At 54.2% G+C, this 125,218-nt stretch overlaps 1 protein-coding gene across 7 annotated transcripts; it reads right to left on the reverse strand.

Moving 5' to 3' along the window:
* Positions 1–15,632: 15,632 nt before the first annotated feature.
* Positions 15,633–112,970, reverse strand: LINGO1 (leucine rich repeat and Ig domain containing 1). 7 transcript variants are annotated; one of them, XM_072345337.1, is made up of 5 exons: positions 112,812–112,856; positions 101,219–101,341; positions 79,019–79,060; positions 54,677–54,818; positions 15,633–18,004 (listed from the first exon to the last, which is right to left on the reverse strand). In XM_072345337.1, exon 5 carries the CDS (start codon positions 17,990–17,992, stop codon positions 16,151–16,153), a length of 1,842 nt encoding a protein of 613 aa, XP_072201438.1. In that variant the 5' UTR covers positions 17,993–18,004; positions 54,677–54,818; positions 79,019–79,060; positions 101,219–101,341; positions 112,812–112,856; the 3' UTR covers positions 15,633–16,150. The 7 variants fall into 7 exon arrangements, with proteins under 7 accessions (XP_072201438.1, XP_072201439.1, XP_072201437.1 ...); XM_072345338.1 differs by lacking the exon at positions 54,677–54,818 and having other exon boundaries at positions 112,812–112,970; XM_072345336.1 differs by lacking the exons at positions 101,219–101,341; positions 112,812–112,856 and adding an exon at positions 91,434–91,579.
* Between the last annotated feature and the right edge of the window lie 12,248 nt (positions 112,971–125,218).

Below are 125,218 nucleotides of genomic sequence, written 5' to 3' on the forward strand. Positions count from 1 at the left end.
GCTGCCTGTCCACTCAGGGCATCAGCATTGCCTGGAGCCCAGCACCAAATGACACAGGCACCCATGGCCAACCTGAAGCGGGGGTCCTTGGGGGGCATGTGGGCCCTACGGGATGGATGTCAGCCCTGCCTGGCTGTGGCTGCTGGATCTCAGCCTCGTGCTGCTGCCTGCAGGCTGGGCCTGGCCGTGTCCAGCTGAACTGAGCTCCCCGTGATAGATGGTGGGGGGGGACTGAGCGCCCGAACAGGGAATAAATCTCACAGGCTGGGTGATATAACACAGCACTTGACCTTTGCCCTGGTGGTTTATTTTGTAATCAGTGCCCGGCCATTGATTTATGGGATAATCAATCTCTCCCTTTCTCCCTTCCTCTGGCCTCGGCTCTCCCTGCACTGTGGTCCCTATTTCTGAGTGATGGCTCCGGGTTACAAATGGCACTGTGGACGCCTGCCGGCTCTGCCCCTTCCCTCCATCACAACCAGGAGGGGCCGTTGCCTCCTCTGCCCACAGACCCCTCTCTCAGCTCTCCTCCTCGCCAGTCCTGCCTGCCGCTTGGCTCACAAGCACCTCGGGTTATAAGTCCTGCAGCAAATTGCCCTGGATGAAAGGCTTTCATGCCTCGTGATGGATTTCCCTTCCATAAATTGAGGCTGTGAGCACGTCGCTCCCAGGGCTGCTCTGTGGTGGGAAGCTGCAGCTGTGCTGGGCTACAGCTCACACACAGGGACACAGACGTGGTCGGTTCTGGGGGTCCTTCCCAGGGAGAGCGCTTCAGATCCCTTTCTTCCTTATGAGAAGGCTTTCCTTATATCTATTCCAAACTTGCCCTTCTCTTAAGGCCGTTCCCTCTTGTAATACATCATCCTCGGTCAGCCTTAAAGGTTGGCGAACCCTCAGGGAAGGAAGGAAAGACTTATAACGTCTGAGGGACTAAAGGTTTGATTTGGATGCAACCACATTTATTCAGCAGCAAATTACATCTTCAATCAAACTAATGCAAATCAGGCTCCCACTCCAGTCTATTTGTTTGGACTTAGTGAGTGCAGGGGGATTCATTATTTCTTGTTCTTCTTTCAACCCCGCACCGTTTCTTGTGCACGCGTGTGGAGTTGCTCACATCTGTAACAACCCTTTCCCCGAGGAGCTGTGCTGTAGGGAATCAGTCTGGGATGGTCTCTGGGCGTGGGCAACCCCCCTTAAGAAAGCAATAGGAAAACAGCAATTCTAACCCAGGATGGCACCACGCGAGGGAAGGAAGGGGTACCTCAGAGCTGCAATTAGGGCTTGGTTGGAATTGAGTTTTTCAGTGGGGTGTATGAAGTAGAACAGCTTAAAAGTATCTCTAGGAGGCTGACAGTGATCCCTTTCCCCTCACACACACCCTGAGGAAGAAACAAACCGTGAAAATCTATTTCATTTGGTTGGGGTCAATTCATTTTGCTTCTTGTTTGTGCATGCCTTCCTGCTTCCTGAGTGAAAAGAAGGGGGAAGAAAAAAACACACGGGTCAGAAATACTCATTTTCACTTTTATTTCCCCCTGAAATTCATCTTGACTTTGACCTGCGTGTCTCTGAGTTGATATGAAACCTGCACTGGGTTGGAAGTCTCTTGTATGAGCAATTTCTCTCACCTTAGTCCTGTTCTACCCTGGACATCTGGCTGCCTGGAGCTGCTGGGATGCCCTGAGGGCCCTTCAGCACATCCCAGCCCTGCAGCATGCGGGTAGCATGCAGCCCAAACACACAGCAGCAGCCTGATGTTTGGAGACAGACAGAGGCTTCTTCCCTTGTCCTCAACCTCTGATTCAGGCATGGCCATGATGGTCCCTGCGAGGAGAACCTGCTTGTGGGGTTTTGCATCATGCTGGTTCCTTTCCAATGGGGCAAAGCGTTGGGAAGGTGATTGGGTGCACACTGTGTCCTGTGGTGCTCTCGTGCTGCCCTTTGCACCGAGCCCGCATCCTGCAGCTCCAGGCAGCCAGACAGAAGGGGTCTTTAGGCTGCATGTGTTGTGTGCGGTTGGTTCCTGCTTGCAGTCTTGTATGGATTCAGAGCTGTGCACTGTGTTATTTGCTAGGAGCACACGGCACACAGTGCATCTGTAAGCATCTCAGCTTACCCAGCTCCCTGGTCCCATCCCTCTTTGAATCATAGAATCTTGAAGGTTGAAAAAGCCCTCTAAGATCATCCAGTGCAACCCATCCCTCTGTGCCCACCAACCACGTCCCTCAGTGCCTCATCTCCACAGCTCTTCAGCACCTCCAGGATGCAGATTGCAGCCCCTCTCTGGGCAGCTGTGCCACTGCATCACCACTCTGTCTGAAAAGAAAGGCTTCCTAACATCCCACGTGAAACTCTCCCAGCACAGCTTGAGGCCGCTACCTCTCATCTCAGGCTTTGCTCACTTCAGGCTCAGATTTATCCCTGCTCCAAACAGCTGTTTCCCTTCACTTATAAATCCACTGCCCCATAAACATTTGGGCTCCATCACACGCGGGCTGTGCGTGGCTGCTGCCGTCCCCATGTGCCAGGTTGCTAAGGGACTGCTCAGACTCCTCCGGAGTGTCATCGTCTCACGGCTCAGTTCCTGTAACATCCTTTTCTTTGGCCTTGACAAATGCAATCTTCTCCCACTTCTGCTTGTTCAGAGCTCTGCTGCGAGGCTCATTTTCCTTACCTGTCATTTCTCCAGTGTCACCCGTGCTTTCCTCGCCGCTGCTGGTTCCTGCTGGCAAACAGCAGTTACCTGTCTCAGCTCTCAGACCCTTCACAGCTTCCCCTCCTGTTAACCTCGCCGTCCCTCCATGCGTGGTTCCTCACTGTCAGTCACCCACTGGAGCGTGCAGCTCTGCTTCTGCCCCAGGGCCTCATGTCAGGGGAGGAGCTCCTAGAAACACCCTGTGAGAAGTTCTGTCCTCCTTCACACCTTGCTAGCAGTGTCTGTCCTATTCACACCCTGCCCTCCTCCTTCACTGCCGGCACCTGTTGAGTTGGTGCTGATGGTTAAAATGCAGCTGTGTGAATCGCCTGTCTGCCGGGCATCCCTGCTTCCTCCTGCTGCTCCTTCCCAGCTTCTGCTGAGCCTCAAGTTCTTCATAGAATCATAGAACAGCCTGGGTTGAAAAGGATCACAGTGCTCATCTCATTTCAACCCCCTGCTGTGTGCAGGGTTGCCAACCACCAGACCAAGCTGCCCAGAGCCACATCCAGCCTGGCCTTGAATGCCTGCAGGGATGGGGCATCCACAGCCTCCTTGGGGCAGGGCTTTCTAGCAGTAGTTGCCTAATGCTGGTGAGACCCTCGTGGCTCTGGGCATGCGTGGCCATCCCGCAGTCCTGCTTCATGGGAGCAGGTGTGAATTGGAGCTGAATTTGGCGCTCAGTGTGTGGATGTGTCTGGGTACCAGAGAGCATCCTTCCCACACAGCTGTGCACAGGCTTTGTACAACGTGGTGCCAGTGAGCACCTCTGCCCATGCACGTGTGCTCCATCATACTTGGAACTGAGGGCGCAGGCAGCCTTCCCACCTGGGCCTGTTTTGCACAGGCAGCCCTAAGCCTTGCTGGAGTCTGAGGGACGTTCTAGGACATCTCTTGCCATTGCAGACCTGCTGTGCCACCTGGGCTAAGCTGGAGAATGGCCAGGGCCATGGAGCCCTGGGGAAGCACGTGGACCCTGGACCCCACCGCAAGTGCAAGAAGGGAGATAAAAACGCATCAGTGCCTTCATCTGCCCTTATGGATTTTTCCACCATATTTTATCAGCATTCATTTTTATTTATGTGAGGTTAAAGTCAGTCCAATTTGGAAATCAGCTTGTCTAAGGAGCTCCCCTCAGATCTTATTAGCCTCATGCAGTATTTCTATTCATTTTTGCTAATACCATTCACCAGGCTGGCTGGGAGATGGTAACCCTCTCTCTGCCGGCCCGTGGTGGCTGGGAGCCTGCTGGGGCTTTCCCATTGCTGCCAGCATCACAGAGTACTCACTGTGCTCCCAGCTCTGCCTGCAGGCACTGAGGGCATTGGTACTGCCATGCAGGAAGGCAGGGCAGAGAACAGTTAAGAGGTGATTGGGCTATCCTTGTAATTAGAGAAATTCCTGGAAGAACAACAAGAACAGCAACAAAAATCCATAGAGGGCTTTTAGACGATAGATAGGATGCCTGAATCAGGAAGTCCTTCAGCCACAGATTGCAGAGCTCTCTGTGCACGACTGGCCTGCCTTGCCACAGGGCTCAGGCACTTGCTGCTGCTTCTGCCACTGGGCATCTCACAGCCCACAACATCCAAAGGAGCTGAGAGGGAAACAAGTGGATGTGCATGCTGGGTGTCAGCCTGGTGCCTTTGAACCACCAGTGTGACCTGCAGCAGCACAGCCAGCCCTGTGCCCTCACCATTGGGTGTTATGGAAGTGTTTGGTGCCGGGTGACCGTAATTAAAAGAAGACAAATACACAGAATGAAATGATTTCTAAAATGGCAATGCGCTGGATGCAGTGAAGCAAGGAATGTATTAAATATTCATTGCCACTGGTCTGCTGGGGGGGAAAAAAGGATTGGAATTATTTAGAAGGGGGAAAAAAAAAAACATTTTAATTATTTAATTTGAGAGGAAACCTCCCCCACAGCTCTCCTTAGAGCTGAGCCCCATGGCAGCACAAGGCAAGGTTGGATAACATCTTCATGGGACCGAGGCCTGGAGATGGGAACGGGAAGCTGCTGGTGTGCCCAGCTCCTGCACAGCCCGTCTAGCAGACCCACGTGGGGTCTGCTGTGCATGGGTAGGTCTGAGCACCAGCAGCTCGCAGCACGCACACCCTGCAGGCATCAGCCTTCCCCTGGGAGCCTCTGTGCTCTGCAGAAGAGGTGCTGGGGCAGACATCCTGCTGGCACGTCCGCACGAGATGGAGCTGAGGACCTCCCAGCCGCACAGCAGAGATTGAGACGGACGAAGCGTGGGGTCTGGCAGCAGCTGATTGTTTGCCACGAGAGGAGGTGCTGCGATTTTTTCCCTTGTGTCTCCAGATTGACAGTCTCTCATTATTAGCCCCCTGGAAACAGACGCTTTGACTGAAAGAGCCATCCCAGCCTTCGCTGTAACAATCAAAGCGGCTCAAGAATAAACATGGCTTGGCAAAAATAAACACAAATTGCAATGCTTGCTGTGAACAGCAATATCCAAGGGAGCCAACATCAAATGAAGGATTATCCCTGTTTGCAAGGAAGCTCTTCTAGCAAGAGATTGAATAAGGACCATCTGCAGCCCAGAGCAAAGGAGCTGTGAGGAGAACCTGCTCGTGCCATCAGGAGCTCTCCTCTTTGAAGCCCACATGTAGGCACCGTCTGCTTTGCTTTATGTGCTCTGCTGGCTGCTCTAGCCCCTCAGCTCTTCACGGCTCCCTCCAGCTTGCAGACAGCAAATACAAGAAGGGGTGCGAGGAGGGCTTGGTGAGCGTGGGGAGAGCCTTCCCTGAGGCCGGGGTGGCTGGAGGAAGGCAGGATGAGCAGCACAGTGCTGCTGGAAGGCTGAGGGCACAGCCCTAAGGCAGCTCCTAGCCGGCAGCTGTCCCTGCACCCGTGGGAGTGAGCAGGAGCGAGCCCTCCTCCCAAACCCTCACAGAGAGCCCGTGCAGCATAAATCAGGTTTGGAGGCACGGAGGTTCCATAAACAAGCTTATTTTCTGAAGCCAGCTCCCATTATGTTATCTGTCACTTTATTGGGGTTTCTGAGCCATTTATTTTTATGTATATACATCGGAGCTGGTGAGCCGGCGTTGGCCTGAGCGTATAAAGCTGACAAGACACGGTAGCGGCGTGCGAAACCTGTCAGCAGAGCAGCCGCCTGTGAAATGAACACAAGAGGCGGCTGCGAGGCTTTTATTTATGGGATGTGGTGCTGGGGGGGGGCTGGCAGCCCTGCGACCTGACACAGGCAGCTGGAAGCACCCCTCCTTCCTAAGGAGCACCGGAGATCACTTCTGGCCAACAGGATCCTTGTGGAAGGGCGCATCTTCCTGGGCTGGATGCAGCACTTTGTTTCCCAGCCTGGACCTTCTTGGTAGATGCTCCCTTCCTTCTTTAGTTCTGTTTGTGTTTACGGCATAAGAATTCATTCTGACATGGGAAAATCAGCGTTTCCCTATCTGAAAACTGCAGGGCTTTCAAATGGTTTGGAAACTTTCCCTCCCCCCCCCCCTTCCCCACCCCGGTTATTTTACCCCTGAAACAACATTTTGCCAAACTCGATAGTCTTTACAAAAGCCGAAATGAAAAATAGTTCCTGTCATACTCCAGGAGAAAAGTATTTCCATCAGCATTTTTTCCTCTTAGTTGCAGCAAACATTTAGGATGCTAGATAGTTTCATGGGTCATTGAAAACCCTAATGAACATTGTTACCGGAGTGACAGAACAAACACAGACCCTATTTTTACCCTGTTTTGCTTTCTGTTTTCACACCCTGTGGATGTTGTGCCCCTGGTCTGGTCCTTCAGCAGGAGAAATGGACCTGTGGTGCTTTGGGAGGCAGCAGGTGGCCATGCTATGTGCACAGCTTGGTGCTCCCTGAACGCTTGTGGCAAATTTTGGTCTGATATTCGGTTGGTTTCGATGGCCCTTCTGAGTCCCTTCTAACTAACTCAGGGTTTTCCATGCCTTTATGAAGTGCTGAGCCCATACGAATGCATCTGGATGCTCTGTATGCATCCTCTCCCTTTCATTCACACCCTGGCCGAACTTGGCCCGCACTGCTTTCATGGTAGACAGCAGCGTGGCTGTGTGCCACCCAACTCAGGCTGTGTTTCAACAACCGGAGATGAATGTTGTGCCTTGTACTTGGCAGTGGAGGGGGTCAGCAGAAAGCGCCGTGCTGCGTGCCAGCTCCTCTGCTGTGAGCAAAGCGGGGCCATCGGGGCTGCTCCTGCACGAGGATGTCTCTGATGCACAAACTTCTGCACAGAGTGGCCCCGGAGCTGCTTTCCCCTGGTGTCACAACACCCTTTCTGCTGAGCTTGCTGCCAAAGCACTGTTCTGCCCAGTTCCAAAGTCATGCAGCCTTGTGCCTTTTGGTTACACTTGGGAAGAGCGCAGGAGATAGAGAGCAAGCTGGAAGCAGCTATTCTGGGCCGTGTCTGTGTGTGTAGGGGGGTGTTCTGTTTGACAGGAGTAATAACCTGCAGTTGAATCTAGACTCCCACCATGCCTTCGTGCTTCCCAAGCCGTAGCAATGTGTCGTCATCCCATTCAGCCAAACACACCTGGAGCAGCTGCGTGTCTCCAGGGTTTCCCTTGGAGAGCTGGAGGCTGTGGATGAGATGGTGCCATTTGTCCTCCTCACAGCAGCAAGCCCTGACCCATCTGTAGGAAGCATTCCGGTGCTGCTTGAAAGTGAGAGGCATTATTTTAATCCAGAGCTTGCTTTCTGCTGGGTGAGGAGCACATTTCCTTCCCTGGATTGTCTCTCTCCTCAGCACACCCCATATACACCCGCTGCACGAAGGGCCTCATCGCCTGCTCTCCCTGGAGAGTGAGCTGGCAGCTCTGCCTGGTTATCTGCTGCCTTCAGCCTGGATCATCCCTCTGCAGCTCTGTCTCTCACCTGCCTGGGCAACTGCTAAATCTTCCCTGAAAGGAACAGCAATTTGTCAAGGAAAACAGGAAGGTCTGAGCCTCACGCGCCCCAAGGCCACTTAGCAGGGCTCTGGCTGTCTCTGGACACCTGCTTTCTACAGCAGAGTGACAAGCAAGGCTGCAAAGCTTTTCTGGAAAGAGCTTCCTTCATCCTGCTCAGTGTTGGTGCCGCTGCTGTGAGCCCTAAATGCGTTTTGCCCCCCCCTTGTCCTAGAAGGATGTAATGTGCCCCATGTGGAGTGATGTCTGCTCCATGTGCTGTCACCGCCTTCCTTTGTACTTCTCTGCACCAAGCCACTTATTGACTGGGAGTGTAATTGTGCTGCATCATGTCTAATTGGTTTGCTCTGTCGCTCTCCATTTGCTTTCTTGCTGCACTCCCCCCCCCCTTCCCATTTCCCTGCTCAAATGCAGTGAGCAGTGAGCGTGACTGGGGCACAAGGCCACCATCCTGATTGCCGGGGAAAAAAAAAGGCACCCACCTTCCTCCTTTCTTCTCCTAAATTCAAATGACAAGAAACAGAGGAAAACAATTTTGCAAACCCTTGGCGAAGGGCCAGCTCTGATAAAGAGCCGTAATTAATCTCCCCAGCTTTATTAGAATATCATTACAATTAACTCGGCAATCTTCTGTTGATCAAAGCCATTGTTCCCCACAGAGCAGAGGAAGGCAGCGTGTGTTTGCGAGCCTGGATCGTGCAGGGGATGAAGGCAAAGCCAAAGCTCTCCTGCTGGCTGAGCAGCCAACCTTTGGGTCCAGCCTATTCAGCAATGGGTTTATTCCTTTGTGTGTGCTGATACAGCTCTTTGCCTGCCCGCTTCCCACTCCGGGCTGGAGATACAGCGACTGCTGCAGTAATACAGCCAACAGAAGCACAACGGGGAAAGGAACCGGGGAAACACTGGTGGAAGCCACATTGTGAAGGAAGGAGAGTTGTCAAAATGAAGCTTTGTGAGCTCTACAGTTCAATAGCCCAAGACGTGTGCTATAGAAAAGCAAGGAAAACGAGCACGGTTAAACTACCCCTCTCCTCCTTCTCAGGCTGTTCTCCTAGTATCGGGTAGTTATCTGTAATTTAAGCCTGTGATTAGTTTTATCAAAAAGATAGTTCTGAGGCAGAGATCTTCCCAATGATTAGGTGTGTGTTTGAAGAAAAGAAAGCCGTGCTTGTGCTGCAGGATAAAGCTGTATCTGCTTGCTTCCTGGAGCATCCATCTGTGAGGGCCTGGTGCCAGGAGGAATCTCCTGGTTGTGCACAGATCTACACCCCCTCTGTTCTTTCAGAACAGCCATCTGTCCCCTTCGAAGGCACCAGAGCCGGATCCTCCAGGCTGCAGGTCACCGGGCAGGGCAATGTGTTCACCTGAGGTGATCTCATGTGTCTCTTCTTCCTCATCACACTTCTGCTCCCTGGGAGATGCTGTGGTGGCCATTGCTGGGGTTCCAGCAGTGTGGACTCACCGGCAGCTCTGGGTGCATGGACTGGCAGCACCCTGCTCTTAGCTCTCTATGTAGCACCAAGAAGGGAAACGGTTCCACTGCTGGAGAAGGTGTGGGGCTGAGCTGCTCACAGAGCCCTCCATGGGGTACCAGTGCAGCCATGCAGGGTTGGATTTGAGAAGTGGGGCTGGGCGGCTGATATAAAGCAAACTCTGTGCAGACATTGAGGGTGGCACGCGCTGCTGCTGCTGCTGCTGCTGCAGGCCAGGGGCATAAGTAGATTAAAAAATGCAATCAAATGACTTCAAGGAAGAAAGGTTTGTTAAGGACTAATCAGAAAATGCCGCAGAGACAGCGTGGCTTAGAAAGTCTCTCACCTCGGTTTGCCTGAGGCTGGTTGGGTGGTGCAGGAGGGCTATTAGAGTTATGTTATTAGAGTACTTGCCTGGGCCTTCCCTCTGCCATGGCCATGCCTGAGTGACTCAGCGTGGCCCTTCCAGGGTGCAGACCTTCCCCAGCCCTGATCCAAGGAAGGATGGAGTTCTTCATCTTCCCCGAGCCTATGTCCTTGGATAAGGTAAGGGAACCTCCTGTGGGTGATGGGCACCTGATCTCTCACTGCTTTGGGCCAGTGAGAAGGAGCTGAGTCTGGATTTGGACTTGTTAGTGCCACACTGGGAAAAAACCCAGACCTATAAGGGCATAAAGCCTCTGAGGGCAGGGGTTACGGTGACAAGTGCAGTCTCCCTGAGGGCCTTTGCTGTCTGTCCCCATGTTGAGAGCACGTCCTTCCATATTTTGTCTGCCAGTGCTCTCAGCACAGCAATGCCAGCAGGGGTGGGCTGAGGGCAGGAGGGTGCTCTGCTTCCATGCTGGGCTCAGGAAGAAACCAGTGCTGGTGCAAGTCAGGCCAGGCTTGGAGGATGCAGGAGCTGCAGAGACTTTTCTGCAGGGCTCCTCCACAAATGGCTGGGGACATCAGGCGCTGTCACAGGGCTGAGTGAGATGCAGGGCTGAGTGTCAGGTTGTTATTAAATAGCATTAATAAGTGTCAAAACTTCAGGAGCAGACAATGGCTGGAGGAGGATTGTTGCAGCAGCAGGGAGATGGAGCACAGGGAATGTCAGAGGCATCTGCTCTGTGCTCCTTCTCCTGCAAGAGGAGATGAGATGGGGTGGGATGGGATGGGATGGGGTGGGGTGGGGTGGGGTGGGATGGGGTGGGATGGGAGGTTGTGGGGTGTGGAGGGATGGGATGGGATAGGATGGGATGGGGTGGGGTGGGATGGGATGGGGTGGGGTGGGGTGGGGTGGGATGGGGTGGGGTGGGGTGGGGTGGGATGGGATGGGATGGGATGGGGTGGGGTGGGGTGGCGTGGGATAGGATAAGATGAAATGGGAGGTGGTGGGGTGTAGTGGTATGTGATGGGATTGGATAAAATGGGATGGAGTGGAGTGGGATGGGATGGGAGGGGAGGTGGTGGAGTGTGGTGGGATGTGATGGAATAGGATGTGATGTGATGGAATGCAATGGGATGTGATGGAATAGGATGTGGTGTGATGGAATGCAATGGGATGTGATGGAATAGGATGTGGTGTGATGGGATGCAATGGGATGGGATGATGTGGGATGCTATGGGATGCTATAGGGTGGAGTGGGATAGGGTGGAATGGGATGAGATGGGATGGGTGCAGTAGTGCTGCACGGGGAGACAACTGCTGTAATATCCTGGAGGCAAGTGGATAAGAAAAGATGCAGGGAACTGTTTTTCTTGCAAAATATTTATTGTGCTCAGTGCTTGCTTTCCCCTGCTGCTCCCTCATTGAGAACCAGAGCTGGAGGTCCTCTGGATGGTAGTGCCCAAACCAGCAGTGCCCACATCTGCACTGGGGTTTCCTGCCTGCTACAGTGCCTGGGAGCAGCAAAGCACATGCACCTGTGGGAGGGATGAGCTGGAGGCCAAGACACCTCCAGTGGTTATGGCTGGCCTGGGAGCTGAGGGACAGCAAGCAGGCTGATCAGCTGCTTGAGGCAATTGCAGGGTATCGTCAGTGCAGTGAGACACTTCCTGGCAGTTATTTAAGGCGAGATGCCCTAGTTTTGTGCTTTCGGTGGAGTCCCTAATTATTTCTCAGCCTTTGTAGTGAGCTAATTGGTTTTGCAGCTCTCAGGGCTGGGGAGCACTGATAGGCTCAGGAAGCACAAGCTGGAGGGATGAGGAGGGGAGGGGAAACCATTGGGGGACGTCAGCATGGCTGGGTATGGGGAGTGGTGGTACAGCAGTGTGGGGTTCATGGGGGGATGGTGAGGTGGGAAGACAGGGGGAAGGACAATGTCTTGTCTGCTCTGAGCTGCTGCTTTTGAACGTCACTGGGATGTGTGGCCACCACATGCAGTGTGTGACAGCTCCAAAGTGCCCAGGTGGCACTGGATTTATAAGGGCATTATCCTGCTAGTGCTGCAAATGGTGTCATCTGTCTTCTAAACTTTGCACTTTATTTCGGGGAGAGAATTTAGAATATCCAGGCTCTACGCTGCAGCTTTAGCATATGAAAAAGCCCTGCTGGGAAGTGTAGTTTTATTGATTTTGTTATTAAAGTACCACTGGAATAAATTAGCTCATTTGACCAAAATGTCTCATTACCTGGATTGTAACAGGCACATGATGAAGTCTCCAGAGCTGCTTGCTGATGGGACCCATGGCCACCATCCTGTACCCAGAGACCCCCAGCACTGCCTAAGTCCACCAGGAAACAGTCTGCAAACCTCATGTGCAACGGGGGGGAACGCTGTACTTTGTTGAGGTTCACACTGCTCCTCTGGTCCTTGGCTCAGCTGAGTGCATTGTTTGAAAGGGGAAGAGGAAAAATCCCCTTCACAGGGCAATATTTCTTTAGTACCTCGGTAATGAAGGTGGATTGGGAAATGAACCGTTCCCCATTACAGTGGGACCTAACTGCACAGCCCATGCTTTCCGGTTAAAATTTGATTGCCTTGAATCCTGAAGATTATGGAAAATAAGAAAAAGGCCCAGTAAAATTTATGGCTTTTAATCATAAAGCAGTAGAATTGCAGTAAATCTGTCATAAGCAAGCAGATAGGGACCCAGAAAAAAGAGAGGGAAGCCATAGGCCTGGTGCTGGGGTCTGGAGGAGCTGGACTTCAGGGTGGAACAGGGCTGCAGCCCCCACCTCCTCCAGGCTGCTCATCCCACATGTGTGGGACACTAATGTGCCATCCTGCAGTCGGGTGCCACCGGGCACAAGGCACGGCCTGGCAGAGAGCTGGGCAGGGCTGGGGGGCATGTAGATAGTGAGGAATGGTGAGGTGGGAGCAGGGGATGGGGCAGGATGGGGGAGCCCATCACTCCCATTTTTAAGAAGGGGAGACCTGAATAACTACAGACTGGGAAGATCATGGAGAAGATCATCCTGAAAGAGATGTTAAGGCACGTGAGGGATGAGGAGGTGACCCGAGGCATCTAGTGTGGCTTAACCAAGGGCAGATTGTGCCTGACCCATCTGATGGCTTTCTATGATGGAATGATGGCACTGGCGTACAAAAACTGAAGGTGATCTAGCAGTGTGCTCCTGCAGCCTGGAAGGCCAACAGCATCCTGGGCTGCATCAACAGAGCAGTGGCAGCGGAGAGGGAGGGGATTGTCCCCCTGTTTTGCCCTTGTGAGGCCCCATTTGGAGTACTGCATCCAGGCCTGGGGCCCCCAGCACAAGAAGGATGTGGAGCATCCCCTGCATGCACAGGGAGCAGGATGGGACCCACTGGAGGGAGTGCTGGGGCAGGTGTGTGATGAGAGGAGACCATGGAGAGTGAGGAGAGCACAGGCAGAGGAATGGCAGCAGGGAGAGAGTGATAAGGAGGAAAAGGGGAGAAAGTCTACGATTGACTGAAGGAGAGATAAGAGAGGAGGGCAGTTATTGGGAACAGAGCAGAAAAATGGAGTGGTGATAAAGCCTGATAGAAATGGGAAGGCCATGAGGAGCTGGGCAGCTCCTGACGAGCAGCCTCCCCTCCGTGCCCTAAGCACATCTCTTCCTGGTTTTATACACTGTTTTACAAAGCTTTGTATTTATCCTTATTAAAAAGTGAGAAGCATCTATCTGTGACACAGCCCGTGGTCACCTGATGAGCAGTGCTGGCAGTCAGCCCCTGCTCTCACCTGGTTAAACTGCAATAGAACCACGCTGTAAATTTCAGCGAAGGAGAGAGAGAAGTTTATTCTATTCGTTTTTATTTTTTTTTCTTCCTCCCCATCTTTATGGCCAAGAAAATTGCTGATCTGAGATGCTGGCCCTTCTCGAAACGCTTTTCTTCTGCTCCATCCATCTGCTTTAATCACCCGCTAACTGAGAGAAAGAAATGATCCAGCTCACAGAGCAGCAAAGATAAAGAAGAGTGGCTGGTGCCCTGCCAGGTGGGTAGCTAATGAGCACCGGGGGTGGCTATCCTGGGGGCCCCCAGCTGTGTGCTCAGGGTGCTCAGGTGCCCGGGAAGGGGTGGAGGGCTTCAGTGCTTTGCACAGAGCAGAAGTAATAATCTCTCTTCTTTTCTAAAGCTCCCTTTTAAGACCTGATTCCTCCCTTTGATTGCTAGGGTACTGCTGTGCACTGCAAATACCTTGCTGGACTTGCTTGTTAGTATTATTATTTTTTTTAAATCTCTGTGTGTTGAATTAGCTCTTTTAATTACGGCATTAAAAAAGGATAACTGGAGTCAATTAAAAAGCTCTTTCAGACCGGCAGCGTTAATAGCTGCCCAGGAACATGGAAACCCCTCCACCCCTCTGCTGTCTGCTGAACTGCTGGTTGAGTTGTCACCATCATCCTGGCAGAGCTTGTGCAGAGGTACGTGCACACCCCGTGTGGGGCAGAGCACGGCCCACAGTGATGCTGGGCACAGCTCCTCCCAAGGGCTGAGCTCTAGGGAGCACCACTGGGTCCATCCATTGGCCACCGTGACACATGGACCTGCAGGCACTTCTGGTTTGTTCCTGTGGGTTCACTCCTGGATCACTGCAAACGGTGGCTAAGCACTGCTGGGAGGGAGAGCCTGCAATAAGCCATTGTGCTTTGGCTCTTTTAAAAAAGCAAAACACGAAGCAAACGGCTTTAAAAATGGTTTGGTTTCAAAACTGAAAGGGAAGGACGGGTTAGAGATGATGAGAAGGTAAAACATGAGGCTCCTGAAACCTGCTGTGGAGAAAGAAATGCAAAATGTTTTGTTTCAAGGTGAATGGAAAAGCTGAAACCAGCAAAAAAAAAAATCCCTCTTCCCATGAGCACGGATGTTTCAGGTTGTTTTTCCTAGATTAGCACATCGCTGGAAGAAAAGAAAATCCATTCTTTTCTCTGCTGGCACTCCAGGTTCCTGTTGCTTATTTTTTATCATGTTGTAGTGACTTTGATCCCCGAAGACTCCTTAAGTGCTTTACAAGCCAAGCATGCAAATCTGGGCTCATCCCCCGAGGCGCCACTGACACTATAGAAGAATCATAGAATCATTATGGTTGGAAAAGACCTCTACGATCCCCCAGTCCAATCCCAACCCACTCTACCATGCCCTCTGACTGCATCCCGCAGTGTCACATCTCCATGGTTCTGGAGCACCTCCAGGGTGACCCCACCACCTCAGCCTGCTTCAGTTCACCACCACTCTTTCTGAGAAGAAATGTTACCTAACATGCATGCACCATGGCAATAGGTGACCCCATAGCAGCATCAGGGCAGCCTGCCCCACCACCGTGCTGCGGTCCCAGGCCTGTTCCACTCTGGCTTAGGCAGCCTGTCTGTGTCTGTGTGTATTTATATATGTGTGTAATTTCAGATTCCCAGACGGGCCTGGAAGCCAGATTCCCTTGGATGTGCCTGAGGGTGCTTGCAAGTCTGAGCGCCAGCTGCCGTGTGCCCAAATACTCCATGAGAGTCACTGCAGGTGGGAAACCTCAGTGGACCCCATCACTGCTTGTACTGCAGGGTGCTGCAGGGCTGGGTTCCAGCAGGGCACTGCCTGCCTGTGCTACAGCACTGCAGCATCCCTGCCTGCAGGGAACGATGTCCATTGGAGAGGACAGACAACTGTGCTGCTGGCAACTGCGGGCAGACAGTCCTCTCCCAAGTCGTCTCCCACAGACCCCCAGGCAGCCCCAGTCCCAGCACCATCTGCAGTGGGGCTGGCGGTCTTTGCACACAGAGGGCAGGCAGACAGCGCTGCTGTGTGCTGCTTACGCACATCAGAGACTGGGCCCTGCTCCCCTGGGCTTTGAGGGCTGAGCTCACCACTCAGATGGGCATTTGGGAATTGGCTGTAAAAATACAACCGGTCTTTGGCAAAGAAGCTGAATTCCTCTGGGTGCGCTGTGCAGGGCCTAGGGCGGCATGGGAAGTGTCTGTTCTGGGCAGCAAGAGCCCTTGGTGTCAGCAGGAGAGTCACTGCCTGGGGCTGTTCTGAGGGAGAGGGCTGGAAAGTGCCTCCAAGTCCACAGCTCCAGTGGGGAGAGACCGAGCAGTCGCCAGAGATAGAGAAGTCAAGATTTTGCATTCCGACTATCTATAGGAAATAGGGTTTTTTATTATTTCAAGTTTTCATAAAAATTCATAATTACTGAAATCAAAGTTACAGAAGAAAGTTTGTAACTTTTTATTGATTTTATTTCTGTTTTTTTTTCTTTTTTTTTCTTTTTTTTTTCTTTTTTTTTTTAGTTTATTTCCCCCCCACCCTCCCCCCTTTTGTTGTTTTTCCCTCTCAGAATTATATCTGACACCAGAGTCCATCAGACAAAGTCCTTACAAACACAGGAGTCCTGAAGACATCGGCTGAATGTTTTCCTGGTATAAAGAAGAAGAGGAGGAGAAAGAGGTGGTGACGGTGCAGGTGCAGAGAGCTTGGACTGGGGCAGAGGGCGTGGTGGAAGGAGAGAGGTCGGTATGTTTGTACCAATGTTTTTTAAATTAGTTTTTGTATTTGTTCATATGTTCTCTTTAAAAAACAAAAACAAAACAAAAAATGAAACAAAAAAAACAAAAAACAAAAACAAAAACCCAAAACTATTTGCAAATTGTTGCCTGGTTAAATCATTTTCATATTGAATTTGCGCGGTGCGTCGGCAGAGCTGATGCCTGCGTCAGACTTGCGTGGCACGTACTCGATTTCAATGTTGTGCTTGGTGTTGCCTTTCCCCCGGCTCCACAGGAAGAGGAGCACCAGACAGAAGAGCACGACGCCCAGGAAAGAAATGAAGCCCATGGTGGTGGCGATGATGAGAGTCTTGATGTCAAAGGGAAAAGGCACGGTGGCACGTGTGCTGTTGGCATCGCTCTCGTTGGGCTGGTTGGAGATGAACGCGAAGGTCTTGTTGGGCTGGTGGGGCCAGTCTGGGGAGTAGCTGCGCACGTGCAGGTGGGCCAGCATGGTGTCGTTGCCACCCGCGTTGCTGGCAATGCATAGGTAGGTGCCGTTGTCCTGGATCTGGGCGTAGCGCACCTCCAGCGTGCCGTCAGGGAAGACAGTGAGCCGCCCGTTGGTTTTGGTGGAGATGAGGTGCTTGCGGGGGGAAAGCCACATGATGGCGGGTGGCGGATCCCCGTCTGCCCGACAGACAAAATGCACCGTGTGGCCTTCGTCCACAAAGATCTGCTGAGGTTTGCGGTCCCGTATCCGAGCTCGGCGGCAGGTGAAGTAGTTGGGCAGGAGGACGTCAGGGAAGTCTTTGAACTCCTTGCCCTGGACGAACTCAGGGGTAGAGCAGGTGGGCTGCTGCTTATTGAAGTTCAACCTCCATCGCCGTCGGAAAACCCACAGCAGCCGACAGTCGCAGGCTAAGGGGTTGTTGTCGAGGATGAGCGTCTCCAGGTTGCCCACCGAGTGGAAGGCCGACTCTTCCAGAGTGGTCAGCAAGTTTCCTGACACGTTCAGGATGCGCAGGTAATTGAGGCCACGGAAGGCAAAGGGCTCGACCGTGGTGAGCTGCCCTCCCACCAGCTGGATCTCCTGCAGCCTGAGCAGGTCATGGAGCATGGAGCCCTCGATGGTGACAATGGGGTTGTAGGACAGGTTCAGGAACCGGAGGTAAACCAGGTGCCTCACTGACACGTACGGGATGGACGTCAGGTTGCAGTGGGTGATGGACAAGGAGGTCAGGTTCAACCCATAGAGGCAGTTGGATGTCATGGTATCCAAGTAGGGCCAGTGTGAGATCTCAAGGACCTTGAGCCTGTACAGCCTCTTGAATGAGTAATCCCGGATGGCGTTGATGTTCAGGTGGCGCAGCCGCAGCACAATCAAGCCGTGCAGGTGAGACAGGGCCTCCGTGGGGATGGAGGTCAGGTTGCATTTCTCCAGGGTCAGCTGCTCCAGGCTGTTGAGGCCGCTGAAGGCCCGATGGGAAATGTAGACAAGGTCGTTGTCCCCTACCTCCAAAGACTTCAGGTTGTACAAGTCCTGGAACATGTAGTCTAGGAGGATCACAATTTTGTTCTCACTAATGTCTAGCTTGGTAAGGTTGCTGAGTCCAGTAAACACCCCCAAGGGGATCAGCTTGAGTCTGTTACTCCTGAGCCCCAGCGTCCTGAGGTTGAAGAGGTTGTTGAAAGCCCCAGGTTCAATGGCACTGATAATGTTCTCGTTTAGCTCCAGCTCTTCAAGGTGAGGGTAGTTGGCAAATTCATCCTGGTTGAGCGTCTTGATGCGGTTCTTACCCAAGTCCAGCTGCCTGGTCTCCGTTGGGATCCCCTCTGGGACGACCATGAATCGCTTCCGATGGCACAGCACGGCGCGCTCCTGGGCAGAGCACTCGCAGCGCGGAGGGCAGCCCGTGGCAGAGCCGGACAGGATGGATCCCAGCATCAGGAGGAGAATTGGCTGCCAGCAGGCCAGGATTGGGCTGCGCATACTCGCCTCCCCAGCTAACATCCTATCTCTCACCTGCAAAACACAGGGCAGAGGAAGAGAAAAGGTGGAGGTGAGCAAACACTGCGCAGAAATGAGGAAGAAGGTTTACCGTCCTGGTAGAGGTGACACTATCTACCACCTAACAAGGTGAGGACTCTGCTGACACTTTGCTCTGAGCTCAGAATCCTCAAAAGAATACCCAATGAGACACTGGTCAGTGGCCAGTGTGAGGCTGGGACACTGCAGGGAGAGGGATCACCACACACTGAGTGGGAAGGCTTCTCTCACACACGGGCAGCAGATGGGACACCATATCAGGGAGCTGCTGTGAGCACACCCTGTGTCAGAGGTGTATATAGATATGCTCCTATATAGAGGTGCATGCCCCTACACAGAAGTGCCATTGTGTGTGCACCTCTAAGACATCAGGTGCACTTTGCAAGCCCTTTTACAGCAGCTGTTACACACGTGCCTTTGACTCTGGGTGTGCTTTGTATGCCCCTATATAGGGTCTGCTCTGTGTGTGTCTCTGAGATACTGGGCACACTCAGTGCCACTGTAAGAGACCATAGAGCTCTTGCTTCTAAGACACTGGGTGTGTTTTGTGTGCAGTTATATAGGGGCCATCACACGTGCACCTCCAAGACACTGGGTGTGCTTTGAGAGGCCCTATACAGGGGTCACTGTGCATGCCTTGAACACACTGGGTGTACTTTGCACACCCCCAGACAAGGACCCCTCTGAGACACTGGTTACCCTTTGTGCAGCCTGATAGAGGGGCTCCTACACACACCTCTAAGACACTGGGTGTGTTTTGTGTGCCCCTGTATAGGGGCTGTCGAGCTCTTGTCTCTAAGATACTGAGCACATTTTGCATGCAGCTACACAAGGGCCAACATGTGTATCTCTAAGACAGAAGGTACACTTTGAGCATTCCTACATGGGGGCTGTTGTGCAAGTGCATCTAAGACACTGGGGGTCCTTGTAAGAGGCCAGCTCCCTTTATGCACTGGGAGTCTGGGGATTGCAGCTGCATAAGAGATCTGTGCTTCATCGGGTACAGCATCCCATCATCTCAAAACACAGCTCATGGTCAGACAGCTTCAAGGCTCCACACCACTCTGCTGCCTGTCCTGGGAGCACCGATGGCCTTCCCTGGGCACTGTATGGGCAGCTCCTGTCCAGGATTAGGACAGAAAGCAGAAGTTCTCCCTCACTCTGTCCCCGTGGCGTTCCTTCCCTTATTGTGTAAGCTGCTATAAGGAATCAAATCATATTAATGTTACAAATGAGATGAGCAGCTACTCCGGACTTTGTTTATATCTATTGTTATGTGTAGGCTCTGCATCGCTTCTACCAACGCTATTTATGGCTATCGCTGCATTGCTTTATATCCCTCATTACATACACTGTCCATTACTTTCCCTGCTGCAGCACTATTTATGGGCCTGGTATACATTCTGTGCGTTACTTTAATTGTGTCTGTTTATATGCATCATTTCATAGAGCTAGATGGCATAAGTGTAACTTTTGATGCAGGAAACTAAATTCAGCATTTCTTTGCAAGGTTAAGGTTCTGGGATGAGCAATCCTGGACAGGCATAAAACCATCCACCAGCACCATCTTGGAGCCCAGCAGATCTTGGCATGCCAGGCTGTGCTCTGGCTGGGCTGCATGCTGTGGAATCCTTCATGGCTCCATTGGGCCATGCAGTAGGTGAAGCCCTTCCAGGCATCCCACAAGGCACATCCTGAACCCTGTCTGACCTCGCAGCACCTGAGCTCCTACCCCAGGTGCCCGGCTGGGATCGGGGCTGATGGTTGTGATGCACAAGGTGGTACCAGCTGGGGAGCACTGCAGCCCCCTGGCACCAACACAGGAAACGAATTGATAAGAAGGGAGCAGCTGCTGGAATCACTAACGTCAGGCAAATATCAAATCAGGGCAAACCAAAGGAAAAATTGTGCCCAGAGACATCCAGCGCCCGGCCTCGCCACCCGCTGCCCGGGGATGGGGGCTCGGAGGCACAGCCCCATCTGGGGGAGAGCTGCCGAGGGGCACAGATGGCCCACAGGAGCGGTGCTAAATGCGGCAGTACCCGCTGAGCTGGGAGGAAAGATGCTATTCTGGGGCTGGGCTGCTGACGTGCACGGGGCGCACTGCTGTGACGGACATGGGAGGAACATCCCTGGAGAAACCAACCCCGGGATGTCACCGAGGAGCCCCGCCGTGTGCCCAGGCTCACCCTGTGGTGCTGCTGCTTCTGGCTGTGCTGTGCTGTGCTTGCTGTCTGCAGGGTGCTCAGCACTGGGGCTGGAGCTGCACTGCACCGTGAGATCTGCTGCACCGACAGCAAGTGAGCAGCAAAAGCCCCGCGTCAGCGCTAAGCCCACCTGGCATTCATAAATTACAGCGTGTGAGACATTCACCCTTGAACCAGATGCTTTCGAGAGCATCAAGCGACGCAGGCAATCGAGGACGGAGCGAGCCAAATCCCTGGGGCCCCACAGTGCGCGGGGGCAAAGCAGGGCTGGGGGGCACAGCTATGGGAGGGGCTGTGGCTATAGGTGTGGGCAGGGGGTCAGCCGCCAGCTCAACCCCACCTCTGTACCACCGCCTTTGCATGGAGCCTCTGGCACGCAGCTCTCGGAGTCGGTGCTCTCCTTGAAGCTGCTCCAGCTAAATCAAGTTTTATTGAACTTGACTACATTTTAGAGATAAAGACTCCAGGTTTACAAATAAATATTTAACAACCTTTCCTGCTGCTAAAAGAGTTGCTTTATCCAGACCCCGGGCTTTGCGCTAAGTGTTCCTGTAGCTATCTGCAAAGCAGCAAAACAAAGGGAGAAGCTTTAATTCGCCAAACACGTTCGTTCCCATTTCCGCCTCTCTCCATCACTCCCTCTGCGTCCAGTTCACGGTCACGGCCTCTTCCCTCCATCTCCCCGCTCCCACCCCAGGTGGGATGGCACCATCTCCCTGCTTGGGAATGCACAGCGCTCTGGGGGGTTGGACAGAAGGATCTCTGAGCTGCAGGATCTGCTTTCAGCTGCTCCGAGATGGAGCCTGGAATAGGTGCACCGCAACCTGATCTGCCATGGCAGTTGCTCCGGGGCTGTAAAAGAGCATGAAGAAGTATCCAAGATGCAAATCCCCTTCCGGCACCGACACGGCCTGGCTGGCACCAGGTGCCCACAGCTCCCGACCCATGGGACTGCTGCGCAAAGGGCTTCCCCATGGCTATGGCTCTTCCTCCCAGATTGCAGCAGCCCCATTGCCCCAGGGCAGTAAGTCAGCAGGGTGCTGGCAAGGAAATCCCATCAGTTCTGTGGTTCTGCTGAAGCCCTCTTGCTGAGATCACAGCTGTGCAGAGCTGCTCACCCTCCTCACACCTTTGCTCCCTCATTTTTCAAGGTTTTTTTCTCTCTTTGGCTGCACATGCTTCAGTGACCCATCAGCAAAGAAAACATCCTGACAAGTGATCAATAAGTAATTGCAAAGGCAGCTGTGGATGCCTCGGGTGCAGAGCCCTGAGCTAGCAGGAGATAAATGAGCACGGGAAGGTGCAGCACACCGTGGAGCTCTGGCTGAGAGTCTGTCTTGCTCCATGCACACCAAACTGCTGCAGTCAGGTCAAGGGCTGCCTGCAGCTGAGCAGTGCCTGAAGGGCTGTGTCTGTTGGGGAACATCCCCTGAGGGTCTGCCCTGGGAGCAGTGCCCTGGAGATGTTTCAGGCTTGGTCAGCAGGAGAGCGGGAAGTGTGCTGCAAAGGATCACAGAACCATTAGGGTTGGCAAAGGCCTTCAAGATCATCTTGCCCAATGCCAATCCATCCCACCATGCACACTGTCCACATCCCTGAGCAGCTCCTTTGAGCCTCTTCTCCACACTGACCCATCCCAGCTCCCTCAGCAGCTCCCCATAACAGCTGTGCTTCAGACCCCTCACAGCTCTGTTCCCCTCTCTGGACACGCTGCAGGGCCCCAATGCCTTTCTAAAGGCCCAACACTGCACTCAACGTGCAGCCTCACCAGAGCCCAGTACAGAAGGACAATCACCTCCTCAGTCCAAGGACATGCACCAGCTGTCCAAATGGGGCTTCTCATTTTATTTATGGCAGCGAGCCTCCCCTCTGAGAGACCCACCTTTGGGGTCATGGGCTGCTGCAGGCGCTCAGCACGAGGCACCCAGCTCAGTGAGCAGTCAGTGCTGAGCAGAAGTGGGACTGAGGGGGCTGCAGTGAAGCACAAGTGGCTCTGGTAGAGCTTTGTGCTTCCCTGCATGTAGCGATGGAAAGGAGATGGAAAAAACCTTGGACTATGGAAACATTTGCACCGGAGCAACCAAGGAGCATCTTCTGGGAGAGGTGCCAGGGTCACGCTGACATTAGGAAGGCAGCACTCACCTCACCGTGCCCTTATGGGACAGAGGCAGCTGCTGGAGCCCATCCACCACCCCGCTCAGTGCTGTGGGGTCAGTGCAGCATGCCCTCCCGTGCAGCCCAGAGCATGCCTTGCTGTGCAGAGTCTGGGTCCCCCACCCCTGCATCCCAGTCCCGCTCTGAGGTGAAGCCCCAGATGGAGGCACTGATGCTGCACAGCCACAGCAGATGGGGACCAGGCTCATCGCAGCCCCACGGAGCAATGCTGCTGCTGCCGGAGACCGTGGGCACATCCATTACGTTACATTTAAGGTCAGCCCGTACTCACAGCACCACTTCTGTTCCCACGCCTCATCCTAAAATACACCCACAACCAGCGTAATGCCCTAAAAAAAGGCTGATCCGGAGCACCGCGTCGTTCCCCGGAAACCTTTAGGATAACAGCAAAAGGATTTCAGAGGACAACAGCCCCACAGCTCCAGGGAAGCTGCTGGTTTAACTCTGGTTGGGACAGGCCCTGGTATGATCACATTGCTGCCCCAAATGAGCGGCCCCACAGCCCTCTGGGAGGGGCTGACCGCAGAGCAGGGGAGCATCGCTGTGCCCCCTCCTCCACCTCCTGCCCGAAGCCATCCTGTGAGCCACATCTCCACCTGTCCCAGTCATTGCTTCCTTCATGCAATAATGAACACAGCGCTGCAGGAATGTCCAGAAAGAGGGAAATGGAGGAAAAAAGGCAGCAAAGGAAAGCACGAGTGATGGTGAACGCAGAGAAGATTCCTCTTCCCAGCCTGGCTTTTGTGATGATTTCACACGTAAAATTCCTTTTTCTTCTTTCCCCTTTCTTGCTTGTTTGATTTCTGCATTATTTATGGCTTGTCTTCAGGGCCTCTATTTGTTGTTATTGTTTCATCCGACAATAAAACACATTAGATACAAACAACCAGCGCAGAGCCGCGGCGGAGCCCTGTCCTACACCATTGGATGGGGCCAGTCTGTGCACCCCCAGCCTGACCCCATGGCTGCAGGGTGCGATGGGATGGCATGGCAGGAGCAGGGCCGTCCTCAGGGCAGGAGCAGGGCTGTTCCCACAGCACAGAGCTGCCTTCGGCGCGGTGCTGCGCAGCGCTTTGGTTTTGTTCCGCCTGAGCTGAAAGCGATGCTTTCCACCCCTTCCTCCTCCTCCCCAGCGGTGGTGATAATAACACAGAGGCTGCACTCCGGGCTGTATGTGAGAACAAAAGTAATCACGTGGAAACGCAGCGCATGGAAATTAAATCGGAAATGCAAGGCCAGGGTTTCCATTTCGGTTCGGCTTCCGTATCGTTTCCCATTGAAAAGGATAAACAGAGTGAGTGCCAATCAGCCTAATGGCAGCACCTAATGGCAGCACAATTCCATGTTTCCCAGAGCAAATCACAGCTCCGGCCCAGGGCTCAGAGCCAGCTCCGTGGGACGGCCATGGCACAGCACAGCCCGTGGGCAGGGAGGGGTTCTTGCTGCATCCAACATGCCCATGTGAGAGGAGGGAGCACCCAGCAGCGCCTGTGCACGTGCCCAGGCTCTGCCCCTCACCCCCTGGGTGCCTCCGGGTCTGCACTGGCTGTTTCCCATTTCACACTCGACATCTCCAATCTCAACAATGAGCTGGAAGAATGGATTGCACCAAAATATTTCTGCTTCTCTCTCCGGTGAGAATTCCCCATCGGAGACCAATCCAATTAAGGTGCTGGTTATGAAATTACCCGTAATTACAAGAGCGATATTTAACGGTTTGCATTCTGATGAAGAAACGGGACGGAAATGATAAAAAAAAATCATAACACCAGAAAACAACCCATAATAATTGTGGGTCCAAGCGAGATAAGTCAGAGCAGCGTGGGGTGGCGGGATGGCTGGGGCTGGGCTGCACCTGCCTGTCCCCAAAGCGTGGCACCAACCCCACTGGACAGCTTGGGGGGCACCGCCATGTGGGCATCACCTGGACCCCATCAGGCTGCTGGAAATGTGGGCAGAGAGAGGAGGGAGGCCTCAAGGCAGGCTGAGGGTGCAGCCCCAGCAGCATGCAGAGCGGGGGCACGTGGCAATGGCACGGAACGCTCTGCGTGTGGCCGTTCCCCTCTGCAGCTCCAATTTCTCCTCCCCCAGGTGGAGAGAGAGAGAGAGAGAGGGGGAAAAAATGGGCTTGGAAGAAAATTGAGGCCACGGCCTTTGGTTGGTTTCTCCCTTTATTTTCTTTGGGTTGTTTGATTTGAGTTAAACATCACTGCTCTCCCCTCGCAGGAGCCACGCTATCCTTCTGCCCACCCAAAGCTGTTCCTGCTCTGCCAGGACAGACCCCACCAGCCTGCACCCTGTGCCACCAGGAGGGCTGCCATACAAGCCAGCAGCACACCCTGCTCAGCTCCGGTGTCCGGGGCCAGCACCCCACGCATCCATCAGTCCTCGCTGAGCCACGATGGGCTCCGTTTGCTTTAGGATCCAGCGACTGTAATTATGCTGCAATTACGCTGTGATTGTGGCGATATTATAAAGTGATTTATCAACCCCTGAAATGAAAGCTCACGTCAAAGGGTTTTACACTTGTTACGTGCAGCGAGCAGTGCAAACTTTGGCATCCTTACGGCGACAGTCTCAAGCGGGAAAGCAAAGGAGCAATAAGTCATTCCATCGTGCCGTTTCACCTTCCGGTGATACGAAGCAGTGGTAATTAGTGGTATCGCGGAGTAATTGCGTTACAGGTGTGGAATAACGGCAGCGTGGTGCTCTATTATGGAGGTATAACTGCCTGCTTTGTAACGAATCCCCCCAGCCAAGTGCCCGGGTTGCTCACCCCTTCCCAGCCCTGCGCACGGGACTCCTGCAGCACCGCCCCCCTGAGCCCCACCGGAGCCCCCGAGCGGCACCACAGCTCCGGCACCGCACCGGGACGGGAACCCCTCGGGGTACCCGGTGTTCTGCACGGGGCCACTGCGGCTGCCGGGGGAGCTGCAGGGAGGGCCGTTTGGTGGGGAAGGGCTGCCTGGGCACCGCCGGGCACCGCTGGGTTGGGGGCGCGCCGGGGGTGCAGCTGAGCCCACAGAGAGGAAAGCCGCTCGCATGGAGCCCGCAGGCGTTGGCCGCACATCCCTCCCTCCCGGCAGAAACCCTTCAGCGGCATCAGCGCTCCCACCTCAGCCCGGAGGTGGCACCTCCAGCCGTGCGGCTGCCTCGCGATCCGGGCTGTCTGCACCCGGCGAGGAGCAAGGTGACAAATCCGATCACCCACGGACAGCAGCGGAGCAACAAGCGGCGGCCGGGGAGCGGTGGGGGCAGCCCTCGTGCCCTCCTGCCCCGAGAGCCCCTTCACCATTAACCCCTTCTCCTCCTGCCGGGCGCAAACCGAGGGCGAAGCGCTGTCAGCGTACCGCCCCGCCGCTCTCCCTCCAATTCGGAGCCCGGGCGGAGGGACCCTTCAGCGCCCCGGATTCCCCCTCAGCCCTCAGCCCTCCCACCTGCCGGCACCTCCCCGCGGCCCCAGCGGCCGTCTCTGAGCTCGATGGCGACGGAGGGCACAGCGATACCCCCCGGGGCCGGGCGGCGTGTCCCCCTGCCTGCCTCCGCACGGGGCCGGGCGCAGCCGTGGGGCGCGTTTCCCCGGCCCCGGATGGCAACGCTGGGGCAGCCGGCGCTCTCCGGCTCCGCAGCCCTCCCTGGCGGGGAGCGCTGCCCCGGCCGTACCCCACCTGCATGTGTAATCCGCTGCCGGGCGGCTCGGCTCCTCCATCCGGGGAGCGGGAGGGCTGCCCCTCGGGATGCGGCTGCGGGCAGGGCGGGGCGGGGGCCGGGGGAGCGGCGAGGAGGGCTGCCGGCAGGAGAGGGGCGGCGGGGGCGGCCACCGGCGGGGCCCGGGGTACGCGTCCCCTCCTCCCCAACCCCCCCCCCCGGGCCGGCAGCCCGGCTCCCCGCTCGCCCCGCGCCCCCTCCCTCTCGGCATCGCCTCCCCGCTCACCTGCATCTCATCCTCGCCGGCGATCTCCTTCGGTCAGAAATGGCATCTCCCCCGGCCCCCACCCCCTCCGCCAAAATCTCCACCTGCAGTAACGCAGCTCCCCCTCTCCGCAGCGGCCGCACGGGAAGGCGGCGGCTTTCCCGGCTCGTGGGTCCGCCCGGCTCCGGCCGCCCCCGGCTCCGCTCCGGCACGGGGAGCTGCGGGGCCGCCCTCAGGGACGTACCGCGGCCGGCGGCCTCCCCTCCGCGCCCGGCGCCGTGCTGCGGGGCGGCGGCATGGCCCCGCCGGAGGCTGGCACGGGCCCGTGCTCCGGCTCTGCTTCGGCGCGGCCGGGCTGGGGCTGGGGCTGCAGCCGGAGCCGGAGCAGCCGCCGCCGCCGCGCCGGCCCCCGCCTCCCCTCCGGGAGGAGTCGCCGGCGGGCGCGGGGCGGTGCGCGGAGCCGAGCGGGTCGGTGCGGAGCCGCCGTCAGTCCCCTCCTCCCGCCGCCTCCCCCGCGCCGAGGGGCGGTGGGTTCGGGGCTGCGGGAGCGCCGTGCGGGGAGCGGCGCCCCCAGGGGTCGGGGCCGCGCGTCGCTTCTGCCCCCCGCTCCGCTCCTCTCTCCTCGCCGCAGCCTGGCTCCGGAGCGGGAGGACGGGGCGATGGGCCGGGGGAGCTCTGCGGGCGCGGGGCTGAGCGCTGCCGATCCCCAGGGGCCGGCGCAGGGCAGCACCCGGCCCTCCGCGCTGTGCCCGCCGCGTCACCCCTGCCCCGGTGGGTACTGATTTATCGAGCGGCATCGGCCCCTCCTCTATCGAAGGCCGGTATGGCTGGTGATAGCGAACACCGACTTTGCTCCCCATGTGTTCTTTCCCTCCCGCCTCCTCTCAGCAGGGCTCTCCTGGGGGAGCAGCCCGGTCGGTCCCGCATGGCCAAGCGGGGTGCGAGGCGGCTGCTCCAGGAGCCCACAGCCGGACCATCGGCGTGGGGCTGGGCATCCCGCGCTGAGCCCCGGGATCCTTCCCTCGGGCGGCCCTAAAACCCGTGGGAGCTTTTGAGGAAGAGGATGGCTTGGCCTTCCTCCACGAGCCATTAACTGCGCGCAGGGGTGGGGATTCCCACGCAGACAGGCTCCCTCCGTGGGCTGTGTGCCCGGCAGCCATCCAGCCCCTGGGGAGGGAGTTGGGGCAAACCCCGTGCTGCTGCTCCCCCGGGGCCTGCAGAGCAGCAGCGATCCTCCAGCTCCGAGCAGCACGGGAACAAACAAGAGGTGGGCAACGCCAGCTCGCCCGCTGCAGCTGAGTCAGCCGGCAGTGCCGCTGCCCACCCTCCGGCTGCCCGTTCCTGGCACACGCGGGGAGCGCAGCGCAGCGCAGCCCCTTTCGGAGCAGCTCAGGCCTTTCCTCGTGCGGATCGATGCCTCCTATTATGACGGCTATTTCAGCGATGCCATCGATGTTAATAGCACTTCACCAACACAGACAAAGCCGGCGAGCTGAATGCATCCAGGAAGAAAAAGCAGAGGACAAAAGACGGGCTAAGAGCACTGAATGCTGTTTTCAGTTCTTTTCCCCCTCCTCCCCACACACACCGTTAAAGCCCCACTAAAGCGCCGGGCACTGCGCGTTCGGTAACAGCACTCCAGAATAATTCCTGGCATTGTCTGCTGCACGAGAGGGGGACTTTGCCTTGGCCGTGCCGCACAGCCGCGGTGCTATGCGCTGCCGGGAAGCAGGGGGCCTCCCAACACCGCCTTTGCAACAGCCATCCCCGCCCCGTGGCACACAAGGGACGAGGATGGAGCTTAGCAAGGGGGCACTGATAGCCGAAGGCCCCGGAGCGCGCCGTGCCCCCCCAGCGTGGCACCGGGGCCGAGCTGGCAGAAGGGGGACGGGTTTTCATCCCTCCCGTTATTATTATAGTTCCTTCTCTTTTCAGTTTTTCACACTTTTGCCGTAACGAGCTGAGCTGAGAAAATCCATGCAAATGCCAGGCACAGATAAGATGCACCGCATCTTGAAGCACTGCCAGCATCGGCTCCGGGAGCACCACATCCACCGCCCGCCCCTCTGCATCGCTCCCACGGGGTGGGGGCTGCAATCCTCAGCTGCACGGCGTGCCCAGCACCGTGCACACCGTGGGGCTGCTTGGGCAGCCTTGCAGGCTGGTGCTCTCTTCCACGGAGGTGGTGGCATTTTGGGATGTGTGTGGGGAGCGGGATGAGGGGCAAGGCGGGATATTCCTCTCCCCCGTCCCCGCGGCCATCTGGCCGTGTGCTGGTGCCTCCTCGCAGCAGGCTGAGTCAGTCCAGTGGCTTCTCATTACCAGCTGGAGGGAGTCCAAATTCCGCATGGTACGCCCGCTTCTGAGCAAAACTGAGGCTGGTTATCAAGTATTATCATAATGGTTTCTCTCTGTACTGCCTCGTGCCTTGCCCTGGCCTGCATGGAGCAGGAGGTGCCCCAATCCCACGCACCCCAAATCTTCCAACCTTCAGCCAGAGCTGGAGCTCGACCCAAAGTCCAGCAGTGCTGCTGTACGACAGGCTGTGGAAGGGCTCCATTCAGCCCTGGAGCTCATTGACACATATGCAAGAAGGTATTAATAATATCGAGCATCTCCGCGCCTATTGTAGCCCACATCCAGGAGATGAAAGATAATTTCTGGGACAAGGAAGTTATGACAGTGACAGCTTTTTAACAGACTGGCACAAGAATAGGAGCGGCACAATGGGACAAAGCGATGATTAAAGCTCTCAGCACAAAGCAGAGAGGGCCAGGAGAGAGCAGTGAGCGCTGGGGGGGTGAAGGGGGGACACAGTCGAGTCGTGTCAAGAGCCGGCTCTGAAAGAAAGCTGAGGGGGGGGTGGTGCAAGGGAAGGGACAAAGCTGGGGTCAGGGAGGTGGGGGGAGGAGCCCCTCAGCCCATGCTGTGATGGGGCCGGGCCCTGTGGCTGTGCCAGGTGCATGGTGGCATTCCTGACACCCGGAGAGCCGCGGCGGTGTCATCATTACCAATATTTGGTGTTTCTTTGCACACGCACGCACTCCCCTCATGTACACGGCGCATGTAAACAGCCGCCTAGTGACATTTGCACGCCCAATTACACCTGTGTATCATTGATTTACATGCACAGTTGGAGAGCAATTAAAACACTGGAGCCTGTTTCGCACTTTCCCATGGCTGCCACGGGGCAAGTTTTGGCCCCATCCCTCGGGCTCACACCTCCACTGCTCCCCATGGTTGAGCACAGAGCCCAGCACTGCCCTGTGCTCACAGTGTGCCAGGTGGTGCCGAGCTGTGCCCGTGCTCAGCACACCAGGCCCTTCCACCACCCTCACAGCACATGGATGCTCAGCCCCGGGCAGCATTGCCTGGCACCTTCCCAAAAGGGATTAAAGGCAGGGAGTGAGAAACATAAACGCTCGTGTAATTATGTGCAAAAAGCCCCTTAATAATTTATAGAGGGAGAGGGTAAATATCTCCATGCGTTATCCGAGTGTGGCTTGTTGTCCCGTTGGCTAATACCCAGCGTGCACGCATGGCAGCCTTTATCCGGGAGGCTGCTCTGCCCTTAATACCTGCTATAAATTATTGAATTTATAAAGAGGAAAGCAGGTGTCATGTCATTCCTACACACCGCTCATTCGTTACAGCTAACGAAGGTGGGGAGCAATGCTTTCCTCTCTCTTGTGGCTGCCGGCAGAGATGTGACACAGCACAAGAGGGTACAGGCATGGAAGCACCCCTGCCCTGTGCAGAGGGATGGATGGATGGATGGATGGATGGATGGATGGATGGATGGATGGATGGATGGATGGATGGATGGATGGATGGATGGATGGACAGATGGCACTGCAAACACAGGGGGTGGGGACATGGAGCACCTTCCCGCGGGCGCACAGCTGAGTCAGGCAGCACGTGGCTGGGTGCAGGAAGGCAGTGAGCACCCAGCAGCCCCCACACAGCCCCCATGCAGCCCTGCCCCAGCCCCATGCTGTGGGCCGGGTGCTGTGCTGCAAGCAGCTGGCTCGGGGGCTCTGGGGGACGAGGTGCTTTGGAGCTGGGTCCCCACGCGCACCTCTCCAAATATAGCATGTGTGCATTGGAAAACAGACACGGCACCGGGGGAATGCGGGGAGATACCCACAGTGCCGGGCTGCCGGCTGCAGGGAGCTGTGTGATGGATGGGGGATCCCAAAGAAAGGCCTCGCAGGTATGGGAAGAGGGAGCTGAAACTATTGATAATCAATTAACTCCTTCAATTACAGGAGCCTAATGAGGTAGCGCAAAGTCAGCCCTCATGAACATCGGTTTAATAGAGGCGCTTCCTCGGGGCGCTTCGTTTTGACTCAATCTTTACAGGGTAGGAAACACAGTGAAGGTAGCAAGCAATTAGTGCCACATAACGAGCACCCGCTGCCGGCTCTGGGAGCAGTGTGAGGCATCTCCATTAGGGACAGCAGTGTGGGGGGATGCGGTGCAGGGACTGGGGGCTGGCAGCAGCTACAGTGGTGGCAGAGTGGAGCTCTGAGCTCACAGTGCCAGGATGCTGCTGGATGCACTGCTTGCTGTGAGATGAAGTGAATGTCACAGGGCCCAGCTCTCCCCACAGGCAGCTGTTTTTTCCTTTTTTGGTGATGGCAGCACAAGTGACAAAATGAATGTCACTGCCTGCCGGCCCTGGTGCCTCATTGGAAACCTGCTGGGGCACTGGGAAAGGAGAGGTGCTGGCGGGGTGCTCCTCCTCATGCTTAGCTCCATCCCCAGTAACCCTACAGTGCCCAGCATGGAGACAAAACCCACTCTGTGCCCTGAGCTACTCCTCCAGCAGCCTGGCCGGGGGTACATGATGGGGAAGGGCAGTGAAGGAGCATGGTGGTTTCCCTGTTGGGTTGCATGCTGCTGAGCACCCTGAACCAGGATATCAGCGGTGCCGTCCCTCTGCAGACACAGCTCTGCACTGGCCTTGCTTGGGAGGGATTTGCATACTAAGGAGCCTCCAGCAGAGCAGAGGCAACCTAACATCTATTTCGGGTCTCAAAGCCAAAGACCATATTTCAAATCCGCTAATCAGGTGAGAACATGGTAAAATAACACAGCAAGGAGCTGGGGCTCATGGCAGCACTCCCTGCTCCACGGCCACATCCCCACAGGGACTCACAGCCCAGCAGCCATCGGCACTCACCAGGATTCAGCTGCCAGGGGACCCCACAACTCTCGTGGGGGTCAAGCCCCACATTTCTGCCCTGGGTCCATCTGCAGAGGTCCTCCCAGCAGTCACCCCCTGTGCTGCTCCCCAGAGGGGATGGGCAGAGGCAGAGGCTCTCTTCCTGAGCCCTTGGTGACAGCACAGAGTCATAGAGTCATAGAATCATAGAATGACTTGGATTGGAAGGGACCCCAAAGATCATCAAGTTCCAACCCCCCGCCACAGGCAGGGCCACCAACCTCCAGATCTGGTACTACACCAGGCTGCCCAGGGCCCCATATAACTTGGCCTTGAACACCTCCAGGGATGGTGGCATCCACAGCCCCTCTGGGCAGCTGTTCCAGCACTTCACCACTCTCTCGGTAAAGAAATTCCCCAATATCCAATCTATACCTTCCTTCCTTCCTTGAGCTTGATTCCTCTCCTGTTCATACAAGCCAGCAGGCATGTGCAAGGCAGTGGGTGAGAGCAAGGAGACATGGGTGGCTGTAGAGTGGGAAACCAGTATGAGATGCCCAGGGAGGTGGGTGTAGGCTGTGCTGCATGGGGATGTTCAAAGAGCTGCTGCCATTAGCAGCCACACAGCTCTGGGCACTGAGATGATTCTGCCCATTTCCTTGTTCGGTGGGTTTATTATAAGACTATTAGTGGATTAACTGAAACTCTTATGGTCCTGGAGCAGCACCTTCGTGGTGGCTCTGGGGCTGCAGAAGGGTTTGTTCCGTGTTCCCAGAGCATGCCTGCAGCTGGGCAGACTGTGTGGGGCACACAGGAGGTGCAGAGCCCAGGCAGCAGCTGCTCCCATCTGCCAAACTGGGGACACAGGTGATCAAACCTGGCAGTGTGGCTGTCCCTCCCCAGCTGGGGGTGCTGCTCCAGTGAGCCCTGCCCTCCCTGCAGCCCCCAGCCCCACAGCAGCCCGTACTGCAGGGCTGCTCTGCTGCATTCAGCAGATCCTTCTCACCCTGCATCCTCTGGCAGAGCCCTGGTGGGTTCCCCTGAGAGCATGTGGTGAGACCCAGCGTGAAACAACAGCAGATAATTAAGGGATTTGAGCGGGGTATGGAGGAGAACAGGGAGCTTGCAACATCCATAAATAGCTCGCCTTGCCGAGCTGCTTAACTCCTTGCTTGTTCTTGCCAAAGAGCGGACCCCAAAGGGATGGTGCCTGTGCGTGAGCAGGGGTGGAAAGTTCACCAGCGTATTTTTAAACCATTCAAGCTTTACTCAGGGCTGGGTGATACGTTATTGTGTGCGTGTCACTTGAAGGCTCCAACGAATGTTAAAAAAAAAAGAAAGAAACAAGAAAGCACCATTTTGTCTCTCTAAACTCCCACCCCTCTGCTCCTACCCAAATAGCGTCAGGCTGGATCTGACAGGCGAACGGAACGCACCACGCTCATTCAAAGCCAAGTGAAATGCTCTCAGCTGCAGGGCAGAGCCCAACGGCAGCAGGGTGTCAGCAGTGCTGCTCCCAGGGAGGCCAGGCAGGGCAGTGCAGGTGTGTGTGCCACGTGGAGATGGGGGCCTTCACATCATGGCATCCTGTGTGTTGGAAGAGGCCATCTGGTCCACTTCTCAGGGACACCCACAGCACATCAGGTGCTCAGAGCCCCCCAGCCTGACCTTGGCATCTGCAGCCATGGGGTTCTACCGCCTCTCTGGGCACCCTGTGCCAGTGCTCAGCTGCCTCATGTGGTGTTGAACCCCACAAGGTTCTCCCAGGCTCATCCTGTCCGGGTCCCTCTGGATGGCATCTCATCCTCAAGCATGTCACCACACCACACAGCCTGGTGGCACCTGCAACCTGCTGAGGGTGCCCTCCATGCCCCTGTCAGTGTCACTGATGAAGAAATTAAAGAGCACTGGTGCCAGGGCTGACCCCTGAGGGACACCATTCATTGCTGATCTCCACCCAGACACTGAGCCATTGACCACTGCTCTCTGGGTACAATCTCACACCCAGTTCCTCATCCATTGAACAGTCTGCCCATCAAACCCAGCTTCCCAGTTCTGAGAGAGGGATGCTGTGGGGGTCTGTGTCAAAAGCCTTACTGAAGTCCAGGTAGATGATACCAGTGGCTCTTCCCTTGCCCGCTGATGTGGTTACACCATTGCAGAAGGCCATATCACAGTGACACATCTTCCCCAGACTATGGGAATGATGGAAATGGATTTTGTGGCCCCAGGCATCATTTCTGGCTCCAGCAGACTCACACAGCAGGCCTAAATGCCCGCACAACACAGAGCCTGCAAGTCACCATCACCCATGGGCCAGGCAAGAGTGGCCACAGCACAGTGCTCCCTCCCAGCCTAGGGGGTCCCCTCACCATGAAACCTGGGCACAGGGAGGTGGTGTGTTTCACACCTGATCCCCTGCCCTGGCACCCCCAGCAGGTCTGGGTGATGCTCACATTGGTACAGTTGGGTTTCTTTGCTTGAAGACCAATCGTCCAGGCTGGGGCCACTCCAGCCATGAATGCTCACCATGAAGGATTAGAGAGGCCCGAACGAGAACGAAGGGCTTTGTGCTAGAAATTGAAAGTTGATGGAGTGTGTCATAGGAAAATGACAACAACCTACTGTACCTCGAAAGACAATTATTTTTCCCTCATTGGAAGTGATTGAATTTCTCCATCAGTGACACTACTGATGTCAACTCCAACAGCTCTCTTAAGGAAAGGCTCTTCCCCAGCTGCACACCTGGGTGCTCCTGACACCTGCCCTTCCTCTCTGCTCTGTTCCTTGCTCTGTGCACCAGGAGAACTGCCTATGGGCACCGGCTTACCCCACAAACACATGCTCCTCCCTGCCCCATAGCTCCTGCAAGCTCAAGTCTCTATCCCATCTGCTCCTCCATACCACTCCTGAATACACCCTGACTAGAGATTACAGATTGGAATCATATGGCTCAAAGCGCCCCTGGGTCCATCAGGGTTCCTGTGGTCCCTGCAGACCCCACCAGCCCTGTGCTGCCATACCTGTGCCCGTGCTGTGCTGCAGGCAGGTGTGTCCCAGCACTGCCCCAGTGGGGAAATGCACATGCGCCGGCGCTTTTCTGCCGCATATGTTGTGGGGGCTGAGAGCACATATGTCAGCCACACACACATCGACGCGTGTGTGCGTATATATATACACAGACATACATGAGGGGGACAATTATAGATACAGATTTACATATATAATCAACACCAGAAATTACTGCAGGGCTTGAAGGCAGCAGAACCAGCACAGGCAGCAGGAGATGGCTGCCTTCATCCCTGCCCTTCCAGCTTGGTCCCTTGGCCATGCCTGCAAGCCCAGCCCAGCTGGGAGGTGTTGGCTGCCCATCCCTGCACCCAGGGACCAAGGAGCCATCTGCCTGCACACAGCCCATGTGCTGCATGGTGATGGAAGCAAGGGCTGCTCCGGGCAGCATTAATCTCTTCTGAAGGTGGCTGCCTGTGAAAGGTCAGATGAGTTGTGCCTGGCCTTGTCTTTTCCCTTCTGCTGACTGCAAATGTCATCCAGACAGCAGGCATGGGGCAGGCACCCACAGCAGGGATGCATGCAGCAGGTTGTGGCGGCACAGAGGCATGGGGTGGTGAGGTCTAGGAGGCACCTCTGGGGGTCATCCAGCCCAGCAACCTCTAAAGCAGGTTCAGATGGAACTTTCTATCAAGTCACAGGTTCACAGGATGGCTTGAGTTGGAAGGGACTTCACAGCTCACCCAGTTTCAGCCCCCTGCCATGGGCTGGCTGCCACCCACCAGATCGGGCTGCCTAGGGCCCACCCGTGGCCTTGAGCACCTGCAGGGATGGGGCACCTTCTCAGGGAGATGCTCCAGGTCCCCAGGCAGCTTTGTGGCCCCTGCTGGACTCTCTCCGGCAGTTCCCTGTCTTCCTTCAGCTGGGGAGCCCAGAACTGGTCACAGTGCTCCAGATGAGGCCTCACAGGGAGAGAGTAAAGGGAAGGATCACCTCCCTTGACCTGCTGGCCGTGTTCTTTTTAATGCACCCCAGGATACCACTGGCCTTTTTGGCTGCGAAGGCAAACTGCTGGCTTATGGCCCGTCTGTTGGCCAACCGGGACACCGTTGGCCACCACTGATTCATGGCCAACCTGGTGTCCCCCAGAACACTCAGGTCATACTCTGAAGATCTCCTTTCCAGCAGGTCAGCCCCTAACCTGTACTGATGCATTCAGTCATTCCTCCCCTGGTGCAGAACCCTACACTTGCCCTTGTTGAACCTCACCGGGTTCCTCTCTGCCTGACTCTACAGCCTGCCCGGGTCTCACTGAACAGCAGCACGGCCTTCTGTGTGTCAGCTCAGTACCAGGTGGGTGAGCCCACTGCTGCCTGCAGGCTCACCCTGGTGCCAGGCATACCCACAGCAGGCAGCATCCTGAGGCTGCAGGCACACACACTGGTTCAGGGCTCAAAAGCATGGGGGTGCCGGTTCCAGCCACACACAGGAACAAAATCTCCTCTCTTGGGCTGAATTTTGGACTGGATAAAAACAGAAAGTGCTTACCCAACAGCGTGCAGCATTAGCTAACTGGAAACGAGCCGGCGGGTCTGTGCCAGAGTGGGATCGAACCTGAGCCTTCACAGCACAGGACAGAACTCTATGGCTGCAGGCCAAGGCCAGGGCCACCCTGCTGGTGCCAGGCTGCACCGTGTCCATCAGCACCCAGCCCTGTGCTGGGCTTCCCACAGAGCCACAGCCAGGTCTGGTGTGAGGGCACACAGCTCGGGCGCTGGGAGTCAGCAACGCTCTGGCTGGGTAAGGGGAAACTTTCATTCATTATATCAGATAGCCCCGAGCAGCAGCAGCGAGCTGTAAAGCACTTCAGAGTTGACTCAATGTCACATTTAAGTGCTGGCTGCATCAGAATTCAGGATGCTTCAGAAAGGTTATGTAAACCATTACATCAAATCCTGGGAGAGTTATTAAGGTGAGCGGCAGAGCATGGGAGAATGGGTGATTATCTCGCAGCAGCAATGTGGAGCCATGCGAGCAGTGTCCAGCTTAAGGATGTAACTCATTCTCCTTACAAGCCTAATTTTGTTTCTCCTTAGTGCTTCTTAACAAAAAAAAAGTAACAAAAATTATCTATTCTGGAAAAAGACACAAAAAATGAAATGATTACAGAGAGCCTCCAACTAATCAGGTGAAGAGCTGGGGAGATAAGGCTGAGAAAGAGAAGGATTCTCACTTTTGGAAGTCTTCATCCCTGCCCCTTTTTGGAAGGTCATATTTAAAGCTCCATGTGGTCTATTAACTCCCAGTTAGTTTTATCCATCTCAACTCGTGCCTTCCGAGACCTAAAGGGAGGGTTTGTTTTGAAGCTATCTGCTATGGATTCTTGAACCTCTCCAAAAGGCATAGCACCCCCACAGAGCTCCAAGGACAGGGGGTACCCACAGGGCACCCACAGGGCCAGCTGTGTTTTAGAGCCTGGAAGCGCCCCATCTGAGCGGGCTAAAGGACAAAGCCAGCAGCGAGCAGAACACAGCGCAGGGTTCGGCCGTACAGCAGCGCTGCTGTCACCCCCTCTGGTGGGTTATGGATGCAGTACACACTGCTGGCATTTCCGTGCTGATTGTCACATCGCTGCTCATCCCGCGGTGCGCAGTTACACCGGTGTTGAACAACGGGGGCACTGACTCGTGCGGGTTCCAGCAGTGCCCGGTCACCGTCTGCATGACAGCCCTGGGGAGATGGAGGATGCTGCTCCATCAATTCAACCAGCCCTACGCGAGGCCAGAACCCCAGCGTGGCCGTGCCCCTGTGAGCTCACTGTGGGGGCAGAGGAGTCCCAGCCCCATGGCACTGGCGATGGGACAGCCCGCAGGGGATCTCTGCGTGGGACGGGCATACAGGGACACCGGTCTGACCCCTTTGACCGACGGTAACGTTCCTTAAAGAAAAACTACAAAACAACCCCAACACGGGCTAATTAGCTAATGACATTATTTTGGCCTGATGCGCCATATAATTAAACAACTAATAAACGGCAAGAGCCCTGTGCTGCTGAGGCTCCTGAGTCAATACCGTGCTATTACCGCGGTGTAATTGAGTTTACAGAGAACCTCAGCGCAGGCGTCCCAGAGCCCATGCGAGGAGCGGCATTGAAATAGCCACCAGAGACCCACCTGCTGGATCAAGGAGAAAGACAGATCTTTTAATCTACGGTACCGCCTGAAGTCACACGCGGGGAAGAGAACTTTGTGCTTTGCGCTGCGGTAAACGCGTTTGCTGGAGGAGGCTACACGCGGCCCTGGGGAAGCTACGCGTGCCAGAGCTTCTCCTCCGGCAGAAACGGGGTTAGGGAGGAGGGGACGGGATGGGATGTGGCCGCCCTCGCTGCTGCAGCAGCGCTTCCAGAAGGCAGAGCTGCGGGATTGCGCTCATTCCTCCGCCTGAACTGCGCCTTTGGGGCCACCGAACCTAAAGGGTTCAGACTTTGTAGGGTGTTGCACTGAAGCTGGCTGCATCCCGGTGCTGGCACGGAGGGACCCCAGCCCTGCGCAGTGCAAGTAGGGGGCAACCAGGGTCAGCGAGCAGCAGGGCTGCATTGAAACAGCAGCAAATCCACATGGAGAGGGCAGAGCACGGTGCGGGCGGACACGTGAGCGGAGCGGCAGCAGAGGTTGGGGAGGAGGAGGAGGCTGTGTGTGAAGGCTGCGTAGCGGCGGAGCTGCGCTGACAGTGAGAGGCAGCGCCGGTCGTGAGCGTGAGCCAGGCTCTGCCAACCCAAATAGCGAGCTGGCTGAAAACAAGATGTGCGGCCGTGCGTCTCTGCTGTCAATCAGCGGTGTAGAGGGAGCGTGCCGTCGCTGCTCCATCTCCATCTGAGACCTGCCGTGGTGCGCCTTGCTGGCACGGGGCACATTGCTCCGTGGTGGACAGACCATGGATGGGAGGAAAGGGACGTGTTCCATCCTAACAGCCAACCGGGAAAGTTCTCCCTCTGCCTCACCTCAGCTCACCCACAGTCCTCTGTGCCAGGGCCGAGGAGCACCATCTGACATCCGCTGCCACTGTGTGAGCTTTGGAGAGGTGCTTGTGTGGAGAGCAATTGCTGCACTCGAGAGTTACTCACTGCACACTCCAGAGCCCTGCGGAGAGCACTGGGGTGCACAGTGTGAGCCTGAGTCTCAGGGCTTGGCCCCAGTGTGCCACAGCCCACGGGAGCTGCAGCCATAGAGGGACAGTGCCAAGGGGCTCCCACACCCCATAACGCAATATGGGCACCCCACAACACCAGCACCCACCCCAAGCACCCAGCCCCATGTGAGCCACGGGTCCTGCCCTCCCGGCTGAGTTTTGCCACATGTGTGGGGTTTAAGCAGCCCCGTGTCTCCCCTTTTATCTCTCATTTCTACGCTGACATTTTAAAGGAAATTTGCTCTCCTCCTTGAAGTAGGGAAATCTGCGTTCAGTGAGTGCTCGGGCCCCAAACGCCAGGAAGATAAACATATTTGGACGTGTGATTTCACAGTTGCTATGCTGATAGCTTTCAGAGGCCGGGTCCTGTCCATCAATTACCCACAATGTGCATTCAGACGTGAGATGGGAGAACAACACCCGGCTCATTAGAAGGGAGGAGGTGAGCGCAGCAGGGCTGCTTCAGTACAGCAGCTTGGGCTCTGGGGGCAGCAGGAAGGTGTTCCCCCCTCCCCATCCCAGCCCATAGCACCCAGAGGTGCCCCACAAGTGGTGCTTGGCTATGCTGGCAGTGACTGATGCTTGGGCACAGGGACAGCCCTTAGAGCAGGCTTTGCTTTGGAGACATTTAGAAGGGGATTTTTAAAGATACTCGGCCCCCTCTCTCCCCTCTGGCCTGCAGGTACTCGCGAGTGCTTTGCACACACACAAAAAAGTATTTGTCTAATAGATCATGTTGGAATGTGAGCTGACATATCCAGGACAGACTTTTGTATAAAGCAGAGTTTTAAAAGCAGAATTTTAACAGTCCTGGGGGGGGGACTGGAGCATGTGGAAGTTGCAGTGGAGGCAGTGATGGTTTGTGTTCAGCCTGGCCAAGTGGTTTTGCCCCAGTTCCCTGTCCCTAAGAAAGGCAATCACCATTTGCTGGGCTGCCTCTTGCACTGCTCAGCTTGACTGGGGCAGTGCTCCAGACCCCTCACAGCTCCATTGCCCATCTCTGGACATGCTGCAGGGCCCCAATGTCTTTCTGGCAGTGAGGGACCCAATACTGAACACAGAACTTGAGATGCAGCCTCCCCAGAGCTGAGCACAGAGCGATGATCACTTCCCTGCTCCTGCTGGCTGCACTATTGCTGACATAAGCCAGGATACCTTTGGCCTCCCTGGCCACTTGGGCACACTGCTGGCTCGTGTTCAGCCAAGCATCAACCAATATTCCCAGGTCCATTTCCCCCACAAAGCTTTCCAGCCACTCTGCCCTAAGTCTTTAGTGCTGTGCTGTTGTGGCCAAAGTGCAGGACCTGGCATTTGGTCTTGTTCAGCTTCATCCCATTGGCTTCAACCCAGTGATCCAGCCTCTCTAGGGCCTCCATACCCTTTGTAGGGCCTTGCTACCCCCAGGCAGATGGACACTCTCTCCTAATTTGGTGTCAAACTTACCGAGGGTGCATTCAATCCCCTCACCCAGATCACCAATAAAGATATTAAACACGACAGGCCCCAGTACTGATCCCTGTGGATCACCACTCACGGCTGGTTGCCAGCTGGATGTAACTCCATTCAACACCACCCTCTGGGCCTGGCCATCCATCCAGACCCTTATCCAGTAAAGAGCACACCTATCCAAGCCATGGACCGCCAGCTCCGTGGTGGCAGAGCATACAGGCAGGCATCTGCGCAGCTCTGCAGGTGATGGCTTAAGGTATTGAGCCACTCAGGTAGAGGATCACATTACTCTGGAAATGGAGGATCAAAATATTCCATTATTCCCCAGGGAGGGGATTAAATTACCCTGGAAATAGAGGATTAAATTACTCACCAAGGGAGAGGATTGAATTACTTTGTGAGATGTGGGATTAAAACGCTTTGCAGGTGGCGGGCTCAAAATAGACCTTCACACAGAAGGCAGGATTAAATTATTCTATGGCTGACCAGAAGGAGAGAAAAAAACCAACCCCAAACAACAAACCCAAACCGCTGTACTCTGGAGGAAGCCATATTAAATTATTTCTGGAGATTAAATTGCTCCACAGGCTTGTTGGATCCCGGTGCTCAGAGCAGACCATCTGCTTGGTGCAAGGTGTGCAGACACTCCATGTGCTGGTACCCAACCTGATGCCTGCATATACTGCTGGGTTCTGCTCCCCTGCAAAGGGGATTCCTGTAGGGGTTGGGGTAGACCAGGCAACCCATGGACCCCAGAACATCCCCATGTCACTGAGCTGGGTTGTAATTCACTCTCTCTAGGGAGGTTTTGCCTTATTTTCATGCTTGCATAGATGCCTACAGCACCGCTGGGGCTCCATTGGGAGGTGGAACTGTTGCCCTCCTGCTGTCCCTGCTCTCTACCACAGGGACAAATTGCTATTTGCAACATGCCTTGGTATTTTTTTATGCTGATTTCTTTTGGAGGCGCCACTGCTGAGATATTGAGAGAGAGAAAAAGAGGGAGCGTTTTTAGGATAATCTTAAAAGCAGAAAAAATTATTACATGTCAACACCGAAAGGGGAGTTTAAAAGGCTCCCAGGTGGGCTGCAGAATTAAATGTTTGGAGGCTTTTTTTTTCCCCTGGCGAGGCAAGGAATGGCAACATCACCATAGCAACGACGGGGCAGATGCGGGGATGGCGAGGGGCATGATGCTGTAGGCAGGGATCCCACGTCAGAATGGGGCTGGAATGGGAACTTCCTCAGGGGGGTGGGGAGGCTCAGTGCTGGGGATGCTACATGGCACCTGGCCTTGATGAGTGCCAAGTGCTGAGGGCTGCTGGAAGCTGGGAATCAGCACAGGCATCCAGGGGTTAATGGGGCATTAGATGTGAGAGGGGATCCTGCCCCTCTGCTCTGCCCTGTGAGACATCACCTGGAGCACTGCATCCAGATGTGAAGTCCTCAGCACAGGAGAGACATGGAGCTGTTGGAGCATGTCCAAAGGAGGGCCACGAAAATGCTCCACGGGATGGAACACCACTCTGTAAGGGCAGGCTGAGTGCTGGGGCTGTGCAGTCCAAGGAGGAGAAGGCTCTGGGGAGAGCTGAGAGCCACTTTCAGTATCTATAGGGGCTGTGAGGGTGGATGGATGGAAGGGTGGAAGGATGGATGGATGGAAGGATGGAAGGATGGATGGAAGGATGGATGGATGGATGGATGGATGGATGGATGGATGGATGGATGGATGGATGGATGGATGGATAGATGGAAGAAGGATGGATAGATGGAAGAAGGAAGGGTGGAAGGGTGGAAGGGTGGAAGGGTGGAAGGAAGGGTGGAAGGAAGGAAGGGTGGAAGGAAGGAAGGGTGGAAGGAAGGAAGGGTGGAAGGAAGGGTGGAAGGAAGGGTGGAAGGAAGGAAGGGTGGAAGGAAGGAAGGGTGGAAGGAAGGGTGGAAGGAAGGGTGGAAGGAAGGGTGGAAGGAAGGAAGGGTGGAAGGAAGGGTGGAAGGAAGGGTGGAAGGAAGGGTGGAAGGGTGGAAGGAAGGAAGGAAGGAAGGAAGGAAGGAAGGAAGGAAGGAAGGAAGGAAGGAAGGAAGGAAGGAAGGAAGGAAGGAAGGAAGGAAGGAAGGAAGGAAGGAAGGAAGGAAGGAAGGAAGGAAGGAAGGGAGGAAGGAAGGAAGGGAGGAAGGGAGGAAGGGAGGAAGGGAGGAAGGGAGGAAGGAAAGAAGGGAGGAAGGAAGGAAGGAAGGAAGGAAGGAAGGAAGGAAGGAAGGAAGGAAGGAAGGAAGGAAGGAAGGAAGGAAGGAAGGAAGGAAGGAAGGAAGGAAGGAAGGAAGGAAGGAAGGAAGGAAGGAAGGAAGGAAGGAAGGAAGGAAGGAAGGAAGGAAGGAAGGAAGGAAGGAAGGAAGGAAGGAAGGAAGGAAGGAAGGAAGGGTGGAAGGAAGGGTGGAAGGAAGGAAGGAAGGAAGGAAGGGATGGGGGATAGAAGGATGGATGCAAGGATGGAAGGATGTAAGTATGCAAGAATCAAGGAAAAATGCAAGGAGGGATGGATGGAAGGGAGGAAGGAAGGATGCTACTGTTGCGAGGCAGCAGGAAGGCTCCCCTTAGCCCAGGATTTACAGCAAAGCTGCAGAGCAATTGCCAGCAGCCACCACCCTTGAACAAGGTAGTGCAGAGGACTCTGGAGCAACACCAACCCAGTGCCACAAAGTGCTGGCAGCATCTCACTGGCAAGTTTGACAGCACCGTGGGAGCAGAAGATTGGAGGGGCTAGCAGGGACACCCCAGCACGCAAAGAGGGAGGGGACTTGCTGCCCTGCTGCCCACTCAGCCACTTGCCCACGTCAGGGCCTCAACTCAGAGGGCTGATTTTTTTTTTTTATCGTTGGGCAAACAAAGTGGAAAATGAATTCCTTTAGATAGCAAATGAGTTTAACAGAAATGGTGATGGAGTGACACTGTGCTGGGAATGTTAATCTGGCACCGATGCAGCCGGACTCTCAAGCAGGGCAGAGTGGGAGGGGAAAGGGTGCACATGTGAGTAGGGATATCAGGTCAGTGCTGGGCAGGGCACACCTTAATAGGGGGCACTGAGAGGGATGGGGCCCTCCTTTGTGGCCCTGGGCACTGAGCAGGGACTCGGACTGAGATGAGCAAAGCATGGTGGGCAGGGACAGGGCTGGAGCAGGCTGTGTCTGGGTGCTGGCATGCAGTAGGGCAGCACGCAGCACAAGCCACTGCTGCTCCTGCTGCTTTCCTCTCTGCTCAGAGTCACCAGGAGAAGCCCACGCTTCTGCTGCCAGAGCATATTTGATTCTTCTGCTAACCTGACCTTATTTAGTTCATTATAAGCCCCCAGGACATCACAACTGTAACTTAAAAGGAGAAAGGGAAAAAAAAGAATCCTAACAGAAACACAAACCTTTTCTCTGATCAATAGTGCAGGGAACTGGAAAAGGTATAATTCAATTTGTCAGCACGGAGTTATTAGTTACTGTGATGGAGCCCTTCCTCCCAGCCACGCTGCCCTCACCATCCTGGTGCTGTGTCCCTGCAGTGGGGCAATAGCTGTGCTGGGACACAGCCACCAAGTGCCAGTCAACAGGGTGGCTGTGGGAGAGGGCAGAGCAAGGAGAGAGGCAGGGGAGGGTGTTTCATGGAGGTTCTTGCAGTGGAGCTGTGGTGATATTTCCCCTTCCACCCACTGGCTTTGCAAGTACCATCCCCGGAACAAACATGGCACTGAGGGGTTGATGCACCATGCCCTCTCCTTGAAATGCCAGTGCCACTGCTCTGCCCAAGCATGCCAGTCCTGTGCCACTCACTGCTTTGGGATGCTGGTAAAGCCACATCTGTCCACTGGTCACTGTCTCTGGGCCTGCAGACAGAGCTGCCCTCCACCCATCCACAGGGGACACCCCAGGGCTCTGCCTGTAGCAGCTTGTGGCCTGCAGGGATGGCAATGCGCTGGGCCACGCACAGCCTCCAGCCTTGGAGAAAATCAATTACCATGCCAAACAAGGGGCCGGGAGGCTTTGGGGAGCCTTATCACATGCCTTTGACTGTAACCTAGCCTGAAATTACCTCCCAGTGCTCCTGAGGCTCCAGGAAAGCAGCGGGGGGAGAGGTATGATGATGTGCAGCCATGAATATCAAGTGGCTCCTGCATGCACCCATCCCTGGGCAAGAGCACCTGCTGTCCAGCCTCAGAGCCCTCTGAGGGGCACAGAACCCCACACTGCATTGCAACCTGCTGAGCTGTGCAGTGCTGCCTGGAGCCGCACAATAGGAGGCACTCCCTGCTCCTTCCCTGCTCTCCTCCCCCAACTTCCTCACAGGGGAAGCCTCCAGATCGGCACCCAGAGATGTCTCTTTCCATTTGTTGATGTCGACAGGCGTATCACGCACGCACACACACACATTCATTATTTAATCTACCTTTGAATCAGGCTAAATAGTTCTAACGATAATTACAGAGCGCTCGTATTTATAGCAAACCGTCGTGCACAATCTGCATCCACACGGGTAGTGCTGCCACCATCTATAAATACGGCCGGGGACGGTGTGGGAAGGCAGGCAACGCTCTGCTGGCATGCAGTGCTATGCAGGGATGTCACTGGCAGCACGGAGGCCTCCATCCCAAGCAGCACAGGGTGCTGGTGAGGCTGGGTGGGCACAGGGAAGGAGTGCAGAGTGCATCCCCACTGTGTGCTGGGGAGGGCAGGGCTGCGTGCAGTGCTGCTCCGGGCACTGCCTGTCCCACACATGCACACACGCAAATTAGGAGTGTTTCTATTGCATTACTGCCTGGAAATCTCATTCCAGTCATATCCCATTCAGCGAGATGCTGCACAGATACAGGACAAGAAACATTATTTTCTCTGTTGTTTTTTTTTTCCTAGAGAGAAAAGCAGTGTTTCTCTGCATATTGGTTTAATGCAAACACAGCCAGCGGCGGAGCACGCTTGAGTAATGGCCCGTGACTGTGCCACTGAGCAGGGAGAGCTGGCAGCACCGTGCCCGTGCTCATTGCTTTTGAGGTCTCCTTGTGCCGCTGCGCTAATGGGTTTGCCCAGCACTGCTCTGCAGAGACCGACTGCAGGAGGAAGAGTCCAATCCCGGCCCTGCTTTTCTGCCATTTAGGGCTGCACATCTCACGTTTCCCATTGCTAATTTACAAGCAAATATTTGGCCATCTGGCAGCCCCGTCCATAGGGTGAGGTGCTGGTTGTGCTGCTGTGAGGGCAGCGCTCGCTCCCATCCCCACACACCGGGCAGCCCTTCTCAGCAGCACGGCATCCTCCTCCCGGCACGCTGCTCCCCACCATCTGCAAGGAGAGCTCTGCGAAGGGCACAGGGCTGCTAAATATAGCAGGGCAGCTCACAGACACGTAGCCAGGCTGGGAAGTCTTCTCCCAAAGCTACAGCTTTTGGGGCCACCTCCCTGCACGTGACGTCTCCCACATCCTCCACCACACCTGTGTTTTTCAGCCTCATTTCCTCCCCCTTTCCCTCTGTTCCCCATTCCTTTCTCACCGCCACTCTTCACCTCTCCTTTTATACGCGATAGAGAAAGGCTCTGGCTGGTGCCAGTGCTCACCCCATAGCCCACAGTTGCAAACAGGAACATCACACCAGCTGAGTTTGGGATGGCCAGCACGGCCTCCCCTTTGTGCTCTGCCTTAAGCAGCATTTGGCTGAACCACTCTTTTGCCTGGTTGATCCCAACATACCTCTGCTCTCTGCAGGAGAAAGAGCCATCCAGTTGTGTCCTACCGCAGCGAACAAACTAAGCAACGGGGAAGGAAAACAAGCACCCAGACATCTGGCCATGGACAGGCCTGGCATGGAGACAGCCCTGCTGCTGCCCGGGTGTGAATTGTTAATAGAGCTGCTCCTGCAGCCTCCTCGTTGGGAGAGCACAGAAAGGGAAAACGCAACAACACAAAACACCTTTAACAATGAACTCTCGTGTGCAGCCAGACGTGAAAGACAGGAGAAGGGGGGAGAAACAGAGAGAGGAAACGAAGAGGGACAATAGAAGACAGAGTACTATTTCCTCTTCAAATATTTATTTTCAGGTCTGCCTTAGAGCACTGCTTATTGAGATATACAGCCTCGCTGCATGGCAGCTCAGAAGCTGCACTGCACGTGGGTATAGCCCTGCCTTGTCCTGCAGGCATCAGAATGGCTGGGAGCTGCCAGCAGCCCAGGGCCAGGCCTGTGGGGCAGCCCCACTTCCCTCCGTGGGCTATCACCTCCATCCGTGCCCAGCACTGGGCATCTGAGGTGCCCATCTCCTCATGGTGCTATGTGGGAGCCCAAAGCACGTGGCCCATCTCTATCCCTCCAAACAAGGAACAACATCCCATTGGAATGGGATCCTGGAGCTCAGCATCCCAAACACCTTTGGGATTGTGATGATTCCCCTGGGCAGCAGCAACTGCCCTGGAGGTGAGAGCTGCCCCGGGCAGCAGGGCTGAACGCAGCATCCAAGCAAGGTGGCGGAGAGCCCAGGGCTGCTAGAAGTGACACGGCTTGGAGGAGAGCCAGGGCTGCCATCCTGATCGCAGACAGCAATTAAGAAATTAAGCTATCAGAGAGGCTTTTTGGGAGGAGTGAGTGTCCGCGGCTTGGGCGGGTGCCAGACTGGGTCAATAACATTTGTCCTTCCCCTCTCCGCTGCAGATGGAGATCTTTGTTCATGCTCCCAGGGCGGGTGCGCTGCTCCTTCCTCCCAGCACCACGGAGGGCATGGAGAGGGGAGTGCCAGGACTGCAGGGCCGTGACGGAGGGGCAGAAATCCCCTGGAGAGGTCAGACCCAGCTAAACAGCTTCACCTCCCCAGCCTTGTGCCGGGTCAGGAACCACACACCCCACTCAGTGGGCATACACCCATCTCTCTCCTGCTGCAGCTCCTGGCCTTGTATGTGTGTGCATGCTCCTGCACTGATGCCTGCACATCTGCACCTGCACCATGCCTGTGGCTGCGTGCGTGGCTCCCTCCCTGCTCTGGGCCTGAGAAATATTGATTTCCTTCCCCCCTGCAATATTTCGCTTGGTTGAGCAGATTTAGAATTGAAGAGTCAGGCTCTGCCTAGAGACCAGAACCATATTTAATTCCACGCTTTAAGAAGCCCTGGAGCAGGTTATTCTTATTTTAAACCACCAGTGCACTTAAAAGCCAGTGACATTCGGGGGGATGGGTCGGGAGTGGATGCTGGGTCCTAACTGGGGCCGGAGCCGTTCTGCAGCCCCATTGCATCCCTGCAGGCCCTGCAGCTGCGGTTTGCAGCCCAGAGCTGGGCAGGAGCCATGAATCACAGCGGGGCAGTGCGGGCACCGGGTAGGGGGAAACAGCCCCAGCGGCTGCGGTGAGGCTGAGGACAGCTGCGGTACAGGGAGATGGAGCACATACCACAGCAGCCCGTGCATTAGCCGGTGTGGTCGAGCTGACACACGGCACCACCGGCAGCGGAGCAGTATTTTGACTGAAGCAGACAGGCAGGAGAATGAAAATGGATCCCTTTATCTCAGCCCGCTCACATGCCGTAACTGCTCTTGACATCTCTTCCCCAGCTCCACTCCTCAGCTCGCAGTGAGCCTGGATGGCAGTGGGCAGGGATGGGAGGGATGAAGGCTGACTCTGCCCAAAGCCACACTCACCCACCTGGCTAACCCCCACCTGGCAGCACCAGCAGTGCTCAGCCAGCCGTGCCACAGCAGGACCCCCTGTTCCCAGCATGAGGCTGAGTGTGGAGCAGGGAGAGGAGCTCTACAGCACAATTAGCGGTGGTAAAAGCCACGGCCAGGAACATCCCTGTTAGTCTAATTGTTATGATTGCCCTTATTTTTTTCTTTAGATCTGACAATTCGGTACAAATTAACTAAAATGCCTTCTGCTCAGTGCCATTGAATCTGAGAGGCAGAGGACGCACCCATTTCCCTAAGGTAATGGTCACAGAGCTTTCCAACCAAAACTGCTCTTTCTGAGGGAAAACAGCAGTTACATCCTCAAGCAACCAGCTGAGTGATGCCCTGGGACATGTTCCAGCTTTCCATTTTTTGGCCCCAAACAGCTGCCACCAACATGACACCCCATCCCACCTCCCTGAGACCACCGGGCATCCCCTGCCAGCCCCATGGGTCCCCGTGCCATGCTTATAGCTGAGGATGTTATGAACATCGCAAGGTCACGATGGGAGACGGCTCCTGGTGGGGATGGCAGCACGCACAGGCGCACACATACATGCGTGTCTCTTGTGCTTTGTATATTCATAGCCCAGGAGCTTAACCAGCACGCTACCAACAACGCATCAAATGAAGCAATTTGTCTCAGACAATTGCCGGAGCTGCCTCTGATGTCGCTGTCTCGCCACCGACGATAAGAGGCTCTTAAGTGTCCTGAAATTGTACTGCGAGTTCCCATCGCGCTCACCCCCGCCTCTGCCGCCTCTCCCCCGAGCTCCTGCCCATGTTTCTCCAGCAAAACACCCTCTTACGCAAATAAACATGCGGGGAAGCACAAAAGGCATTTTGTCTGGGCTTTCAATAGAGCCGTGCATTTCTCATTCAAATATGCAGCTATACCCTTCAGAGATCAAAGCGTACTGCCAGCAGCCCGAGCATCCATCGCTCCCCATTCCCCTTGGGTTGGAACTGTCCCCCCCCCCCCCCCCTCAAACACAGCAGCCGCGGACCCGTGGTGCCCACATCTCTGCTATGCAAGGTGCCCGGTTGGAGCCACGGGTTTGCTGTGTTTTCCATGTGATGTACGAACCCGTGCAGGTTTTGTAAGCCCCTCCTGGCTCCAATCGAATTGTAATTCTAACCAGCCCTAAACTCATTTAAATCCTAATAAAAACACTGCCCCGCATTTGCATTCGTCGCTCGCCGGGCCCTGCGGCTGCTGTGGCAGTGGTTCTGCAGAATGGATAAGGCTCGGGATGCTGCACAACGGAGAGCATCGCTCAGGGCACGAGTGCTGAGGGAAACAGCCCTGCAGGGAGAGCAGCGCAGGGAGCAGCCAGAGCCAGGGCTGCCACTGTGCTGTGGGGGAGCCTGACCTCGGGGTCTCACCAGCCTGCATTTGTCCCATAGCAGAGAGGGCTACAAAACCACGAGGTACCCACAGGAAGGCTGGGAAAGGAGGGTGGGAAGGACTGCTGAGGCAGTGGGAGGGCTGTGGCCGGATGGCACCCACCGTGGGGTGGGCAAGGACAGACGCAAATTCACACCCTGGTTCCCACCGTGCCTGGGATCTGCTGACAGAAGGCTGCTGTCACCACTCGGAGCTGCGTCACGCACCAGGAAGGTGCTGTGATGGCATTCCCTGTCCCCAGGCTGTGCCCAGCAGCCCCCCCCGCCCAGCCCTGCCCAGCGCTTTGTGCCTGGCTGCTCTCGGTGATGCCATGGACACGCTCCCTTGAAAACAGGGAAATGATGAGCCATACTCTCACAGCAATAGAATTACTAATTATTACGGAGATAAATGGGAATATCAATGATGAAAGTCGATATTATTGCCTCGTTTGTTCCCGTTAGTTTTATCTGCAGATGAGGAGCCGCTCGGCCCAGGATGCGGCTGGAGCAGGAGCCACGCTAAGGACTCACAGTGCACACCCGCCTGCAAAGGGCTTTCCGAATCAGCTGCTCTCAGAGCTCGCATCGGCTTTGATTAATTCACAAAACCGGAGCTGCCTCCGCTCCCCGCTCCAGCACCAGGCGAGGAGGGGCTCAGAGAGGGGAAGGTGAGCCGTGGGTGGAGGCGATGAGCGGTGCAGCACGGCTGGTTGGGCTGAGCGCATTGCTTACAGCCTCCCCAGCTGCACCACGGCACGAAGCCATGGGAGCTGTAACCCCACAATGGGGCTGCCATCGGGGAGACCCATCCAGGCGAGCTCCACGGCAGTAGGGCTGCCTCACTCAGCACGTCTGCTCCCCTGCATGCTCTGAGTCAGAGCTGCTGATCTCAGTGGCAAGAGACTCTTTTTAAAGCGCTGTTAGCCTCACCAAGCTCACACAGCAAGGAGTGGTGAATGGGATTCTAATTCTGGAGCATGCTGGCAGTGCTGGGAGCACCTCCCGCAGCAGGAGACTCCTGCTGACATGGGGGGGTGCAGGGGGTGCACCCTGGAGCAGACGCAGAGCACAAGGGATGTGCTTCTCGCTCCTGATAATGCCACTAAAACACCTCTGCTTCCCTTCCAAGCCCCAGTTCATTCCATCATGGCAAATGCTCATGGATCAAGCCAAACACAGAGCCCAACCCCCCCATCCCCAAACACCTGAATGTGGCCATAACCTCTCCACGATGCGGCAGCCAGCCCAGCCTCAATCCATGCTGCTGCCTCCCTCCACATGCAATGACACTGACCAGCCGGGCTCCATCCCCAGCTTACTTGAACAAATAAATAGTGGTGCAAGATGCTAACATGTTACTAAAAGAAAACCAATTAAGCAGTGAAAATGTGAATGGCTTTATCAGCCTCCAGGGCAAGATGCTTGGAGAGAGATCTGGCTGAATTTGAGAGCCAGGTGTTGGAAAAGAAATTCAGGTGGGGGTTTTCTCATCCCTGCTGGGTGAAGGGGCAGAGGCGACTGGTGGGGTTGGAGGCAGGAGGTGTTCACACCTATAGGCTTTTCCCATAACCCCAATGCTGGAAATTTGCTTTAAAAATGCAAATCTGTGACACGGTGGCTTAATGGAAAACCTGAGCTATTGCAAGTTTGTTCCTGTATCGCCAGAGCAGGAGGAGAGGGAAGGGTTTTTTTGAAGCATTTACAGCACACATTCAAGAGAGGAAGAGAAACATCCCTCTGAAACCACACAGGTTCAAAGATTTGTTCCATTTAAACACTAAAAATTCATGCATTAAAAATCCACTCAGGTTCAGCCCTGCCTCAGAGCTGAGTAAAACCTGTGACCGCACCATCCGGCCCCATGGCATCAACCAACCCCATGGCATCATCTGGCCCCATGGCACCATCCAGCCCTGCAGATGGTTGGTCCACAAGATGCTTAGTGGGGAGCCCCAGCACCAGGGGCCCTATGCTGGCTCTGGGATGGGGCTGGATGAGGGGCTGTGCCCACCCCACTTTTGTCAGTAAGAATCTGCAGAGCCAGGAATAGCCATCTTCAGGCCCCTCTTGCATGGGAACACGAGTCAAGGTGAGGACGTGGAAACCTTTTTGCATGCACCAGGTTGATCCTATGCAGCCCACTCTCTGCTTTGAGCAAAGAACATGATGCAGAGGGGAAATCACACATTGGCGGGCATGTGTTTGAGTAGGGCAGCCAGATCTGCCTCTCTGCTTTGATCCCCTTCTCTCCAAACCTGATGTGGATGTAGCCCCAGGTGACCCCATACTGTGTCCCAGGCAGGGGACTGTGGTGGCCCCTATGGAACGGAGAGCAGAGCACACTCCACTCTCACGTTGTTTGGACAAAACCCATTGCGAACGCCACCCCCTCCCCAGCTCCGCCGTATAAAAGCTGCTTGAATCATCCTAATTTTCTCTTGTTTGTTTCATTAGGAAGCCGAGTTCTGCTCTTCACTGCTCTCTCTTTGTTCTCTCCCGAGGACTGACATCCTGGGAAATTGCCCGCGCCCAGCCAGCTCTGATGTTTGCCGTCTCACGCGGCGCTCGCATCAAGCTGACAGCTCACAGATTTCAGCCCAGGATGGGGATGTACTGTACCAGCTGAAACCTGCTCCCATCCCTCCTGACCGTCCCAGTGAGAAAGCTGGGAGGAGGCCAGACTCTGTGGTCCCGTTGGAGACGCACCAGGGCTGTATTGCAGCGCACCCACGGGCTACCTACCCTGCTCAGGTGAAGGCAGGGTGTTGAGGAATGGCTGTCAGGGCCACTCCTCAGCTTTGCACTCATGCACTGTGGGGAAACGGTGCTGCAATTAGGGCTGTAAGCTGGCATTTAGAGGAGGCAAGCGGGAGGGAAATTAAAAAGCTGCGAACGCTTCGCCCCTCTCCCTCCCAAAACGGAGCTTAATCTTCGTCTGAGATGATATTTAAAAAGCTATAAATCAGGCTGCAAGGGAGAGGAAAACAAGGCTGCCCAAATTTAGGGACCTGCTGCTGGAAGAGCCAGGATAAACCGCTCGGGAGAAGCCATTTTCCCGTGGAAATGGAGCAGACCTGTGCTTAGCAGCGCATCGATCTGCTGACAGCTACCAGGACAGATTTGGGCCAGAGCACTGGGGAATCATTTGCAGCCATCTCGCAAGAAACACATGCATGCAAAAAGCCCTCTCATTAGCCCTGTTGTCATGCTGACCGAGATTGCGCTGCACCCTGCAGCCTCCCACCCCTCAGCCTCACTGGGTGCCCTGGGAACTCACTGCCTGCACACAACCCTTGGCTGATGCTCTCCACGGCACCATCCCTATGAGGGCAGTAGGTGAGCTGGGAGCCCCACATGCCCCCCCCCCCAGCAGTGAAGTCTATCCCGCATCCATCTGTTGAGGAATCAGTAGTTCATTGCTTGCTGCCCTTATGCTCTACACCTCCTTATGAATACTCATAGAGAAGATCTTACTCCAAAAGCTGCTTCGGTGGAAGAAAAGCAGGAGCCAACCAATGGGAATGTCACCTGCCCAGCACCCCAATGAACAGAGCTCCCCATGCCAGTAAAGAGCTGCAGGAAGAGCTGATATCTGGGAAACAACCAATGTTCCACGTTCCCCCTCCTCCCCCACCCCCCACTTCTGCTATCATAGAATCATAGAATCACACACGACTTGCTTAAAAAAAAAAAAAAACAGAGAAAAAAAAAAAAAAGTAAAAACATGCTTATGAATTTAATGTTTAAATAGCTCAAAATCTGTTTCGCTAGGAAGGAAAACAGCTCTCCCACCCCAACCTTCCCGTGGGCTGGGACACGCTCCTCAAGCTCACACCCACAGGCAGCACTCAGCCCCTCCGCAGCTGAAAGGGGGGGTGGGAGAAGGGGGAGAGGGGCTGTTGGGTCCCCCCAGCACAGCCCTGAGTGACCTGGGGGTCAGCTGGGGGAGAGAGCTGTGGGGAGAGCATTGGGGGAAGGCTTGGAAGGGAGGATGGGGAGAAGTGGGAAAAGTCTTCCTCCTCCTCCTCCTCCTCCTCCTCCTCCTCTTCCTCCTCTTCCTCCCCATCCATGGGCAGCTTTCCACGAGGAGGATCAATGCAGCCCCACTGTAACCGTGCCTCTGTTCCATTTTTAATTAATGAAAGAAAAAAAAAAAAACTAATCATTGAATTAAACTTCTCATTACTCCAGCTGAATACTCGCTAAGTAAATTTAATTACTGTACGAATTGGGTTTCTCCCTGCCTGTTTCATTAGCTACTGATAAAGATGAAGGGGTGGGGGGGGCTGGGGAAGAGAAGAAGGAAAAAGAATGGGAGATGGGAACAACAAACAGCAAAGCAGAAGAGCCGGGCAGGGAAAGGCACTGGAGCAGCAGCATGAAGCTCTTGCTGAGAAAACCCAAAGCACTGCACGGTACCCCATGCAACAGTGCAGGAACCCCACTGCAAACCTCCTCCTCCAACCTCCTTCCAGCAGCAATGCCTTCTCAAGGAAAACAGAGCATTTTTTGTTGTTGCTTTGTTCACTTCCCCCAGTCCCCCCTCCAAATCGGTTTTGGTGGCCCAAAGATGAGGAAAGAAAGAATTCCAGGTGAAGGAAACCATTTCTTTTCCCTTTGGATGAACTTCCAAACCCCAGCAATGAGCTGGGGCTGAAGGGAAGGTGTTGTTTAGTCTGAAATGAAGCTCTCGTTTTGTTTTGTAGGTGGATCCAACCCCCCCCAAATTCCCATCTCCTCCTACCCCCCATCTAAACCACGCTGGGGTTGGGGAAAAAAAGGGGGAAGAAAAAAAAAAAGAAAAGGAAAAAAAAAACCCTAGCAAAATTTCCAAATGAAATGTCATCTCCAAGCAGATGGCTGAAAGGTTTCGTTTGGAAAATGTCAAAATGAAACTTTTCAGCATTTCGCTACTTCTTTTTTTTTTTTTTTTCCCCTCCTCCTCCCCAGCCAAAACCGTCTTGCTAAATACAACCTGGATTCGTGAGTGGTTGCTGTTGACTGCAACCTGAATGATGAGGAGTGCAAGCTCTGTGCTCTTGGCGGGACCTCCCACGAGCACCAGCACTTTGCTTGCTGCAGCGGGGATGCACGTGGAGCAACCTGGAGAGGGAAACCTATGGCACGGGGCAGTATAGGGCAACACAGGACAGTATGGGACGGTGTAGAGACATAGAACCATAGAGTCACCAGAGGTTGGAAAAGAGCTCCAAGATCATCCAGTCCAACCATCCCTCTACCAGCAATATCTCCCCACTATAGGGCAGTACAGGGCAGTGTAGGGCTGTATAGGGCAGCACAGGGCGGTATAGAATCATAGATTCATAGAGTCACCAAGGATGGAAAGGAGCTCCGATATCATTCAGTACAACCACCCACCTACCATCAAGATCTCCCCACTGCAGGGCAGTATAGGACAGTATAGGACAGCAGTACAGGGTGGTGTAGGACAGGCAGCCCGGGCACCTACCGTGGCAGCAGAGTGCAGCAGCTTTGTGTTGGGTGCTGGAGGGGGATCCTGAGGAGCTCAGCAAGGGTGGGGAGCCACAGCCCCGGGTGCAAAGGGCAGTGCAAGCCTTCCTGGCTCATGGGACCAGCCCTGGAACAGAACCCTGTGGGACAGGAGGAGAGGGAGGTTGGCAGAAGGGCATAGCAGGGAGGTGTTGTGCAGAGCAAGGTGAGCACAGTATTTTTCCTCCCCTCCCCATCTGCCCATGCTGACACAAGGCCCCACGCTCCCCTGCACAGCACAGGGACCCTTAACACTCCCTGGGGAGCCATGGGGCTCCTGAATGCATCATCAAGGAGCAAGGAGATGAGACTCAGAAGACCTAGAGCCTTCAATCCAACCCAACGTCATGGCCATAAAGTCTGGCTGATGTTCCACAAGAGGCCAAGTGAGGAAATTGCATGCTGTAAAACCTTGCAGAAACAAGAGCTGGCACCTCAGCTGCTGGCCAGCAGCCACACATAGGGCTTATTCCCTCTGCCCTGTCCTAGGATCAGCACTCAGCTGCCCAAGGCAGCATCACCCTCCAGCACTCACGGCACAGGGCTGTGCCACCGAGCTGCTCTGGTGGGATCGTTGCCCCAAGTGCCGGAGGAAAGAGGATTAGCTGGAGCTTAGCCTAAGCATCTCAGCAGCATCAGCCGTGCAATGCTCAGCCATTGCTCAGCCCAGGTGACACAGAGACAGCTTGATCCGAGTGGCAGCCTGGCTTCAGAGCCCCCGGCACAAAGAGGGCTGTGTGGGGTCCTGCCTTGGGGCTGGGCAGGAGCCCGAGGCTGTCACGTGGAATAGGAGCAGACGTGCTCCAAGCTCGAGCCTCCTGCAAAGCGCAGGGGCGGCAGGCGGAAATTAAGCCCATCTGTTCCCGGAGCTGTGTGCGGAGAGGTGAGCAGGCTGGGAAAGAAGAGCTGGAGAGCAGGAGTGCTGCCCACAGGGAGGGATGCGGCACCTCGAGCTGCCAGATATCAGTTAAACCTCCCTATCCCAGGAGCTGCGGCATGTGGGTGCTGGTGTAACCCACCCAGCTGAGATGGGACAAGGCAGGAGGTCCCAGCTGGGGGGTGCAGGCCAGAAGGAGATACTGAGTTGAGGACACAAGGGGCTGGGGAGCAGGTTGGGGAGCTGCCTGAACCATGAAGTGATGCCCATCCTGCCGAACGTGCCCCATTGCACAGAGTGGTGCTCCAGGAAAGAATATCATGTCATTCATCAGCAGCATTAAAACTGGCTGGCTTTGACATGTTTAAAAGAAACCGTCTCCTTCTTTCCCTCCCCCTGAGCCCACCTTTCAACACAAGAATCTCCTTTTTTAACCCCAGCTCCACACGCTGCCGTCAAGCCTTAGAACTCGCTTTGCATTTCTGATGCACTCATTCCAATGAATCACTCCCATCCCAAAGTGAGCCTTCGCATTCCCCTCCTCCCTCGCAGGAACAGTGCTGAGTTCCCAGCCGACCTGGAAGAGCACCCTGCTCATCTCCTGCCCAAAGCAGGCAGCGGGCGCTGGGCTGAGCGTGGGAGGCAGCAGCCGGGTGGGATGGGACATGCTGCCCACAGAGCATCTCCGGTGCCAAGGACATGGACAAAAGCAATTTGTGCACAGCCTTCATCCCCAGGAGGAGGAAATGGTGAGGGAGCAGAGCTGGGCCAGGCAGGGAGGTATGGTGCGTGGGCATGGGGCCACAGCCCTGTGCCGTCCTGCCTGCCGGAACGGAGTCATACTTAGCGCAGAGTATTTATGAGTATGGAAAGAAATGCTGTGCCACAGGGAATAGAGCAGCTTTCTTGTGGCTGGCAGTTGAATGAAATAAATCCATCCACTGGGCATAAATTGTTTAAGCAGAAATCCCTCTCAACTTGAATATTTTGTGAGGAAAATGGCAACAAGAAAAAGGGAAACAACTCGGAGCCCTCATCATTTCTCTCCTCAAGGTCAGGGCTGTTATTCTCTCCCGTGTAGCAAAAAAATACCACCTTTTGCTACAGCATTTGGCCAGAAGAAATGTTTGGGAAGCAAGCACGTTGCTGCTGGGCCCTGCCTACCCACTGGACTCAGCATCACTGCTAGAACAGGACTTGCTTCCCAAAAGCAAACCCTGGGTGGCTCAGCACTGGGACAGCATGGCAGCCTCACCAGCCCCTCCTGTCACCCATGATGTCACCGGGTTATGGCATCCACTGGGATGGGGCGAGGGTCATGTGGAGCTGCCCTGTGCCACTAAAGCATCCCCAACCTCTGTGGTTGTTATGCAGAGGCTGTGCTAAGGTTGCTGCTTTAGTGCAGTGCAGGCACTAAATTAAGGGGACGTTTACAGCCTGGAATGCAGAGAAGCAGCTGCTAGGGGTGGCCACGGTGAATGCGTTCCCCTCTGGGTGCAATGTTCCGTGAACCCCATCTGGGAGGGATGGGTGGGAGATCAGCTCTGCCTTTCTTCTGCTGCCCTATAAGCAGTACAGGGGGGTCCTGTCCTGGGATCTGCCATGTAGGGGGACAGGGGACAGCTCTGGCATAGCAGCAGTCACCTCCTGGAGGTGGTGAAGGAGAAGCAGGGAGCAGGAGGAAGCAGGGATGAGCAGTTGCATGAGTGAGAGCAGTCAGAAGGGATTAGCTCAGCTCCAGGCAGCACAAGGCAGAGGTGCACCCAGAGGGGAGCCCAAGGTTGCAGCTGACCAGAGCATGCATGGCTTTCATCAATAATTCAGCACAGCCAGGCATGTGGTACAGAGGAGCTGGGTGCCAAGAACGGGTGGCCAGCCACCAACCCACTATGCCATGGCCTGAAAAGGCTGTCCCCAAAACACCTAGCAGAGCAGAGATCCCTGTGGCAAAGGGAGGCCAGGGGTAAGGACTGTGATAGCTGGCAGGGAAGTGGCTGCAGTTCCTCAGCTGCAGGAAAGCCACAAGCTGCATGATCATGAGCCCAGAGACACCTGTAAGCCCACAGCACAGGCCAGCAGCAAGTCCTCAAGTGCAGCCCCAGGGACAGCCTCCCTAACGGGGGCTTGGGCCGCCATGCTCCTCCCCTGCATGGCACTACTGCAGCTGGGCAGCTGAGAATGCACCCATGCCCAGCGGAGAGTCCCAGACAGGGTACCAACCACATCTAATTCCTATTACCCAAACATCTCCCCATCTGTCCGCCTCCCTCACGCTGCGGTGTGCCAGGGCTGCCTGATATCAATGGTACTTTAATTTCATCATTCCCAACTTATTTAGAGCAATTAGGAGGCAATGAGCGCACGCCGGGGGCCACGATGCACTTGAACAGCATCCAAGGGTTACCGCAGCGTCGTGGGAGACCTTCCGATGGAATTACCAGCCTGCAGAACCAACCTAAACAAGGAGCAAGGTAACCCCCGAAGGGAGGATGAGGTTCTTCCTGATCCTACAGGTCCCTTTTTAATTTGAATCAGCCGTCAGATTTAAAGAGATGATATTACTCATTGAATTAAGCGAAAAGGCGGCATCTCCGGCTGGAAGACACCAACAGATCTCAGCCTACAGTGAGGTTTTACTACTGGGTGTAGAGGTAAAACTGAGCAGCTTTGGAAACCCTACACGAGATGGCAAGCAAAAAGGAGAGCCACACTTGCAGCCCTAGCATCCCCATTGATGCTGAGGAGTGCAGAAGAGATGTCCTCACTGCTCACCCTGCCATGCGCCCGCATTCCTCGCGCAGCCTCCCTAAGTGCTGCCTGCATGAGAAAAGCAGTGGCCTATTTTTCCCAAGCACAGCCTCCAGCCCAAAGCATAGTGTGCATGCAGGTCTGATGCAGGATGCTTCCGACACATCCGGAGGGACTGCGGGAACCAGCTGGGGAAGAGCAGACTGAGTGGGCAACCTGAGTCACTTCACTGCTTACGGAAGTGTGCATAAGCATCTTCCATTTGAGCACAGCTCAGCACCGCTCCCGATGACTCTGGGGACCTGGGGAAAGTGCATCTTCTCCAGCGCACTCCACTGATGCAGAACAGCTGTGCACCACCGTTCCTGGCTGGGCTGACTGTCTTTTCCACCAGATAAGAGCCACAAAGCGTGGTCGACGCGGTCTCATAGATGCCATCAATACCACGTGCACAGCTGCTCCCAGATAGCAGGGAGTGGGCAACGGTAATGTATGGAAAGCACCAAAATATGAACTGCTAACAAGATGTATTTTCTAACGCCATCCAGTTATGATCTATTGATCCCTCACCAGAGGCTTGACTTTTCCTCTGCAATACCAATCTATGTCACTCACACGTTCCGGGAACTGCAGAGCAAATGAGTGCCATTATGCTAAAATTAGATATTACAATTAAGTGCAACAGGCCTGACCCTGCAAGGTGCTCATGAGCCAGTGCAGGAAAACTGTGATTTACAGCACAGGGAACACACGAGCTCAAGCACTGGGGCTGCACCTTGCAGCGGTGTGCCATGGGTACCAGGTCCTGTCCTGCAGATAACAGCCCTGCCAAGCATGAAGCTCACTTGGGTCCATCTGGGATCATGAGTGAAGTCCTACCCACAACCAGGAAATCCCAAAGAGGACGATGTTCCAACTCCACCCAGTGCAGCATGAAGGCAGCAGCCTGCTCACCCCACCAGCTGCTGGGGGCTTCCCCTGACGTTCCCCCAGCTCCTGCAGTGCACCCAGATGAGGTGCTCCTCCCGCAGACCCACAGTTCCCCCTGCCCCACAGCAGCCAGGCAGGGACACAGGCATGGCAGGGCACTGCTGGCCCCTCCTGCACTGCATGCCCACGCTGAGGTTAGCACAAACCTCAGAGCACGGCTCTGGTAAGGGCTCAGTGTACAGGGCAGCCAAGCTGTCTAGCAGAAGGTTTTCCAATAGCTGAAAATGCTCCAGCAGGGTTTTGGCCAAATATTTTTGATCCCTTTTGAAAACAAGGCCAATCCATAGTTACTTCTAACGATCCAATTGACTGTTCCGCACTGAGTGCTAATAGAGACAAGTTGTCTCCTTTAGACCACTATATCACAGCTGAGAGCATCAGGAGGGGAAGATGATGGGCGCGGAGAGGAAGAGCATCCTTCCTCTGCTCCTCTCCAGCTGCTAATAGGAGTGCCAGAGCTCCCCGCATGCCATTACATCAGTGCTGCACAACAGCAATAAAGCCCTGAAACAACACATTATGCATTCGCTGAACTACACGCCACACAAAACACAGCCCCCAGGACACACATGAGCACTCAGAACAGCAAAGCTGAGGGCTGGACAAAGCCCCAGGCTGGGCTGGCATGCACAGTGCCCTCAGTTGGGCTGGGTGCATGAGAGCTGGCACACAGGGAGCTGGCAGGTGACCTGGAGATGGCATCCTCGCCCTCTCTGCCAGCACACAGCCAAGCTCCAGCCACAGCAAGGCCAGCACAGCAGCCAGCATCATGGGGAACACCATGACCAGAGAGAGCTACCCTGAGCCGTGTGCCCCCCCATGCCTTGGCGTTCACTTCCATAACTTACACCTTTGCACTCTACATGCTTTTATGGCTTGTCATTTTCAAATGCCTCCTGCTCACAGGAAGGAGAATTGCACAACATGCTGCTCAATGCTTTCAATACCTGTCCCTGCAGCACTAGGCTGACGTGGAGCCTTCAGTGGGAAACTGTCATGATGGCTTTGATGGGATAGAATAAGCGGGCTTTAAACAGACCTTTTCCTTGCTTGCTGCACACAGCTGTCTGCTTCTTCATCCTGTTCTCCAGGCTCTGGTGGACCCACAGCCATGTTCCCATAGCCAGGCAGGTGGCGAGGTCACTGGGCACCAGGTGCATCCAGGTGAGAAGGGCCCCACTGCCCAATGGTGCCAGGCAGAGGGCAAGCAGACACCTCTCAGGCAACCACACCACAGCACTGGGATGCACTGCAGCCTCCATGCCTGGGCACCACCCAGGGACATCAGCGAGCAGAACCACAACGCCTCACAAGTCTGGTTCCTTATTGTGTCACACTGAACAGCTCTGACCTTTTCAACGTTCTGTGCGTTCATTGGCTGCTGCTTCCCCTCAGTCCCCACAGGCTCATTAGGCAGAGAGTGGAGCCAAGAGCTGCTCCAGCAGCCAACGTCACCATGCTGCACTGAAAGGTCAGGCAGGGGCTGAGCAATGCTGCTCTGCAGCTGAACAGGATGGGGAGCTGCAGCCCAGGGGTGCCCAGCTCCACAAGTGTCATGGCACAGAGCCACAGTGCTCCCATGGTACTACCAGCAGGGAGAGAGCCAAGGACATCCCTTAGAGCTGCTGGGGCACAGCACCAGCTGCTGGCTGCTCCCTGTGCCCAGCAGTTGTAAGGGTGGCAGGCAAGCACCAAGCACAGCGACAGCAAAGTTCTGAGAATGGGAAAATATCGCAGCTCTGGCAACAAGTACTCAGATTTTTCTGAAATAATGCTAGATTTTAGAGGTGTATTTTTTTAGGGGGGGAGGGGGCTGTTTTGGGGGGAGGGGGGTGTTTTTGTTTTTGTTTTCTTTTAATTTGGATCTGGGCAAAGAAGTGCATTGACATTAGTGACAGATGGGATGGAAAAATTTGGGTTGGAAAAAATATATCATCTTTTGAGTCACATGCATGCGGAGAGGAAAACAACTTAACCCCTCTGTGATGAGCTGTGGCACAGCAGCAGAGCCAAGTCCTGGCGGTGCAGAGCCAGGCCCACACCTGTTGAGTCAGCAGTAACCAAGGTGGAAAAAGCAGAGGAAGGTGGAAATGCCTACAAAGAACTGCTTCTTCCATCCCTAGAGCTGGGTAGAAGCATGCTGGTGTTCAGCCCATCAGGTCCCAAGGGCTAATGGGTTTTGCCCCAAACCAATGGGTTTTACCATCCTACAGTGATGGGACTGTGCCATGCCAAGCCCTGTGAACGACACCATCCTTCCTTGAAACACACCACTTGGCCAAGCCCATCCACAGAGCAAGGACCGCGTGATCCATCACCTGCACAGTGCCTTGGAGCAGGGATGAGCTCAGTGAGAGCTTAGTGGAGATGAAGAGCGTTCGGGAGAGCAGACCTGCAAGCAGCAGGTTTTCTCCTAGGAAGCAGAGGCCAAGCAAGGAGCTGTGTTTGCCCACAGAAGGCGGGCAGAGGGGAGGGAGCTACAAAGCGTTTGCCCTTGCGGTGCCACCAACTGGAGACGAACTCCCACCGCCGCTGTTCTGACAGCCCGAACGCGCTCGCTCGCACAATATCTCTGTCTTGTTAAAGGTAATTACAGTTCTTCCTGTGTAATGAGATGGTTTTTAAAGGCCATTCAAAAGAAATTTTCTATAATGAGGTTAAGGGTTTTATGGTGTTATACATCAAGGGAGCTGGTAATTGGTGGGATCCAGGCAGCATCCTGAAGCAGGGAGATAGGAGGTTTTGTGAATAATAGGCTAGCACAGAGTGCAGAGTCTCCAAAATGTTTTGGTTCTGTAGGAGAGGGAGCATAAAAGTGGAGGGAGAAGAAGAAAGGAGCAGGCAGAGAGCTGGAAGCCGACAGCTTCCGCAGGACCGAGGTGGCACCTTGCATGCTGCCTTGGATGGTGGGCACTCAGGGCAGCTCCGTGCACTGTTGCAGGCCTGCAGCCTGTCTCCATATTTAGGCAGAGCTGGTGGTGGTTCAGACACTGCTGCGGGCGAGCGCCAGGGAGCTGAGCGCAGGCGGCGGCTGTTTCCTTGCCACCAGCAGCTCCCTCGCACAGCGCGTTCTCTCGGGATCTCCAGCCCACTTGTTTGTGCTGAAGAGGCAGGCGTAGCATGGAGAGACAAGTGTCTGAACTCTGGGAGCTTCAAGTGCTCGTCTGATTGAGAAATCAGCCTGGAGGTGCAGGAAGGCTCACCCGGCGCTTGTGCGGCGGTGCTGAAGGAGCAGACGAGTGCACAGGGGATGGAAGCAAAGATGCTCGTTGCCTTACTCCCACCTGCACTGTGAGGATTGCTGGTGAGTGAGTGGTGGGGGAGAGGCTGTCCTGCTGAAAAGCCTAGATGTTCCCTCAACACCTCAGCTGAACCTTCTGTAAACTTCAGAAGATATATTAATAGGGGGCTTCTCCTTGGTTTGCTTCAGTCTTCCCTGTGTTATCCCTCCACCCATAGCACAAACCAGCCCCAAGCATTGGCTTACAGCATCACAAAATCATAGAACCCTTAACACTGGAAAAGACCTCTAAGATCATCTAGTCCAACCCAACTCCACCATGCCCACTGACCATGTCCCTCAGTGCCACATCTCCTCAGTTCTTGAACACCTCCAAGCATGGTGACCTCACCACTTCTCTGGGCAAACGGTGCCAGTGCATTGCTGATCTTTTGGAGAAGAAAGGTTTCCTAATGTCCAATCTGAATGTCCCCCAGTGCAGCTTGAGGCCATTCCCTCTCATCCTTTCACTATTACATGGGAGGAGGTTGTTGTAGAGGGTAATAAGGTCTCCCTTGTGCCTCTTCTTCTCCAGATGCCTGTGTCTCATTGGGGTGGTGGAGCTGGCTGCCCGAGGGATGGATGTAAGCAAGGACATGCAGTGCAGCACCTCTCCATCACCACAAAGCGGGACACGGTGTGGGCTGGAAGGAAGCGGGTTGCTCAGGGTGCTCCCAGCTTCCTGCTCCCACCAGCATACCAAGGAAAAAGAAATATATCTCCAGCCCTTAATTCCAAACCACGCTAAGTGCATCGTGCAAGATGCTGCCGGTTGCTGTGTACCACACTCATCTCACTCTGCCTCGAGGAGTCGCATTTAATAGCCTGCCTATTTATGTTTTTTAAAGAGCAATTAAATATTAAAGGCATTTATCAAGGTTTAACACTGCCAATGGCCACCCACCGTGGCGGTGATCGTGGTCGTGGTAGAGCTGCAAGGGGAGAGGGGCATCCAGGGGTACCCGGTGCTCTCACCCAGGCAACACAGCCCTGAAATCACAACCATTCCTGCACAGAACCTGCAGGGGAATTTGTTGCCTGAATGTGTTCTTATCGGTAAATATCAGTCTGGAGCAATTCAAAGCCTTCCAGAAAAGAAAAAAAAAAAGGGATCAATTGTGACAAATTACTCACTTCACAAAAATTCCGGAGAAAGGCTCGGAGGGGTCAGAATGTCCCATTTGTGACACATTCAAAATGAAAGAAAATCTTTTTTCTTTTTCTTTTTCTTTTTTATTATTATTATTATTATTTTTTTACGGTTAATAAATCCGAGGTAATATATAGTTTGGCAGAAAGAACTGGAAATGAAAAGCGACTATCAAAATGTTTTGAAATTATTTAAAGAACCCTATTCAGTGAAATCAAGAGGGTTTTTTTCTTTCAAGACAATTTTTTACTATATATATATTTTTTGCTTTTGAATTTTACATCTCTATTGCTATCAGTGATGGGAATTCCTCCCTTTTACATCTCCAGAGCTGTAGGGTTGGAGAGAACCATCCTCAGTGGGCTCTGGCTGTGCTTGCATGACCTCACGTTGATTATCATGGCTGCAGACATCACAACAGGAGTCAGAGGGCTCCGCTAGGCTCTGCTTGCTGGGGGAGACCAGGGGGCATCATCCCGACCCCTGTGGCCCCAGTGCTTTGGGTACTGGGACAGGACATGGTGGCTGGCACACGGCTGAGCAGCACTTGGCAATGGGCATCTGTGCGAAGATAAAGGCGATGGAAGGGGGGAAATACGCTGATGGAAATAAACGAGGCTGAGATAATGAAGCAACATCCAGCACAGAGGAGCAGGCAGATCAAACAGCAGCTGGGCAGGGCAGCAGCCATGGGAGAGCTTCTCCTCGCCTTCCCCACATTTCTCCCCCTCCTCTCGTGCCCTGCTCCCCCTGCATGAATCTTTCATCCCGACTAACGTCTCTCTTCATAAGGAGTGAAAGAATTAAATATTTCACGAGACTGCAGTCAATCTTGCAGGGCCTTTCTGTTGACATTTCCAACCTATCTTTGACATTGCTTTCTCATTCCCTCCTGGTGGAGCAGGGAGCTCTGCACAAAGCCCATTACACTCTGCACAGAGGAGATGCCAGGGCCTATTCCAGCTGACCTAATGGGAAGCGAGATGGAGGCAGCAGCCCTTCACCTCCTTCCATTCCTATCCTTTTCTCCCCAGCTCCCACACACAGACAATGCTGTCCCTTCACTTCGGCTTTCCTCGCAATGCAGGAAACACCGATGGGCATTTCTTCCCCAGCATCAAGTTACCCAAGGGCCTCTCAAACACGTTAAGCCATCTTCGATGACTCCCCAGGTGCTCTCCAAGGTGCAGCCAAAGCCACAGCATCCCTTTTGCATCCCTGTAGGCCATAATCCACAGCACATGGAACATCTGCAGCAGGGCTGGGTAGTGGGGTTGTGCATCTACCACCACCATGTGCCCTGGCTGCAGTGTGTACAGGCCTCTCTTCCCATGGCCTATAGATCATAGGATCATGGGTTCGTAGGTTCATTGAACCATAGAATCATGGAACAGTTGGGTTGGAAGGGCACTCAAAGCCCACCCAGCCCCATGCCTTGCTTTGGGCTGGTTGCCCCCAACCAGATCAGGCTTCCCAGAGAGCCTGCAATCCTTGCCCCAAGAAAGCATCATTCTAGGAGGTGGTGGGAAGGCCCCAACCCATCCTTGCAGCCCCCCAGGCCTGCAAGCAGTGCAGACTGGAGCAAGAAGTGGGCTCAGAGCTCCTCACCAAGGCTGAAAAGCTTTGTAGAACCATATCCTTTTTAATGAGGCTCTACAAATTGTTCCACAGTTCCTCTGGTGTGTTGGTTGAACAAATCCCATCCTTCTTTTTTTAAGTTCTGTATTTAAAGATACATTTAATCCCCCTGTTAAAACTTTTCCCAATTCCTAATAAAATTACGGAACCACATTTCTATTTAGTTCTACCTATCTGACCCAAATTCTTATTGCAACCTTTGGGTCTTGATTGATGTTTGTAGATCAAAAGGAAAGATTAATGATCACCAGTGTTTCCCCTGGAAACACCCACAGCCCACGCGAGCTCAGATGGATCCAAGTAAAACCAAGTAAAGCCACTGGAAAGGATTTGCCCCTGTGTATGGGCAAAAGAAAGGGAACGGCAGAGCTGTGTGCCCAAGCGCGTGTTGTTCTGCCTGATGGCATCACACAGCACAGAGCAGAGCTTCCCAAGGCAGAATTGTGCCCCAGAGATGCCCATTGCACAGCACAGGGATCCCCTGCCCACTGCATCTGTTCCTTAGCCACAGTGGGTACCAAAGGGGACAGCACTGGGACCATCCCTGTGCCCTTGCTGGGAGCCACAAGGTAGGGAGTTTGCTGGAAGGTTGGGTGAGATGATCCCATTGGTTTCCTTGGGTGTTAAATCTCCAGGAATAGAAAAACGGCTTGCCTTGCAAGGAAGTATTTTGCAGTTTATGTGGCAGTTCTCTACCCTGCTAATTTTTGCTTTGTCAAAGATACTGGGAAGTATTTCTTCTGACTGACAAAGCGGTGGGATTTATGAATAGGGAAATTAAGAATAAAGAGGGAAGAAATAAGTCTGTTGATAAAAAAGCTGAATAATTCAGCCAAGGATCAGCTCCTTTCGTCGATTCCCCCAGAATTTGAATGAAATCATTTTTACTTAAAGTAAGTTTGTCTTTTGGGTTGGAAACCTGCGAGCCGGAAAGCAACATATTTGCATTTTCCTTTCCAATACATAAAACCGAGACTTCATTTTGTAGGCTTTCTTGTTGAATAATCTGCTCTAATTTAATTGGAATTTGAATCCTATAAAAAAGCATTTTCTACTTAGGTTTCTACTGATCTTCGGTATTGAGATTTTGTGATCTGAAAAAGCAATATGTCTGTGTTTGCTTATTATCATACTCAGAGGAGCTTCATTGTTTTCGCTTTTTCTGCTGAATAATCTGTTGAATCTAAAATGTGGTTTTTCACTCCGCTCCTTATTGATATTTTGATTTTAAAATGTTATGATACGAAGAGCAATTTGTTTGTATTTTCTGCTGGGAAGTGTGTTCTGTCGAGTAACAGGGGGTTGATTCTGTCAGTGTTTACAGGAGAATCTAAGTCAACAGCATTACTCACACAATTAGTCCTACCTGGCCCTAATCACTGCCTACAACTCCGTGACAGGAGGTTGTGGTGAGGTGGGGGTCAGTCTCTGCTCCAGGTAACAGCAGCAGGATGAGAGGTGATGGCCTCAAGCTGTGCCAGAGGAGGGTCAGGTTGAGTAACAGGCAGAACTTCTCATTAAGAGCGGTAATGCATTGGAATCACCATTCCTGCAACACATAGATGTGGTGCTGAGGAACGTGGTTCAGCAGGCAATGTTGGTGGCTGATGGATGGCTGGACTAGATGATCTTAGATGTCTTGTCCAACCTTGATTCTACGACTCTATGGCTCTTTGTAATGGGAAACGCTGGTGAGCGTCCACTGAGCAAAACCACTGTGACTAGCCCTACGCTCGTATGGATGTATAGAAAACAGATCCCTGCTGGGCTGCAGTCCCACGTGGATAAACCAGCCCTGTCTCATTTACCAGCCTCATTACACCAGGCCTGTGTGCAGACTGCTGGCTTGTAGCAGCGGATCGCTGCCAGGGCAAGCACAGCCTGGCACGTAATGTAATCACAGCTGCAATCACAAGGAATTAAAGTGAATTTATACATGCAACAGTCACACGGCTCTGGGATATCAATAATACAGCAGCAGAGGAGCGAGTCAGTGGCCGGATCCTGTTCTGTGTGCTCAGACCATAACTCAGCAGCAGGCAGCACGCAGCCCATGGGTGGTGGCAGCTTGCTGCTTGCAAGCAAAACGGACAGCAGGAGCGCTAGGGGGAACAGAGCATTTTATTCGGTGCATCAACAGAAAGGGATTAATAGAAGACAGCGATCCTTCGAGCAACGTCTGGGTAAAATATCACCAAGGGGATGGGAAAGTTACATTGACTGTGAAATAATTCCAAAGGGCAGCACCATAATTTTGGTATCATTTCTGGCCCATGGGTGCTATTTCACCACTGCTGCACTCCAAAGGCACGCAGCACTGCTGATGAGGCTCCTTTTGCTGCAGTTTGCCTCTGGGTCTGAGCACAGCCTGGCCATGGCATGGCAAAGAGTGCCTGACAATGCATTGCTTGTTAGCCTTTCCATTACCCTGCTTGGAAAACTAAGCATGGGGGTAAGGAGAGAGAGCCACGGGGCCTTCCTGCTAGCAATCAAAGCTCATGTGAATGCTGCGTGTGCTCACAGGGCACAAGCAAAAGTACAGGGAGCCACACCATGGGGTGGGCTCAGGCAGTGTCCCTGCACACACACATAGCCATGCAGTGTGCTGGAGCACAAAGCCCCTGCTCCAGACTTGAGGCAACAAGCAGATGGCTCCCCAGCACTCACATTTTACAGCATTACAGCTCCTGCTCTGCTCGTGCGGTAAACATTTTCTGGTTTATTGCATGAGAAAAGGTGGATAATGCAGCTTTGCACAATTATAAATTTCCTGTATTATCTGTTTGTTGGATACTTTCTCGGGGGAGGGGAGGGCATTTCTAATTTTGATTGCCATCCTGCAGGACTCTGATTTTCCCCTGCATCCCAGTAGGCTTGTGCCTCTGTTTGCCTCTCTCCAGATTGCTATAGCTCTGTCACTCTTTGTGGGTAAGCGGGAGATGGAAGGCTGTTATGCAGACATCAAGGGCTGCGTTTGCCTGCTGGTAAACATGAGAGCAAGAGGGATTTCTGATGGTATTAGAAACCACAAGATCTCTGCAGACACAAGGATGTAAGCATTCCTGGAGGCACGAGTCTGGCTGTCAGCAAGGCAATTAGACCAGGTGCTACTGCCAGTCCTGGGGACACCTCAGAGGAGATTGCCGTGTAACCCTAAATCTAAACCTAAGCTTAACCCTAACCATAACCCAAAAGTAGTACAATGCAATGGAATGCAATGGAATGCAATGCAATGGAATGCAATGCAATGCAATGCAATGCAATGGAATGCAATGTCTAACCCTAGCTCTAACCCTAACCTTGGGCCTCATCCAGCAGTGGCTCTCCCAAACTTTGGGCATCCTCATAGCAACAGATCTGGTGTGTCCCACCTGCCACCAGGGCACTGCTCATCCCAGTGGGGCCTCAGCAGCTCAGCAACAGGGGAAGGAGATTATCTGAAGGAGACAGCACCGTGCCTTGCTTTACATGTACTGCAATTACCGCACTGGCATTTTCTCTGTGTTGAGAAGAAAAATGTCAATAAGGAACAAGTTATTAAACCAGCAAGAGAGTGGAAATGGCAAGGGTTCCCTGAGGCTTGGGGCTGAGTGTTATGGCAAATGCTCCTGGGGTCCCCGGGCTCTGCTCTTCCCACTCTCCTCAAGGCCAAACCTTCTCCCCAGCACTGCCAGGTGCAGAACCAGCCCAATGTGGGCACTGTGGTGCTGAGCCAGCCTGCTGAGGGTCTGCTGGGGACCAGAGCAAGCAGTGTGTGTCACCTCGGGTTGTCAGCCTCCAAGCGAGGCCCTTTTCCCCCCCGCCCCCCTTCCCCGCCATCCTGAGCGATTGCATTTTTCTCTTTTAATGAGGCTTTTCTGTCTCAAGTGAAAAACCTTGCCTTTTCCTTTCCAAGGCTCTCGTCAGTGCCCCGCTGAGCTTTCTGCCTCCACTAGCAAAGCCAGGAAAACCCCAGGGAACGACGTTTTGAAAGAAGCCGAGTGGTTCCTCGCCATCGCTCAGCTTGGAGGCTTCTGAATTGAGCAGGGCTCTATGCAGGGAGCACATTGGGACCCCAGTGCCAGCACAGACCCCGCAGTGCCAGGCAGTGTGAGCAGGGTGCCCATAGCACCATCCTACCAGGGTGAGGCAGCCCCTAAACGCACCCCCGCTCTCCTGCCCACCTCCCCACCCCCAAGTGCCTCCCCCTCTCCCTGTTGTTAATTATCAAAGAGAAAAAAAAGAAAATAAAATATATAAAAAAAACACCACCCTCCAGGAATTAATTAGTGATTCATGTTGGAGCCTTGGCAAAGCTCCTTGTGCAGAAGTTCAAAGTAGGAACAATAAGTATTTGGCAAGGAGGAGGCGAGTGGCTCGTGCTTGTGGCGTATGGCGTGTGTGGTACGGAGTGGTGGCAGGGGCACAGGGGTCCCTGCCCTCAAATGTGGGCACCCTGAAGCCAGCACTGCCGTGCACACCCATCCTCCCCAAAACCTGGGCCTGGGCAGAGAATGATGGTAAGGCGAGGTTTGAAATGCAATTAATAGATGCCATGGGACGTGCTCTTGCAAGCCCAGCGCAAATGGGGCTTGGATAATTGGCGCTGAGACACATCTATCAGGGAGATGGTGTGTCCTCTCTGAGCAGAGGTCAGGGGAGCTCATCATGCACCTTCCCAGCCAGCCCTGGTGCAGCACACAGCGTGTTGGCACAGCCCAGCAGCATGCACACTGCCTCTTCTTACTGACAAACCCTCAGCAGTGCCTTTCTGCCTATGCACATGCACAGATGCAAGCCTCTGCGCTCTGCAGAATGCATGGGAATGGCAAAGCCACTCATTTGTCAGAAACCTCTCTGTGTGAGGCTCCGAAATTCAAAGTTTTGTTTGGCACCAAGCAAAACGAATCAAAATCATCTGCAGAACAAGGCCCAGGAAAAAGCAGAGCACCACCTCTGCTGGGAAACACTGCGGTAAGGGAAAGGAAAAGTCTTTCATTGCTCAAAAAGCAGGCCATAAAAAAAAGAGAAAGAAAGTTAACTATAAGCTGGATATGAAATTAAAACATAAAAGTCAAAACACGTCGCATCACGGAGATGCATTTGAATTTCCTGGACACTGTCAACAGACGGAAGTCAAAATGATTTGCTTCAAGGCTTTCCCATCTGAATGCCGCGCGCCGGTTTTGATAATGCAAGCTGATAAAAAATGTATTTTCCAACAGAAAATTGTATCCCGGTACCTCCGCCTCCATTTCCAGCCTGTATAATGCTCTGCCTGCTCAGGGCTGGAGCACAGAGCCCTCTGGTTGCAGGGGATCCCATAGCACAAGGATATTGCATTGCTGTGGGTTGTTAAGCATCTCCATATGGCTTTGGAAACTGCAGCCATGTATAATCGTGGATAAACACAGTGGAGCACAGCAGAATGCACAGAGCATGGTGGGGCTCTGCTGCCTGCTTCATAGTGTTGACTAGGAACAATGACAGTGGGATGGGCAGCCAGGGCTGTTGGCTTGGCAAAAAGCAGATCCAGGCCAGGGTGCTCCACGCTGAGCCAGGGCAACCACCGGGTGGGCAGAAGGTTTGACCTGCTGCCTTCTGATGGGCTCACAGCGTCTGTCCGGAGGTTCATCTTGGACTGGATGCCTTCCCAGAGGGTTCCTCCAGTGCTGCCAGGCTCAGGAGCACCTGTGCAAGCAATGGGAGAGGAGCTTCTGTGGATGTTGTTCCTCAGGGGTGCAGTGGAGGTGCTGGATTGTGGCAGCACCGCACTAAGGAGCCAGCCCAGCTGGCAGGGCAGCCACAGCAGCACAGCATGGCCTGAAGGATGGGAGAGGGGAGGTATGGGGAGGGCTGAGCAGCACCAAGAGGGTTAACTGGCAGCCACGGGAGCAGAAAATGAGGTTCCAGTTATTAGCTGATTTATTGGTCTGTCCTCAATTGGCACTCAGGACTCAGAAGAAAATGTTCCACTCCAAAGCATTAAGCATCTTCAAAGAGCAGAAGCATTAAAAATTGAAATCATAAAATAGACATGTAAATATAGCAGAGGTAAACGGGGCAGAGAAGAGAGGCACAGAGCCCAGCCTGGGGGTGGGGGGCAGCCATGGGGCGCAGACACACAGGGCCAGGGAGCCGAGGGGGCACAGGTGGGCATCCCAAATGCTGCAGGGCTGACACCCAGCTGCTCCTTCTTGCCAGGTGTTTCCATGAGCCTTGTTCCCATAGGACCTGGGAGCTGGTGCAGTGACCCAGCTGCCCTGCATCATGTCAGGGGTCACAGCTGGCTGCGTGTGGCTCCAGCATCCAGCTCAAGGAACGTGGGGGACTGCTGTGCCCTCCAGAGCCCCTGTATCCCCAGGGCGCATCCCACCAGAGCAGCCAGCAGGAGGACCAGCACCCTGCCCCGTGCCCTGGCAGCAGCCCAGCCCTCTTGGCACAGCTACCTGTTTTTCCCCTTCAGGCAATTTTTCTTAATTGGGAGCTTGTTAATTACCCCACTACTTTGCAGAGGAAATAAACAGCAATTAGAGACACAAACGGCATTTCTACTGGCTGGCGCCTCGCTGTGCTGCCAATGCTCTCCTTGTGTGACTCTGGGCAGGCATGCAATCCTTGCCCATCCAGCTCTGCACTGCCCCAAAGCCATCCGTCGCTGGGAAAAGCCCACTTTTCCTGCACAACAGAAGGTTCGTACCTTTCAAGAGAGCATCGGAGCTGTTCTTATTAATCAGAACTGCTATAAAGAAAGCATTTTTAATTAACATAATTATCCCGTTTAAGAGAAGCAGCCTGCACCTCACAGATACTTTTCAAACCTAAGATGCGGGCTGTCGCAGTCAGTCATCATTAAGCAAAATGAGATGCTTTGCCTTGCCGACCCAATCCTGCCTCCCCTTTCCTATTGCAAACCCTTGTGAGTTGAGCAGAGACAGCTTTGGGCTCTGTGATCCCCTCTATCCCCATATCCCTGTCCCCCTCTGTTTCCCTGTCCCCTGAACCCTCCTGTAGCTCAAGGTACACTACGAGCTGCAAATAGGCAGCATCCCAGCCCCATCCATGCCACCCTGTTCCTCCTGCCTGAGCTCCCACTGAACCACTGATGGTTGGGCTAGATGATCTTAATGGCCTTTTCCAACCTTTATGATTCTACAAACCCAGTTCACTGTTTTTTAAAGGTATTTTACTATGCTGTTTTGCTAACATTTCACCTTAATGTGCAGTATAACATGGATAACAAGGAGAGCTTTTAATATAAACCTCCACGGCTGGTAGAGAATGGCTTCAATTGGGTGGGTATGCCCTGGAAATGCGCAGTGCTGATGGAGATGCTCATACCACGTTTTTCCTGCTGACCTGACACCTGCCACACGATATGGGCAGCAGCCACCTGCAGCTACAGGAAAGCAAAGCCTCCAAAATGAAGATTTTTAGTGGTTTTCTCCCTGTTTGACCAAGGTTTCCCTAAGAAAGCGAGGCTTCTGCAATCACGTGCTCAGCGTGTTGCCTGTCTCCCCTAATCACTCTCCAGCTCAGCAGTCAAACTCGATAGGCGGTGAGTGACAGCTGGAAATCTCAAAGATATTGAATTCCTGGAGGTTTGGCACAAATGGGCAGGCAGGCAGAGATGAGAGGCCTGCTTGTTCAGCCCTATCATCTCTGCCTGCTTGTTCGGTCCAGCCGGGCAGCAGCAGGCTCTGCAGAGTCCACGAGTGGGAAGGAAAACCATGAAAGCTCCAACCCAGGGAATGGGATGAATGAAAGCACGCATCGTTCTGGATATTGAAATCAGTCAATCTGAGGTATCAGCCCTGGAAAAGCAGCCTTCTGTAGTGCTGACAGGCGCCTAACAACCCGTTTCCAAATAGGAAATGCAATTTCCATGGGAAATTCTTTTTTTTTTTCTCCCTCTCTCTTGGTAAAAGAATTAAAATATTCAGGAATATATTCAGAAGCAGCTCCTGCAAGCAGCTTCCAGGTGGAAATGTCCGGGTCCCCTGCTTGCTGCGGAAGGTGTGAAGGGGAAGGAGAGCACAAGCAGAAGGCAGCGCGAACCCCAGGATACTTGCTGGCTTGGGTTCACAGGGCACACGGGCAGCCTTTATTTGCATGCAGGCTGTGAAGCACCCACTTAGAGATGCCTCAAGACCTACTTGCAAGACTAAGTAAAAATACCTCCCTGGGTCCTGGATCGACAGAGCTGGGAAGGAGGTTTCCAAAACAGGCTCGTCTCCCCGCCTGCGCGGAGGCCGGGGTTGTGACTCCCCTGGAAGCTGTTTGTAGGTCTCTGTTGGTGGGCTGCAGGCGCCCGCCTTCCCCAGCTGTAAGTAGGGCTCCCTCCTTCCCAGAGTGTTATACAACGTGGCTCCCTGGCTACATCCCTTTCCTTTGCTGCCCCGGCTCGGCCGTGGGTTCAGGAAGCCTTTCCCCAGCCGCCAGTCATGCGCACGTCTTATCAAAAGCCAAAGCTGAGGCCAGATGAACGGTGATGCTCATAAACGCCTTAGAAGGCAAATGTTAACGAGCACTGAGCGGAGGGCAAGAAAAGCCCTTAATCGCATTAGCTCCGCTGCCAGAGCTGATGAACATCCCCAGGCCCAGCTCCCGGCCCAGCCAGGCAGCACAGTGGCAGGCTGAGCTCCCAGCCAAGCTTAACCCCAAAGAAATGCCTCCTGTGAGCGGATGGCGCTGGCGCCACATGGCTCTGCAGTCATGAGTCCCACTGGGCTTCCAATGGCTCGACTGAGCAGGAGTGGGAGGCACTGCCCAGCTCCCCACTGAGGCACGTTGATAAATCAGAGCCAGGGATATGGGGCAGAACGGACCCCTCTTGGCAAGCATAGGGAGACCCCTCGGCATGGTGCTGGAGAAAGGAGCCTGCCTGAAGGAAGGCTTATCCACACCATCATTACACTGCGAGGATGGAGGAGAGAGAGGTGCATTTATGCACTGCAGCTCGTCTTGCATAAATAAGCCATGTGCCAGGTTTTCATACTGGAAGCTCTGCTCCCAGCTCGTGTAACTGCCTGGGCTTTTTTATGCGGCCAGGAAATTATGATATAAAAATATACATATAAAAAATAACGGCTCTCCTCAGATCAGTGGCCACGTGAGCACAGCCTGCTGTGCTGCCCTGCCTGTGGTCCTGCTCGCCCCGCACACGCGCTCACGTGCCGCTCCACAACACACGGCGATGGGTTTTTTACGATGCCAGTCTGCAGTTCTCCCTTGGGGGAAAATGTGGTTTAATTTTTATTATAACCTTAAAAAGGAGACTAGTGAGGCATCTCTGCCATAAATTTGGTAAGTGACATTTACGTCCACGCGCATTAAAGCTGCTGATGGACCAACCCGAGGAGCAGTGTCCCCTGGGCAGGGCACCTGCAGCTCAGCTCTGCCCCAGGGCTCCCTCCACGTGCTCCCCACCCCCATTGTTTGCCCCACTGGAGAGCTCCAGGGATGCCTTCTGGCTGAGGAACCCCATTTCTATGCGTGTGGCCAAGGGACCCCACACCAGCAGTGCCTTCCATCCTACAAGCATTTCTGGCTGGCATGGGTTGTTGCCCATCCTTGCCAGGCTAGAATGGAGTTTACTGTGTGAGCGCAACAGATCTCCTTGGCCACCGAACCCAGCTTCCTGCTAGTCAGTATCCTGCCAAGTTTCAATTTGAATACACATAAAAAGACTTCAACAGCTGGGTGTTTAATTACAGGGCTAGGAATCAGGCTCCACAGAGCCCTATCAGGTTATTGCAGCTCCCTCGAGCTGGCTGCGTGGTGTGCCAGGAGCAGCCCCAGGCAGCGCAGCAGCTCCAGCTCTGACTGAGGGTGCAAAAGCTCAAGGAAGCAGTAAACACAGTAAGCCGAAGGCAGAGCACAGAGCTCAGCCCCTTGCTTGGGCAGAGGTATCACAGTGGCTCTGAGAACACTGTGGCAAGCTGCTCTGCCTCCTGTGGGTATGTCCCTGGCAATGTCTGCCTGTCCTGCTAAGTAGGGCTCTCTCTGGGCAGCCAAGAGCCCAACTGAGGACACCACCATCACTGCACCAGGCACCTGTGCAACTCTTTGCTCTGCTCTCCAGTATCCAGCAGCCCAAAGCTAGAACCCACTGCCTCCTCCAAGTGAGCACTGTGAGCAGACAGAGCAGCCGGTAGCAAACATGGAACTTCCTGAGCACAGGGGGTTCACTGGAAGGTGTCCAATTAGTTAACGAGCACTCCAGAGCAAAGCACTGTCAGCAGTCAGTAATTGATTTCCACAAGACAAGTGGCAGTGAGTACATCTGAGCAACCCATGTCTGTCCTACAGATGGACATAAGAAAAGAGGATATGGGGATGAACATGACCCTGCAGCCACAGCGCTCAGCCTCTCCCAGCAGGGAGGTGGCAGGAGGAGCCTAGGCAGCAAGCAGAGAGCACAGGTTCAGCCCCAGACCCGTGCTGACATGGAGAGGAGCAGCAGGCAGCGACAACGTAGGGGTTATGAATGAATGATCCGGATCCCCAAAGATGCGCGTCTATCCCTCTGTGCAGCACCAGGAGCGAGCAGCACGCCTGCTCTGCCATCCCTGACACCCAGTTCTGACACACGGGGACACGGAGCACAGCCGAGCAGCCCTGCCCTGCTCCCACACATTCGCAGCAGCACGTCACAGGCGCGCACGCTGCTACAGCGCACAGCCCGTGCGGGCTTTGCTTCTGACGAGCTGCGCTGCAGTCATTAAGGGAAAGGAGACGTCAGCCCAGCCAGGCACCTCCCACTTCCACCAGCCACAAGCGCTGTGGAAGGCCGGCTTTCATTTCTTCACGTGCTCACCCTACAAGCGTTGCTTCTACTCGGGAAGGTGGGCGCTGGGCTGCTTTGGCAAAGAGTCATCTCCAGCAGAGAGGGCAGGTGTGTCACTGCGCCTCAGCCCTTCGCCTTTCCGCAGCCGCCTCCCAGCAGGCTCCTCTGGTTGCAAAGCAGAGGCAGAGCCGCGAGCGCGCATCTCCCCCGGGGTGCCCGCACCGACACCGGCGCTCTGCCCGGCCGGAGCTGCGGAGCGGTTCCGCATGCGGCCGCCGTGATAAATTAGCCCGAGAGCCGGGCTTTTCCTGCAGCTGCCTCATCCCCTGCCAGCATGACAATGTGATTAATTTTCAGTGCAGATGAAGCTCATTTCTCACCGGCACGTGACGGCCGCGCAGCCAGCGGGGGTGAGCAGCGAGCGCAGGGGGGTGAAGGCGAAGGCAGCACGGAACCACGCTCGGGGTAGCGCCGGGAGGAGAGCTCGCCGCATTGGGCTGCAATTAAGCACGGTGCTGGAGAGGAGCCCTGCGTGGGCAGCGAGCTTCTATCGCCACTCACACACACGGCCGAAGCTGAGGAGCACCACATGGCAGGAGAAGAGTAAGAAGATTTGGGGAGAAACAGCCTTGAGAGGCTTATTGCCTTGGAAGAGGCCGTGCCACTCGGCTGCCTTGCACCCCTCTTCGCCCTTTGGGGTTGTTTTTTACCCCATAGCCGTCCTGTGAGGGCACGTGTTTGCACGTTCTCCTTCGCCGCGCTGCGAACAGCCAGGCGGAGGCTGGCGGCTCCCGATCCATCACGGGCTGCAGCTCTGGGAGGAACTGCCTGGGATGGCAGCACTGCTTGCTGCTTCCTGACGTCAGCCAGGCCTGCCACGGGAAAGCTCAGCCTGCTCACCACCCATTGACAGAGTTTCTGCTCTGGAGCGGTGCCCAAAGCGGTGATGCTGTTGACACAGCGCTGCACGGCACGACTCTCCCAACACCAGCGCACTGATGCAGGGCACTGAGCGCTCTGGGGCTCCCGCTTGGCCTTTTCCTTAGGGAACCGAGGCTCACTGAGTGCGACCGGCAGATGCCCAGCCCTCCCGTGGACACCCTTGGGTTTGCAGGCAGCTTGTGCCACAGCAGCAGGAGAGGAATGCAGGAGTGCACGGCAGGCACAGCAGCTTGGGTTGCAACTGCTCTCACGCGGATAGCAATCTGGGGAACCACGATACGACACCGCTGGGAGATGGGGTGCATGAATCAGAAAGAGATGGGAACGCCAGGAAGAACTGCAGATGATCATCCATGGGGGAAGTAAAGGGTGCTGCAGTCACTGTGCACCAGTGGTCTACCACGTGCCCTGACTCTGGCACAACTGATGCCAGGCCATGGTGTCCCTGCTAGTGCTCCATACCCCTGAACCACTCATCCCAGCAGCAGGTGCCCCTTGTTGGCACCCCAAGGGGCCATCTCTGCACCTTTGTAAAGCACAGCCAACACAAGTGGCAGCAATTTGCTGTGGTTTGCTCCAGCATCCGTGCCCGCTGTTGGACAATACATCAATGCAATCCTGTTGCACAGGAAGCCTGCTATGGTTTCCTCCCTTCAGGAAATCAAAGCCATGCCTCTCCAGTCTGACCATCTTGTCTCAGCCTACAGCACAGGAGGAGCCCAGAGGCAGGAAGGAGCCTGGCATGGATGGAACTGTTTGTAATCTGTGCAAGCGATGCAGCAGGAGTTCAGCCAGGCCACGTGGACCAGGGACAGCAGCAACGAAGCAGTGCCAATGCGTGCAGTGGGACTCAATTATCAGCCCTACGGGTAGTGCCAAACAGAGGAGATGCACTTTTTGATATGTGTACTTCTTAAAGAAAACGTGTCAAAGAGGCCAAACAGGAAGGCAACACAACACGCAATGGCCCCGCTGCTTTGGAGGCAGCCCTGCTAATTTCTCTCTGCGCTGAAGCAGGGTCTTTTCTGCTGGTTTAAATTACACTCAGAAAACCCACGGTGACTTTGGGAGTGAGAAAATATCAAACAAAGAGAAGGCTGAAGGGCTGGCTGAAGGACTGGCTCAAAGATGCAGCCATGGCCTCACTGCACCCAGCAAAGCTGTCATGGGGACATGCACAGCACCACTGCCCCGTGGTGTGACCCAAGCCCCAGCCAAGACCATGCAAGGCCATGTGTCCCCAGAGCCTGGCCCTCAGTACATCTGTGCACTCAAAGCCTGGCATCAGCTTTCCCAAGGTGTTTCATCTTGAAATACAAAAACCAAAGGGGTTTTTGTCTGTGTTTACTGAGTTCCTTCGCCGGAGCAGGGAACCTGCCAGGCCCAATATGTGCTTCACAAGAAGAAAACAAGCAGGGTGGCTGTAAGGAGCACACTACTGGAAAGGTCGCATGGCTAGCACTGCCACCCCTGACCTTCATGGTGATGGTACTTCATGGACCACTGTCCTGCCACATCCCCAGGGTGGCTCTGTTCTGCTCCAGCCCAGCGCTTTGCCCTCTGATCTTTGCAGAGCTCCTCCAAATCCCCCCCTGCACTCCACCATGGAATTACTCAATGGAAGTTCTACGTTCTCATCCAGCATAGCCTACCCAAGGAGGACTGAAGATGCCCACACAGTTCCCATTTGCAGACTGCAGAAAGGCAGCAACAAATACATAGTTTGCACACAGCTAGGAGATAACTGCGCCAGCACATGTGCTGCACTTGCATTGTGCTGAAGGGCTTTGGGATGGACCCTCTGCAGAGTCTGGCAGTGGGGAATGCAACCCAACCCCCACTGCTGAACCCTGTCCTCCAGCACAACACAGGTGCTCTAGCAGCAAGGAGGAAACACATTGCACTTACCGGAGCTGGAGTCCTGCAGGGACCCGCTGCTAGGTGTGAGACCTGGAAGGAGCAGAGAGAGAGATGTGTCAGTGGGCTGGCCACTGCCAGCAGTGGGCTCTGCAAAAGGGAAGGCAGGTAGGCAGACAGGACTGTGCTAGCAGCTGGGGTCCTGCTTCTGGTCCCCAGCAGCACATAGGGCTGGCAGGGCACTGGTGGCCAGGGGACAGACACAGGGCATGCTGAGCCATGGGCAGGCTCACTCAGGGCTCAGCCCTCCTGGCTCAACTCTTGGCCACTCTGTTGGGTCATGTGCTGGTGCATAGCTGAGCCAAGGAGGGAGAAATTGAAACCTTCACACATGTGGAGGTGCTCACACCCTGGTGTGAGCTCACCCGGTGCTCAGTGCCTCCCCAGCTCCCACAGTACGCTATGCAAACCCGTGCAAAGGAGTCACAACAATTATAAATATCAGTGAAAAAAAATCTGCCCGTAAATACGAGGGAAGGGGAATTTACAGCGTTTTCTTTGGAGATTTCTCCAGGTGTTCCCTATTAAGCCATTGTGTTAGTTTGCATAAGTATTCCTCAGACAATAAAGCACGCTCCGCAATCAGTTCCCGGCAGCGGCGGGTGTGCGGCACGCCGGCAGCCAGCCGTAAAGATGACAGACGGGTTCCTGACGTCACCCATCTTCAGGGGGGCTTTAAATCAGAACATCAGCAACAGGTTGTGCTCAGCCTGCCCCATGGCAGGAGGATGTGGGAAGAGCTGGGATGCAGGGGGCTGTGTTGCCAAGGGACGACTCCCGGCTCGGTCCCTGCTTGGGGGAGAGCAAAGAGCCTTCTGGAGGGTGGAGAGGAGAGAAACCCCCCTCCAAGCCCTGCAGCTCTGCCAGGCTGACAGGTTAACATCGAGAGCCTGCGCTGTACTTGGGATGTGACATTTCTTGGCGTGTTTAACATGTCCTTATCACGGCTCCATTGTACTTCAGTGGAGATGGGTGGGAGAGAGGCAATGGTTAGCGTGTTTCCTCCCGGCATGAAATGCGGAGCATGTCCTCCGCTGAGTGCAATTACTGTGTCTCTGACTCCTGTAATCTGGCTAATACAGTTAAGTATACTGGAGATTAAGGGATTTTGGACTGCAAAGTCCATTTCATCCACCCAGGCCTGTGCAAGGTGATGCTGGCAGAGAAATCTCCTGCAGAGGTATTGGATGTAGCCGGGGCAGGCCAGTGGGTGATGGTCACACCTCATCCCTGAACTGCTGGGGGGAACATAGAGTAAGTCCGGGGCTGCAAGAGGATCCAGGGGAACCTGCCCTGGTTCTTGGGGCATGGCTACAAACCACAGGTCTTGTGCCAAGGAGGCCCCCAAATAACCCTCCTTCTGCTCACCTACACCCCTATAAGCACATGTATCCATTGGTATGGAGCTGGCAGCCCCCACAGGGCCACCCCGTGCATCCACAGGGCCCAGCCCCAGCCAGCTCACTCCAGCAACTCAAAGCCTGATTCCAAACGTTAGCTCCACTGCTCAGCACAGAGCAATATATACGGCACAAAGCCACGTTGTCAGGAGATACCCCACAGCCATCAACACATCTGGATGCAAATGATCGCTTAAACGCCCCACATGGTTCTGTGCATACGCAATGGATTTACTGCCATGTCTTGTAGAATTAGGAAGGATGAAATAAGGCAGCTGAACAGCACCGGGCAGGTGGGAGCAGCCACCAGCTGGCTGCAGGGCTTTGGCTAGGGAGGGAGATATGGGTAAGCTCAGTGGGATGCAGCACTGCTCACAGCCTGAGGGCAGCACGCTGGGGCTGTGCCCCACAGCAACACAGCTGCATTCTGGATCTGCAGTCTCAAAGTCAGCCAGGACAGAATGCACTGCAGTCCATGGCAGGAGGAGCACTGCGGCCAGAATCATAGGATCGTTATGAGTGAAAAAGACTTCTAAGATTATCTAGCCCAACTGTTGATCCATCCCACTGTGTCCCTCAGTGCCACATCTCCACAGTTATTGAACATCTCTGGGAATGGTGACTCCACCACCTCCCTGGGCATCCTGTGTCACTGCCTGACCACTCACCTCTCATCCTATCGCTGTTACCTTGGAGCAGAGGCCAACCCCCACCTCACCACAGCCTGGGAGTTGGAGAGGGCAGGAAGGTCTGTCCTGAGCCTCCACTTCTCCACACTGACCCATCCCAGCTCCCTCAGCAGCTCCCCATAACAGCAGTGCTGCAGACCCCTCTCAGCTCTGTTCCTCTCTGGACACGCTGCAGGGCCGAAAACATGGTACCATTTTTAGGCAGCCACGAGCACTACCGACCACAGCCACTAAGCTCAGAGAGGGAGGAAATCAGTCTTCAAGGGGAAGATGGGGTTAAAAGAGAGAGAGAAAGAGAGAGAACAAACGATCCCGGGGAATGACTACAACACCTTGAAACCGTCCAGCTTTGAAAGGCAGGGCTGGTGCGAGGAAAGAAAGCCTCATTACCATCAGAAACCCTCATTCCTGCCCTCACCTCCCAGCTCATTTCCATATCACAGGGCACACAATGCCTTTCTTCGCCCGGAACGCTCGGCACAGCCCCGCACCCGCGGGAGGAGCGAGCGGAACAAAGCCGGGCCGGGTGGCACCGCGCTGCCTTGGGACCCTCATTGCGGCTCAGGGACATCTCCCATCGCGGAGCTGACTATTGGACGACTTCATCTATTTCTTTCCTCAGCTTTAAGATTCTTTAGTCAGTCAAATAAGGCTGAGGCGTAGCAGAAGCGGCAGAAAATCAAGCATTGTAAGGGCTGCGGCGAGTTATTTTCATCTTAATGAATGTGTAGGAAAGGTTGACAAGTCTTTATTCTGCTCTAAGGGGATCGTCGGGAGGTTCCCAGCTGAAGAAATTAAAAGTATCAGAAGAAATTACAGCAGGAAGTCAAAGCCGGGTCTCTGCATAATGCCAAGCAACGTGTGCTCCACAGAGCCGGGTGCAAGCAGGGTCTCCAGCCAGCACTGGATCCATCTTGCTCCTGCCTGCCTGCTCTGATAAAAGCAAGGCAAATCTAGTTGTGCATGGTCAACAGTTCCTGCAAAGACCTTGGAGCTGGAGAGCAAGGGCACTTACAGCGTGATGAAGCCCCCGGGAGGCAGTGCCCGAGGGCTGAGCCATGGGGTTCCCCATCCTGGGGGTACCCTGGGGCCGAAGTACCCCCCAAGGGGAGCCACGCTGTGGTGTGCTGTGCCATGCTGTGCTGTGCCGTGCTGCGCTGTGCCATGCTGTGCAGTGCCATGCTGTGCTGTGCCGCTGTGGCTGCTCAGCCCAATGCTGCTCTGCACGAGGCGGTGCTGTCAGCACTGATTGATGGCGTGGTTCAGAAGGAAATAAATTCCCAGGCTCTTGCAGGAGGTGAATCGGGGGGTGTATCCATCTTAAAGATACTTAATGAATGTGCCTCAGCACGCCGAGTGGCAGCAGATAGATCTCTGCAGCCAGCACTCCCTGTGCTTCTCCTCGCAGGGCTCAGGCACAATTTAGCAGCTTCTTATTGATTTTATTTACGCTTCCCAGGCCCTGGCAGCATCTAGATTGCCCCAGCGCAACAAGAGCCCTGTGGTCTCAGTGGGGATTGGGCCCACCTTTAGTAGGGCACTGCCAAACCACCTGGTATGGTAACTCTGGGGATGAATCCTGCACTCTACGTGGTGTTTTGGCCCCTGGACCAAGCGTTGAAGATCACATAGGCCTCATCTCAGCTCTGAGGCCAAGGGAGAGGATGATGCTGCACTGCTGGAGTGAACTGACCTGCACCAGAGCAGTGGTAGGAGCAGGGGGGTGGTCCAAAAGGGAAACACCGTGTTATTGGGTGGTAGGAAAGGAAATCCCAGCAAAATAAAGGAAATAAGCATCTTAAGGAGACAGCTTTGCAAGGAAGACCTTGGAAAGCCTTAGCTTTTATTCAGCATAGAAGACTTAAACTTTTAAGGCAAGAAAAATGGCAATCAGCAGTTCTGGTGCGTAGTTTTGCTTTGTTTTTCCCTATTTCCCTTGAGGGGGGAATAAAGAAAGGAAAGCAGCAAAGAAAAGCAGAGCCCTGGCTGACCTTTCTGGCTATGCGACCTTGTCTGAATCACTGGATGGTAACAATGAATGAAATGCCAGTGCCCTGGTTCATAAATATCAGCCTCCTCGAGGGGTGAAATGCCAGCTTTCTAACGTGTAAATGGCGCAAAGCAAATGTCACCCTCCCCGAGGTGTGAAATGCCAGGTGGCAGGGTCTGCCAGGATGGGGCATGGTGGGGCAGCTGGGGCTGCTGGGTGCTGCCCAGGGCTGTGCCTGGCTACTCCTGAGCCTTGCTCTTATAGAAGCACAGAATGGTTGGGTTGGAAGGGACCCTAAAGATCATCACCCAACCTCTGCCATGGACTGGGTGTCCCCCCCAGCTCAGGCTGCCCAGGGCCCACCTGTGTCCTTGTCACCTCCAGGGATGGGGCACCCACAGCTCTGGGCAGCAGTGCCAGCACCTCACCATCCTCTGAGTAAAGAATTTCCTTCTGACATCTCACCTCTTTTAGTGTAAAACCATCCACCCTTGTCCTGTCACTTTGAGACCACATAAGATGTTGGTCTCCATCTTATTTATAAGCTCCCATCAAGGACTGAAAGGCTGTTCTCCAGCTCCTCCTCAAGCTCTGCTCTTCTCCAGCTCCTCCTCGAGCTCTGCTCATCCCCACCACTCCCCCAGTGCAATGCCTTGAACATGCAGGCAGGAGGACAGGCACGGCACCCACACCCACAGAACCCCATCTCATTAAAGCTGCCTCTGGCCTCGTTTTTCCCCCTTTCCGAGTGTTGCTCCCCCAGCAAACAAAGCGTGAGATTCCTCAGAGTGGCCAGCCAACCAAGTAATCAAATCTAAAGATTGCTTCGCATCAAGCCAAAATGGGTACTTCCAGTTTTCTAAATGGAAAAACAAGTGAGTGTAAGGAGATATTGCCACATAAAGAGTTTATCTGTACCTGAAACTCCTAATTTTCAGCGAGTGCTACCGCTGCTGGTCTTAATCCTATTTATTAAGCAGGAGGAACCATCAAACACGCTGTCGTTGCAGCACTGAGCAGAAGAAACAGGTGGGAGAAGCCAGCCATACATTCAATGCTCCTCCAACCCTACATGTGGCCAAGTACTTTGCTTGGATCTAAGTCCCATTTCCCAGCAGCTCCCATTCCCTTCTCCCCTCAGCATCAGTGCTGGCTCAGGATACCCTTTGGGGGCAGATCTGTTCCCCCAGCACCCAGCAAGGCACCCCATAAAGCCATAGGGTTGTGCACATACCAACATCCCTACCTGCCAGCGGAACAACAACCGGCAGCAAGGGAATGAATGAAGCTTTGCTTTGTGTCTCATGGGATCTGCAGCTCTTCTCTTTCCCCACACCCACATCTTTTTCTTCCATCCCTCTTCCCCCCCCCCCCAAAAAAAAAATGTGTGAAATAATTTCACCACTCCTCCTCTCCCCGGATCTCACCCTTCCCAGCATTTGAAAATAGCTCATGAAAAGGAGGAGGAAGGTTGGGGGGAAGAAAAGGAAATGTGTGGTGATGGGATGGCAAATGGAAGGGGGGGAAAGAGTAAAATGCAAGAGTAAAAAATACGCATCTTCAAAAGCAAGTCAGGCCTGGATGGTGGCTTCCACCAGAGCACCCCGGGCTGCCCCAAATTCCCTTCTGGGGAGGGGGAAATGGATATTCTAACCTTTTCCTACTAATTGGGAGGGTTGCAGAAGGCTCCCTGTGCCCTGACACTGGTTACACAATGCACTCACACCCCTCCAGCAGAGCCATGCAGGTGCGTGTCCCCAAGCAAGGGGAAGGGGCTGCATGGAGCCCTCACACCAGGCAGGGATAGCAAAGCCCCCTAGCCCCACTCCCAGGCTGGATGTAAGGACTTTGGCCACAAGAGCAAAGTGGAGGGCATGGCCTGGCTATGTTTGTGTAAGGGCATTAAGCTCAGAAAGAGGAGAAAGAAAGGAATGAGAGAAAGCAGGAACAACGCAGGCATTCCTTCATTGCTGCTGGTTGCTTGTTTAGGGCTCCTGGTTCCATTTCTGCATGCACGGCAGCGCTCACCCCATCGCTGGGGACACACGTGCAGGCAGATGCTGACAGCACCCGGCAGGGATGGGGACACCCGATGCAGGGCAGGACGGAGCCGAGTGATGGGCTGAGGTTATGGCGGAGTCTGAGTGAGAGCAAACGCTAGAGGGACGCTTCCCAGCTCCTTCCTTGAATAAGCAGCCCTAATTCAGCACAAAGCAACTGCTTGACGAGGGAGGGGGGAGCATGGGGAGGAGGGAGGTGGGGATTTCTGCTTGCAGCGGCACAGAGGGGAATCCGCGGCTGGCAGCGGTGGGGGCCGTCCCCTGAGGAGTACAGCTCTGTATCTGAGCCCAGAGGGTGCTTCCCACCCTGCTTGGGAACACAGCAGGATCCTCGCTCCCACACAGAAGATCCTGGGGAATCACAAGTGCCTGAAGCAGTGGGGAACCCAGGCTGGAGTTGGGGCCCAACTGCAACTCAGGGCTGTGCCCACACTGCAGAGGTCTGGCACTGAGGAGTGCATGGGGGGCTGTACCAGATGGAGCCAGCTCTATCGGCATGTATTACTGCCTCGGCCAAGCCCCTCTGCACAGAATGACCACCGAAGCCAAATCCTGGAGCTGGGGGTGATGCTGAACGTGCCTCTGACATCCCTTCGGAGCTGCCGCTGCGCTGCTCCCTCTTCCCACCCTCCCACGGGGACGCTCACTTCTCCCAGCTGGGATGAGGAGCAAACAAGTCCTCACCCACTCCAAGTAGGTGGCTTGGCAACGGCCAAGCAGGAGATGCTTTCTGCTGGCGCCAACCTGCACAGCTAGCTCAGCAAAGCCAGCTGATAGTCAGCGAAGCCGCCCTTTCCAAGAATAGCACCGCTCGGCACGCAGATCGCTCCTCCTCAAGAGAGCTCTAAGGGCTTAGAGCACTTCACGGCACCCCAATTTCCAGCACACAGGAACAGTGCTTGCAGAGCTCATCATTTTCTAGTGCATCTTCATTAGCCTGTAAGCACTCTGCTGCTGGCCTCCTGTGTCTCCACGGCTGCTCGAGAGCCCGGGCCACATTCTGCTATCGTGTACATTGGTGTAAGTGCAGCACGAGGCAGAGCAATGCAGGAGCTAATGGGTAGTGGCTCTGTTTCCATAGGCCCTGTCAGGCCAGCACTTCTTCCCCATGCCCCCCACCTTGCCTTGCCTTCCCCCAGCTTGGTGTTACCAGCTGAAGCCAGGTGCCCTTGCTGGGAACTTCTCCCCCAGCTCATCGCTGCACCATCACTGCTTTATTCATCTCTGCTGGAGCTGCGTACCTGAGGCAGCTTATCTGGGTCACGGTGTTCCCCTTCCAGCCCTCTGCAGCAGGAGAAAGACATTGTGCTCTGAAGCTGCCCTGCCACGTGTCCCATGCTCTGCACAGGGGACCAGAGGCTGCGACAGCCCTTCTGAGACTCAGGGTGCCCAGGGGGATGCAGGAAGGAATCCAGCACCAAGCAGGTCTCCCTGTAACAAGGGCAGCCCGTGGAAGTGACCCCACCACTGCATCTTGCTGTCTTACTCAGCTTCTTCTCACACCCCGTGCACACACACTCCAGCCCACGTGCTCAGACCAGAGGCAGCAGGCTCTGGCAGCAATGTGCATGGACCTGAGCTTCTTCTGCACAGCTCTGCCCTCACCTCCCCATCCCTTTCTGCCCTGTTGGCAGGATGGGATTTGTCATAGCTGGCTTTTATGGGAATCACTCATAAATCCCAGCATGAGAAGCACTGGAGAAGAGCTAACTCTGACCCAGCCTTTACCTTTGCCTCTGGGCACGGCTGCGATAAGACAATTCAAAATCCAGGCTGAAGATATCCTGCCCAGCCTGCCCCAAATCTGGCAGAGAAAATCCTCTGGCTCTGCAAGGCTAAAGCCAATGAGTGGCACCAAGCCACAGCCAGCCCTGGGCCAAGCAACATCCCTCCCCTCCCAGCCACCCACCCTCTCAAGAGGCAAATAGGAAACAAATTAGCCAGCGTTTAAATAACACAAACAAGCAAGAGAGGAGAGCGCTCCCAACTCCACAAGCCCAATGGCTGGTGGTAAATGGACCTCATTTTTCTGTAATGAGGGACAACTACACTTCGTTAGCTCAAACTTTCTCATTAATCACCTTTGCATTGCCACTGTCTGCCTCGTCGCCGTCAGGCCATAATAACGTATGAAGAACATCCATTTATTCCCCAGCTTCCCGCTCAGTGGAGATCTATGGCGTTGCAGGAATGGATTTACCCCAATGCCTGGCTCCCTGCATGAGAATACCAATCCAACCACGTGGCTGAGTCAGACCCTCCTTTCTCCTTCCCATGCCCTTTATTTCATGTTGGAGCCGGTAAGTGGAGGCAGCTGCGGGCAGCACGGGGCTGCTGCTCCCCTATAAGCAGTACTTCAAGGAGTGCTTTCTTGTAAAGTGACGAGTGTCAACATTGGAAACGGCCATTTCCCTGCTTGTTGTAGCAGCAGACTCAGGTCTGATGCATGCTTAAACAAAACCCACACGTGCACAGCAGCCATGGGGAGCGCCGGGGATCCACATCAAGGCAGGAGGTGGGGAAGGAGCTCCCAGAGGCCTCGGCAGCACGAGAATAAAGAGTGGCACGTGTCCCTGGGGGGGGCTGTGGGGCCGGACACAGGGATGGGGCTGTGGGTGACCCTGGAGCTGACGCCCATCCTCAGCAGCCGGCTCCATCCCCGGCAGGGCGGCGGGATTAAGTGCAAGTTATAATTAAGACTGGATGTTTGAAGAGAAACATAATCTCCGTTCCGTGGGATTCGCCGGCACAACAGTAATTAACGTCTCATTAACATTCGCCTAATTAAGCAGTTTATGAAAGTGGGGAGATTTGCATACTGCTCCACTTCAGCTGGGCTGTGCTCCATTCAGGCAGCAGCGTTAACCCTTCCCGCACCGCTCCTCCTGCAGGGAGGGCCTCAGAGCAGCAACACCCCCAGGCTGACCCAGGGGCCTCAGGTGGGGTAAGGAGGAACACCAGGGCTCCCCCAGCCCCTCTGGGCACAGCAGGGCCACAGCCCCATGGCACCACCACAGCCATCACTCCTGGCAGTGCCGGACGCAGTGCTTCCTTCTGCTCATACCCACTTCTGCTCTGCTGTTGGATTAGCAGAGCCACTGCATCCATCATGTGCTAAAAGGAGCGTGTGCAAACCCGCTCTTCTTTTTTTTCTTTCTTTCTTTTTTTTTTTTTTCCCTTCTCTTTCCTCCTCCCCTCCTCCTAAAGGGGAAAAAATGAGCTCTCTAGTTAGCAGTTAATGCTTGCAGTCAAGATGCACCTTTGCAGCAAATACAGCGGGAGAGAAAAATTCATGACACAGCCTTTCATTGAAAATCAATACAGCCCAGACCTGCCCGTGATACACGCACTCAATTTATCCCCTGCCTGGCTTGCAGCATCCTCACCACCAGTCCCCCAGCCGCAACAAGGGGAGGGCTGCCCCAGCCCTGGTTGGGCACCGTGATCACCCTGGTGTTCCACACATGTCCCCAGGGCCTGAAACAGGGCAAGCACTTTGAGGATGCATGGGGCTGGCACACAGATGGCCCCGTGCTCCTGCAGCACCCTGGTACCATTGGGGCAGACCTTGCCCTACCCGGTGCTGCAAAGGCAATTTCTGAGTTTGCTTCCACCTCACAACAGGTGCCTGCAGCTACAGCAAAGTGCTGCGCTCTGGCTCTGCTGGCCAAGTGCTCCTGATTTGCACTTAAAAACACCTCTACCATGAAAGCACTTCTTCATTTTCCCCTCTCCATGTAGCTCAGGAGCCTTCTGGAGGTGCTGATGGGCTGACCCGAGCCTGGCCTGAGCCCAAGCTGTGCGACCAGGCTACTCATCTCAACCTTCCCCTCCTTCCCCACCCAGGGGAACCCCAAGGCTCCAAAAACTGCTGACATCAAACACATGGAGCCTTGTGTCAGTACAAGAGGATGCTGTCCTGCTGTCCCTGAACCCCATGGCACTGGTGCTTCCCATCTGCTCCCAGGGTGGGTGGCCACACTCAGGGCCCTGCTCGGCACTGCACAGAAGCCTGACCTACTTTCTGCAGCACAGCCTGGGCTGGGCACAGCAGCACAGCTTTCTTCTCCCCTCTGGCACGTACGGAGCTATGCCACGGAGCAGCAGCAAGCTGGGCTGGCCGGCTGCCCTCCCTCAGCCCTGCCCTGCACTCAGGCCAGGAGCTGGTGCCTTCTGTGCCCTTCCCCGAAATATTCTCAGCACATTGCAGATGAGAAGAGGATTTATTGATCGCTTTATCTGCGCCTGATCCCAGCCGGAGCAGCGTGATGAACGCAGCCGGCTGAGCACAATGCCTTCCTGCAAGGTCTCAGCAGCAGAAGCAGCTGGCAATCTGTGGGTGCCAATCAGGGGCTTACTCCCCACCACCTTGCCCAATGCCCTCAGCATGCAGGGGATCCCACCAGGACCTGCATTTCAGGAGGTGCTGACAGCATCCTGTGGACAAGGGGGTGATGGGGACAAAACAACTCCAAACCACTTTGCCTAATCGATGGTAAGCAGTTTAAACACTGTTCCTCTGCAGTCCAGGGAGCCCTAATTCCAGGCATGACCTGAATCTCTAAAGAGAAAGAGAAGGGAGGTGGGGCTGGCATGCGAGAAGAGGAAAAGCCAGGAGTGTGGCGGGTGCCAATTTGTCCCTGCTCCCTCTCTGCAGATCAGCTGCTGGGAGACAAAGCACCTGCTGGCAAGGAGGGATAGCCACGGAGCAGAGAGCTGGTGGTGGTGCACAGAGAAACCCCTCCATCAACCAGCCAGCCCAGAGCAGATGGAGTGACGGACGCAGATGGAATAACAGACGCTGTTCCTTGTCATTGCAGAAGAATCCCCCGGCGCACGAAGCAGCACACCCAGAATGTGACCCAGGCACCGACTGCACAGAGGGATTCAGGGGACATGAGCCAGCCTGGCCCAATGCGACCATATTTAGGGAGCACTCTGTATGGTGAGGTGCTCAGAGCATCCCACGGCTATGAGGAGGAGAACAGGGATGCTGACACACAGAGCATCCCTACCCTCATTGCATGGTGCTGGGGGCTGATAGGCTGCACAGTACCTGGGCACGCAGCCACCTCAGCAGGGCTCACAGAGCAACACTCCACAAGGCCCCACCAAGAGCTACTGCCTGCTTTCCAAAGGGATATGAGCTGCATGGGGGCTCTGACCTCCTGGCCCATCTGAAGGACCAGGGCACAGGGAGAGGGGGCACAGGGCTCCAGCACAGCCCTGGGACCCTGCACCCCAAACAATGGGAAGTGAAAACCAAAACTAAGTGGGAAAAACCTTCCATTCCTCGAGGTAAAATCAAATGTGTCACTTGGGTAACAAATTGGCCTCCCTGACTGGCAGAAATAGCTTTGTTAAAATATCTATCTATATATATTTTTTAGTTGCCTTTCCTAAATGAGTTGAAGAATGGGGAGGGTTCTTAAGTCCCTGCGGACAGCCAGTCTCTCTCTTCCCTTCCTCGAACGGAGCAAGGTAATTATCTGCCAGGAGCCCAGCTGCTGGATGGCTGGTTACACTGCTAATTAGCAGGAACGAGCCAGGCCCCCGGGGCACGGAGGGCCGCCCCATCCTGCTCTGCCTTCCTCACTGCCCACTCCTCCTCCTCCTGAGCAGCAAGCAGGTAGCAGCATTGCAGGATGCCCCTTCCCTCCCGAGGGAATGGCCAAGTAGGATGAGGATATCCTGGAGAGCACTGGTGCTGCTGGTGCCAAAGGACTGGCAAAGTTCTTCACCCCAGGGCAGACTCCCCGAGCAGTCTCCCTTTCCCCCTAAAAATACCAAGCTGACTTGCTGAACAGGATAAAGGAGAGCCCCAGGCCATGGCAGGTATGGTACCCATTGCAAGGTTTGCTAAGGGGAGCACCCCCAGCACCCTGGTGCTGACCATCAGGGCTGGCAGAGCTGGGGCACCCACCATGCCAGCACTCAGCACCCCATCCTCCTCACAGGCAGCAGGACAGCAGAGCACGCTGATGCTCCAAGTGCAGCTCAGCTCTCTGCATTCACACCCAGCACTGACAGCAGGCACCAGGCAGAGAAAGCATTCTCAAGCAGCTCCCCAGGATCCGAAGGGACCCTGGATGCCTCCCTCTCTGACTGTACACCCCCCAGCAAGGACTGACCATCAGGACACAGTCCATCTCCATATCACATCACTAGCCCTCACAACCCATTGCACCCTGCAGGGAATAAGGCAGCCCCACAACACCATGCTTCAAGCCGCACCACCCCAGAGGAACATCAGGAAGAGACACTCACCCAGACGGGTCCTGGGCAGCTCAGGCTTCTCGTCCCATTTCCCCACACCACAAGAGATGGGCCTGCAGCAAGCTGATGGCCAGCACCGCACTGCTCCCCTGTGCTCTGCCCCTCTGCAGTGAGCCCCGGAGCTGCTCAGCCTTTGAAACCAACGCCCCTGCGCACACAGACACTGCTTTGTGGGTGCTGTGCCGCCTTCAGGATTTTTTTTTTTTTTCCCCTTCCTTTTTTTATTTGATTTTATTTATTTATTTATTTTTTTCCCCAGAGCATTTTGTACGTGCAGATGCCCCGGCTTCTTACAATTCAAGCCTTAGGGGCGTGGGAAGTGTTTTGGAACATACCCAAGCTGTCTGCTCCGTGGTGCGTGCGCGCTGCTCGATGCCATCCATCTCCAGCCCCCGGCCCCAACTCAGCACAACTCCAGTGCTGGGGACACTGGGCAAGCTTAGTGCGACCCATTGCAGCAGTCAGCGAGCTGGGGGAATCTGGAGCTATCCACGGGCACACAGCACTGCAGGGGTCGTGCTCATTCCCTCACCCTTCTGCTATCAAAAAGGTAATATTTCGGGGGTGTGCTGTGAACAAGTGCTTATCACGCCCAGCTTGGGAGCCCTGCCCCAAAGCAGAGCATCCGTGCAGCAGCGCAGCCCAACGTAACGCGTCTCCTCCCAGGCAATTCCCAAGTGCTGCGTGAACAAATAAACGAGCTGCAGGGATTTAATGACTTAACCTGAGAGACGACACCGGTCACACTCAGCCTGGCTAGCAGTGTGGAGCAGTGGGGTGGCACAGGTGTGCACCAAGGAAAGGAATGGCCGCACCAGTTTGCACCAGCTGAGCATCCAAACTGGCAAGGCATGAGAAGGAAGGGAGTGTAAGGAGCATTTGAATCAGCATGATGCTAAAAGGAAGGGAATGCAAAGCACCAAAGCCCTGGGGGAGCCCGGCGAGCACCACTGCGAGCTGTATGGCGAGGGGACAAGGACAGCAGGGCCACTGCCAGCAGGGACTCACGCTGCAGGCTCACAACAAGCTGCTAGGAGCCAGCAGCAAGGCTGCCTTTGTGTTTGCTTTTAAATCCCCTCAGCAATCCGCTATTAGAGCGCTCATCAATTCGCTCAGGGCAGACTCTCCCCCCCCAACTCCTCCAGCATCACTTCTCTGCAGATTTGAGTGAAACTCGTATTTTCCTATCAGAAACGTGAGATTTCAAACACACAGAACATTGAATTTGAAAGCTGACTTTTGTTGGGAAGGTGCCTGTCTCTTTGTTCACAAAAGGGCTCATTTTTCCTGGAAAAGGGCCCAGATTTTGAGTGAAAGATCAATAACATGCAGAAAGCAGGTCCTTATATTTAATTTTCCATGATAGCAAAAGAAAAAGAAATATATATATATATATATAAAAAAAGGAAAGAACACAATTCAATGGTGAGAGTGAATGAATTCACAATATTTTGCATTTGTTTATCCCTCAGTGCTGTGCTGGAGCATCCATTCAACTGCAGGGGAAGACTCAGCCCTTGAGGCCCTTTGCAATCATAGAATCATTAAGGTTGGAAAAGACCTCTAAGATCATCAAGTCCAACCATCCACCTACCAGCAATATCACCCACTGCCCATGTCCCTCAGTACCACATTGACACGTTCATTGGATGCCTCCAGGAATGGTGACTCCACCACCTCCCTGGGCAGCCCATTCCAATGCCCTTTCTGAGAATAAATTCTTCCTAATATCCAACCTTGTGACACCCCCTACCTCTGGCTGCCCACTGGGATCTCCCAGCCCAGCCCAGTCACTGTGGTGGGCTCCGAGCAGTGAGTCAAAGCCCCTCTGCTTTGTTAATCACAATGAGCGTGTGGGCAATGAGGAGACAAACTTATCTCAATACAGCCCAAGGGAGGGGGGGAAACACGAAGACATGGCAGTCAAGATGCTGTGCAACAGTCATGACATGCTGTATGTATCCTCCTAGATCCATATGGGGGAAAACTAACACTTTGGCAAATTGATGAAGATGTGTGAAAGTGATTATATTCCTGAAAATATCTCAAGTGGAACGGCCTACCTGGCATATTTTGTTAGTCATGAAACACGATCCGCACACCGACTGTATTTTGTGTGGCTCCCCATCTGCTGAAATACTTTAAATACTGATTTATTTATTTATATTCTTTTTTTTTTTCCTTTAGAAAAGGGAAAGAGCATGATGACAGCAGCAGCACGGTGCTGACTCAGGCTGGCAGGGGGGCACAGAGGGGGCTGCATTCACCACCAGCAGCGTGATGCAGCGCATGCTTTGTCCAGATGGAGCAGCCACCTCCTTGGCCAACAACCAACCTTGGCTTGATGGGGACCAGCCCTCTGCAGCCACTGGGATGGATGTCACCCTGGGCAGAGCAGGTCAGAGGATGCACGGCCCTCATTCCCAGCAAGGTGACTGAAGGTGGCACTGCAGGGAGAGACCTTGTGCTGGTTTCTCCTAAACACCCCGAGAGGCCATTCAGTGTTTTCTCACCCATTTCTGCCAGCACCCAGTAGCTAAGGCAACCTGGCTCAGAGTCAGCTGAGAAACAGGCTTCAGTGTAAGCATCCATATTCAAAGCAGTTCTGAGAGTTGGAGAAGGGACACAGACCAAAGAGCTGTGGGTGCCCCATGCCTGGAGGTGCCCAAGGCCATGGATGGGCCCTGGGATACCTGAGCTGGAAGGCACTCAGCCCATGGGAGGGGTGGAACTGGATGGTTTTTAAGGTCCTTTCCAACCTGAGCCATTCTATGACGTGCACCACAGGGATGGAACGTTCCACATCCACGCCACACAGCACTTTAAAGGGAAAAGGCATTTTCCTCACCTTCCACCTCTACAATAGCTGAAGAGGAAGATGCACCTTTATGGTGTGGTGACCTCGCAGAACCATCGTGCAATTGAAATGAGACAACTCAAGGCGTAAACACAATGATTTTCCACCCTGACTCCAACAGAGCATTTAACCACAAAGAGATAATTTTTAGTTATTTAAGCAGCTACCTTCTGGTTACACAAGGCAATGGCAATTACATAGTGCAAGGCAGCAGTGCATGGTACTTACAGCCTAACTACGTTGTAATTACCCCTAGCTTGATGATGGGGAATGATCAAATGGGATCAGAGCATCCTAGACAAATCCCTCTTCCCAGCATGTGTTGGCTGTTACAGACCTATGGAAAGCAGAGCACAGAGCAGAGGGAGAACCCATCTAACAGACCTATGGAAAACAGAGCACAGAGCAGAGGGAGAACCCATCTAACAGACCTATGGAAAGCAGAGCACAGAGCAGAGGGAGAACCCATCTAACAGGCCTATGGAAAACAGAGCACAGAGCAGCAGTGTGATGAATGTTCTCCCTAATGGTAGCGCTGAGTATTGGGCAATTGATGGCAGGTTCCCCCCAAAGTGAAAATCCCTCCTGCCATCTTGGTGGGCACATTAAAAACCTGGAAGAGCCTCCTCTTCCAAATGGGCTCAGTCAGCAGGAGGACTAATCTCACTGGAAATAATCCAGAGAGGTTTTACAGCATCTTTTGAAAGGCTCTTTCTTACTGACAACTGACGAGTTCATATCCACCGATATCCATTATGGGGTTTATTTATTTTATTTTATTTTTTTTTTCTTATTTCTTGTTAAAAAATGAAAGGGCAGAGCAGGAGAAGAGTAAAAGCAGCAACAGAGGCTGAAGACTGACAGCAGCTGCCTGGCAGACAGTGAGTGAAAACGCTCTGACAAGATGAAATGTTTTTTCTTTCATTGAAATCACTCCCTTTCGGAATGACTAATACACAGCTATCGCACCATGGATATTTCCAGAGTGATGAGATGTTTTTAAAATATCTCGCCGTGCCTCAAAATACCTCACTCCGGCTCAATAGATCATCCCAAACACCACCCACGGAAATCATAAATAAATAGATATTCCAGAGCCATAAAAGAGCAGACCGGCCAGGGCTGGGTTGGTATCCCTCATCGCTGTTGAACTCCTCACCTCGGTGCTCGGTTACCGCAGCGGGGCTGCCTGGAGGCTGATGGACCTCGGGTACCAACCTCAGGGAAGAGCTCGGTGCTTCCTCCTCTCCCCATCGCGTTCACAAGCCTTCATCCTGCACAGGACGCACCCTGGTGGATGCAGCCAGCGCACCCTGAAGCGCTTTCTTTTTGCTGATGGAAGGAAAAGAGAGCGAACGTTGCGGAGGAGCTGAAATCAGGCTCCTTTGCTTTGCTCAGCAAGGGAAAATTGTTTAGCTCATTGAGACTATGCCACTCTCAAATTGTTTCCTCTTTAGAGAAGTAAACCCACGTGTGGTTTCAAACTTTTGGAGAGAAGTTGCCTTTCCAGAATAGCAGAGTCAAAATACACAGCTTGGAAGCCGCAGCAAGCCTTGCACTTCTTTTCCAAAGGGCCGGACCTACTCCTCCAGCACAGCAGGAACCCCAAAGGTTGGAGAAAGATCAACGCCTTGCCCATAAAAACTCAACCCAGCTGCAGAAATCAGGACCACAAAGTGAGGAGCTGCCCAAAAGGTAGAGCTCTGCCATCTGAGTGCTCCCACCGCACTGCTCGGCGTGCCCCTTCCCACTCCTTTTGCTCCCCAGGAACAAGACTGGGGAGCTGCCAAGGAAAGACAGAGGTGATGCAAAGGGTGGAGAGAGAGAGAGAGACAGCCAGTGCCCCACATCCCCAATGAAGATAGCTCCAACATCTGTCCTCAGGCAGAAATGTATTCACCCGCACAGACACACTCATCAGATGAGGCTCTAAAATATTTACTGCCCAAATATCAATCCTCATAAAGCGAGGCAGCCATTTGGGCCTGGGGAGGGGGAAGGAGACTGGGTGGGTTGTCAATAATGTCATAAACACGGGCAATTTTATGTATCTCTGGAAATGGCCAAGGAACACGCAGTTTGACAGATGTGCGAACGGGTAATGCAGGCTCCCTAGTTATGAGCATGAGGATGTCAAGAGGAATAGATGAGCAGTAATTCAAAGTATATTGGGCTTAGAGAAGTACAGGGACCTTGCAATGAATACGTGATGGGCACTGCGGTGGGGAGGGTTGAGAAGGGAGGCGGTGTGCTGCTCCAGGAACACATCCAGCCAAGGGCAGACCTGCTGGTGTCAAGGAGCAGCCACCAGGATGGGGACTGAGCAGAGCTGTGATGCCTCCGGGTGTTACTGCAGCAGGGAGCATGGCAGCCTGCTGGATGCTGCCTGGGGCTGGAATAACCTCCAGGCTGACTTCTCAACTCTGCCACTCATATGTCTCTCTAGATCAGAGGATCATGGGGGCACGCAGCACCTGAAGGCTCCTGGGTACTCTGCATTTTGTGAGGGTGCCCAAAGCAGCCTGCATGCAAACAGCCAGGCCTGCTTACCCACTGCGTCTGGAGTGCCATTTATTGCAGGTGGAAAAGCCTCCTGCACCTAAGGAAGTATCTGAAATGGGATCTCAAATGGCATAGGGTAGCTTTTGAAGGCCTTTACTTGGGACTCAGTCTATGCAGCAGAACCGGTGTCCTACAGACTGCTTTCATGGGGAAACTGGAGAATAGGGACCTTGGGCTGCTCTGACTCAAAGTCCTTCATAAGAAGGGATATCTGAGGTCTACCTGCCCCATTCCAGGTCCAAATGTACAAGCCAAAAAGGGGACTTTGCTGCTCCACCTGCACACACACACCCACCATCGTGCCACCTTTCCTTTCCCATGAATGGAAACTTGGAGCCTGAGTCAAATTAGCATCTCTCCACTATTCCAATGTAGAGAAAACTAAACAAACAAGCAAGCAAACAAAACCTCAGTGAGAAATCAAAGTAAGTTCCACCTCCAAACAAACAAGCCACCCCCAGCTCCATGATGGCCTCACTCAGAGACCTCGACTACTTGGTGCAGATTCCCCTCCTTTGGGCATTGCTCCCACTCCATGTGGCTCTCCAGCAGGATGTGGTCACAGTACCAGCGCTGCAGCCAAACGTACCCTTCCTTTTCAAGCCCCACGTGGCACCCGGGGAGGAGTTCATCATTTTCACACACCCCGGTTCTTTCTGTGGGGGGAATTACTCATGAAGGCAAGCAGGCGCCCGCGCACCAGCCAGCCCCTCAAAGGTGATTTTCCTTGCGGAAAAATCCATGAATCACTGTGCAAGTTAAGCCTGCCTCAAACCGAGGCACGCTGCTCACCATTTGTTTATTAAAAAGCAGCAATCTTTCCCGGTTGATTTGATGACAGATGACTTATCCTAACCACTCACTCATCACTTATTGCGACACTCAGCTGCAAGCTTCCCCTGCTCACACTCCACGAGCTTTTCATAGCTCTCATGGAGGATCATAGAATGGCTTCGGTTGGAGGGAACCTTAATGCCAACCCAATTCCAACCCCACTGCCCTGGGCTGGATTCCCCCACCAGCTCAGGCTGCCCGGGGCTCATTCATGGCCTTGGGCACCTCCAGGGATGGGGCACCCACAGCTCTGGGCAGCAGCTCCAGGGCCTCAACCTCAGGGCTCTGATAGGTTGAATAAGATGGAATAAACATCAAGCAAGTACTTTCTGTGGTCTCAGACCTCATCTTTACACTTCAGTGAGACACTGCCACCACTACATGTTCCCAGAGATGTGTCATTGAGTAATGCTGGGCTTGGGAGAGCAGGGTGCCAATGACTGGCATGGAGCTCAGGCAGCGAGCAGGGGACAGGTAGAGTCTGCCCGGGCATAGCCATCCTGAGACGATGAGATGACTGAGTGGGATCAAGCTGATAATGAGTGCTTCTTTCCCCAAAACAGGCTTGCTGTAATTTGACTTTCTCCTGCAAGCGCTCTCCTGTGCACAAGAGCTCTGCAATGAAATGGTATAATAGCAACAAACTTCAATGCCCACAGCCAGAATAGCAGCAGAAGGGGATAATTGCACTTGTTACAGCAGCAGTAACTTATCTCAGGGACGCTTTCCTCACTAATGAGGCTGTTCAAGTCAAAGTCAGTGCAAGCAGAGAGGGCCAGTCCTGGTGCCAGTCTGATGTCCAATGCCAATCCCGACCTCATTGCTTCGTAGCTTCCTGGAGCTCATCTTTCCAAAGCTAGCACCGCACCAACGAGCTGCCTCACGTTTATTTCTCCTTAGTAAAGCCTCCCCGTGCACGCTCTTGTTTGCTCTGCTTCCATTTGCCTTTGGCTACATGCTGGTTTCGAGGCATCTCCCAGCAGTGCCACACCTGCCATCCAGCCCCTGGATTCTTGCAGAGAATTTCATGCATGGTTGCCCCAGATGCTTGTGGGTCCTTTGGAGCACATGGCAGGCACTGCCTGCGGGGACAGGGTACAGCCTCTCCTCCAGCTGCATGGCGTGTGTCAGGCACTGCAGCAGCTGGAGGCAGAGGGAGCAATTTGCGTGCTCACCTGGAAAGGCAGAGATCCTCCTGCCCGTGCTCCCACCCAGGTGTTAAACACCACAGTATTTTAGCCTTCAGCAAGGAGCTGATCTCCCTGAATTCAATCAGTTTGCCTGAGCAGTGGCAGCGGGAAGGCCTGGAAAAGTAGAGCATGAGAAGAAGAAAGGAGGGGGAGCCTGCAACCCGTGGTTGGGCGCAGCAGAGCAGTGCAGCAAAAGCAAGCAGCATTGCTCCGGTCACTGGTGTGACCTTGAGAGCTGGGACAAGCTGTGAGGATGAGAGGGAAATCACCCTGTGTACCATGCAAAGAGGCTGGCGCTCACACAGTGGGTCAGTCTTCAGCCTCAAAATCACAGCCCGGGTGAAACGTATCCCCTCCCCTTTGCACTGGGACCTGGAGCCAATACAGACAGAAGCACAACAGAGGAGACACGGGTCTCAGCAAATCATGGGCACATCAGAAGCAATAGCTATCAAGTGTCCACTCTGCCGTGAGATAAATTCCCTCCTGTATGCACCTGGCATGCATGCAGGGGGGATGCTTAAGAGATGGGAGCCAGGACACCACCCCAACCCATTTCTAACCAGTTACAGCCAACTCTGTCCATGGAATGTGCGTCCCTCTCCCCTTGCCTTGTCCTGTGAGCACGCCCTGCATCAGTGTTTGGGACAGCGGGCACATCCAGCAAGGACGCTCCCAAACCAGCATCCCGGCCCTGCACAGACACAGCAGGGGGGGAACAAACCTCTGCTCAGCTTTCCTGCTGCCTGAAATAAGTGAGGGCTGCGGAGGATGGGAGGTCACAGCCCCACAGGATGCCCAGCACTGGGATGTGGCTTGGAGGCGGTGGCCAGAACAGCTGCAGAGCACAGGCTGTTCTGTATGGCTAGACTGTCCTCAGGATGCTTTTATTTCCAGAGAGAGCTCATTAGCTCGGCTTGTGCAGGAGTTCGTTTTTTTCCCCCTGTTACCGAGAGCTGGAAAACTCCACTGAATAACATCTCTAAGCACAGCTGGAACAAAGACAGGACACGGGGGGAGAGCGGGAACAAAACCAGAGATAATCAAAGCTGCTGCTGCAGCCTCACATCACTGGTGGGAGGCCTGGATCCCCAGGTGAAGCTCTCTCTGCCCCCAGCAGCCTGCCCTGTGCTGGGGCTGCGCTCAGCCCTGCTCACCCCCACAGCTGGGGGCTGCACTGGAGCTGGCACTGCTCCTAGGAGCTGCAGGGCAGGTCTGGGTAGGACAAAGCAGGCTGGACCAGGTGGGATGCCAGGAGCCAGGCTGGGGGAAAGGCTAGAGGAAAGTCAGGGGCTAAATGGGCTCGTGCATGCACTAGGCAAGGAAGCAGGCATTGCTGCAGGAACATGGGCACGTGCTATCGTCAGGGATGTTCCAGCAGAGATGCCCTGCATAGAGCAGCCCACAGCCACCTCCTCCTCACCAAGCTCTGGTTCTCTCCCATCCCTGCACAGCCCAGCACGCCGCAGCCAAAAATCACGTAGGAGCAGCAGGAGATAAGCCGGCTCCCCAGATACGATCTAAAGCTCCGTTATCACCTTAACCTTTCTGCGATTCATTTATCCCTCCCAGATCTGTTCCTCCCTATCAGGATCCTCCTGCTCTTCCCCTTTGCTCACCCTGCAGAGGCTCTCAGAGCAAGGGAAGCTGTGGGAGCCTGATTCAAATGGGCTGCCGCTCGCTGCAGCTAATGGGATGGACTCCGATTGACTGGCCCAAGCGATTTAAAGTTAATAAAATGTTAAAAGCAACCCTATAAATCACCAGCACAGGAAGTGACCTGGACAGGAGGCCTAACGAGCTAGCGGATGGTTTTATTTAAAAGCCATTTGTCTAAGAAGTGCAACACAAAGAGTCAAATAACTCTTAGGAAAGCAGGAATGCTGGAGCTACCCGGAGGATTAGAGAGGGCAAAATATTTATGGCTGAGGACATCAGCACTAACCAGCTCCTGCTTCCCCTTGGTTAATAGTTGACTTGCCTGCAGAGCATCACTCTGAAAACACGGGCTGGGATTGTGCTTTGGGGGGCTGAGATGGGACAGGTCAGGCCAGAGAGCTCCTGCAGGAGAGATCTGTGCCCTCCCTGCACACTGCTCAGGGCACCCACATCCTTCTGCCCACCCCAGCTGCTCCACACAAGGCATTTAACAGACAGAAAAGTTTCAATGCTCACACATTAACACACATTCCCAATGCTGCTTGTGAGGGGAAGCTTGCAAGCAAAAAAAAAAGCTTAAAAATCTCCAAGCGCCAACATTTTGATTTCTAAACCCAATTTCTACCCCTCAACCATGAACACTGATTCTGCAACAGCACAGCTGCAGTCCTTACCTCTGGAGGGCCACCTGTAGGCTGCAGCAGAGGAGCTATCAGCACAGAGGGGGTGGGCACAGGGGGCTGCTCCGGCGGCTCTGTGGCTGCTGGGGGTGGCTCATGGCTCCCAAGTGGAGGGTGCTGTGGAGGAGAAGGCACAGGGGATGTCAGGATAGGAAAGCAGAGCCTTGAGTTCCCACCTCAGCCTGTGACTGTGATGGGTTTGACTGTCACATCACTGTCCCTCAGACCGCCCTGTGCTAAGCGTGCCATGTGCCGCACATACTGTGTGCTACACGTGCTCATCCACTCAATGAGTACCTGAAGAATAAATGTGGCATCTGAATTTCCAGGCCACCTGCCTGCTTAGAAATAAGGCACTGATGGTCAGCATACATAGCCTGAATCGGGTTTGAACTTGATCAGCCTCAGCTGAAAGATATCCTACTCCCACTCTTGCTAATGGCGATGTCATCCTCTCCTTTCTTAGATGTGCTATGATTACATTGAGCAGGTAATATTTCCTCTATACTTCTTCCTCTCCAGCCCATCGCTACATTATGAATGTTTCCAGGAATTTTAGAACCCAAGCCTTAAACAAGGACTGAAATGAATACAAGCTTTGCATCCTTACAAGCTTTTATCTTAATCTATCCAAGTATTCGCCTGAATTTTCATCCTTGAATAGCTTGCATGCATAAACTTGAGTCCAATCTGTTTTTTCTAGAACATACTTGGGAAACAGCATTGAAAATAGAACCCCCGGGCAATTTAATATCAGCATTTGGCATGGGCTGCTCTGGCCACTTGGCCATGTCATATAGTTTCCTGTGGAGCTGCAGACTTAAAAAGCTGGCCCATGGTTAAGTTAGCACTTTGTATTATTATCTAAAGACCCTCGTTAAACTACCAGGATGGGAAACTCAACCCCCTTGCTATTGGAGTGAGGGGGCTCAAGACTCACTTAAGAATCCACTTGGGTACATGACAGGCATTGGTGTGGATGAGAAAACTAACGCGGGTTATCCTCAATACAGATAAAGATACAAATGTTGAGGTGATTTGGTTCATTGATCAGTTCATTTCCATTAGTTTTATTTTCATTTTTTTTTTGTTTTTATTTAACTTTTCCTGGTAGTCTTTTTCTTTTTTCTTTGCAGCTCAGTGCATTGTTTAGATGCACTGCTGCACCAACTAAAAGGCATCCCACTGAGCCTCTGTTACCATATTTTGCGGTCAGAATCAAAACCACATTAAGGGAAATTGTTCAAGAGGATCATTCTGGGTACAGCAATTGCATTTCTCTAACATCTTGCAAGTTTTAAAGGAGGAATTTTATACATAAATTGGGCCTGGCTTCCTTGGAGAGAACCTCATCCTAAAGCCAGGTTCTGATGGCCATCTATATTCAGTTTCATTGACACACACAATACAGGGGTAAGATACAGGGAATGCCAGCCTGCAGATTAACCTCCTCAAGATGGATTCTGCCAGCCCTTAATGCTAAAGGTATCTATCAGAAAGTGATTTGCTATCCAAACAGCAGGCCTGCATTTCAGGCCCACCACGATCACAGAATCATAGAATCATTAGGGTTGGAGAACATCTCCAAGGTCACCAAGTCCAACCCCAACCCATCGCACTACGCCCATTAACCACGTCTTTGGGTTCCTGAACACTTCCAGGGTTGGTGACTCCACCACCTCCCTGGGCAGCCCATTTCAGTGCCTGACCACTCAGAAAGAGAAGAAATTTCTCCTAACATCCAACCTGACCCTCCCCTGGCACATCTTGAGGCCATCTCCTCCCATTATCGGGTGTGCAGTTCAGTCACATCAATACGGCAGCCCACCAGGGATACTAAGCCTGACTTCCAGTCACATCAAGATGACAGCCCACCTGAGGGGTGAGGCCTGCCTCCCATCACACCGGGGTGGCACACATGGTCATCACAGAATCATAGAACCATGATGGTGGTACAAGGCAGGGTAGAAAGAAGGGGTCCATTAAAGTCAAACATCTCTGTCTGATCCAGATGCTGGGGCCAAGGGCAGACCTCTTCAGTGATGGGTCTCAAGCAGCTCCTCTAGGAACCAGAGGGAGGAGGGTTGCAGATGACCCTCCTGTTGAGTCATGAGGTCTAGCCCAGACCTCTCTGCTGGGCAACCTCCTCCTGGAGCCTGGCATGGACCCAGCCTCAGTGATGGGTTACCATCTCATGCCTAAGATCTCTCACATGCACACACATACAGCTGACTGGACAGACAAAGCAAAATATACTCCCCCCCCCCCTCCGCCCTTAGAAATTAAGACCTCATATTTACCCAAATAAATTAGATTTTCCACCCGAATCGATCAATTAAAATTAAGTTTCCTTTAGCCATCTTCATGGCCCTGGGTTGACGTGTATTTAAAAAAGTCCAAATGGTCGCTTCTGAGCGCAGCAAAGAGTCTACAGACAATCCTGACCAGTGGGGAATGTTTGAATTCCTTTTTGTTGAAGAAGGTCTCTTACCTTTTTAGTTGGGCACCTGGGGTTGGGAGGAGACAGCCTGCGGTTCCCCCAAGCTGTGGCACAAAACGCGCTGTCTGAGTCACAGCGCTGTAATTGCTGGAGGATATCGGGACTCTGAGGTTATAACAAGGTGAGCACAGTTTGGGATAGATCTGGCAGAAGCTTCATTAACCACGATCACAGCGATTGAATGCTCGGGAAGTATTTCCCCCTCTGCACAGTTTGCTGAAAGCCAACTCACATAACTGTTTTAGGGACATGAAAGGGGCGAGGAAAATCATCCCAAGTTAAAGGCAGGGGTGCATTGCTGGGAAGGATGGGCTCCAGAAAGTCACTTATATACCAACGAAGCCAAGTGCCCATTCATGGGAGGGAATGGTCCAAGCTCAGTGGATCCATATCGTCTCCAAAAGCACCTCGTAAGTGTGAGATGAGATGACCTTGGAACAATGCCTCCTGTTTGCCTGAACAAGCAGCAAGACCCTTGCCTGGCGGAGAAGAAAGCATCTTCACCCCTCTTCTGACCAGCTTCACCTTTGCATGCAGTGCTATTATCTCCAGCCTGGGTATGATTTAATACATTTATTTCACTGTGAGATCTCCGTGGCAGAGCTCACATCCTTTCTTTGCATCTCAGTGTTGATCAGTCGGTGCTTAGCAAATTAATAATAAAGAGAAGTCACCCTGAAAAATAGTCTCCTGTCCTCAGGAAAGTGGCCGTGCCTCCCAATCACTCCAAAGGGCACCGCTTTAGACCTCGCTGAGCAAATGGTATTTAGCTGCGGCCACCTTTTAATGGGAATGATGTGCTCCTACAAGGGATGCAGTCAAGTGTATCACATCTGAAGTCAGCCACGTGCTGCACAGCAAAAGGGCAGGAGGAAGGAAATGCTGTTAGCCTCAGCATCCAGCAGCAGCCACTCCTGGCCCCGTCCCAAGGTCTGACATCCTACCCAAAGCTGCCAGTCACATTCAGCATCCAGGTCAGGAGAAGCATCCGCGAAGCTCACCGTGGAGGCGGGCAAATATTTGCCAAGGATTCTTCCAAATCTCTAGGCCCACCACGAGCTTGCTGCAAATGTATTTGCTGATCGTGGTCCTTGCACAGATTTGCAAATGAAGAGCAAAGAAGAGCGCTGCTTCGGAGACAACTCCGCTGACTCGAATTATGGTGCAGTAATTAACACCTTGAGCACTACTGGTCCCGCTACCCGAGCTGCACGCAGCCAAGGAGTCTTTTCCTCTCATCTTGATTCTTTACCCCCAAGCTCTAGCCTGGCCAAGAACCCCGCTAATTAGCTACACTAATTAATCACAGTTTCTACTGTTTATCTTCTTGTTCTCGCACAAGCAGCCACCGCAGCTGGGTGTATGGCCGCAGTGGTAAGCCCAGATCACCTTCAAAGAGCACCAGCACAGCTCCACAGCAATGCTGGGAGGTGCCCAAGCCCTGCCACCATTGCTGGCACAGCACACAGCAGCCACCCTCCTAAACCTGCTAATCCCCCTGCATGTCAAATCTACAGCCAGGCCGTGCTGAGGACAAAGCTGACAAGCCATTACCTCTCTGCTTGCTCCCTTTTGTCAACGCTTGTTTTAAACAGGTATTTCTGCAAAAAGACACCGAAAAGAGAGAAAAGAAATGTTGGTCCGAGTGAGGCTGTGTTGTTAAATACTGAGAAATCCAAGCTGGAATCCAACAGAGGCCAAGGCTTCTGGGCTTTGACACAGCCGACAAGCTGCAGCACAATGAGGAAATGCACGCACAGAAATAGCCAGCCAGGATAAAGGATTTACTGCCTCTTTCACAGAAAAGAAAAGAATGAGCTTAAACTCTCCATTTAGGAGCTGTAAAAAAAACACACACACACACACACAGATCTGCAGGAGGAATATTTCAGCAGCGGGATTAGCAGGAAGTGAAGAAAAGCCAAATCCTCCTGTCCTGAGAACACAAGAGGATGCTGACCTTCTGCTCCAGGTCACCCCCATCTCAACACATCCTCGGGCAGCCAGGTCCCAGCACAGCTCCTTGGCACAGTGGGCACTGCAGGAACCCCCAGCCAAGGGGTTGTGCTGGTTGGAGAGCTGCTGCTTCATCGCAGCCCTATCCACCCTCCACCAGAGCCTCCAGCTATAAAGCTGAGTTTCAGCTTCCCCGAAGGTTTCCTCCATCTCAAGATGAAAGGAACTCTGGAAGAAGAGACAGGAACCCAGTTTCCCCAAGGAGTGCAGTTCAGCTGGATTATTTCTGACTAGCACCAGTCAGAGCGGAGCACTGCAGCCAGCCACACGAAAGGTCTTACCCTTCTCATGGAACCAGATCAAGTCTCCCAGCTGGAGGCCAGAAGAGCGGCAGAAGAACCCACCCACGATCCTGCTGGGAAGTGAGTTAAAAACCACAACCTTCATTTCTGGGTTTAAACAGAGCACAGTTTGCAAACCCAGCCCAAGACAGCTCCTGGCAGAGCTGCCACATCTCCCTTCTGCCACCCCACAGAAAGACAGGAGCTGCTGGGGGCTCTTCTCATCTCCCTCCCCTCAAGGCAGGACTTTCACCATCCCCAATGGACATGGTCAAGCATGGCCTTACCGCCTCCAGCAATGGTGATCATTAAGGTTGGAGAAGACCTCTAAGATCCCAACCTGATCCTCCCCTGGTGCAACTTCAGGCCATCACCTCTTGTCTCGTGATCCCGCAGCCTCCCTTGGCAGCTCATGCACTGCTTAATTACCCCCGTAGCTATGCATTGAAGTTCTTTATTGTAAGCAGCAGCTGATTTCTCAGCAGCAACAAATACTTGGGAAAGCTTCCTCCCTGGCACACGCTCTCTATTGTTCATCTCTTTCACATAAAGCGCTCCTAATGAAGAGGGAAAGAAGGATCTTGGCTTCTTTCAAAACAATCTGAAATATTATATTAAAAACATGCACCGAGTGTTGACACATTTAGTGCGTTGCTTTATAAAGCAAATTGCCCGAGCTCATTGTGAGCTTGACACTATTAAGACAGCACGTAGCTACACAGCTGGAAGGATACAGCTGCAAGAAGACCCACTTACACGAGGCATTGCTCACCAGACTTCAGGGACAGCTGAAGCCACCAGCATCAAACAGTCCCTCTGGGTCTGAGGCCCAAAAGGGAGTAGTGGAGTGGGGATTTAGATTGGATATAAGTTTTGGACACTACGGGCAGTGAGGCAGTGGTGCCCCATCCCTGCAGACACCAAGGTCAGGCTTGGGGGGCTCTGAGCACCCAGTGTGCTGTGGGTGTCCCAGTTCAGTGCAGGGGGTGTGGACCGATGGCTTTTAAGGGTGTCTTCCAACTCAAATGGTTCTATTTATTGTACATACTAAGCCTGCTAGCAATGGGCACCTGTGGGAGCACACTCCAGTGTTTGCCCCTCCACACACCAAACCCAGTCCCTTGGAAGTGAATAGATTGTGTTTGGGAGGTGCCCGTTTTCTTCTCCAAGCAGACCAGCACCCAAGGGTTCTCAGCACAGGGCAGGAAGGCTGTAGCATGCACAGAGCTCATTTAGGTGCATTTACACGTGACTTATCCTGGTTATATTGCCATCTCCAAGATCTGATCCTTAGCACAAGGTCCTGCTTCTCCAAGTCCAGCTGGGGCAGGGTACAACCATTGCACAGCCAAAAGCTGTCCTCCATCAGGAGGTGACAAAAAGCATCCAGGCAGAACAAGGGGCAACACAACAGCCCCAGTTTCAGCACAGAGGAAGGCAAGGCAAGGGAAGGACTACAGAAGCCCTGAGCACCACACAGCTGCAGACAGAAGGCAGGGCTGGGAGAGCAGCCGCAGAGGGATGGGATGTGCCGGAGCCTTCCCCTAATGTAGAGAAAATTGCTTTTGCCAACTCTCTGCAGTTTGGAAGCAATTACGTTTGGGGGAAAGCCGAGAGCACGTCTGGATGCTGCGTGTGTGCTTTAAAATGCAAGATCTGTTGGGGGATAAAAAAGAAGAAGAGAGAGAAAATGCCACTAAACAAAATGCTGTGCTGCGTTAAGTGCTGAGAGGTTGAAGTGCTGTTAATAAAGGGGAGGACAGGAGCTGGGGAAGCGCAGGGGCCAGCCCCATGCAGCCATGCAGGCACCCAACCCCTATGCTGGCTGCAGAGAGCTCCTTCAAGCTGTAGGAAACACTTCTCATGGCTTCACCCTGCAACCTTTCAATCCTCGCCCCTCTAAGCTGTTGGAATTAGAGAGGATTCCGGATTGTTAGTGTGCTGTCTCTAATGAGTGGGGCGGCAGGGGCTGCGAGGACTGCTGCCATCACTGCTCCCACACCAACACCCATGCTGTGTGCCCACACGTGCTCTGTCCTTATCTGCTCCAGGACAGGTGTGGGAGCTGATGGCAGCCCTGACAGTGCCCCTTTTCAAAGTGCCACCACTCTGCCATCGCTACGGGCTCGGAATTGAGACATGAAGGAGATTTGTGCCCGAGATAATGGCATTTATTAGACAAGCTATTGAGGACAAAACAAAAGCCAACAGTGGAGAGCCACTGCGAGCGAGGCTTTCAAAAAAATCCATCAAGAACACAAAGAGGAGCAGTGCTAATAGGTGGTGCTTCCCAGCGCTGATTAGAAAGCTTGTGCGGTCCCTTAATGGCTCTGGGAGAGAGCAGGCTGGTGTCACCAAGCATGAGGTGACAAGCACACATGAGCGGAGGTGACAGCACCAGCCTGCTGTGTCTCACGGGGCCCATGAGGACAGGGCAAGCAGAGCGAGCATGTCCTTGTCCCTTGGCCCTGGTCCCTTGTCCCTTGTCCCTTGTCCCTTGTCCCTTGTCCCTTGTCCCTTGTCCCTTGTCCCTTGTCCCCAGCTCAGTGGGGTCAGCACAGCCCTCTCCTGTTACCCCCACCTGCACATTGCGCAAAGGCCCAACCCTACAAACACACAGCATGGACTGCAGCCACTCAACATCTCTCCATCCGCTCCCTGGTGGAACATCTTACATTTCCAACTTGGGCAAACGACACAAGAAGCCACTAAGGTTCTAGTGGCCAAGGCAGCCCCCAGGAAGCCCCTCGCACACCTGACCTTGCCACCCCGTTCTTGCTATAGGGCTGGGGTGCAAATAGAGGCAGAGCCTGCAGCAGGGAGATGGGAACATGAGGGCGTCCCCGCCGCCCGGCAGCTCAGCCTGAATTTATTGCTTGTGACACGCTGTCAAAGTGAGACGCGCCTCGTTAATCAGAGCCGAGGCAAACAAGAGGGCTCCTTAGTGAATTAGGGGAAATTAGGCAGGCTCTGCTGGGTGCACCGCCGCCTCCCTTCCTGCTGGGGGAGGACGGGAGAAGCAGGGCACGATGCACAGCACTGCCCACCAAGGATGCTCTGCTTCCCCTCCCCTCCAAAAAAGGGGTACATGAGACTCACAGCACAGTCCCAGCACCAGCAGTGAAGCAGCTGCCAGTGGGCTGCCCAGTGCTCTGCTCAGGAGAGCCTGGGTGCTCATAGAAGGCAGCTCAGCCCACAGACTGGGCCAACTCCAGCACAGCCAGCATCCCTAAAAGCCAAGTTCCCCCATGGATACAAGCAGGAGAGGCAAACACCAGCAAACAGCAGGCTGTGTGCACCGCGGGCATGGATGCACACAGAGCCCCAGCTGGCACTGGGAACTCTACACCAAGAGATTCCCTTGCAGAGCTCCCCAGGTGCTTTGTTTCCCAACTCTTAAAACAGAACCCATTGACTCTTCCCAAGTGGTGTTCTCTGCTAAGGAAGAGATCTATTTTTAAAAGCTTTTCTTTTACAAATGACGTGGTTTTCCTTTGTGGGCTAGGCTGAGCTGGCACATGCTGTGCTTTGTTTTCCAACCAGCATCAGCCCTCACTGCACAAGGCTCTCTCCTCTGGCACCTCAGCAGTGCCCTGGGCTGTTTGGATAGCGTGCAACCTGCCCTGTCCCCTCTGTGCCATCAGGGATGCTGAGCCACACCCTGACAGCAGCAGCTCAACAAGCTCAATCCCTGTGCAGGGAGCTCAGGGCAGAAAACAGCTTCCAGCTCCTACTAGTGAAACCAGCTCTGTTCCAACCTCGTGAGCACCCAGCAGATAAAAGAGAAGTTGCAGCCCTAGAAGATGCCCTGGTTGTCACCATCCCAGGGCTGCAGACAGATCCCCCCATGAGCAGAACAGAGTCCCTGCACTGCAGGAGGGTGCACCCAAGCAGCTCCCACCCCTTCCCCAAGGCCCTCATACACCTGCGTGCAATGGCACAGACATGCCCCATCTCCTGGGCAGCCCCAGGGATGCTGCCTGTGGGATGAGGGCACTGTGAGCCCATTCCCTCTATGCCAAGCAGGCTGAGCCCAGCTGTCAGCAGCATTTTCCCCAAACTGAACAATAAACAAGCAGCCGTTTCAGCTTTTCCTGACGCTCTGGCTCCTTATTAATCCCCACAGTAAACACGAAAGGAAGAAAAACAATTAACCTAAGAGAGATGCTTTCCGTTTAAGGATACGGATTGCTGCTATAAGCAGACAATGGAGCTGAGAGAAGCACAGCGAGCATCACACCACGGCACCCGGAGGGGCTGGGCAGTGTGGCAGGCCCTGGTCCCTAAGGGAAGGGGCAGGGACCCCAGCCCACCCCACAGCACTATGGAACCCAGGATGACTTGCCTGAAGATGAGCCAGGTGCTGGCAGTGGCACCTCCTTCCTGCCTGGCTTTAGTTAGCAAAGGAGCCCAGAGCACTGCATCTCCTGGTAGGTCCCCTACTCATCCCACCGGAGCTGCTTCCCTCATGGTGCACCCAGCTAATTAATTACAGAGTGCAATCCAATCAGCCCGGCCATTCCATTTCACTTAAAGGCATTTAAGAGATAATGCCATGAATCCCCAGATGGACTGGCCTGACCCCAGGCTCCGGCAGCACGGGTGCTCCAGGAGCTGGCACTGCCCTGAGCCACAAGCAGGTGATGGGAAGCCACCTGCCCAGGCCGGGCACACTCTCAGTGTAGCAGAAGGATGGATCTGAAGGACAGATGCCAGCCCATCCCCTCCCTGCTGCCGACGCATGCCCTGCATATGCTCAGCTACAGTGGAGGCTGCCTTGTTCTGATAAACCACACTGCCTCACAGGCCGTCTGCCTTGTGTGCTGCAGCCAGGCTCATTGCCTGCCCAAGCTCCCACTCCTCTACGCCCCTGACCCCCCCCAAAAAAAGCCCTATAAGTGGCAGGCTGGCCCTACCTGCAGGTGCTGGAGCAGGTTGCAGAGCTGGATCCTTGCAGCCCTGCAAGGTCTCAGTGCTCTGTGCCAGCTGAGCTCACAGCCTTCTTATGTTCAATGATGAAAGTGGCTGATCTCTGATTTACTGATCCTACACTTGGTTAATTTTGCCTACCCGGGGTGAGGATAAGCTCTTGGATTTGCAGACATTTTGAGGATTGTGGTTTTAATTTCTTTTCTTTTTTTTTCTCCATTATTGTGTGTGCATGCGTCAAAAGCTCCTATGCCTTGATCCAAAGCCCAGAGCCAGAGCAGGGGATATATATCAGTTCTAAATATGCTCCCGTCACAGGTGGTATCAAAAGCTTGTTGCTGTTGCAGTGAGTGTAGCTTTATCTCGTGCTCAGTCCAACCTGCCCCACGGCTGCTTGGCTCCATCACTCCACTGCACGGAGCACAGCACAACCACTTGCACCTCCCAGCCCCTAAAGCAATGAGCATCACTACAACAACCAAACACCACGGTTCCATCCAGTTTCATCAGCTCCTTCACACCACTGGGCAAGTGAGAGCTTGGGAGCATTGCAGCATGCACAACATCTGCCCCATGCACCCCTGGGAAAGCTCAGGAATGAGGATAGGGAATAGCTCAGCACATCTGGATAAAGGATAAGATCAAATGTGATGTCCTTCCACCTCCTGCTGGTGTGTTCCAGACCAGCACTGCACAGGGTCAGGGCTCAGAGAGGTGTCCTCGTGATGGTGACACGGCTGTGGTGGGGTCCCACATGAGGAGCGGGGGGCAGCAGGATGGGGAGGAGGAGCTGATCCATACATCCCCATTCTGCAGCCGTGGTGGAGCGAGGGCAGAGGCTTTCCCCACTGTCGTGGGACTGCAGCCTTTCAGATGCTAATGTCAAGAGCTGGTTCAGCACCTCAGGGATTTGAGCAGGAGGAGGACAGATGATGCTCGGCGGACCCTGAGCTCATCCAACCTCCCGCCCTCAGACTGCTGTGCAAAGCCGAGGACCCGGAGGCGCTTTGCTCGCTCCCAGCTCCCCAGTGCCCCATGCAGCACATTGTTTCCTGACAACCAGGGCGAGAGCTCCTCGGGGAGCTGCCTGCTTCAGAAGCAGAGCAGTGCTGGAAGAGCACCGGCCCTCAGAGGACAGCACCGATGTGATGTTGTGCCACCAGCCCAGAGCACCTGCTCTGCGTCCAGACCCAAAGCACCAAAGGAACGCACTGAGAGAACCCCCAGCCTTCAGCATCCATCTCTCCTTTGCCAGCTGTGCCAATAGGATCGCCACTGGAGCCCACACCAGCTTCCATACCCTGCTACGAAGCTGCCAATTAAGCCACCGAGCAGCTCTCGGCTCAGCCTCCCGTGCACGAAACCCTCTTGTTATCTCGCACCTGCCAAGAGCTGTGTCCCAGCAGATTTCTCTCGAGCTGACACGGGAGGGTAATTAAACCCCTCTCTCTCCTCCGCCAGCAGCGCAGCGGATGAAAGCGGAGCCCTGGGGCCCTCGGGTCGTCGTTGCGGTGGTGGGCTGCCGTGCCAGGCAGGCAGCACGAGGGGAGGGGGCAGCTTGAGATTCGCCCTCATTGGGAAAGGGACTCGTGCCGAGCAGGGCGGTCACCTGCTGCTGCAGTAACCGAATGGCAGCGGATCAAGAGCCATTGAGGGCACCGTCCCCGAGCCGCCGGTCCCGGAGCTCCAGGCGCGATGCTCCGGGCACCCTCCCTGCCTTCCGCAGCAAGGGAAAGGGTCTCCAAAGCACGGACCGCTGCCGGCAGCGTGGAGCTCCCCCCGCCCGCGGATACCCGGCAGCTCCCCGGGGACACGGCGCTTCCCTCCGCGCCCGGACCCCCATCTCCCACCGCCGTTTTACCTCCGATGGGCGGTCTGGCGAGCGGCGCCGCTCTGCAGCTGGGCTGGGCTCGGCGGGGCCCGTCGCATCCTCCGCCGCTCCGGCTCCGCCCGGCTCCGCGCTCCCCGGGCACCGCGGCAGCGGCGGGGGCGAGCTCCCGCCCCGGGGCTGCGGCTCCGGCTGCGGCCGGCCCCGCACAGAGCGGCTCAGGCTCCGCTCAGCCGCCGCCGCCGCGCCGGGCACCTCCCGCAGCAGCCGCCGCCGCCGCGCCCCCCGCCCGCCCCCAGCCCCCCCCACCTCCCGCGCCTCCCGCGCCCGGCCCCGGTGACAAATGGCGGGGCAGCCTGGCTGGCTTTAAAGGGAGAGAGCCGGCCGTGCGGAGCCCCGGGTGCTGGGAGGGCGCTGCGGTGGAGCCCCGACCCCTCAGCTCAACGATGGGAGCTTTACTCCCTTCGCATCCGTGGGTGCAACGAGGCGTCGGGGCTCAACCGCGCCCCTGACTATGGCTCTGCAAGACCGCCTATGCCTTTGCACGCACTCATTCGTGAGACCCATCGCTGTGGGACACGCGGGGGCTGTGCTGCGCCCCTTTGGCACCAGCCAGTCCCGTGCTGCTGTGACCTTTGAGGCTCCATCCAGCAGCCGCTCCATTCGGGGTTGTGCCTCACAGCGCACGGACCGGGTTTGGAACGATTCCCACCCCGCTGGCACCGGGATAAGTGAGGAAAAGCACCTGCAAGGAGGATCGTAAGGCAATTAATGCATCATATTAGCAATGACGTTCTTATTCCAGCTCCACTTGTTATCACAACAAGCTTCGCTCCAGTCCACCATGATGCATAAAGCAGCTATCTCCCAAATCTGATTTCCTGTTTGGAGATGATCTCTAGCTGAGAAATTACCTGCTCTCGAAGCTGATTAGAGCCCTAATCAGCAGATTCTTCACCGGCCCTTTAGGCAGCCCCAGAATACAGAAGGAGCTCACGGTAATTTCACGCACGTGTTTGCTCAACCCCAAGGCACGCCAAGGGGACGCAGGGAGCAGCCTGCCAGAGCCAGGGGAGACAGAGGAGTCACACTGAGGTGGTAAGCATGGGGCACTACAGAGCACCTCGGGCACCCCGTGTCACCCAGGGGCCTCCAGAGCCCTCCTGGCGCTCCTTACCCTTGCATCAATGCACCCTGAAGCACTGGGACAGACACACCGCCCCCCCTTTCTCTATCTCTGCTGTGTTCCTCCTCTCTCCATACCCCGTCCCGTGCCATTTCCAAAGCACTGAAGTATTTTCCTCCTCTTCCTCTACAGCGCCACAGCTCTCATGGTTAACATTTTCTCTCCTGATTTCCAGCTTGCAACAGCCAGTTTAAGCATATTTGTTCTTGTGCCAGCACAGTCTTTTAGCTTAAATGGTTCTTCTCTGTACCTGGTGTTTTCTTGCTTGGTATATTTATGGGGAGCAATCAGATCACTGCTTTCTCTCCCTTTGCTGGGCTCAACAAGCCAAGTGCTCTCAGTCTCCTCTCACAAGCCAGGCTCTCAATCCCCGGCCACGCAGAGTGCTCTGCATTGCTGCCATACAAATCCATCTCACCAGGTGCTCTCGGTGACACACGGAGCCTCTGTGCCCTCTATGCTCCGTGCCACCGCCACCCTGCCAGGGTCCCACCATGGGCACACGGCCTTTGCATGGCTTCAGCCCACGAGCACAGGCGGGAGATGGTATCACCATGCTCCGATGGCCACTAATAACTTTACCTCTGCTGTGCTATTCTCAGCAGAGATAAACCTCCAGTGTCTGATGAGCCAGAACAGAAATATCCAATGGCTCTCCTTTCTTTTCTATTTTTGCTGCAAGCTGGTTAACCCTGAAATCCAATTACTGCTCATTATTCGGTGGAACTTGCCTCTTATCAAACAGGCACACTGCGAGGCCGATGCACCGGCTCCCGGTGCTAATGGAGCTGCAAATTACTGCTGCCAAACTGATGGACGGGTGGGTGTGAGCCCGGGGTCACTCTGTAGGAGAGCTGCCAGCCCTGCGGTGCCATCACAGGGACGCGGGTGGGAGATGAGCAGCCTTTCAGTGCAGCTACATGAGAGCAAACCTGGCACGGACACAGCACTGCCCTGGGACAGCCCCAAAGTGTCCACAGCACCCAATGCCTTGAGGATTGAGCGATGCTGGTGCAGCCCTAGTGGATGTCGGGGCTGTGGGCTCAGCTCCCAGCACAGCACGCAGCAGGAGATGAGCTGAAGAGTGCTCGGAAGCTCCAAGTGTTCCTTTGCACCAAACGGCTTCCCCCAGCCCTGCACTGCGAGAGGAATCAGAGGGAGCAGATGAAAGAGCAAATCTAATAAAGGGAGTTTTAATCAGAGCAAAAGTGAGTGTGTGTGTGGGGGGGGGGGGGGGGGGGGGGCACAGCTCAGAGTTGTACACTGGCTGGGAGCCGGTCCTTCATTATCACAAACACATGATCAGAACTTAATAGTGTTTGACGTTTCATTAATTTAACTCAGGGGTCTTGGGAATAGAGAGAGAGAAAGAAAGAACATTATTAATTTTAAAGACCTCCTCCCGGAAGGGCTCATGCTGAAAAAGAAAAGAGAAACGTTAGAAGAGAACTGTTTCTTTATGCTTTCCCCACTTTCCCCCTCTGTCTTTTCTCCTCTGGCTGCAGGAGCTTGTTAGCCATCAAAAACCCAGGGCTGGGCTGCAGAGCCCTCCTAGCCCTGTAAGGCAAGGGTAGGATGGATGGGATGCCCTGAGCATCACCCCAACCCCCTGCACAGCACCAGGAACTGAAATAGCTGTCCCCAACCCCAAAGGCACGGCAGCGGCAAGCAGCGCTTTCATCTCCGCTCTTCGCTCGGACCTGGTGGAGCTGGATGAGAAGCTGCCAAAAATAGGAGAATGAGGACACCGACTCTTTTGTGAGGGCTTGCTGCACTTCAAGGGGAGGATCTGAAGGGAGGCAATGGGAAAAGGATGGCGAGAGGCAGCACCAGGCTGTGCTGGAGCCCAAGGGAACTGCTGTGCTTTGGAATGCCGCAGCATCCCAGTGGGACATCACCCCTTCCAAGCCAACCCAGCACCGTGCAGGAGGAGGCTGAGGTCTGGATGCTGAAGCTGTGCCTCTCGTTCCCTTTATATTGCCACCATCTGACAGAGAAGAAATACAGAGAGGATATTTACGAGCCCTCCAATAGGTTGGTTTGGCTCCGGGCGGGCTGCGTTTCAAGCACCTCCACCGTTAGAAAGCATTAAGAGCATCCAAGATATTTACAGCACTGACAGCTGGAGACAGACACAGGTTACATCCTCGTGCACCTGGAGCTTGGGTATGCTTGGGTGCTGCTGCCCAGTGCTGGGATTGTGGCACCCATCCTCCTCTCCCACCCTCCCTTGAGCTCGTGTTTATTTTCCTGCTCTGCTTTTGCATCCTATTCATCTGTCTCTCCTGCCATTTCTCCTCCCCGATCCTGAAAGCCTTGTCAGTAGCAAACAGAGCGAGCCCCGCATCTCCCAGCTCTATTTACCAAATAAGGCCTGGAGTCAGATTTTATTTCAGAACAGGGAAATGAACTGGATGCAAGTAGGGCAGGAAGCTCACTGTGAATAGCAATGACGGCAGAGAAGACGATGTGCACGGAGGGACAGAGCCCCACAACCCCCTGTTTACCCACCCAGGGGTCTGCAGAGCCAGGGTGGGATATGTCCCATGCTGTGGGGCCAGACCCTGCACCATGCCCCTGGTGGGTGATGTGCCAGCGCTAACGAGCTGCCTCCTTCCCCTGGCAGCTCCGCAGCGAGTCGCTGACGAGCCTTCCTTGGGGGCTGCTTGAGAGCTGGGATGCAGGCAGAATATTTTACAGCAAGCAATAGGAGCACGGTAGATATTTCCGCATGCTACAGTGAGACCTTGTACAGGACGGCCAGGAAGGGGCCTTGTGCTGGGAAGGCTGTGGGGAGGAGAAGGGCATTTCCTACATGTCCTTGTCAAATATCCAAAGTCTGGACAGGACAGAGGGTTGCAGTGGCCCTGCAGAGCCCCTGTAGCACCCCAACCCCTACAGGGGCTCCTCCAACCTCCCCCTGCACATGCTTGCCCACACATGGCTCATGTGGGTGTGTTGCCTGGTGGCAATGGGATAAAAAGTGACCAAAAATGTATTTTTTGCAAAACAGCTTTTAAAGAGGTGCCTGGCCCCATGCCCGACAAAGTTAACTTCAATTGATTCAAACGCATTTTGCTCCAGGCCCTTCCTGGCTTTTCCAGAGCACCGTGCAATATCGCACCACCACGGCCACTAAATTCAGCTCACTGTGTTCCAGACAGAGAGATCCCTTTGGTATTACCTTTCCCAGAGTCACATAGGTTGCCCAACAAACCTTCACCTTGCTTTAAAGGTTTAAAGGAGGGTTATTGCTTTAAAGAGGTGCTTTTGGCCTTAAATCCCTTTTCCTGGGGGAGCAGAAATGATTCCGGCCCACGTGGCCAAAGGAAGAGCATCATCCCCTGGTGGAAACGTGAATTATTGAGGTCTAGGGGTTGGCGGTGCACCCAGTGCGGGCACCCGGTGAATTATTCACAGCCTGAATTTAAGTGGTTCCTGAAATGAAGTGCTAGAGAAGAGCACCCTGAGGGGTTCCGGGCTTGTTGGACTCCAGAAGAAAACAAAGGGAAGGAGTGAGTGCTGTGCTCCAGCTGTTTGAAGTGAGGATACAGACAGGGTTGGCCCAGCCCTGGGAAGCCTGCCCAGAGTAGTGCTGGGATGAGCTCCCCATCACTCATGGAGCTCCTTGTAGCAAACCCAGACCCCAGGAAGCGGATCCAGCCCCTCCAGCACTGCCCTGGGAAGCTCTCTGGAAGCAGCCGTGGGCCCTCCAGCACTCTCAGCCCCCGCTGATTGCAATCAGCGCTTCATTCACATGCTTCTGTTTACCCATTTTCCAGGAGATCTCATCCTAATGAGGGAGCCAGGCAATCAGGCAGCCTCCTGGGAGGGAGAGATGCAGGGTTGCAGGTACCTGGCAAGCAGCATCCAAGCATCTCTGGCCAGGTATCACACATTCCCAAATGGGTACCACACATTCCTGGCCAGGTAATATGCATCCTCAGTTGAGTAGTGCACATCTCCAGTTGGGTACTGTGCCTTCCCAATTGGGTATCACACATCCCCAGTTGGGCTCTACTCATCTCTTGTTGGGTACTGCCTATCCCCAGTTGAGTACCACACATCCCCAGTTGGGCACTGCTCAGCCCCTGCTGGTTAATACACACCCCTATCTGGGAAGCACACATCCCTGGTTGGGCACCACTCATCCCTGTTGGGTACCACATGTCCCCAGTTGGGAACCACACATCCTTTGTTGGGCACCACTCATGCCCAACTGGGTACTGATCAGCCTTGGTTGGGCACCACTCAGGTCCCTTAGGCACTACTCATGCCCTGCTGGGAAGCCCACTTCCTTGGTTGGGTACCACGCAACCCCAGTTGGGTACTGCACATCCACAGCTGGGTAATGTACAACCCCAGTTGGGTACTGCATATCCCCAGTTGGGCACCACTCATCTCCAGTTGGGCACCGCTCATTCCCAGTTGAGTACTGCACATCTCCAGTTGAGTACTACATATCTCCAGTTGGGCACCACTCACCCCCAATTGGGCACCACACATCTTCTGTTGCGTGCCACTCATCCACAGTTAGGCACCACTCATCCCCAGTTGGGTACTGCATATCCCCTGTTGGGCACCACTCATTTCCATTGGAGTGTTTTGCATCCCCAGTGGGGTACCTTGGCTGGGTATCATTCATCCCTGTCTGAGCACTGAGCTGCAGGAGCTGAGATGAGCCCCCAGGTCAGGGCATAGCTTAGGCCAGGATCTATTGCACATAACACAGGTGAAGGAGATGGATCTGGAGGGGGAGGCAGGATGGAACAAGAGGGATTTAGCAACAAGGCAAAAAAAATAGCCTTAAAAATATGGCAAGTGAGCAAACAGCACTGGTTCCCAGCACCAGGAGGATGAGTTAAATCCTGGCTGGTGTAATTCAGCAGAGATCCCAGGAAGCCGTTGGAGCTGCAGTAATTTACAATAACTGCTGGTTTAGCTTGGCTGAAATGCTGGGTTTTATAAACGTCGGGATTGGGGTGCGCGCCTGCGAGCGAGGGGAGGAGAGGTAAGTGGGGAAGGGTTTATTTACGCTGCAGCTTAGGAGCTGCTTCAACTAATTTGGAGGCAGGTGAATAATTAATTGCATCTTTAAGGAGCCCAGCTCTTAATAACCCTCCCCACGGTGGTTGAGCACAGGGAAGGGGATGATGCTCTGTGCCCCCCTTGCTTGCCAGCTCCTGCTCTGCTCTTCCTGCCACCCAGCTGCTCCTGACACCTGGATCAGTCACATCAGCGCCGTAATGACAGCACTGTGAGATAGACAGGGGGAAAAGAAAACCCATCCTATTAGTACATGGAAAATATTTATATCACCTCCCACTCTCTGAGGTGCAGGCTGCTAATTGAGCACAGAGGTGGGTTTGCCTGCAGCACCCAGCCCTTAGAGCTGCCCTATATCCAACATGGGGCAGAACCCAGCCCCCAGAGCCCACATTTGGGGCACACGGGTGCTGTAGATCAGAGAAGTTCCTTCACAGCAGCACTGACAGCTTTTCTAAGGCTCAGTCTCCCCGGAGCTACTAATAATTACTCCAGACCCAGACATTAAAGCACCACCAAAGAAAAAAAAAAGGGGAAAAAAAAAAAAAAATGGGTTTTAATTAAAAAATTAATTTTTCCTGACAGACATGTTGATGCTAACTTGGCACGGGGTTCACTGGGGAGAGCAGAGCCCTACTGCAATAGGGCTGTGCAGTGCAGGCATGGGGCTCCCCACTAACAGGGGGCAAATGATGCCCTGTGGAACCCCCTGCATCCCCTCTCCATCCTTCTATGTCCCAGGGCAGAGTTAAGGGGATGGTGCCATGGAGGTTGGCTGCTACAAGAGGGGACATCCAACACATGGCCAGTGGAAACGCTGCCATTTCTCAAAGGGTCCACTATGGGGAATGTAGGAGTGCAGACCTCCTCAGCCCCAGCTCTGGGGTGGGCATCCCAATGGCTCCTTCCTCCTCATGAAACTGCTGCTCATTCACTCTGCAGAACCCTGCACCCTGCTGCAACATCCCTGCCAGCTGTGACCTCATCCCCCAAACCATCGTCTTCAGAAGCAAATTAATAGGAGCAGCAATTAATTAATTGCAAATAACCGCTTGCTGCTGCATGTGAATACCCAGGGCCAGCTGCAGCCTTGCTCCAGACCCCGCTCCTGGAGCTCACAACCAACCCCAAATTGCATCTGACACCAAATTGCAGCCGACCTCTTGGGGTCCTTCGGTGCATTCTTCAGGCCCGGCACTGAATCCTGTTTTGCTGGTTGTTTTTCCCCTTCACCCCGAGAGAACTTCATCAGTCTTGGAAATCATCAAAAAGAAATGCAGCTCCGATGCTCAGCGAATGCAGTTAAGTTACTTCCTGGCAATATAAACCGTGGCTGTAAAGTCAAACATTCCTCTGCCATAACACGAGACAAAATGAGGGCTGGGAGGGGGAGGAGGAAGCAGAAAGAGCCCCATCTCAGCTCCTAGCACTGAGATGTGACCCAGGTAGGGCTTCTCAGGGCACCTCTCATCACCAGGTGGCCCCAGGACCATCCCATTCATGACCCCAATGTGTTGTAGCCCCTCTGCTCAGTGTCACCCCCCACTGCTGAGCCCTTGGTTTGCTCTCCTGCTTTTTACATCTCACTTTATTAGTGCTGCCTTGGAGCTGTGCACAATTACGAGTATATTAGTGGCTAAATAAAAAAGAAAACACAAGCAGAACTCACACCCAGCTCTGCAGCAACACCAGAATTAGCCCTGGCTGCCTTTAGCTGCTTATATTGATTACCCTGCCAGCTGATTTGAATAATTAAGGCCAGATGGACCCTATTTATACGTTTATGGGAACAACCCTAGGAGTATCCCTTAGGGTAAGTGTGGGGGGTTGCTGTTGTGTTTGCCTCTGCTGCCTGGTCCCACCCTGTTGCATCCCTAAGCAGTGCTTCTGCAGCAACCCGCAGGCAGCCGGCAGCGTTAGTGCTTCTCTTTATCCAGGAATAATTGCTGTTGGTGTGCTGATACCATCCCTTATACAAACAGTGCTATAAAGGCCAGCCAGCCGTGCTCTGATGGCAGTGAGTAACTGGAGCTGGTGGTGGCAGTGGGTGAATGGAGCTGTGGTTGGGACAGGTGTGTCCCTAGTGCTCAGCCCTATTCCAAGGCAGGGAGGTCACCATCTGACCCTCAGCATCTCTCCAGGCTCCAGCAGCACATCACAGCAAGCAATTTGCAGGTGTTTATTGTCTGGGAATAGCTGTCGGGCCTCGCTGGGTTTATTTATGCATACTTCCCAAACCTGGAAATAGTTATGTATACAGGGCCGGTGCTGTGACGTGCTCCAGAGCTGGTGGGCTCAGCCCTGCAGCAGCAGCTGGGGGATGTTCTGCAGCTGTTTGTCCCTGTCAGCCCAACACCTTGGTGCTGAGGGGTGACACTTTGCTGCAGCCCTGCTCCCCATCCAGAGCTGTACCCATGTGTGGGGTATTGCCAGGTGCAGAGAACAGATTAGTACCCCCTGGCCTGGGTCCCTCCCCTCTGGCTGTTCCAGGCTTTGCTCCTCATCCCATTGCTCTCATGTAAGTGCTTGCTGCCCTGCTTGGTATTTCTTTCCATGCCAGCTTTTTCACTGTGTCCTTCTCCATTAGTCACAGGAATTAGGGAAGACAGTTGGTATTTCATCATTAGATGTATCACATCCAATAAATTGATCATTATTCTCCGATGATTAGCAGCTCAGTTTCCATCAGTTTGGAGCAATTCTACTCTGCTTTTTTTTCCCCCTGCCTTCAAGCAGCAGCAATGCTTTCTCTTAGGGTCTGTTCTAATCAAAGGATCAGAGCTCTGGAAATGTCCTTTGCACACGTGGGAAGGCTGTTCTCCCTCTCACAGCGAGCGACTTTGAAGCACTGCATGCAGCCATGCACTGTGGTGGTGCCTGACCTGCTTTCCTTGCAGCCGCCTACGTGTGCCCCCGCTCCTCTACTGGATCCTCCGGAGCCCTCCATGGGGTCTGCTCCTTGCCTTGGCTGCCAGTTACAACACGGCGGTGCTCTCCGTTTTGGGGCTGTTTGGAGCCATTCTGAGCTATTTTAGGTGCATTGCTCGCGTTTCCAACTTGGGGAAAGCCTCAGGCCGTGAAGATGCACAAAGCAGAGCCTGTGTCTGGGGCGGGAGGTGCTGTAGGGTGCAGCCAGCCCCAGCCCCGAGCTGCTGGGGAGCGCAGGGGAAGCCATTTCGGGCGGCATCTGCGCAGCGCTGCGCGTCTGTGCGTTCTGGAGTGCCATCTGCTGGCACCCGGCCCACCGAGGTGCCCCCAGAGCAGCTCCAGAACCCCTTTGTGGGGAGCTGAAGACCTCACTGCACCCCAAAACCGACCCGAATGGGGAGTGCAGGCAGCCCATGTGCCCTCTCCGCTTCTCCGTGCGATCTGCTTTGGCACACCCATGTGCCACGCAGTGCGTGGCTCCTTGGCTTGGGCTCCTGCATCCATCAGCTCTAAAGCTCCAATGATCCGACTGGAGCCCGTTCTGAGTGAGCACATAAATCCAGTTTAGGATCCCGTTCTCTTCTGGCTGTGGAATGAAGCCTGCTTCACTAAGGGCACAGATATCTGTGCGTCGCTATGCCCTGAGGCATCCCAATGCCATGGCAAAGACCACAGAGGCCAAGTCCCCTCCCAGGAAGTAGCATTCAGACCTCCACATGCAGTGTGGAGCCTGTAGATCCCCCGGCACCAGCTGCAGAACACCTGGAGAAACTGGAGCAGGGCCACAGGAAGGGAAGGGCCAGGCTGGGGGACGGCTCACCAGGGAGAGCTGGGTCCTCTGTCATCTTGGTCCTTAAATGTTGAGCTGCAAACTCACATTTCCCAGCCAAAAACACCTTTTGCACCAACGCTCCCCCATTTTGCGTGGTTACAAATCAGCAGAATGGGACATTCCTGATCGTTTCTGAACATCTGCTTTCAAAATGGGGAGATTTATCAAGTCTGACCTTCCCTGTGCTCGCTTTCGCTTGGATGGAGGAGCAGATTCCAATGAAAACCCACAGGGCTGCTCTGAGAATCATCCCCGTCCTCAGCAAGGCCCTGGTACACTCTCTCCTCCCAGTGTTACTGATTGCCCTGGTGCATTCTCTCCTCCCAGTGTTACTGGTTTGCACTGGTAATTGGCTGGGTAAGAAATAGGCTTGATGATCTTGCACTGCTGGCACTGCTGACACTGGTTTTGGGGAGGTGAAGTCCGTGGTCCCACCAGCCCCATTTGTCCCATAGGAGACCTTGCCCCATGTGGATGAGGTGGGAGGATGGCACTGAGGAACGGATACTGACAGAACCGTGGCTCTCGTTACCATGGCAATTACCACAGCCCTCAAATGATGGCATGTCACCAGGTGGGCAAGGGGACATCCCAGCACCCTTCCCATGAGCCAAGCTCTGACCCCACACCACACATCTGGGGGCTGGCAAGCTGGGCTAATTGAATGTTTCTGCCTTCACATCTCCCTTCCCAGCAAATAAAACCAGAGTGAGATAAAAATCTATGGTGCTTAAAGGGGACGCTGCCAAGTAAATTTTTATCAGCTTTCATTTGCATTTTGCTCTCATTTTGCTGGCAGCTCTGTCTGGGAACTGGGAACAGCATTTTCCCCCTGGCTGAGTGCTGCCCATGCTCCAGCTGGCAGCCCCCTTCCAGCTTGCTCTATGCACACCCAGCATCCAGCGCACGGAGCCCGTTGATGTGCAAACCCCAGTGGGGACACTGCACAACCAGAGCTTGCTTTGCCCCATGAAACCCCGCACGGCTGCTTTTGGCTGCTCTGGGCAGGGCTGAGGGCTCGCTGCGCTCTTCTCCCTGGGCTGCAGCACTGCTGCAGGTGGGAGTGCCACAGGTGGGGGTGCCACAGGGAAAAGGAAACACCGTTCGTCCCACTCTCGTGAACATTACGGCGAGTCTGGAGCTTTAATTTATACCCCGGCTCCCGGAATTAATAGCTGGAAAGAGAATATTAGCTTTTGCTTAAAAGCCGCGGATTTCAGCCTGAGACATCCCCGCTACTCCGCCCCATCAATCCTGGCAGAATTACAGCCCCCAGAGCCGCAAACCCCGGCGCCGCGCTCACGCTGGGGGTCCTCATCGGGATGAACCAACGCAGCTCCAGGAAGGCCCTCCCCGACCCCAGACATCCCTGCACCGTTTTCCTTCTGTTCACCCCCGACCGATCCTCAGGGACCAACTCCATAGCAGCTCAGCCCTTGTCCCTAATTGCTGCCCACTTCCCCGCCGGGGGTTGTCCCCTCAGCCGCGGAGCGCTGGTGCCATCTCCCGGCACCGCGGGTCCCGGCCTGGGGGGCACCGCACGGCGGCCGCTGGAGCTCCTCGTCCCAGCCGGTTTTGCTCGGTTCTCTCCCCTCGCCGGAGCTGCCGAGCGGCCAACTCCCAACAGCGGCGTTGAATGCGCTCGCTGCTGCCAGCACCGGATGGGACAGCCCAGCCAAACGCTGCGCTCTCCAGGCAGACCCTGCGGACACCTAAGTCAGGCTGGGGAGCTCTGAGCGCCCGGTGGAGCTGCGGGTGTCCCTGTTCATTGCAAGGGGTTCCATTCCAACTCAATTCTAGCCCCCTGAAGGTAATGGAGATGAGGCCGGGATGGTGTCCTCCTCTCCATCCATCCCAGGGGATGAGTACAACAAGGACGGAGTGAACGTGAAGGAAGGCAGAGCTCCTCACAGCCCTGGAGATGAAGAGCAGGAAGGGGAATACTTGGCAAAATTGAATCTGTACAAATCAGCAAGTCTGGATAATATGTAACCCACAGACTAAATAGAATTAGCTAATGAACTTAGCGAGCCCCTGACGATTATTCATAAAAAGTCAGCGAGAGAATGGCACATCCCGGGTTTATTTAATGTCTTTATTAATGATCTGAAAGCAAGAGTAAACAACACATTAATTACGGCTGCGGATGACTCGGAGCTGCAAGGTGTTGCAGATGCTGGCAAAGTGGCACCGCGGGCCCTAACGAGGTTGGAAGTAATGCAGTGGGGAGCGAGCTGAGCATCATCCATCAGCAGGATATATCCTGGGGGAGTGGGAACTGAGACGCCAATGGGAGGGAGGAGGGAAGTGTGAGCTTCATGGGGTCTCAGCACGGAGCCTGGAGTTGGGAGGATGGAGAGAGGAGCCCAGCAAGTGGGGCAAATGTTCAATGTGGCCCAAGTGGAGACACTGCATCACCCAAGGGTGAACCACTGGCTTGGCACCCCA

The sequence above is a fragment of the Excalfactoria chinensis genome, chromosome 10 (assembly GCF_039878825.1).
Source record: "Excalfactoria chinensis isolate bCotChi1 chromosome 10, bCotChi1.hap2, whole genome shotgun sequence".
NCBI classification, from domain to species: Eukaryota; Metazoa; Chordata; class Aves; order Galliformes; family Phasianidae; genus Excalfactoria; species Excalfactoria chinensis.